This window comes from Helianthus annuus, chromosome 8, assembly GCF_002127325.2.
Source record: "Helianthus annuus cultivar XRQ/B chromosome 8, HanXRQr2.0-SUNRISE, whole genome shotgun sequence".
Lineage (NCBI taxonomy): Eukaryota > Viridiplantae > Streptophyta > Magnoliopsida > Asterales > Asteraceae > Helianthus > Helianthus annuus.
In genome coordinates this window covers 2,620,324-2,764,502 of record NC_035440.2, presented here as the reverse complement: position 1 = coordinate 2,764,502, position 144,179 = coordinate 2,620,324, and the positions used below count along the sequence as shown (strand labels likewise).

Below are 144,179 nucleotides of genomic sequence, written 5' to 3'. Positions count from 1 at the left end.
TTGAAGATATCAGAAGCCTCGGGGCGAAACATGGGTGGCTTCTCCAAAGGTTGTCCAGATTCATGAAGTTTATAGCCAGCAGTAAGGCCTTGATGCTTCCCCAGGTTCAGCAGCTTTGTGTAAACATCACCAAGGGCATAGTTAAATTCCTTGGAATGCAAAAGATAAGTAACCACCTGCTGGAAACCATGCTCGATCAACCATTGATTGTCCGCAGTCACCTAATCAACTGAAGCTTTCAACCCTTCCTTTTCTTCACGAAAAGCCTGCTGCTGGATGGACAAGGCCTCTCGATCAGCCTTCAACTTCAACAAATTTGCTTCAAAGCTCTTCCTCAGGTCACCCATCTCAATATCATGCATTTTCTTCAAACCATCAACCTCCTTCTTCCACGCTGCCTCCTTCTCTGCAAACCCAGCCACTTCCTTCTTCATTGATGCTAGGGAGGATTTCATCTTGTCCTTCTTTTTAGAAAAATCCTCATACTCCCGCATCCTTTGGCGAAAGCGAGTAATCCCTTGGGGAAGCATGGCAGCAAGGTTACAAGTGGTTAAAACCATGCGAGATAACATAAAGTCATCGTCCATCTCAGCAATGGTTTCACGAACAGAGGGAGGAGCAAGATGACTAAGAGCATCCTCACAAACGGCAGCATCCTTAAAGGTATCATCATTCTTCACTTGCCAAGCAGGCACATAAACACCTTCAGGGTCCAACCCTCCAGCGTCCCTGCTTGAAGATTCTTGAACAGGAATAACCTTCTTACCTCGAACCTTCTTGCCATGAACAACCAACTCCTTATCTTGTTCAACACCCGCTTCAACCTGATCCTCCGAAACCTCAACATCATCAGTCAAATCCACTGGCTCAGTGGAAGTGGATTGAGGCCCAGCTTTCAGCAAACGACGAGAAGATCGGCGACTTGAAGACTTGGGGGCAGTAGACTTGGTAAAACCCTTAACATTGGCAACATTAGCATAACCCGTGCCCTCAAACCTTTGCTCGGAAGTTCTCACCACAACATTCTCACCCGGAACAGTCAGGGCATCCTCAAAAACAACATCAGACGTGTCGTCACTTTTGATAAAGTCCAAAGCAGACATAACTGGAAAAAAACAAGTAAAGAAAAATAAGTCACAAACAAAGTAAAGTAAAAAGGCATAAAGGGGGAAAAATGCATACCAAGGCCATTTCTCATTAACACCGGATCCCGATCGGCTTTTGCCCAAATATTACTAACCCCTAAAAGCACTAACAAATGTTCGGGAAAGGGACGAACCCTCGAAGGGCACCCCCGATTGGCTGAAAGAAAGGCATCGTTCAATTCAGACTCAGAAGGCTCCGGATCATTGAGAACAGCATCCGGACGCCTCCATACCATTTTGAAAGGAATGATAGAATCAGAAACCCAGAAAAACTGATCCTTCCAGGATCCAAGGGTTGTAACCATGGATGAAATGAGACAAGTATCAACCTTTGTCGTTTCAAAAGTAAACCAATCGCCATTTTTGGCTAAACGAAAAAACCTCCGGAAAAGCAACAGAGAGGGATCATAGCCAAGAGCACGACAGAGCACTTCAAAGTGCAAAACCCTAGCCATTCCTTTTGGATGAACTTGCCCAAAAGACACTCGGTAATACTCAAGCAAGTTTAAAACAAAAAACGAAAAAGGGTAACGAAGATTGGACCATTGAAAATGGCGACAATACAAGGCAATCGAACCAGGAATCGGTTTGTCAATAGAAACATCGCAAGAAGGGGCGGTTGGATTAAACTTTTTATCAATACCATATTCAAGGCAAAACAGGTCTACTTCCTCTTGTGTCATTCGAGAAAATGACCTCGCTAAATCCTTAAGGGCACCCATGATTGAACAAAGCAAAAACGAAAGTGAAGGAGAGAAACTAACCTGAGGAAGGATACTGTGAATGATTGAAAGTAAAGTGAAGAAATTTTCTAAACACAAAATAAATATGATGATAAAGTAGGGGTAATAAAGGTAAATAAATGGTACCTGCAAAACCGCCGCCTGACACATGTCAATCAAATCAACTGTCAAATCGTTTCAAATTCAAAATTCAAAAAAGTAACTGCCTCAAACCTTTCAAGCCTCCAAGCAACGAACCCTTGAAGCCTTTAAAAGACGTGCATAAAAGTCAGAAGTCTTTGAGTATACTACCCCAAAAACCTCTGACTTGGGGGGCTGACGACGGGGGTAGCCCAAGGATAAACAAAATGATTAATATGCAAAGAGCTTAAAAGGTTGAAAGGTTCATCGGATGAAAAGCTGTAAAATGAGGAAATCGAGAAACAGTAACCAGTCATGTCCAAGGACTAGTCTCACCAACCCATGCTCACCAACTCACAAAGTCAGAGCAGGTCTGCACAGGCACACTCTATTAACCAGGGGTCCAAAGCCTTCAACCCCAAAAGGGGAAACCCTCCATATGCAAACAGGTCTCGCTAGTATAGTTTATGCCATTTCAGGAGGAGTCTTCCACTATAAGAGGACAGCTCCTGAACACTTCAAAGACATTCCAATGAGCACGGAGATTCCTTAATCTCTAGTCATTCAAAGAGTTCTTTGTCACTTCCAAATAACTCTTCATCAGATTCATCTCATTCATTCTATTTGCTTTCTTTTCTGGATTCGAGCTGGCCTCGGAGAAAGAACCTCAAAGCAAATAACAAGAACTTACTAGTGAACCTCCTTCCACGTTTTGCAAACGTGGAGGGACCCCGCGACCTGCGTTAGGCAAAACTGAACCCTTCAGCCCTTTTGCCTAACCAGCTTAGCTACCATCCTTGGTCCCGTGTTTGTTGCATCAACAGTGCCCATCGCCAACAGACACAACGCACACACGTGAGCGAGGATATTTTGCACTCTTTAGGCTCCTTATACACTTTTATGGCTAAAGAAACAATATTCAAGGAAAACTCTTATGTGTATTCCGCCCCAATGTTCTATCTTCCTTCTATGTGAGATAAGTTGAACTCATTTTCACGTTTTTATTTTCACTTCTACCACACAATTTTAAGCATTTATATTTCAATATTCTTTATTTGAACGTACTATTTCACTATTCTAACTTCATTTTGCATACACTTTGGTTCATTGTCAAACAATTCTTTGTTTACAAAGTTAGTGAATATGTGCGTGTTAAATGAAAGCTCACAAGTCACAATCATATAAATATGGAACAATTTACATGTTAACAATTGAAAATTTTAAAATTAGTCGATGATCAATCAATTAAAAGTAAATCACCTGTTATTATTGGACATGTCGTTTTTATTTTATTTTTTATATAACTTATTATCCGGTTAATTATTAGATTTTAATAATCCCAACTATTCGATGTTGGCCGTCAACAATTCCAACTTCAAAAATAACCACCGATAGTCCCAACTATTAACATATTGGCCTCCAATGGACTCTGACTAACATAATCCTAAGGCCATAAGTCTACGGTCATCGGAAAAACATTTTTGGTTGGAAAACTCCTTTTTGGCCGGAAAATTCAACTTTTTTGCCGGAAAACTTCTTTTTTTGCTGGAAAACGCAACTTTTTGGCCGGAAAACTCAACATTTTCGTCCCAAACCTCATTGTAACCATCAGACCTTTAGGAACCTTTTTCTGGCCAAAACCAACTTTTTCCGGCGACCGAAGACTAACTTCGTCAGTCTTCTGTTACTCAGGGTCCATTGGATGCCAACATGTTAATAGTTATGACTGTCAATGGTAGATTTTGAAATTTGGACTGTTGACAGCCAACGACAAATAGCTGAGAGTATTAAAATCCAATATTGTTATGCTATGTCATTTACTTTCAACCGCTTCATAAAACCATAAAAAAGTATGAATTGCTGAATTTGTGGCTTCATTAACATATATAAAGATTGGTTGGTTGGTATTTTGGTGTGAATTGGACCAGCCAACAAAATGGGAATTACTTTGTACGGTTTAATCTCAACATTTTGGTGGAAGCCACTACATCTTTCGTTCAAACACGATAGTAAGGGACCCATATCACGACTTGTCAATAAAGTAAATTAGCTTATAGCTTTGTTTTTAGTTGGAGCTTAATAATTTAATAAGTTATTTTTGTATCAAAGACATATTTTATTAGTTTATTCATGTTATTTTGACGATGAAACCAATTATAACGTCTCTTTTCTAAGAAAATTGAACACGGGTTTATTAGAGAAGACAAAGTGAGTGAGTTAGGTAAGTAATCAAGCTGGATGGTGAATTGACGTACGTTATCTTAATTCTCATTTTTATTAAGTAGCTAACAGTGAGTAAATATTAGTAAATTAAATATGGGGGTTGTAGCACGGCTTGTTGCTTGTTTACCTGTCATTTAATGTAATTTTCATATCGTTAAATATCCGATCTATTATTCTTATGGTCAACATGATCATATTTGTAAAATTAGGAAAGGAGTTGCTCAAAGATATGCAATTATTTGTTAGATATGGTTATAAAAAGTAATTTCTCGTATATAAAAAATATAACTGCTAAGATTATGCATGCAAAAAGAATAAAATAAAAAAAAAATTACATCATCCAATGTTAAAAAAAAAACATAAAATGAATAAACCCATTCATAATTAAATGAATATAATAACACGTCTGCATAAAATTAATGAAAGGGATTAGATGCCATTATATTACAAGGAAAACATGTTATACTAAACAGAAATCGTTCTATCAATTTAATATCTCGATTTTAATAGTAAAAAAAAAAACTTGTAATAACCTTCTTTTGTATGCTTATAAACCAATACGATAAATAAATTAAGGAAAATGATTCAACTTCTAAAATATACGTCTAAAGTTGCTTTGAAGAGAAGAGGTCTGAGGTCTGAACACTCTGAAAGATGGATGTGTATGATGCAACAATGGCAAAGACGAACCTAACAACATTCTAAAATTATTTGGTGTAATATCATGATGTGGATCAGGTCTCAAAACCATCCGGCGCCTTACAACCTTCTAAGTGCACTCAGTTTGGGCGATTCCTTGGGTTCCAATCCGACTCACAAAAGATGCATCTCGGTTATTTCAATGACAGTAGCCTGGGTGCTTTGAAGAAAAAGGAACGACAAAGTCTTTAGTCAATAGGAGGCACAAATCAATAATATCATCGAAGACATCAAGTCACTATCCTTTCTTTGGATAAAAAATAGATCAAAACTTCAGGGTGTAACGTGGGAGAATTGATGCGAGTTCAAAGTCTGCGATTAGTTTGTAATATTGATGGTTGTCCGTCCGATCACTGTACTTCGCTCTTAGCATCTTGTTAAGGGTTTTTGGTTCTTTGTTTTCAATATATCATTCCATTTTGCCGAAAAAAAAAATATACGGCTGAAGTATAATTATCATCAATCCATTTGTTAAACATTGAGAATATTACACGTATTTTTAAGCAAATTAATTAGTAAAGATACTGGACAACTCGTTGCTTTTTCGCGTGTGATGCGCAGAGAGTCACACATGTGGTGGTATGATATTGGTCAATCTATGTTTTTATAATTAACGGGAATACATGAGTGACACTTTTGTTTTTATTTAAAAATTTGAATTAAAGTTGGATTTTATTAATAGGGTTCTAGAAAAGTTTGGTATTGTGATTATATAATAAGGATAATGCTCTACAAGAAACCCCATTTTTTTAGGAAACTTAGCAAACCCATTACAAGGCCTACAATTGGCCACGTCATTGATTGGAGATGACAAAATGGATGGTATTTTGGTCTTTTTACATTGCCCTTTCTCTCTCTTCCTGACATTGACATGTTAGTACACATTTCTCTCTCACACATATCTCTCACACACACTTATTCACATTCATATTCAGATCTCTCTCTTCATCAAATATCTCTCTCATCATTATCTTTTTTTCCCACCACACCACCATCACCACCGCACCACCACCATCATCACCACCATCAATATTGTACCTCCGGCACCACCGTAAACACCTCCAACCCTGTTGCTCAACCCCCACCACCGTTGCACCTTTACCGCCGTCGGCCGACCCCCGCTGCACAACCCCCACCACTGCCCCTCCAAAATACCCTAGTGAGTCAAGAAGATGATGAAACAGCAGAATGTGATTCTGAAGATGATTTGAGTTCTGCATCTGATCTTCATGCAACTAGTGTTAATTCTTGCTCTGAGAATAAAGGTCAAGAAAATGGAAGCAGTTATAATCCAAATTATCAAAATTACTTTGCTCATCCTCCTCCAAATCAAACTCAACCACTAATCAAGAAAAAAAGAAGTCTTCCAGGCAACCCAGGTTAAATCTCTGAAATATTTTAATCTTGTTTATTGGCTTTTTCACAATTTAAAAAAAAAAGACGAAAAAATGGTGGGTTTTCAATTTTTCATTATTTTTCATTTTGAATTTTTCATTTGTTCAAATGAAAAATATGTTTTCTCAAAGAAAGTATATCATGAATGTTCTAGCAGTTGACCCCCAGGTTGAAAATGGTTAAATCTTTAATCTTTTTTCATGGGTTTTGCCGGTGGATATTTGTACTTTGTAACTCTTAACTCAAAAACATATTTATAAAAAAAAAGTAATAATAAATTATGAAATTATGGAATGACAATTGATACAGTTTCTGTCTTTAATAAACTTAAAAATAAATTGTTAAAATTGTTCGGGGCTTTTTGATCTGAATAGTAACTGTTTTTTGTGATGTTATCTGAGAAAAAAAATTCTGGCTATCAATGTGTTAGTATTTATGTCTGGTTAACGACTTAACGGTTATCTTATCTTTTTGTTATTAGGCTGGTGATGGATTCTAGGGAAATAAGATCCAATTCTCGGGACCATTGGAAAGCTAAGGCAACAAAGGTAGCCGCTGAAAAGCTAAGGCAGACTTTCAAAGGAAGCTACACCATTTTCTTAGTGCTATGTATTTTTGTTTACTAGTAATATGTAATGTGAGACTCTTCTTGTTTTCTCTAGTACACGATGTTAAAACGGTCTAGACTTAACACATTTTCTGTTGGAGGCGCCCGTATTTGTACCTTTACTGTTACAGTTACTATTGAAGTTTATGCATCCATTCTAGAAGTCTTAACACATGTTATAATAGAGGCTTAACACACGTTATATCAGGTTTACTCTGTTGTTATTAAGTTACTATTGGAGTTTATTCATCCACTGTGGAAGTCTTTACACACGTTATAATAGATGCTTAACACACGTTATACATTTCAGTCGCTTAACACATGTTACAGTATGTATATACACATCATGGTGTTTTGGAAACCAATAGCTTATACATGACACCATGTTAGGTTAAACCAAGATTATAACAGAGGGTTAACACATTTTATCCCAGGTATACGGTGTTACGATATTAACTTGTATGTTCCATATTAACTTGTACACGTTTTTACTATCAGTATATGCACATCATAGTGTTTTGCAAACCACTTTCATATACATGAATACAAGTCGGGTTACAACAAGATTATAATGGTGGAGGCGCCCGTATTTTGTACCTCTACTGTTACAGTTACTATTGAAGTTTATGCATCCATTCTGGAAGTCTTAACACATGTTATAATAGAGGCTTAACACACGTTATATCATGTTTACTCTGTTGTTTTTAAGTTACTATTGTAGTTTATTCATCCATTATGGAAGTCTTAACACACGTTATAATAGATGCTTAACACACGTTATACATTTTCAGTCACTTTAACACATGTTACAGTATGTATATACACATCATGGTGTTTTGGAAACCACTAGCTTATACTAATGTATTCAGGTATAACAGAGGCTTAACACATTTTATTCAGGTATACGGTGTTACGATATTAACTTGTATGTTCCATGTTAACTTGTTCACGTGTTACGGTCAGTATATGCACATCATGGTGTTTTGCAAACCACTTTCATATACATGAATACAAGTCGGGTTATAATGGATGCTTACATGTTATCATATGTATACAAGTGGGGTTACAACAAGATTACGATATTAACTAAGCTCCCCATTAAACTCATCGCCCCCGTCGACTGTTTTCACCCTTGTCACATGTTAAGCAATTACATGTTCCGAACAGACAAATTGTAACACATGTTAGATCAGTATATACACATCATGGTGTTTTGTAAACCACTAGCTTATACATGAATACAATATTATATATTCCAAAATTACCGGTACATGTGTTACCATAAATGGCTCGTTTCATATTACACGTTACATCATGGTGTTCTGTTACAGCATGAACCACCAACACATGCTATAAATGAACGAAGACATCTTTCCCAAAGGATGTGACTTATTCAATGTCCCCGCATTAACGTCGCCTACATCCATCCAGCTTGTCAATTCAATATCTTTTATGGATCTGTTTCTGTAAATCAACACACATTCTATATCATTCTAACAGGTGCTTAACACATGTTATGGGTCTGTCTCTGTAAATCAAGCAACCCAACAAAAAAAAAAAAAAAACAATTATTGTTAAGATCAAAAGCCCCAAACCAACAAAAAAACCCGTTCAAAATCTCATCCTAAAGTTTTGGATTTATTTAAATCCATCAAGCTTGTCAATTGAATATCTTTATGGGTTTGTTTCTATAAATTAACACACGTTATATAAGATTCTAACATGGGGCTTAACACATGTTATGGGCCTGAGTCTGTGAATCAAGCAACCAAAAAAAAAAAAACACTTACTGTTCATATCATAAACCCAAACAAGCAACCCAAACCAACATAAGAACAACTACTGTTAAGATCAAAAGCCCCTAACAAGCAACCAAACCAACAAAAAAAAACTCGTTCAAAATTTCATCCTAAAGTTTTTGATTTATTTAAAATACATGAACATTAACCATGGATACCCCATTAACCATTACTAAAACACTTTCAGCACATAAAAACATATTAACAACCATTTCAACAAAAAATCAAGTGTGAAATGATATTTCAAGAACACTTACCGGATCTATACCCGTCCGATGAACACGAAGAAGGGTCTTCAAACCTTCTTCTCTCACACACACTTGAACATTCAAATCTCTCTCTCTCTAAAAAAATAAAGATTATAGATGAACATGATGAAGATTGTTGTTTCTCTCTCTAAAACATCAACTTTCTCTCTCTAAAAACATTTATCTTGTCATCGTTCTCTCTCTAAAGGTTATTGTTTCTCTAATCAACAACACCTGAACATGAAGAAGGGTCTTCAAACCGTCCGGATAAGCTTTTATGGTTGTGGCTATGGTTGTCTTCAAGATCAGGGAAGAAGAAATGGGAAAGAGAAAGAGGAAAGAGAAAGATAAGCTTTTATGGTGATTTGATGTTTTGTGTTTTCAAAGTCAATAAAGTTGTTTTTTCATTACCCATATTGCCCTTAATTTGTACTATATGGACTATTATATTGTTTTTAAAGGCAAGAATTCTCTAAACAAATGAGGGCCATTGATCTATTTAGATCTATTTGAATCAATGGATGAGATTGGGTTTTCAAGGTTTTCTAAAAAAGATAGGGTTTTTCATATAACCCATCCCTATATAATAATATATATATGTTGAAAGCTTGATTAAGGATACAATGTACATTCTAAAATTCGTCATTTTAAAATACGTTCACTGAGGTTTTTTTTTTTTTTTTCCATTTTTATGGTTGTTTTACTGTTTATATACACTTGGGTGGCAAACATCTGGAGTTTCTATCGAGTACTTCAATTCCAAACACGAAGTCTACTAGTTCGAACAAGGAGAAACAAACTTGATATAAGTTATACAAATAGAGTTGTTAGACCGAAACAATATTAAAGTAACTTAAAAACGATTGATGACGTACTGAGACAAACGAAAAACCTATATTGTCAATCAAAGAAGAGTTACGGAGTTTAAAAACGATGATAAAACGCGTTTGATTTTAAAAGAGAAGACGATTAAACTCAATATTTATGTAAGAATTTAAAACCCTAGCAAGAGTTTGAGGATGTGCATCTCATTCGTTATGATGTAAAGAAGATTCATATGTTTCACACATTATATTCAATATATTTTCGGCATATGAATTATGTCATTATTATGTAGAGATGATAATAATTTTTTTAGAAAATTGTGTAATTAAGTGCTTAGTTTAATAGTTAACTTATTAGTATTAAACCAATTAAGTAGCTAATGGATGTAGTGAAGTTTTTTGTGATAAAAGTTAGTGTTTTGGGTTGTTGATTTTAGATGAAAATAAATAGGGTTTAATTAGTTAATTTTGTGAACTTGTTTAGGTGACATGATGATGTTAGAATAAGCATAAAATGATTGGACTTTTAAGGTAACAAGTGATCATAAGAGTTTCGGACAATAGTCATAGTAGATCGAATTATGAAGCGTGTTTCACATGTTTTAAAAAATAGCGACCCACACCAGCATGCGTTTTATAAAGTACGAGTTTTATAGGGAAGTTATAAAGGATGTTAACACTAAAGACCCTTAAGTACGTTTAGTTGTCGACTACATTTGATTATCAACCCTTGTGAACTTGTTGGCATTTGGATGTGCTTGGTGTGGTTCAACTATTATCGATATAGTGAAATATACATTTGCACTAAAGTCATTAAAATACGGAAAGTCAAGTCCATGATTACATATGGTTACTTCTTGTTGTAATTTTGTAAACTTCATTGCTTATGGGTCATTGATATGACTAAGTTGATGTTACATCTTGTAGAGAAAAAGTAACATTTCAGTTGTAACCACTGATGAGTATTAATAAATAAGCAAACCACTGTTTGGGGCTAAACGAAGACAAACAGCTGATGGAATTCTAAGCACTGCTTGTGATCAAACACTGATGGTAATTAACTACTGAGGGTAACAACTGATTGTGATATAACAACTGATGCTGTTTTAATAAGCAGTAGAAGGTGAATCAGTAGTTTGACTGTTGAGGAGTAGATCAGTGTTTGAGGTGTTGGAGAGCAGTTGTTTAGTTACAAGGTCTGATACTTACATTCTTGTAAGTTTAGGGGGTGTTTGTGGAAATTCTTACAACGGATAGTTGTAACTGAATTCAGGCGTTTAGTATAAATAGAAGTTTGTAGTAGTTTGTAAATAGTTCATTACTTTCAATTTCTTGTAATTTCTTTCTTGTAATTCTCTTTCACATTCAATAAGATTCAATCGTTAATCATTGATTCTCTGAGTTAATTTCTGGGTTGTTTTTCTAACAAGTGGTATCAGAGCCATTGGTGGCTCGATTAGAAGAAATTGACGTTCAATTCCGCAATCAGAGATCAAAGATGGTGTCAACAAAGTTTGAATTGGAGAAGTTTGATGGGAGGAATGATTTCAGTCTATGGCGTGTGAAGATGAGGGCTCTTCTGGTTCATAATGGTGTGGTAGATGCGCTGAAAGGAGAAGATAAACTTCCTGAAGGCTTAACTAATAAAGAGAAGAAGGATATGCTCGAGAAGGCTCATAGTGCAATCATATTGAGTCTTGGTGATCGAGTTCTTCGTGAAGTATCAAAGGAGACATCTGCTGCAGGGATTTGGGCAAAGTTGGAGTCATTGTATATGACTAAATCTTTGGCAAATCGGTTGTATTTGAAGAAGAGGTTGTATACATTTCACATGACATCTGGAAAGAGTCTTGAAGATCATACAGATGAATTCAACAAGTTGATTTTGGATCTTGAAAATATAGAGGTGGCATTGGATGATGAAGATCAGGCCATAATATTTCTCACTTCTTTACCATCATCATATGAACACTTTGTGGATACATTGATGTATGGTAGAGATTCTCTATCTATGGAAGATGTATTGTCTGCCTTGAATTCAAAAGAATTGAAGAAGAGGTCAGATTCTAAAGAAGAAGGTGGAGATGGCTTGTATGTGAGAGGAAGGTCGGATCAAAGGAATTACAGCAGAAATTCCAGGTCAAAATCCAAGTCAAGATTCAAGAGGAGATGTTTTGTTTGTAATTCAGAGAAGCACTTCAAGAAAGATTGTCCAGAATTCAAGAAAAGAAAAGGTGAAGGCAGTTATTCAAGAGGGCAAAGTAGTAATTACTCAAAGGGGCAGAATAGTCATGTAGATTCTGATGATCAGTCAGAAGGAGGTTATGACAGTGCTGATGTTCTTGTGGTCACAAGTGAATGTACTCAAGAAAAATGGGTAATGGATTCAGGGTGTTCATTCCATATGACACCTCTTAAAGAAGCCTTCAAAGAATTGAAGATGGTGAACATGGGGTCTGTAAAACTTGGAGATGATAGGCCTTGTCAGATTCATGGCATTGGTACAGTCACAATGAAGACAGAATCTGGTATCACATTTGATCTCAAAGATGTGAGGTACATCCCTGATCTTAAGAGAAGTTTATTATCTCTTGGTACTTTAGAGAAGTTGGGATATCATGTTAGTCTTAGAGAAGGAAAGGCCAGGGTTATAAAAGGGTCTATGGTGGTGCTCAGTGGTACTAGAATTAAGAACAACATTTACATGTTAGATTGTAAAGTTGTTGATGGAGTGGCTGTTGTGGCAAGTGAAGAAGGTGATGATGAAGCCCTGAAGTGGCATAAAAGACTTGGTCATATAAGTCAACAAGGCCTGATTGAGTTGTCCAAACAACAAGTTCTTGGTGATCTAAAGAACTGTGATATAAGCTTTTGTGAAAGCTGTGTTTTGGGAAAACAGAAAAGAGTGAAGTTCAGCAAAGGAAAACATAGTTCTAAGGGAGTCTTAGACTATGTTCACTCTCATCTGTGGGGGCCTGCAAGAACAGAAACCTTGGGAGGTGGTAGGTACTTCTTGTCCATCATAGATGATTACTCAAGAAGAGTGTGGGTTTATGTGCTTAAACACAAAAGTGATACTTTCAAGAAATTTCAAGAATGGAAAGTATTGGTGGAGAATCAAACTGAGAAGAAAGTGAAGAAACTCAGAACAGATAATGGGCTGGAGTTTTGTAATCATGAGTTTGATAAATTTTGCAAAGAAAATGGTATTGCCAGACACTTAACCATTCCTGGTACTCCACAACAGAATGGTTTGGCTGAAAGGATGAACAGAACTTTGTTAGAAAGAGTGAGGTGTATGTTGGCAACCTCAGGAATGCCAAAGAAGTTCTGGGGTGAAGCTGTATCCACTGCAGCTTATTTGATCAATAGATGTCCTTCATCAGCAATTCAGATGAAGACACCTATGGAGATGTGGTCTGGTACTAAACCTGAGTATGAAGATTTAAAAGTTTTTGGATCTTTGGTGTATTCTCATGTGAGTGATGATAACTTGGATCCAAGATCTCAAAAGTGTGTAATGCTGGGATATACTGAAGGTGTAAAAGGATACAGGCTTTGGAGGTTGCAAAATCCAAAGGTGATAGTGAGCAGAAATGTTCAGTGCAGGGAGAATGTCCTGTACAAAGATGTTATGGAGACAATAAACAGAAGTGTATCCAAGAAAGATGATCTTCAGTTTGAGGTGCAGCCAGTGTTAAATAGATCAAAGGTGAATGTTGAAAGGTCTGGTGCAACTCAGGGTAAAACAAGTCAAAGTGGAAGTTCTGGTGCAAGTCAGGATGAGACAATTCAAAGTGTACCAAATTTGGAGGATTACATTTTGGTGAGAGACAGGTCAAAGAGGAAAGCTGTGAAACCACTGAGGTACAGAGATCAAGAAGATATTTCTGCAGTCGCTTTTGTAGCAGCAGAGAATGAAAGCATCTATGAACCGCTAACTTTTGAAGAAGCTGTTAATTCAGAAGATAATCAAAAGTGGTATAAAGTAATGGATGAAGAAATGAATTCTCTGTACAAGAATGATACGTGGGAGTTAGTAAACAAGCCTAAAGACCAGAAGTTGGTGTCTTGCAAGTGGATCTACAAAATTAAAGAAGGTGACAAACCAGGAGGAGGTCCTAGATACAAAGCAAGACTGGTGGCTAAGGGATTTACTCAAAAGGCAGGTGTTGATTACAATGAGATCTTTTCTCCTGTAGTCAAACATGTCTCAATTAGAGTTATCTTGTCATTGGTTGCATCATTAGATCTGGAATTGGAACAAATGGATGTAAAAACTGCATTTTTGCATGGTAATTTGGAGGAGAAGATCTATATGGCACAACCAAAGGGATATGAAGTCAAAGGCCAAGAAGATAAGGCATGTTTACTGAAGAGGTCCTTGTATGGACTAAAGCAGTCTCCCAGACAGTGGTACAAAAGGTTTGATGAATACATTGTGGGCATTGGTTTCAGCAGGAGTCCTTATGACAGTTGTGTGTATCATAAGGAGTATGACAGGGGTAAATTTGTCTATTTGCTCTTGTATGTTGATGATATGCTGATCGCTTGTGAAAGCAAAAGCCAAATAGAAGAAACCAAACAACTGTTGATGAGAGAGTTTGAAATGAAGGATTTGGGGAAAGCCAGAAAGATACTTGGTATGGAAATTCACAGAAACAGGGCAGAAAAGGTGTTAACACTGTCTCAATCTTCTTATATTGAGAAAGTGTTGAAGAATTATGGAATGGGAGAATGTAAGCCTGTTACAACTCCTCTTGCAGCTCATTTTAATTTGTCAAAGAAAGATTGTCCTCAAACAGATGAAGAGGAAGAATACACGAGCAAAGTTCCATATGCAAACACTGTTGGGAGTCTGATGTATCTCATGGTCTGCACAAGACCTGATATCGCATATGCTGTTAGTGTGGTGAGCAGGTATATGGCAAATCCTGGTAAAAATCATTGGGCAGCAGTGAAGTGGATTCTCAGGTATTTGGCTGGTACAAAGAAACTTGGTTTAAAGTTTGAGAGTCATGCTGAGAAGGAGAACATGGTCAGTGGTTATGTTGATTCAGATTATGCAAAAGACAAAGATAATGGTAGATCAATAACTGGTTATGTGTTCTCAGTCATGGGGAATGTGGTGAGCTGGAAGTCTCAGTTGCAGCATGTTGTGGCACTATCCACAACTGAGGCTGAATTCATATCTTTAACTGAAGGAGTAAAAGAATCTTTATGGTTAAAGGGTATGGTTGCTGATCTGGGAATCAGGTTGGATGGTGTGGAGGTAAATTGTGATAATGAAGGTGCTGTTCAGTTGTCAAAGAACAGTGTTTTTCATGAAAGAACCAAACACATCAATGTGAAGATGTTTTGGATCAGAGATGTGGTGACTTCTAAAGAAGTGGTGGTCAAATGGGTTGGAACAGATGTTAACCCAGCTGATGTGATGACCAAGGCTTTGCCAGGTGCAAAGTTTATATTTTGCCTTAACTCATTAAGTTTAGGTTATACTGAATTGTTACTTAGGTGGAGATTGTAGAGAAAAAGTAACATTTCAGTTGTAACCACTGATGAGTATTAATAAATAAGCAAACCACTGTTTGGGGCTAAACGAAGACAAACAGCTGATGGAATTCTAAGCACTGCTTGTGATCAAACACTGATGGTAATTAACTACTAAGGGTAACAACTGATTGTGATATAACAGCTGATGCTGTTTTAATAAGCAGTAGAAGGTGAATCAGTAGTTTGACTGTTGAGGAGTAGATCAGTGTTTGAGGTGTTGGAGAGCAGTTGTGTTAGTTACAAGGTCTGATACTTACATTCTTGTAAGTTCAGGGGGTGTTTGTGGAAATTCTTACAACGGATAGTTGTAACTGAATTCAGGCGTTTAGTATAAATAGAAGTTTGCAGTAGTTTGTAAATAGTTCATTACTTTCAATTTCTTGTAATTTCTTTCTTGTAATTCTCTTTCACATTCAATAAGATTCAATCGTTAATCATTGATTCTCTGAGTTAATTTCTGAGTTGTTTTTCTAACATATCTCTATATTGTTGCATAGATCCATTGCATGTGTGTAAATATTTTGAAGTAAGGTCTTCCATATACGTAATACGCGAGTTAGCTCGCAGATCAATTACGCGTAGCATGAGTGTTTATCACATAAAAATATATAAATCAAAATGTGGAATGCAGGTTCTTACATATAGGGAAACATACAAGAAAAAATTTATTTAATCATAATAATGCTATCGTAATTTTATTAATTTAGAAAATCATCACATTAAAATGCCAAAATAACAAATTATAAACAAATGGCAGGTAAAAGGGCAACAAGTTGCGCCGCAACCCCCTTTTGAATTGCAAAACCGATCCTACTAAAGACGAAGCGACTCTTAAGGGTTGAAAAATTACTATTCACCACCCGTATTATGTATTTGAACACTAAAAGCTTACCTAAAGATAACAAAATCTTATTTACATTGATATAGTAACTTTTGTTTGCCAACAATATATTCACTGTATTTAAAAAATATTTTATAAAAGGTGTGTTGGTAATAGAGTAATAGTTGTCCATATGTGAAAATTAGGCCAATACCTCTTAGACCAAGATGGTATTTTCACATGTTTTTAATCCAAATTTTCAACAAGTTGGTAGCTTGTCTAAATAGTTTTTTTACACAACAATTAACAAATCAAAAGTTTAGAATTTAAAAACAATAATAATACATATTGTCGTCTACACAAAGACATTTATGGTTGTCCATGCTTAATCAAATATGTTTTTCATACAACTTGCCAAATGCTAATTCAACTACTTTCACGGCTCCAATATTCTTTAACCCAAAGATATTATACTTCTGACGTATTCATAGATTAAGTATTAAAAAAAAAGTATTATATTTTATTAAATATAAACACTAGTTAATTATTAAAAGGAATAAAATAGATATAGAAATTAGCGTGTTAAGTTTTAAAAGTAAATAATACTATTCCATTAAAATATTGTTAAAAAAAGTTACCCCATCGTTTAGTTTCGGCGGCACATGGTGATGGTGATGATGGGAGACTAGGGGAGTATGCTGTGATCGCTAGTTCGATCCTTGAACTGAGCGGGTTTTACCACACCACATTACAGTCATTGTTGTAACACAATGTCTCGGAGGCTGAGTAGTCCCCGAGTAATCGCTATAAGGTAAACTACCAAGGCCCGAGTACTTTCCTCCTAGGCCGAGTACTCTCCGAGCACTCTCTGACTAGGCTGAGTACTTCCCGAGTACTCTCAACTCCGACTAGGGAGCACCTAGTACTTTTGCAACCATGATTGTCATGCCTTAGGGCGAGTGTTCACGGCCGCAGGGCCGGCTCTGAGAATTCGTGTACCCTGTTCGAGCTCGAAAAAACGTGCCCTTAGACTTAATGAAATTGGGTATTGGAAGGTCTAAGCCTAATGACAATGGGCTAATAACTAATCTAAACCTTAAAAATAGTTTTGTAAATGGACCTATGTTGGTGTTTGTATGTGTATACCCTATTAATTTATTTATTTTTTACATATACATATCAATTTTTTAACATAACGTGCCCTTCGAGATATCGGGCCCTGGCCGGTGGTCCTCCCCGCCCACCCTCAGGGCCGGCCATGTTCACGGGCTTCGGCCCTAGATGAGGGTTTTCGCTGTTTCGGATGCGAGTATATCCCGACATGGTGAATTTCGCCAATAGCTCATTTGAAGGATTCGTTCGCCGTTAAAAAAAATTAAACGTTAAAAAAGTTATGAAATTTTATTTTCGATTAAATTCATTTCCAGCTTTCGTAAATTGTATTACATGCTCATGTCGTCACACATACCTTTTAGATTGAGTTTCAACACAATTACTAGTTTATTACATTACTTCATCTTACCTTTCAGATTGAGTTTGAATACAATTACTAGTTTATTGTATTACCTCATCTAATGTAAATGCATCAGAATAAATACTAATGATCATGCATCATAATATACCAAGTGGTTGAAGGTTTAAGTGATTGATTTACGACTGACATATGTATGACAAATATGTGAAACTAGATAAGCACGCAAAACCCATGACATTATATAGCCTAGTGGCATTTTGAGGGTGGGATAAGGCTTAGAGACCATTAAGTCCTAGGTTCGATTCTCACAAGAGGTTTTTCCCCAGATTTATTGAGTTTCTTCATGAATTGGTGTATAGATATTATTGTCACTGATCCAAGTTTATCGTTAAAAAAACATAAACACGCAAAAAAGCCATGTACTATTGTGCTAAAGTCAACCAACAACGACTAGAAAAGGTTAAAAGTGTGAAGTGTACGGGTTTTGTAAATACCTCTTGAAAACGAATGTTTCATCTATTTTATAGGCATTATTCATCTTTAATAGATAAGTACGTCTAGGTGACATCACAAAGGGTACTCTTTTGGAAAAGGGTGTTTTACTTAGGGTTGAGCATGTGCATGTTTCCCTTAACAAGGGGTAACATTACAAATGCAAGTAATTTTATATAGTAAAGGTCCGTGTAACGAGAGATAAGATCTTCAAGATTTACGTGGCACACCTCTTGTAAGAGTCTTGTTAAGATGTCATATTTAAGGGCCAGGAAAATCCCAAGTAAGATGTCATATTTAAGGGCTAGAAAAAATCCCGAGTAAAGAGTCAGCGTCGTACATATTAGTAGTGATGAAATTACGTAGGTCAATGTAACGCCCTGCTTCTACGTACTTTCCATAATTAGAAAGCTCGCCTTGTAATGTTATTTTTGGAAATCTTGTATTATTATAGTCGTCTTCTCGTTGTAAAATCCGAGACTTGGATCATAAATAAAATTCGTATTTCTTGAAATTCACCATCTACATATGCATACATGTTCATACGTTCGAATTCATTGTACATCGAATCCTTATTTGTAATTCATACTTATACGATACTTATTCACGATGCATGTCCATGCTTGTCCTTAAATTGTTGATACCTAAAAACCCCTAATAATATGCTTATTTATACAACGGTTAATCATCTAATATGTGACATATACTTGTCACTTACAAACATGTTACATACTTGTACATTACACTTTTTACCTAGTTAAATCATGTTTTATTTCATATTTCACCTTGTTACAAGTTAGGGGAAACATTGTTGCATATTATTACACAACTTAACTAACAAAATTACTCATTATAATGTTTTAAAAAAATAAAAAAATAAAGAGATATGGCAGCCCAATTCAGCAAAATTCAGCCCCATATAGTTGGGTTTTGTGGGCTAGTTTCAAGGTGTAACCCATTCTAAACACTTCCAAAGCCCAACCCATTGAAACCCTAATCCTTCCCCCTATAAATACCACTTATAACCAGCCTCTCTACCACTTTTGCAACACTAAAAACTCTCAAAACATCCTCCAAACCGTAGCTGAAAGCAAAGGTTCGAGCAGATTGACACCCCTTCACGAAAATGAGCATAACTCACTCATTTCTTAACGAAATCACTTGATTCTTTTTCCTACTTACTTGGATAATCATGGGGTTCGATTCCTAGACTTCTCCTTGGAGAAATCAGACCTGGAAATGCCCCGAAATCATCCATAAACTTTCTGTTTGTTTTTATGTTCATCAAAAACTTGTTTATACCTATGTAACTTGTGTTCAACACATCCCATACCTATGTCCTAATGCTTACAACTTATCCCATGGTTGGTTAAGCTTAAAAACAAGGTTGAGACATTTAAAATCAGAGGATTAAACCTCATAAACTTGGTGTTTTGTCTAGGGTTTCAACCCACAAATCATGTCAAACATAGCCTTTGATACATGAGTGATTAGGGAACAACTTGGGTTGTCCTACATACAATCCTCACGTGATTTGATGATTTCTCTATAGTTAGGTTGTTTATGTTATTGTGCAAATCCTAGTTTGTGACCCTCCTTGGTTGTTGTTACACCAAGTGAAGTGGTGAACATTCAAGGGGTTCCTAAATGGAAGCATGTCCTTCCTACCCCATACATGACATCTATGATAACACGAGGTGCCTAAATGAAGATTCTAATCTTCTACTTCCTACTTGAATTATTGGACTAAATAATATGTAGTACTTAACCTAGATATATATATACACTCATTCGAACCTTTGATGTTGAACTCATGTTTATATGTTAAAGTAGTAGAACATCACCTAAGACCTAAACCTTGTTGTGATTCTTATGGGTGTTCAACTCATGAAAACATTATCATAACCCTTGTGGTTACCAAGTGTCATACAAGTGTTAAGTGTTGAAGATGATTATTTTCACATGCTATTCACATATCTTACTTTTTATGTTGTTTTGAATACCGAATCTCGACTCTAAGCATACTTGAACTTTAACCCTACACATTCAATCTTCCAACCTCATCAACTCGTCAATAATTGGATAATTGGAAAGCATATGCAAACTTTGTGAGTATACTCGTATTTTCCCTTTTTTACTTTTACCACTTTTGGGGTGTAACATGTTTATCTATCAACAAACTTACACATGAACATTTTGCTTAAACACATGAACATTCCTATAACATGCTTGTATACGTGATGGCTTGATGCTTTAAACTTGGATTTATCTTATGTGTTGAATTTATCATTAACTTCGTACGAGCCAAACCGTGACATATGTAGCGCTATAGGATTAACGACCCGCCCCTTTATCTCGGTTATGTCATGAGCATATTGCGTTTTCTTGGTTTGATATGTTAGACACATACCATATTTAAAGGCTTATCTTGAATCACATGCTTGCTATGAGGAATTGTTCAAAACTTATCTTTTGCTATGTACGTATCAAACTTGTATACTCGCCTTTGCTTTTGCATTGAACTTTATTTTAACATGTTACAGGTGGATGTTGACGATGCATGGAATCTAGTAGGATGCTTAGATACCCACTTAGAAAGAATTGTATTCGTATTGTATCATTTTATTATTCATGTTGTTGTACTTTGTTTCAAAACCTTGTACTTGATTCTTTAGAAATGAAATGAAATGATTATTTACATACTTGTCACAATTATTAGCGTTATGATGTCTCGAGCAATCTTCACACTTCGTCTCATCCTGATGTTTCCGCCATTGGTTGGGGTGTGACAGTCAAGGTTACACATGTTGATATTAAGTATGCCTAAATTAGGTTTAATGGTATTATGTATGCTTATATTAGACATTTTTTTATTTAAACCATATAAGACGAGACCAGTTGAAGATACATCATTAGATTAGATATATGTGTTATGCACGGGTTCTCTTGGAGTTTTACTAAAAAAGTACTACCATGTGACGCTACGTAGGCACACTTTTTTTCACCATTCACACACCAAGGGGGTATTGTGGGGGATCCTTTGGGGCTTTATCAATCATTGTTTAATCACTATATTTTTAATTTATATTTATTTATTACTTTAATATGTAATTTATATAATATCAGTTATCAACATGGATATGCATCATGTTGTTGTTATGTTGTATTATTGCTTTATTTGGCTTTGCTATGTTGTATAATATCAACTCTTTGCATTATTACTTTATTTGGCTTTGCTATGTTGTACGGTAGCCTTTTGTGGTTGTTTAAGTGGATTATTTTTGTAGTCTCTTGGCCCGGCCTCCAAGTGTTTATGTGGCGTCTTTGTTCTTGATACGTGTTTTGCTTCCTAACTTTTTCATATTTCATTATCATTGCACCATGTCTCTCTCTATACATTTTGCTCTCTCTCTCTCTCTCTCTGTCTCTCTCTCTCTCTCTCTCTCTCTCTCTCTCTCTCTCTCTCTCTCTCTCTCCAGAAGCTGAACTTTTATTGGTCAATTGTTGATCGTTTTATTCGCGATCATGTTAAGATGATTCTTATTTTCATGTTATTTGCTTGCTTATTAGTTATTAGGCTATGATCCAGTTTTTTGGTGTTTCTTTTGAACCCTAGATTGTTGGGTTGTTATTTTGATGTTTGAATCTGATATATTTTTGAAAATGTATAGGCAATGAGCAATGGTGAGCCTTAACATGGTGATTCTTATCTCTATGTTGTTTGTTTGATTGTTAGGCTATTGGGTGCTTATTTTGACGTTTGAATCAGATAGATTTTTGAAGATATACATGGTGTTTCGATCTCTAATTATTGTTCGCTTGTGGCTTGGATTGCTTGGTTTGTCCTTTTTGGGTTGTTATTTTGAGGGCTTAATCTGATTTATTTTTCAACATGCATGGATGATGGAGTTTAGAGTAGTGCAAAAAAATTAGAGAGTATTGTGGATTTTGTTTGGATGGAACAAAGTGTTTGTAGCGTAGAATCTTTTTTGAGTGTAAACGGTTTAACTATACGAAAAATCGTTTTATATTTTTATAGGTAAGGTTAGGGAATCCCAAGGCATCTCAATGTCTCTTTTCTTCCTTCTCACGCTGAAGCTCCCCGCCCCACGCTAGCTACGACACCTACCTATAGCGGTGTTCCCTCCCCTACCGACGTTGACGTGGCACCAACGGCACCCCAACATATAGCTTTAAGTCCTTCCAAGTTTAACATATAGTATATTGACTACATTATTGTGTGCTAGGCATCAAACATGGGTTGGTATGTGAATGTCACATAAGACCCCAAAATTTGAAATCCAAATCATAAGCACACCCATCAACGAGTCTGCCTTATTAGGAAGCTAGTAATGAGACAACTGTAAAAAAGAAAAACATACAAACCACATAATCAATCAAACATCCAAACAACAACCATAATATTATGAGATCCAATGTTATGTTGGTCAGTTCTGTTTTAGGCATAATGGAAAACATGAAAACATACCTGATTGCAGCAGTACAGGCCAACAGAGAATCCAGATGGAGACACAGCTATAAGTTTTGACATGATTGTCATCTTGGTCCGGTTCCTCCTTAGGGTGCAATCTAATGATGGTGATGATAAGAAACCGACAAGGGAATCGGTTAGGGAGAGGGAGGCGAGATTGATGTTATGTGCTATTAGGGTTTGTGAAATTGTCTAACCCTTTAACCTCCACATTATTCTCCTTATATATGCACTCAGGAGGAAACCCTAATTAGTTAATAAGGGTAATTAGGCCCATCAACAATTACCAACTAATTATTTAATAGGATTGTTATATATTTTGATCCATATAATGTAAATGATTATAATGGCTACTAGATTAAATATAAAATAAATATATTTAATCTTACATTCTCCCACTTAGCCGAGTAATCATTTACTATGAGTGTTAGATAAGCCTGATCAGGAGTTAACACTCATTTTAGCCTTAAACAAGTACTATAGCAGAGAAATACAGCCGTTGAATCATTATGCGACTCAGGACCCCCATTAATCATACTATAGCCTTAATTTAAAACCTAATCGTTATGATCAAAATACGCATAAGCCCTTTGTTTGATTTGTAACTTTATTTGTCTATATGCCATTATGCCGGCTTGACATATTCTTAGAGACATACAAAATCAAACTGATGAGGAAAATTAACTAATACTTAGTCATTCATAGTACGATATGCAATTGCGCACGACCATTAATTAATACCCGTCTATGAGCTCTCCTAATAAGACTTATGGGTAATAGCCCTTCAGTTATAGGATCCTTAAGCATATCATGAATGTATTCGATACAAAACTTAGTTTCCTCAATTCGTTCATAAATGAATAATTAATTGCGTATCGAAATTTAATGCAGCACCTCTTGAACTGTTACTGTTCAAGGAATCATGGTAGCTGACTTTATCACACTAATTCTTCAAAACATTAATTATTAATTCTTCAAAACATTAATTATATGGAGTTAATAAACTTATGAGTCCACTGATAAATTTCCAACAACATTTAGTGACTATATTATGTCGTTATAACTTAGGTTGTTGATATCAGTGCATTATGACTCCTCCATGAGATAGGTTTTGTCTGCTGACATAAAGATATACCCGAAATTACATTTTATCATCTTTGAATATTTCAAAGTTAGAGTAATAAACCGGTTTTTAGTTCTCACTTCTTCTTTAAATTGTAGTCTCTCGTTTCTTTTAAAGATATTGCAATACTCCATTAGATGCTTCACATTAATCTAGACATATCTAATGTGTTGCAATGTGAGTAATATCTAAACGAGTATAGACTTAAACTTACATAAGGCTTCTAATTAATGAAGCATAAATAAATAATCTCATTTACCATATTATCCTCTGAAGGAGAGCAATATTGTTTGTTACATATGTAAGAACTCATTTAATGTTAAACTTATGGAACAGAACTAATGTCCCATTGGGTCTATCTCGGTATGTTATAATATCAATCACATAAGAGATATCTCTGAGATCTATTATATCAAAGTTTGTGTTAACAATGCTTTGACTTGTGTAACATATACTTGTCAAAAGAATATCATCTATATAGACAAGTTTATCTTAGTTGCTCCCACTCATTTTGAGGTAGGTTCATTAATCCACTTGATTCTTGATGAAAATAATTATGTTAGCTTTTCATCACATTATGATGTTTGCATTAACCCATACATGGATATTATTGGCTTACAAATAAAGTGTTCTTTAACCTTCAGTTTGAAACTTTAGGTTGTTATCTAATGAACATGTAAATGTGTCAGCCATTTGTTAGGGAAAATTGTTTTTAATGTTCATCTAATGTAGCTTTAAACCATTATAAGCTACTAGAACAGTGATGATCCTCAAAAAAATCTTTGATAATTTATCTCTTCCTAAGTATAACCTTTTGACAATCAATCATGCTTCTTAGTGTCGTAACGTTTATATATCAGGATTTGGTTTAGTTATGAATACTCTTAGGTAACTCAATCAAATCCCAAACGATGTATGAACACATAAAATCAGTTTTACTAGAAAACTATTTTATTCCATTTAGAAGATTAATTGACACTAATGGCTTAATTTGAAGAGATAGGATCAGTAAACATTTCCAAAATTCATTTCAACTTCAGTTAGGGAGGTTATGTAATCATCAAAGTTAGTAGGTTTTTAAACCTAGATGACCTCCTGAGTTGATTATTGGGTTTAAAAGTTTCAGCTTTATGGATTAGCTCTTGGTTAGGTTGCTATCATTTTCAGGATTCTAAGTTTGTAAGGGTTGGTGCAGTATGGTGTACAAGAGGTGTAATCGGAGTTAAATTTGGAGTGAAATTTAATGACACTCTTCCCCCCGCCTCTTGTATTCCTTGCAAGTCATGATAAGGACTTTGACTACTCCCACTGACCTTAGAAATCTTTAGGAACTCAGCATGCTTAGGGTCAATATTTAACGACCAACAAATTCTAATAGAGAAAACAAATTAATGACGTTAGTCGTTGTGATTTCTCTTGTTGAGGATTATGTTAGTTTAGGTAAGAAATCTAAGCGTGCCCACAATTAAGCAACAATGAAACTTTTGTAAGAGTAGCATTAGATTTTAAGGAGACAAGTATTGATGGAACAGTGTCATGATGGAGCGGTGTCTTGTACAAGAGATGCAAATTTAGGTAATGTAAAATTTTAACTCCCCCACCTCTTGCAACTATTGCAAGTTATTATTAAGACACTTAATGCTCCCACTGATCTTTAATATCTCTAGAATGCTACAAGAGAAATTTCAATGAGCTACGTGACGTGGGAACCTATCACATATACGTTAAACTTTATTTGATTTCTTTAATGTCCAGATATCATAAGAAACTTTAGGGACATATTTAATAGAAAACTTATTAAGTACATATATGAATAGATTTCTTCTAAGACAGTGGGCCATATGTGACAAAATTTAGATACAAGTTGATAGTCTTTTAAATGATAAATGAATCATGTCTGAATATTCCGTTTGGAATAAGTTCCACGAATGTCAATGAATGACTTATGATGGACCCATACTTATTCCTTAAGCCAAGTAATATTTAGGGCTTTAACGTCATGATTTAAAATCACTTAAAATGAGATTAGATGAAAAAAATCATCCTCATTAACCATGTTATGATTTCTCATGAATTTTGGTTATAATGGATGAAATTTATAAGTCTCATTTTCCTTTTGTCAAATTCTCATTTGCATGATGACAAAAGTTGTGAAAAAGTAAGGTATCATCTAGTTTCATCTTAGTAATGTTTCTATCCAGATATTTAGAACAAATAAAATGAGAGTTTAAGGTAAGTGTGACTTTATGTTGACTATGTAAACCTCACAACCTTCATAACATTGCTTAATTATGATACTATATTCTGATTAATCTTCAGAATACATAAGGTATCGAAAAGCGTTGTTGGAAGACTGTTCATTATGGTTCTTATAGTCTTAACATTTAATTTTGTCACTAACTCTCATGTTAGTTATTTTTCGAGTTCTGGTAAGGAAACATATGGAACTAGAGTCAACTAATCATGTGTTAATTGGAATATTAAAATTATCAGACTTAAATATCATTAGTAAGTGACTACCTAATTAACTTATCCAATTGTTCTTCTGAATAATGGATAGTCTCGTTGCTTATGCCTAGTCTAATGACATAATTATTGTAACAACTCTCAGTAAAATCAATACTTAGTATGTTAATTATCTATTAAGAAAACCCTAATTGAGAAACCCAAGTAATTCTGCATAAACCCTAAAATTTTCAGAACAATCGGAATCAGGATCAGGGCCCCTAAAACTCAGGGGGGTAAAACCTAGTTGACGATTATCCTTCGAATTCGTTGTCTAAATAGAATTTATCGAAACTGTCGACTCAGCAAGGCTAGGCAGGTGACTAACCTACCCTACCCTACTTTGTCACCCCAGGCGATACGCGGCACAGGCCACGTATTCTACCGCGACACGCGGGAGGTGCAAAAATCCAGTATAAATAGGGGGGTTTGGGACTTGAATTCAGGTGTTAATTCGACGAGAAAATTCACTTCGTAGACGAAGTTATACATCGTTTACTACAAATCACACACCGCACGAATCGCTGCCGCAATCAGGGTAATAACTCGATCGCTATTACGATTCAACGCCCGATCGATTGAAACTATCCAACGATTGTTTGAGTGCTGCTCAAATTGAGCTTATACTTTGCTATTCGTCGTGATTTCAACTTGAATATTTGAGTGTTGTTCGAATTCGGACTATGCTCTGTTATTCGTTGTGAATCCGTTGAATTATTAAGTATTGCACTTTGTTAATCGTTGTGAGGGTTTGATCTCGTGAATTGACGTAACTGTTGTATTAGTTACTAACCCCAATTGCGTGTATTGTGAATTAAATTAGGTTAATCAAGGCTAATCAGTAGGCTTATACACTGCTCGTTAAATCTGCAATGTGAGTCATTATCTTTTTATCAACTGTTTTACAATACTCCAAATTATTTCAAAAGTTATAATTACAGGGACTAAGTCGTGGATATCTTGAATCACTGGCTATTGGGGTATTGTGCACATTACTAATTTTCTCCCAGTTAGGTACATTGACCTACTAGGGATAATCATCACTATTTTGGGTTCATTGACCTAATAGTGGTATGACCACCGTCACCATTGTGCCTTGTCACCATTGTGACAGAGCGCCAGATAAAAATAAGATAGAAGCCATTGTAATCGCTCTTATGCTGTAATTAATAACTACGTATCCTTTTATAAAACCTGAATGAACTCACTCAGTATTTCCCCGCTGACAAAACCTTTTTCAAACATGTTTCAGGTGATCTGTTGTGAGCTAAGAAAAGTGCCGTGGAGCACTACCAGCTTAGAGAAGTGGCTCAATGTAAATAAATAAAGAAACATGTTTTGAAAAATAAAGATTTCCCAGTGAAATCACCTTATTGTAAATTACAGGGTTTTATCCCTAAATTATGTAACGTGCAGTTTTAAATATTAAAAGATCCTGTTTTAAAAAGACTTCCGCTGTCGCCTAAATTAAATACCACGGGATTTCTGTCCCGCGGCTCCTGAAACGGGTCAAACCGGGTCGGGGGCCGTGACAGAAAAAGTTGGTATCAGAGCCACTGATCGAGCCACTGATTTAAGCCAATTAAGTATTTAGGAAATACTTAATTTTTATTAATTGCTATTCTGTGATTATGTGTTTTATTATTATCTGACTAATTGTGAACAGTATGGGCAGATCTTTATATGCTAGCTAATATAGCAATTAATGCAAATCCTTAAATAAATTGACCCAAGTTTTAGTACCTTTATTATCTACCATCTAGAAACCTTATTCAGTAATTAAATAAATTTACAAATAAAACCTAGTGTGTTTTAAATTCCGTTGTTTTGGTAATTACCCAGTATGAAATAATATTTAACAGTTTCTCTATAAAATTTTGTTATAAATTTTAACTTAGTAATTGTGTGTATTTTGCTAAACAGCATGAGTGACTTGTCTGACGCCCTTCAGGATTTAAATCTCTATCCGGTAAGAATAGAGGTCTCCAGAGATTTCAATAGATATATACCAGACATAGAAGAACCTATAGAATTCAATGCTTTACCTCTCGAGAAACCCAAGCCTAAGAAAATGGAAATTGGGGAAAGTTCTAGGCAAATTGAAAAGTTACCATCTCAGGAAGAGCTAGATTTTATATTGGCAAGCCATAATACCATTAAGCCTGTTAATGAAAATGTTTTCATTCACTCTCTTGAAACACAACTACCAATGAACTTAGAACCAGCTATTCCAAATCCTTCAATCCACTTGCAACCTTTCGGAATAGACGAATGGTTGACTAAGGAAATACAGTTACAAAACAATCCCTATAAGCTTTTTCCTCAGTTCAATCTAGAACCTTTACCAAATCCACCAATGAGTAACGAGAATATGGCTGAACTCCGCCACCTTGGCAAAGAACTAATGGATACTGGGGATAGAATCCAAGAGATTAGGGGACAGATCTCCTGGAAATACGATGAGAGGGAACGCCATTACTAGAATATCATTTAACAAAGGATAGGGGATTTATGAAACTGTGGTTGCGTAATAGTAATTGTCAAAATCAGTCTGTAAAATAACTACAAATAAAACTTTGTAAGATAAAAATATGTATTGATGCCTATTATAAAATATAAAAATAGGAATCGAGAAATCGATAGTTTTGGTTATATGTATATTGTGAAATTTGTATGATGATTTTATGTATAATTGTTATTTATTTGATACTAATAAAATTATATATATATATATATACACACATTAATTATCAGATGGAGAACGCGAATAATGAACCAGTTAATGAGGTTACTCAATCTGAGCAACAACCGGGGGATCAATATATGACTAGGCAGGATATAGAAAATATCGTTGCTCAAGGGATAGCCAACACTATTCCAACAATAATTGCTCAAGGGATAGCCAATGCTATTCCAGCAATTGTTGCTGCTGTTAAAAATCCAATAGAACCTCAACAAATCGTTCCTAGCAAACGTATTTCTGAAGATAACTTCAGTAATAGCGTAAACGGAGGCAATGATCATGTTAATCATGATAATGAACCAAGACAAGCTCCGCTCCCTAAGAAAATGAAAGCTGCAACGCCTGGTTGCACTTACAAAGAATTTCTTGCTTGTAAACCATCTGAGTTTGCAGGCAATGAAGGAGCAACTGCGGCACTGCGTTGGTTAGAGAAAACCGAGGCAGTAATTGCCATAAGTAAATGTGCTCAGGATGATCAGGTCATGTACGCGTCAAACCTTTTCAAAGAAGGGGCGCTAGAATGGTGGAATACGGTGTTACAAGCAAAAGGAAGAAGGATGGCGTATGCTATGAACTGGGAAGAATTTAAGAGCTTTGTAGAAAGAAAATTATGTCCCGAATATGAAAAGGAACAAATGACAAATAAGTTTTTAACCCACCGGATGGTGGATGTAGATTGTCGAAAGTATACTTCAACATTCTTCGAGTATGCTCGAGTAGTACCAACCCTGGCTTCGCCAGAGCCGGTACTTATTTCTCGTTATATTTGGGGATTGATTTCTGAAATCCGTAATATCGTCAAGGCTGCGAAACCTCGCACGATTGATGATGCGGTGGATTTAGCCAATACTCTGTCTGACGAACTAGTACGGACAAGAGAAGAAAATAGAAGGAAGGAAGTAGCCCAAAAGGTTACCCAAGGATTCCGTCCGGGTAACCACAATAATTTCAAGAAAGGAGGGAATGGGCAATCTTCCCCTAGCCCATTTTGCAATTCTTGCAAAAGAAAGCATTTTGGAAGATGCAAAGGATATTGCAATTTTTGCAAAATTCCGGGGCATCAAGAAGAAGACTGCAGGAGGAGGAGATTTTCAGTCTGCTACAACTGTGGAGAAGCTGGACATCTTAGGCCGGATTGTCCAAAACTGAACAAACTATCTAACAATAAAGCTAAACCTGCAGAAGAAGCAAAAAAGAATGTAAGAGCCTTCCAACTAACTGCTCAGGAAGCAGAGCTCATTCCAGATGTGATAGCCGGTACGTTCTTAGTTCATAACAAAAGTACTATTTGACTCTGGTGCAAACCAAAGTTTTATAAATACTTCACTCTGTCAAGCTCTTAACTTACCTTTAACCAGCATTAAGCAAAATTCTACAGTCGAAACGGCAGACGGAAAATCTGTTAGCATAGATAAAGTTTTGCAAAAAGAAAATATAGAACTCTCAAGTCGTAAATTCTTTGCAAACCTATTACCTATGAAATTAGCTAAATTTGATGTCGTGTTAGGAATGGATTGGTTAGTAGCCAACCATGCTCGAATTATCTGTGATAAGAATTTCATAGAAATTTGTGCACCCACTGGAGAAATAATAATGATTACAGGAAATAAACCACGTAAGGTCACGAAGTTCATATCAGTAATGAAAGTTGCTAGTTATGAACGAAAACAAGAAATAGTATATATGATTTCAGTAATCATTAGTACTAAGAGTAAAGAACTTAAGGAAATTCCTATAGTTTCAGAATACCCAGATATATTCTGAGAAGAATTACCAAGATTACCACTAGATAGGGAGATAGAATTTAGGATTAATCTAATTCCAGAAAGTATACCGATAGCCAAGGCACCTTATCAGTTAGCACTCACAGAAATATTAAAACTGAAAAATCAATTAGATGAATTACTAAGTAAAGATTTCATACAACCTAGTTCATGCCCTTGGGGAGTACCAGTGTTGTTTGTTAAGAAAAAGGATGATTCGATAAGAATATGTATTAATTATAGAGAATGGAATAAGGTTACAATTAAGAATCGATACCCATTACCTAGGGTTGATGATCTTTTTGATCAACTTCAAGGAGCTAGATATTTTTCTAAGATATACCTACGTTCCGGATATCATCAATTAAAAGTACAAGAGAAAGACATACCTAAAACTGCTTTCAGAACTAGATATGGTCATTACAAGTTTACAGTCATGTCCTTCGGATTAATGAATGCACCTGCAGCATTCATGGACAAAATGAATAGGATCTGTAAACCATATTTTGGATAAATTTGTAATTATCTTCATCGACGATATACTTATTTATGCCAAAAGTCAGGAAAAACATTATCAGCACTTGCATACAGTATTAACTTTGTTAAGAAAAGAGAAGCTTTTTGCCAAATTTTTCGAAGTGTGAATTTTGACTGCCAGAAGTACAATTACTAGGTCATATGGTGAATCATGAAGGTATTCACATAGATCCTGATAAGATAGCAGCAATTACCAAATGGCAGGTTCCGCAATCCGCAATGGAAATTAGGAGTTTTGTAGGTTTAGCCAGATACTATAAATGGTTTATTAAGGATTTTTCCAAGGTAGTTATATCATTAAATAAGCTAACCTGTAAAAACAGTTAAGTTTGAATAAGGACCTAAAGAAAAAAAAGCCTTTAGGATCTTAAAGTATAAATTAACAAATGTCCCAATCCTAGCCTTACTAAAAGGAACAAAAGATTTTAAAGTATATGGTGATGTTTCAAAGTTAGGATTTGGATGTGTGTTACTGCAATGCAAAAAGGTAATTGCGTATGCATCAAGGCAATTGAAAAAGCACGAAGAAAGCTATACCACTCATGACTTAGAATTAGGATCCATAATTTTGCCCTTAAGATTTGGAAACATTATCTGTATGAAAGTAAGTTTACTGTCTATACGGGTCATAAGAATTTAAGATATATATTTAAGCAAAAAGACTTAAACATAAGGCGAAGGAGATGGATGAAAATCATAAATGACTACGACTGTGATATTCAGTATCACGAAGGAAAGGCTAAAGACGGCTAGAGATCTCCAGAAGAGTTATACAGATAATAGACGAAAGCCATTGGAGTTTCAAGATTGGAGACAAAATGCTATTGAAAGTATCTCCTTGGAAAGGAGTTGTTAGATTCGGTAAGAAAGGAAAGCTAAGTCCAAGGTATGTAGGACCATTTCCAGTAATACAACGAATAGGACCAGTTGCTTATCATTTACAACTACCAGAAGAACTAATTGGAGTACATAATGTATTTCATGTATCCAATCTTAAGAAATATTTATCAAACAAATCCCTGGTAGTACCTCTTCAAGATGTAGAGGTAAATAAAAAGCTGAAATTGTAGAGAAACCACTGCAAATAGAAGACAAGAAAGTCAAGTTTCTCAAACACAAACGACTAGTATTGATCAAAGTCAAGTAGAATTCAAAGAGAGGACCAGAATACACTTTGGGAGTTGGAATCATAAATGAAGCAGAAATACCCTCATCTATTCCAGTAAATCTCGAGGACGAGATTTTTCTTAAGGTGGGGAGGATGTAACAACTCTCACTAAAATCAATACTTAGTATGTTAATTATCTATTAAGAAAACCCTAATTGAGAAACCCAAGTAATTCTGCATAAACCCTAAAATTTTCAGAACAATCGGAATCAGGATCAGGGCCCCTAAAACTCAGGGGGGGTAAAACCTAGTTGACGATTATCCTTCGAATTCGTTGTCTAAATAGAATTTATCGAAACTGTCGACTCAGCAAGGCTAGGCAGGTGACTAACCTACCCTACCCTACTTTGTCACCCCAGGCGATGCGCGGCACAGGCCACGTATTCTTCCGCGACACGCGGGAGGTGCAAAAATCCAGTATAAATAGGGGGTTTGGGACTTGAATTCAGGTGTTAATTCGACGAGAAAATTCACTTCGTAGACGAAGTTATACATCGTTTACTACAAATCACACACTGCACGAATCGCTGCCGCAATCAGGGTAATAACTCGATCGCTATTACGATTCAACGTCCGATCGATTGAAACTATCCAACGATTGTTTGAGTGCTGCTCAAATTGAGCTTATACTTTGCTATTCGTCGTGATTTCAACTTGAATATTTGAGTGTTGTTCGAATTCGGACTATGCTCTGTTATTCATTGTGAATCCGTTGAATTATTAAGTATTGCACTTTGTTAATCGTTGTGAGGGTTTGATCTCGTGAATTGACGTAACTGCTGTATTAGTTACTAACCCCAATTGCGTGTATTGTGAATTAAATTAGGTTAATCAAGGCTAATCAGTAGGCTTATACACTGCTCGTTAAATCTGCAATGTGAGTCATTCTCTTTTTATCAACTGTTTTACAATACTCCAAATTATTTTCAAAAGTTATAATTACAGGGACTAAGTCGTGGATATCTTGAATCACTGGCTATTGGGGTATTGTGCACATTACTAATTTTCTCCCAGTTAGGTTCATTGACCTACTAGGGATAATCATCACTATTTTGGGTTCATTGACCTAATAGTGGTATGACCACCGTCACCATTGTGACTTGTCACCATTGTGACAGAGCGCCAGATAAAAATAAGATAGAAGCCATTGTAATCGCTCTTATGCTGTAATTAATAACTACGTATCCTTTTATAAAACCTGAATGAACTCACTCAGTATTTCCACGCTGACAAAACCTTTTTCAAACATGTTTCAGGTGATCTGTTGTGAGCTAAGAAAAGTGCCGTGGAGCACTACCAGCTTAGAGAAGTGGCTCAATGTAAATAAATAAAGAAACATGTTTTGAAAAATAAAGATTTCCCAGTGAAATCACCTTATTGTAAATTACAGGGTTTTATCCCTAAATTATGTAACGTGCAGTTTTAAATATTAAAAGATCCTGTTTTAAAAAGACTTCCGCTGTAGCCTAAATTAAATACCACGGGATTTCTGTCCCGCGGCTCCTGAAACGGGTCAAACCGGGTCGGGGGGCGTGACAATTATGCAGTGAGATTTTCCCTTGAAGAACCTTAAAGTTGGGATTTTGTACTTGTATTTTGTCTATGGACCTTAGAACAATCCTCTTTCAAAGTTTAAGTGGTTATAAGGTGAATAACATCTTATTTTCCAGTTTCAAACATTTATTTCTATGTACATATGTTGCTTATCAACATACTCATTATACTTTGGTACTTTTGAGTGTTATAGTTGATTTATAAGGCATCAAATTGTACAAGTGAAAATCTTAGTATGTAACGTACTGGAAAAATGTACTTATTTCCATGCGTAAGCCCTTAACTTTATGGGTCATGGTATTGTACATTGTTGTGTATTCACATATACCACTTAGCTTTATAATTTATAATTTTAAATGAAGGCATGCATCTTAGGAGCTCTTGTAATTATTCCACAATAATAGATTAGTCTTAGGAAAAACTTAATCTGGAATAACCTTTTAGTGATAACACTTATGTTAGAGAGTTCCTGATTATCATAAGAGACATCATGTTTGATTTGTCCTACTCATCATGCTCTACTTTTCTTCTGTAGTGCTTTATCAGAAGAGAGCAATAGGATCATCGTGTCTTAAGAGATAATCAAGGATTTAATTTAAGAGCTAATTCTTATAGAAACTTTAAGCAAAAACATATTAGATTTAAGAATTAGAGTGGATGAGATATAGATTTATAGAAGAAAATTATAGTGAGTAAAATTATGGGTACTAAGAATAAGGCAGACAAAATAATCATAAAAATTAATTGAGGATAATTAATATAAGGATCATTGTGTGAAGAGGTTGTGATATGTCTATTACTAACATCAAAATAATAGACTACTTAAAGTTCTACTTAAACGAAGACAAATCAGCTTTGGCCAGAAGTGTAATCATTTAAGCATGTGTGCAAAGTGGTTGTAACAAATCAGCTTTGGCCAGAAATTGAGACAATCACTTTAGTTATGCACTTGTTAAGTATGCCATCTATGAAGGAATTAAATCAGCTTTGGCCAGATATTAAGACATTCATGTTTATGATGCACACTTAACATAGCTTTCGTAATACTTGAACGATAAGTAGATGCATCAAATCAGCTTTGGCCAGAAGTGACACATCAGAAGCTCATTCAAGTTAATCCATTTTGGTTTTGTAAAACATTATTTGATCCTCATTAATTAACTAAGTAATTACAAAAACCAATCATTTAATAGCAAACCACCTGTTAGCGCGGATCGAACTGAGTTCACATTAAACAGCCTAAAATAATGAGGTTTCGAGTGAGATCTCGACTGAGTTATGAGATCTCGAGTCAGTTATGAGGTCTCGAGTCAAGTATCGACTCAGCTTATAACATTATGAGGTCTCGACTCATTAATGGTCTTGAGTTGCAACCTCAGTGTCTCGAGTCGTAATCATGGTCTCGACTGCTGTGAATTATGAGATCTCGACTCCTTATGAGGTCTCGAGTCGCAACCATGGTCTCGAGTTGTGACTTTTATGGTCTCGAGTCGAGACCTTTGTCTCGAGTTGTACAGATTTAAGCCCTTAGTCGAAACCTCAGTGGTCTCGAGTCGAGACCTTATGATCTCGAGTCGAAATCGTTGTCTCGAGTTATAAACATTTGAGAACACTTATGATTTCGAGTCGAGTTCTTGTGGTCTCGAGTCGAGACCTTTGTCTCGGGTGGTTAAAACTTATCTCGAAACTTCTGTTACAGCTATTAATGTGAAAACATAACCGAAAATTCGAATTGTTAGGGATTTTGAGATATGGTTTCCTGTTTTAGTGATGATCTAATTTTATCATAATATTTCAAAAATTATAACTGTATATCTTTTAACAGTTTTCGAATAAACTTAACAGATTAAATTGGATCAAACAGGGAAATAACACTCAAAAATCCAAATTATATTCCAAAACATAAAGGAATTTCGAATTTTCCTAAGAACATATGATGAACCCTAAAAAATAAAACATAAATTCTGGAACCCGAAACCTGAATTTTAAGGCTTTTAAAATAGATTTCGGACATCAATATTAACCATATGATTTCGAGTGAACTTTTAATTATCCTTTTTCCGAAAAAATAATGATTTCGGCACATATGACTCGAAACCAGCCGTGAATTTTATTGAGTTTTCTAAACGTCTGTTTTCCATATTTCAATCCCAGAATAATGGATACGAAAACAGAACTGACTAATCAACATATGCTCTGATACCACATGTTGGTCCGTTCTGTTTTAGGCATAATGGAAAACATGAAAACATACATGATTGCAGCAGTACAGGCCAACAGAGAATCCAGATGGAGACACAACTATAAGTTTTGACATGATTGTCATCTTGGTCTGGTTCCTCCTTAGGGTGCAATCTAATGATGGTGATGATAAGAAACCGACAAGGGAATCGGTTAGGGAGATGGAGGCGAGATTGATGTTATGTGCTATTAGGGTTTGTGAAATTGTCTAACCCTTTAACCTCCACATTATTCTCCTTATATATGCACTCAGGAGGAAACCCTAATTAGTTAATAAGGGTAATTAGGCCCATCAACAATTACCAACTAATTATTTAATAGGATTGTTATATATTTTGATTCATATAATGTAAATGATTATAATGGCTACTAGATTAAATATAAAATAAATATATTTAATCTTACAATGTTGTATACAACTTAGGGGCTGTTTGGTAGTCTCTGAATGGTCATTAAGAGGCTGCATCTTAATGGAACCATTAAGAATTTTACCAACGAGAAGGTAGAAGAATGTGACATGTGATGATTTATCATTCAGAGGTTACTTCTTAACCATTCAGACTTGAGGTTACCTCTTATTCATTCAGAAGTTTTAAACCATTAAGAGGTAGCATCTGAATGGTCATTAAGAGGCTACCAAACAGCCCTTAGTAAATAATATTATTTCTTAACTTTTGTAGCACCTTTTATCTACACTAATTAGAGTTCTTTTATGATTTGTGCAAAATTGACTAATTTTGGTAGTTGTTTTGTTTCAAATAAATTAAATAAATGACACGTGAGTAAATCTACTGAAATTAGTCAATTTTGCAAGTAATTTATTATTCTAAAATTAATTTAATGATGTTAAAGTAGCTTGTGAAAATTTCAATGTAATATTTTTTTTTGAACGGCCAACGAATCCTCCAAATGGGCTACTGGCGAAATTCACCACATCGGGATACACTCGCCTTCCGAACCGGGGAAAACCCTCACCTAGGGCCGAAGCCCGTGAACACTCGCCCGAAGGCACGACAGTGCGGTGAGGTAAAACCCGCTCAGTTCAAGGATCGAACTAGCGATCGCCGCCTACTCGCCTAGTCTCCCATCATCACCAGATGCCGCAGAAACTAAATGCTAGGGGTAGGAATTGAACTTGGGTCACTTAGAACACAAGGTCTCTCCCTTACCACTCCACCACTAGCTCATTGGCATTTCAATGTAATATTAAACAACAATTTATAGATCTATCGTACCTTCTATGAGGTGTTTGATGAAAATAAATCTCAGTATTAAACAACATAATTTTTTTTTGTCATTTATCAGTATTAAACAACAGAATTATTTTTGTCATTTAAATTGAGATTATTGCTTTTGTAGCTTTTTTTTAAGATTAAACTTTCATTAAAAACAACCAAAGGCCGACTATCTCCAAGGCGGAGATAGCGCCCCAAAACAACTTACATCAACTCAAATTTACATCATTTATCCCATCCGACAGTATCCTTTTTAAATCTATACCTATACCACAAAAAACCAAAAACCAAAATCTTTGACATCGGACGCGATCTCTACAACCTTAGCTCGTTTGTTTTGAAACATCGCCTCATTTCGCCACTTCCAAATAGTCCAACATGTTATGATAATAACTCCTTGTAAAATCGTCTTCTTCAAAGGGCTTCCCGGAATATTTTTATGAAGCTCTAAAAGATCTTTAACCGAAAATGCGTAGATGCTCGGGATACCGCACCAATTAGAAATATAATGCCACACCCCGGCCACCAAGCCGCAAGCCGTAAACAAATGCTCCGATGTTTCATCTCCATCCTCACACAAACTATAAACACAATCTTCTCCTATCATATTCCTCCTTCGTAACGCAACTTTAGTCGGTAACCTGTCCATTTCAGCTCGCCACATAAAAATGTTACGTTCACTATCTAAAAATGTATCTGCCACTAACATCAAGTTTACCCGCTAACTATTCCTTAGCCGAAGAAACCGAGAATGTATCTTCTTTCTTCGAGCTCCATTTCCACGTGTCCTGCAAATTATTGCTTTTGTAGCTACTAACCCACTTTGCAAATGTTTAATTTAAACTTGTAATTAATGGATAATTACACCAAGTGATTCACATATTATATCACTTTTGGTTTAAATATTCTTTCTTATTTAATACCTTTTCATAACATATAAATAAACACATCATAATTAAATAAATAGATATCGAGTAAGATAATTAAAAATCAGGCTATCAGTTGTTATATCTCTCACCTTGCTATTATAATAACTACTGACGAGTAAAATGATAAAGAAATCTATACGAGTCAATACTTTTAAGCTCGTATCTAAGAGCCTAGAAATTATGTATCGCTTTACACACATAAACGCGCATATTGCGTTGGTATGTCACCCATTTAGAGATATATACTTCGATTTTGTCTTTCTTTATGGAAACGTGTTGTCTGAAAATATATAGTATACGACAAAAAATAGTTAATAAAATAAGAAATGACGAAAATAGACATCGAAAAAGGACATGATGTCAATTCTTGTAATGAGGGTATTAATGGAAATAGGGTAAGTAGTGATGTTAATTTTCTTATAAATTTATAAATGGGGCCAAACATGAAAGCAACTGCCCATCTTCAAGCTAAGTACATCTAGCTTTAAATAAAGAGGGGATTACTTGTAGCATCAACAACATGACAAAAAACCCCTAAATTGTCATTTTCAAATAATTAGTCATGGGCTATAAATGGTGAAAAATAATTAAAACAAATATAGAAGCCAGCCAAGATTACGTGAGGATGGGACTTTTAAGTTTTTATAATCTATTTTATACTTTCCTCATGTTTTTATCGTTTAAGTTTATAAATAGTTTATTAAACTTGTAGTCGAATTTTGAGTTTTGTGAAAGATATTAATAAACTATTGGTTGTGTGCAATAGAACGAGATCTCGTGTCGTAGAAGTTTGGTTACGAACACACGAAAATGATCATCGCATTTTCATTTTCATCTTGATATGAAATATGGTCACGTTCAACAAAGAAACAATTGGATTTGAGTCGAAACCATGATTTCATATTAGGTTTTTAAGTTTTAGATGACTCGGGTTGGATCTATTGTTCTACTTTTTGAGCCGCACGTAAATCATATGGTTGTACCATATAATATAGTGTGAAATGTTATGTTACATATAAATATAAATATAAATATAAATATAAATATAAATATAAATATAAATATAAATATAAATATAAATATAAATAAATTAAAAAAAAAACGGATCTCATCTTAGAGGATTCAATAAATATCTAGTTTACTCAGGTTTTTGTACACGAAGAGGTAAGCCGGTGTTATGGCCCTCCGTGGAGAAACCAGGTGAGTTCCGATCCGGGGCCAGCCTCACAGCCATGCCTGCGGCTGCCCAGTGGATGGTATCTTGACAGTTGTTGTTCCAAAAAAAATACAAATATAAATATACATAAATATAATAATTAAAACGTAAAAAACGGATCTCATCTTAGAGGATTCAATGAATATCTAGCTTACTCAGGTTTTTGTACATCCACATCCACACTATGAATATTTTTCATCCTTAAAGGTAATAATATTCGTTTATCTTCTCTCGATTAGGTTTACTATAAAGTTGGGGTAACGGCTCACGATCTTAGAGGATTCAATGAATATCAAGCTTAACCATGAAGTTTAAGTTTGTTGAGCCTAATTCTTAGTTTACTGATAATGCATGAAGATTGAGATCAAAATATACATATGGGTTGGAGTGTTGGACTTTACCTATAAAGTTTAAACCTCTGCTAGTCATTATTGTCCGAACTCCGAAAGCCACAAAATTTTAGCTTGTTGGGCTAATTCAAATTTCTAATACATGAGAATTAGGCTCTGAATACATGACTACATGAGCATTGCACTTTTAACCTTGGGCCGGCCTTTTTAGTCCACAAACCATAAATCTCAGTTTGTTACTAGTTAACCTTTAATTCCATAAAATGCAAATTCATTTAAAAAACAATTCAATCTCAATTAGGATTTATGTAATTGATCATAGTTTTATCTAAAACACAACTATTTTCTTGTAAAATATTAAGCATTTCTAGAGCAGTTGTATTACTTATATGCAATATTACAATGGACGAGGTGAGTAACAGTTTCAAAAGTGACGGAATATTTGAATGGAAGACACTAGATTAATTACCGAAAATATGGAAGGTCGGTATAACCTTACTATCGTACTTTAAAGAAATAATTGATTTTAATAATCTCAACTATTGTCCATTAGCCGGCAACGGTCCCAACTTTAAAAATTCCCACTAGCGGTTCCATCTTTTCACATATTGGCCTTCAATGGACCCTGACTAACGAAACCCTAACGCCGTTAGTCTCCGTTCGTCAGAAAAACGTTTTTGGTCGGAAAAAGGTTCCTAAAGGTCTGATCTATGGTTACAAACAGGTTTGGAATGAAAATTTGAGTTTTCCAGCTAAAAAGTTGAGTTTTCCGGCCAAAAAGAAGTTTTCTGGCGAATAAGGAGTTTTTCCGGCGACCTTGATAATTGGGACTTTTTACTAGAAAAGGTTCCTAAAGGTGCGTAATAAGGTTACAAAGAGGTTTGAGACGAAAAGGTTGAGCTTTCCGGTCAAAATGGAGTTTTCCGGTCAAAAATGTTTTTCCGGCAACCGGAGACTAACGGCGTTAGCGTTCTGTTAGTCAAGGTCGCCAATATGTGAAAAGATGGGACTGCCAGTGGGAATTTTTGAAGTTGGGACCGTTGCCGTCCAATGGGCAATAGTTGAGATTATTAAAATCCATTAATCCTTTATTAAAATTAAAAAATCAAATTTTCAGATAATGCAAACCGGTAGAACCGGATTCACCGCTGATACATAAGACATACCGTATTCGTGTTTTACCGGCCTTTATCATACTAGACCTGTGTCCGATATCCGGTTTAACCGGTATACTAGTATTTAAAACATTGCCGGAAACCATAAATTTAAGGTTGTTGATCAAAATTCTAGATTCTAACTGACATTTGCCGGAAACCATAAATTTAAGGTTGTTGATCAAAATTCTAGATTCTAACTGACATTTGCCAATGTCCCAAAACTAAGGATAAATACATGTGAATTGGACTTGTAACATTGGGCCAGACATTTTAGTCCAAAAACCATAAATTATTGTACCTTTTAATGTTTTAAAAACTGGTTTTTAAATCATATCGGGATGGGCTAGAAAATGGTTCAACCAAGGATGGTTCGATCGGGTGAACTAGTTAACTCTAAAATTTCATTGAGATACATACATACATGAATTATAATGACAAACTCACCGGATTTAATTTTTTTCACTTACATAAATTATAATATAACTATTATAATGTCGTGATGACAGGAACTTAAAGTTAAAGTTAAAGCAGATCGACAGGAACCAGAAAACATCAGTGATGACGACGAGTCAGCAGTTTTAGCAGATGTTAAAAACCGAGGAAGTGAATGTTGAAGTCTACGTGGGAACTGAATCGAGCTGTTGACTTGAGATTTGTAGTGATGGATAGATGTGAAAGAGTAGAAAGAAGAGGTGAATGTGCATTACAAAAAAGATGGACCTGTTTAGAATAGTTTGTCTAGGACTGGTGCGGTTGGGTGGTACCATTTTCTCGAAACCTGGTCATACATGACTCCGGTGTTGCCGTTTTCATGGGTTCGAGTGTAGAACCATGGTTAATTAACGAGCTTCTCTAGCTTTCATGTTTTCGACAATCTATTTCAAACATATAACAAAACAAAAGCTACACATAATTTAAAAAGAAAAAATGATTTTTAAAAAACATTGTAGTCATCAAAACGCGTTCTCAAAGATTCCGAAACACCTAACCGAACACAAGCTTAACGTTTTCATGACGGTTTTGTGTTTTACATAACTTACTATTCTGCAATATCATCTTCACTTCCTTTAGATTCTTCTTCACCATGGTCCTTCTACCCACCTATTTCCTGCAAATCATTAGTAACTAAAGATCATGAGACTGAGCTTGGCTGAACGTACAACCATCGTCAAGTAAACCTTTCACAATTTCTTCATAGTCGTTTTAACATATCAGTCTAGCCTCACGCAGAATCTATGTAGTTAATATCCCGATATATCAGTTATCGGTCCCCTGCCGAGATAGCGGTACAAAATATTGGTCAGAATAACGGTACCGACAATATCAGCGATATTGTCCGATATTTGACCGATGGGTGTCCCTATTTGCACACCCATTTGCCTATTCGCACACCAAAAAGGTGTTTTTTGTCTTATATGCACACCCTGCAGTGTCGAGCTGTGGCCAAAGCGCGGCGTTTTGGTCCGGTCAACCAGACAAAGACTAACGGGTCTGTTGACCGGAACAAAACGCCGAGCTTTGGCCGCGTTTTGGTCCTGTCAACCAGACAAAAGACTGACACCCGGTCTGGTTGACAGGACCAAAACGCGGCCAAAGCTCGGCGTTTTGGTCCGGTCAAGAGACCCGTCAGACACCCGTCAGTCTTTGTCTGGTTGACTGGACCAAAACGCCGCGCTTTGGCCACAGCTCGACACTGCAGGGCATACACATAGGACAAAAAACACCTTTTTGGGTTGGCTATCTACACACTTGGTGTGTAGATAGTTTGAGCCTTGACCGATATAGGAGCGATATTTGATCGATAAATCACCGATTTTCCCGATATTTGTACCATTCTTCTTATTTCTACCATTCATTTTTCTTCTTATTGCTGCTATTGGTGTTTTAAGTCATAACTGTTAGTTGTTACTGTTAAATGTTATTGTTTTAAGTCTTCGTCAGTTCTTACTTGTTACAATTGTTAGTGTTAAATTGCTATATATATAAATTTAGCATGATATTAAAACTACCGATGTCCCAAAGCGATAACCGATATCTCAAATATCGGTCCTTGACCGATATCCGATATTTTAACGCATTAACTACTAAGCACAGAATACATAAGAAATGTCAAATGGGAATTACCGAAAATTACTGTGCCGCTGCATAAGCCATCCTCAATCTTGATAAGATCGAGAGTCATCCTAGGTCCAATCTCTTGAAGCTTCACAGCACTTTTGGTAGATGCCTTGTTAACTCTCCCGACATCACTTGCTAAGCTTACAGTTGCCGCTTCCTCATCCCCCTCACTTTCCGATCCGTAACCAGCCCTTTTCATCACAAAACCAACAAATTTTCAGAACGTATGTTACTAGGTCAAAGGTGCATAGGGTGCAAACGAGCCGAGCGGCTCGCGAGCTACTCGAGATCGGCTCGAGGAAAAGCTCGAAACGAGCCGAGCCTTATCGAGCCCGAGCCAAGCTTGAACCTCAAAACAAAGCTCGTTGGTTTATCGAGCCCGAGCTCGAGCCTCACATGTGAAGCTCGTTAGGCTTGTCGAGCCTTATCGAGCCTTACTGTAAACGAGCCGAGTCGAGCCGAGCTTAGTTAAACTTGTTTACAAGCCGACCTCGAACCTAAAAATAAGCTTATTTAGTAAACGAGCCCGAGCCCGAGCTTTACTTATCGAGCTCGCAAGCCTAAAACGTCTATTATTTATATTATTTTTATTCAATATACTAATTAATAGATAATAAACGAGCCGAGCCCGAGCCGAGCTCGAGCTTGATAAAAATACAAACGAGCCGAGCTCGAGCTTGAAAACAAAGCTCGAATCGAGCTGAGCTCGAGCCCAAGCTCTCATAAGTTAATCGAGCTCGAGCCTGGCCGAGCTCGGGCTCGGCTCATTTGCACCCCTATGTGTGAGAGAGAGAGAGAGAGCGGTTGTACATACTTTGTGATAAAGTCACTGACATCTTGAAGGCTGCTGAGATCGGGCACTTTATGGTTTTGAACAAATTTTCTAATTCTACGAGAAACACCAACGGGCTGCAATCTAATAGAATAATGTCGAAAATCGATAAGTTTAGTCTCCTTGTTGTAATTAAGTAACACGATTCTCTGGCATGACGAAAGTTTAACCTGCAAGTGAACCAATGATTAATATCGCTTTCCAAGCAGCATGCATATACATATAAATATATATATATAGACACTCACCGTGTTGATGTCAATGGCAGGGAATATGTTTTGAAACATAATGGTAGTCAACTTCAAGTGTTGCTCCCCGGTTCCGAAACCCGACAGCACAATCTATCAAATTAAAAATAATCAACGACCATCATCGTAATCAAACACTTCTAAACAAAGTACATAGGTAGAACATGTGCTACAGATAGAAGTGTACAAAAAAAACCGGTTTTAGAACCGAAACCGGGAAAAAAAACCGAAACCATTTTTTTAACCGGTTTTAGAACCGAACCGAACAGCCGGTTGTAGACCGGTTAGGATTCTTGATCTGAAAACCGGTTTTAAAAAAACCGGTTAACACCCGGTTTTTTTTTTTTTTTTGCAAAAACCGGTTAAAAACCGATCCCAACCGGTTATTGTTTTGGACTTGAAAAACCGGTTATAAAAAAACCGGTTTTCGTTTTGGATGAAAAAGACCGGTTCGGTTAATAACTGGAACCGGTTTTTGAAAAAAACCGATTTGTACACCTCTAGCTACAGAACAGCAAAGCATAGTTGAGTGGGCCGGTTTTAGCAGCTTAGCTGATCGGTTTAAACTGATTATTTTTCAATTGTATGAAGAATTTTAAAAAGATAAAACATAGTTAATGAATATAAAAAAATGGTTCATGAAAAAAGGATAGACGATTCAAGTTTCAAACCGTATGCCGAAACCACCGAAACAGAATCATGAAAACCGACCAAACTTGCTTTGGTTTGGACAATGTGAATTACCAAAGGAGAGTTTTTGAAGAGATCTTTCGGTACTCGTGGGCGTAACTGGGAGTTAGCGATATCAACCGCCAACGAGTATTCCTGAATTTTGAACGTAAGAGTGGGGCCTTGCGGTGTTCTTGCAACTCTCAAGTACGGTGAAGTGCCTGTTTTTGACAACATGAGAAAATGTGTAACTCCCATGGGCCCCGCAACGTTCAAGAAATCTTTAAGGTTGTTGCGTTTCTTCTCCTGCAAGTTTAACCGAGAACAAATCAGCAACAGATAACAATGTTAGAGTAAATTACAAAAATCGTCCTTTATGTTTGTCACTTATTGCAAACTGTGTCCTTTGTCTTCAATAATTACAGAAAACGTACTCGATGTTTGCAAACCCTTGCAAGTTATGTCCTTTAGCCCTAACTCAGTTAATTTTTGTGGTTAAATCTAACCAAATGGACCCCACATGAGGGTATTTTGTGGTTAAATCTGAACAAATGGACCTCACATGAGAGTAAAATGACCAAAATACCCTCATGTGGGGTCCATTTGGTCAGATTTAACCACCAAAAAGAGTAAACTGCCATTTTGGTCCCTGTGGTTTGGTCACTTTTGCCACTTTAGTCCAAAACTCAAACTTTTTGCATCTGGTCCCTGTGGTTTCAGTTTTATTGCCATTTTGGTCCAAAAATGAAATCAGGTCATATTTGTCTTATAAAATCATGCTATTTTGTCATTTTTCGCAGGTGCAAAATGATCATTTCTTTTTTATAAATAAATACCATATTTATAAGACAAATATGACATGATTTGCCCCTGAGGAAAATGACAAAATTGCAGGATTTTATAAGACAAATATGACCTGGTTTCATTTTTGGACCAAAATGGCAATAAAACTAAAACCACAGGGACCCAGATGCAAAAAGTTTGAGTTTTGGACTAAAGTGGCAAAAGTGACCAAACCACAGGGACCAAAATGGCAGTTTACTCCACAAAAAATTAATCGAGTTAGGGCTAAAGGACATAACTTGCAAGAGTTTGCAAACATCGAGTACGTTTTCTGTAATTATTGAAGACAAAGGACACAGTTTGCAATAAGTGACAAACATAAAGGACGATTTTGTAATTTACTCACAATGTTATAATCATCCAACCTCTCTTTTTACCTTTAGGTTCAAAGCCGTATACGGAAGCATCACTTTTCTCAGGTCCGCTTGCAACTGTTTAAGCGTAGCAGGTAATTTCAAGCGTGAAAAAACAAAGCTCCTCGGTATCTTGTCACCCGTAACATGATCCACATTCTGCGGAGGTTGCTTCTTTGCAGGCTTCACAAACGCCACCTTCTTTTTCTAAAAATCATATAAAAAATAAGTTATGTAGTATTCTCGCATTTCACCGTCTTCAATAATTGGTAACTTACATTACGAAAACGAGCCATCTGCTGATTAATTGAAAAAACTCGGTCTTCGAAACTGCAAGCTGCATTGTGTGCACAACAAATCAATAATTTAACTACTATCAATCAAAAACGCCGCGCCAAATTACAGGTTGTTATAGTAACAAAAAAACATTTTAGCTCTAGGTTTATTAAATTTGGATATACAGTTACCTATTTGAAATCTGTAATAACAAGTAATGGTATGCAACTAAAAACAATACTGATGACTCAATTACGCATTAGAGTTAATTACTGTTTTCGTCCCTGTGGCAAGGTTTTAAAAAAAACGGAAACGAGTTTCGAGGCATTTTCCCTTCGCCTCATGAGGCGTAAGCCTCGAAGCGAACCGAGGCGTAAGCCCGAGGCGGAGTTAAAAAATAAATATTATATATCTTATAAAAATAGTAATACTAACTAAATTCATCATCAAATTCATCAAAATAATCAAAAACACATAAAAAAGACATAAATTGCTTGAAATTGACACAAAAACTCAAAAACAAATATCAAAAACCCCTGAGGCGCAGCCTTTTTAGCGCCTCAGCCCCTCTGAGGCGCACATACAGTATAAACCCCCTGAGGCGCGCCTCAGAATCGTTTTTTGGCCGTTTCGCCTTGAGGCGCGCCTCGAGGCGCACGCCTCAACCGTTTTTTAAAACCATGCCATGTGTTTGTTGAAAATCAGTATTTCAGTCCATTAGTTTAAAAATTGCGATTTCCGTCCCTGTGGTTTCACTTTCGTGACCATTTCAGTCCCTGTACTAACAGAATAAATGGATTGAAATGGTTAGAAAGTGAAACCACAGGGACTGAAATGGTTACGAAAGTGAAACCACAGGGACTAAAATCGCAAGAAATAGTGATTTTTGACAAACCACAGAGACGAAAACAGTAATTAACTCTACGCATTATTATACCTATAATTAGATAAGTTATCATTCTTGACAATTCCAAGTGTCAGGTTTCTTTCAAAATTCAAAATAGCAATTTTTCAATTTAACTATGTGACTACCAGTGCCGGATCCAGGAATTTTTTTCATTGTTTTTAGATACTTTAATATCATAGGACCGGATGTAAAAAATTTCACGTCAGTTCGACGGTTTCAATCGGGTAAAATTCATCACATAATAAAAATACGATACAATTAGGGGTGAGCAGATTGCGGTCCCACCCGAAATTACCCAAAAACAAGACCGAAAATTAACGAAAACCGGGCACGATATAATACAAATGGTCAGTCCTCTGTATTATTGACAATTTCGAGTCGGTCCTCGGTCCAACAATCAAAATAGTTTTGCAAGTACAAACAAAAATCAACTACAAAGTAAGACTAAGGTTCGTGTTTATAATACCTAAATAATAATACTAAATACCATATCTCATAGTCATATAGCAACTTTCAAACAATAATCAACAAATCAAGCAACAATTATAGCAAATTGAGAGAAATCGTTATAGGAAAAACACCTGAGAGAGTGAGGGTGGCTGCCGGAGTTGGATGGTGGTGGGGCCTTCGGGGTAACGAGGACGAAAAGGCCGATGATTTTGGGGGTAATGGGCGGTGGAGTGGGGGCAGGGGCTGGGCGGTGGAGAAGTGGAGAGGGTGGAGGCTAAGAACTAAAAGTTGTGCAGTGTCTTGTTTTTTTAGTTAAACCCTAAATGGGTTTTAGAATTAAAAAAAAAAAAAAAAACAAAAAAACAAAATTTAACCAGCGGATCAGTAGAGATTTATTAAAGGGGTATGGTGTCAAAAACCTTATCCAGGCATATTGGACCATATCACAACTACACCACAATAAAACCCTTTTAAGAGAACCCTGCGCGGCTGCGCATCGGTTCTAAAGAAGAAAACTTAAAAGAGAACAGTCTTCAACAGCCGTGCGCCGAGATGGAACTAATAACATATCCTTGTGCGTGCTCATCCAACGGAATGGTTAAATCCCAAAACATCTTCGCGCGATTACAACCCAGACTTAAACAGAAAGTGACCTTTCTGTCACAAGTTACAACAGAATTAACATGAGGCAGAGGCATAGAGGATTACAGCTGTAAACCTTCTAGAAGTCCCCGTCATGCACAACCATTCGGTTATAACTGAATGGTGACGTGGCATCATCCTAACGCTCATCAGGGTCACGGTGATGGCACTAACTTGGAGAAGGATCCACACACATTCACTTTCCACGTGTCACCTCCCCAGCCGTTGATCTCGACCACGATCCTTGTGCATAAACGTCAAGATGAGGATTAACGGCAGAAAGAGTAACCGCTTACGGAAGATGCTTTCCGTTATTACCTCCGTCAACAAACTTTCCCGCCCAAATTCGGTTATAAATAAGGCAACTCAGGTACAAACTCTCAAGTTACTCTCACTTCACTTTCACTACTACTTCTTCTTCTTAATTGAGACATGTACTTATTCTCACGCCGGAGGGTGGTCACGGAGAGAAACCCCATTCTCCCCGTGATGAGTCTAACGGTTGTCTGTTTTGTAGATATCGTCCAGAGAAGAAGCTTAGTCAAACCCCGAATCAAACGAGAGGAATTACCCTTTTTATGCAGAACTAAACCCCTAGTCCAATTGATTCCGGTCACCCGAACCAGTGTTTCTTCATTTATATACGTTTTCACTAAAAATTTCAAACTGAATTGGTTCTTGGGAACCCGGTGATTGAACATAGATCTGCCCTTGGATAGTTTCGGAAACATGGGGAGTGGGGCGCTGGTATAATGTTTAAACCCTAGGCCTATTTTAGATTAAAAATAAAAACAACTCCAATCGGAGTCAAACCAGTGATATCTAGGTAGGAACTGGGCATGGGCGGAACCACCAGAGGGTCAGGGGTCCGTTGACCCTCCGGCGGCCAAACTCATAGTTAACAAGATTTATCTAAGGGAGAACTTGTATTAGGGTGAAAGGGGCACCCCCCCTAATGAGGTGAGGGGAAACTTTTTTTAACCCAATCATACGTTGCCATGTCATTTCTCCTTTATAACTTCCCTCTTGTCCAAAAACGTACGGGGTGCACCCCTCTTAGGGGAATTGTTTTTTTATTAAAAAATAATAATAATAATAATAATTGATTGGTTGTTACAAGCTATGGGCCCATCATCAACTCTCTTCTTGTGCGGTGACTTCTCCCCCAACCCCCTCCCCGATTCGGCTCCCTGCCTGGATGGCGGCACCGCCCCGCTCGGCAAAGTTGGTCCCCGAAGGGAGTCACCGAGGGTGCCCCGCTCCCCCTTATAGTTGGACCCTTCAAAATGTATCATGTAAAAACATTTAAAGCTAAGAATGAAGAAAAATGAGTAAAAATAATGAGATTTGAACCTTTTCCGCGACTTCTGTAACCTTGTAACCTGGTTCTGAAGTGAAGGTTTTTTTGACGAGAAGAAGTAAAGGTAGGAAGATGATAAGGCTTTTAGGTAAATATTAAGGGCATGTTTGGCTAAGCTTTGTGAAGCAACTTATTGACTTATTGGTTTTTTGAAAGTGTATGTGAGGGGAAAAAGCCAATAAGCCAATAAGTCATTTCATACCGATTTTTCCAAAAAGCCAATAAATCAATAAGTTGTTTCAAAAAACTTAGCCAAACATGCCCTAAAGCTTTAATGCCTAATATTTAGTATAGGTCTGCTAGACTTCAATATGAATAAGTGAATCTATCTCCTATACTATACTTGATGATGTGGCATTGCTGATGTGGCATTGCTATTTAGACAGAGGATTGATGTTTGAGCGGTAATTGTTTTTTCTCCTCTTGACTAGAATTTTTTAAGCTTTTAAAGCCATTGATTTTGTGAATTGCCGCCTAGAAGATTTCTTTACATAGGTGTTTTTTACCTGGCCCATACCACTACTATTTTTACCCGATCACATCCTATCTTCGTTTCCTATAAAAATATGTTTATACAGATCTTTGATGATGCAATCGTATAAATCCTTTGATTCTTTCATTCGTATATGGTCATCTACATTCCTTTGTTTTTTTTTTAACTTTGTTCGTATATGTATAGATTTGTGCCCAACTACCGTCATATGGCGACGGTTCAAGTAAAAATAAATATCAGAGTACAAAAGAGCTAACTGACTAACAACCATGTAACTACTACAAGATAGTTTGATCCCGCGATGAGTTTCTTCAAGTTATAGCAGATCTACAGGAACCAGAAAACATCGGTCAGCAATTTTAGCAGATTTTAACGAAGTCGTCAATGTTGAAGTTTGTGCGTCGAGTTGTTAACTGTATAGCTCTCCTTTTGTAGGCTCAAAACATACCGGGGGATTTTATTTGAGAGCGTAAGATGTGAGATTTGTCACGATCATATAACTTAAAAGATCGTCGTCTAGTGAGGTCTGACCATAATGCATGGGGTTTGTTTAATATGTTACATAATCAAAGTTTTGAATTGCAATGGGTAGGCCGGATCAAACCGAGTTATGACCTTTGGTTGGAAGACATCATAGAGGCAGGGAAAATAAAACATGACGTGTTCGGGTCAACACAAAGATGGTCAATGTAACATACTTAACATTACACAAAATTTAAACAAGACCACCTATAATCTTCTTCGACAATCCTACGTGGCAAACCAACGGCTAAGCCTTAGCCGTCAGACATGGATGAAAGGCTGTCCCACAAGCGATCCACTGTCGTTTTCGACTATGTGGAAACACACAGTTAGGAACCTTAAACCATTCTTTTCTTAAAACATCATAAGTAACCAACCGGTTCATCATTTTAGACCGTAGCGATAACATAAGCAACCCTCTGTTACCCAAACAAGACATTTTTATGGGCTTTCCATAGAACTCTAAGCACCATACATTTGGCATTCTGTCAACCTCCTTCCACAACAGACTCATCTTCTGCAACTCCCATATGCAGACACACGTGGCGGCATTCTTACTCACCAAACCCACCAACATTATCCTGCCGCCGCACTCCGCCAGCGTGTGATCGCTTAACTGGACAGGGGCCGGAACCGTAAACTGCTTCCAAATTCCCGTTTCCATGTCGTACGATACAATCCCGTCTGGATCGGACCGTAGGAAATACATACACCCGTCTACAGTCACCGGATGTGACCTAAAGTTTAACGACAACGGCAGTTTGATACAAGCCGGCATGCCACCCGGGCACATCCACGTGTTGCTTTTAGAATCGTAAACTTCGTACTCACCGTCAGACCTGACCCACATGATCCGGTAGGCCCCACTACCGGATTTGTGATTTACACTCATCCCAACAACCACCCTAGACCAAACTTTGACCGATCTAGCCTGTAACTCACGGAACGATTGGGTCAACGGGTTACAGACGTAGAAGCTTTTATGACCGATGTCTAGAAAACAAATTAGCCCGCCTGCAGATGCCACCGGTAATATTATCATCTTTGTGGGGACCGCGGGTGCGGTTGGGTGGTACCATTTTCGCGAAACCGGGTCATACATGACTCCGGTGTTGACGTTTTCATGGGTTCGAGTGTAGAACCATGGTTGGGTTCGAGTGACTTGGCTACATTCAACTGAAAAGCTGTTGGAAGTCAACAACGAGTTCCATTTCTGGCAAACTGATCTGAACCGGAAAAAGGTAGCAACCGGAAGTCGAGCGATTACGGTTTCGTACAAGTCTTCTGGGAACTTTTTCCAGATTTCGGATTCCATGGTTTCGGTTGGGTTAGAGGTTTCGGGTAATTTCTCTCGGGTTCGGTCCTTTCGGGCCCGTTTCGAAGGTGGGCCTTTCCCGGGCTCTAGCATTTTGAACTTTCCGGCACGCATTACGAGGTTATAGCAATCATCTTCCGATGGGTTGTCTTCAAGGTTTAGAAGACACCATCTGCAAAGAAAATAAAGACATTACTAATAAATTAGGATTATGTAATCGCCTCTTCATATTTAGCGGTAATTCACTTATAAGATCTAATCCTACAACGGGGCAATTTCATATATACCCATACAAACTTGCAAAATATCATATATACCCCTTACAAAGTAGTTGAAATATCATATATACCCAATTCATTAAAAACAATTTAATAAATGACAATTTTACCCTTATTTTTCTAAAACTTTGAAATCTCATATATAACCTTTAACTTCAAATATTATATTTACTCATTTCTAGCTTAATTTATTTAGCTTAAATATTATATATGAAGAATACTATTGTTTATGGGAAAACTTAATAAAAATAAATAAAAAATGGGTAAAAATAAATTTAAAGCTTAAAATGTGTTATATAAAAATATGAAGTTAAAAGATGAGCATATATGAAAACTTTAAGTTAAAACAAATAAGGGTAAAATGATTATTTATTAGATTGTTTTTAATAAATTGGGTATATTTGATATTTCAACTATTTTGTAAGGGCATATATGAATATGATATTCTTAGTTTTGGTCAAGTATATATGAATTTTTTCAAGTTTGTAAGGGTATATATGAACTTAATCCTACAACCATAAATAGATATTTTTGTAATTTACTGTATATAAGTTGTTGAAAAGGAAACCGAGAAGAGACTAAAGTTCACAGGACCATAACTCATAATAATGAAGGCGAGTTAAAGGAACAAATGGTCACTTATTTCACACGAACACAAGATTGTCCCTTTTATGAATACTACAAAGTCAGTATACACATATAAGTTCACAATAACCCTTAACTAAGTGTCATTCCCGCCAGAAAAAAAAAATGTTAGTTTGACACTATGGAAAGGAATGTGGGATTACTGAAGACATGTCACTCCGTTAAAACGTGTGTTGCTTATTATTCCTATAGGGACATGTTTTTATTTCATTCCGTCCCTCCAAAGAATGAACATCGACCGTTTTACCTATATTGCTCACCAGGATTTAGTTTAAATCCATCAAAAGTCGCATCAAAATCGTCTAACAATTGAAACCTTTACTAAATTGCGGTTAGATAAGACTATGATTATTGATTGTTGTGAGTTGAACTTTCGATTCTCATACGGGTGTATAATAAAATTTTAAAACGTATGTATCAATTGTTGAGCTGGTTAAGCCACCATCATCAAACATAAAAAGGTTTCAATTCAAAGGCATTTATCATTTTCTTCTCATTTTTTTCACCATCATTATACTCAATTTTTGTTTAGTTGGATATGTTTGATTCACACGAGCAAGTATCTGTATGTTACTTGAATGAAATTGTTTTCTAATTTATAGCCAATTACATTGTACATTTGTTTAAATTGCATTTTTCTTAGTAATTTTCATCCCAGGCTCTTAAGATGAGATCCCATGTTATACATGTATTGGAATAGCACCATTATAGTTTGATGGAAATGCTTTCAACCATGTATATAAGAGTTTCATGACACCTGCTATAAAGAAAACTTAGCACTCTGTCAGCAACTCGTACTTCTTTTACTGGAAAGGTACATCGTTAAGATATGCATTACTTAATTTTTTTTAAAGAATTCTTGTGGCTTTGCAGGGCATGCGTAATTTAAGACTTTAGTTTAGGTGCTCTTTGACTTATTTAAGTGTTTAGATCTTCCAAAATACGTTTAATGTTTATATATCGCTATGAATTTATCTTTATAACTTGTGAACTGTAAAGTGTAATCACAATCTATAAATAACCAAAAAATTGCTTTTGCCTAAGCATAAAAAAATGCCTGAACTATCACTGCAGAAAGAAGTAGACAGATGTTTGAGGCTGCAACAAAAGCCATGACTGCAGTCTCAAGGCATGCGTTCAAACTTCTTAATCGGTACAGTACGGTTCAGTACCGGTATTTGCCGGTAAATCAACCAAAATACTGGTACTGTACCGAACTGGCACCGGTCCCGAAAAGTGGGGAAAATGGGTGCCAGTACTGAAACTGATCGGTATGGTACGGTACCGGTACCAGCTCATCCCTAGTTCAGACCATTTGAAACTACTTTCGGGGTCAGACAAGTTTTTTCGATTTCTTTGCGCCTTGCTACACCGAAGGTGGTTTGGGTGAGCCTCGCCTCACCTGGGTGCCTAAGCACGTGCCTTTGACGCCTTTAACTACATAGCATAAGATCCTTAAAGAAGAGATGAAAATTTGGCTGGTTTGAGTGATAGTGAATGTATTAAAGTTGTGCATTAAATTTCACGCATTAATGATTTGATGATGGTGTACTTTTACTATTAAAGCGGAAGAGAAGTTGGAATAGACAAACAAATACCGTAAGGTAGAGTGTGGCTTTTTATGTTGTGCGATTGTGAAAATTTTGTATCCTTCAGTTCATGCTCAATAACTATTATTTGTGAAGTTTTATTACTTCTAGAATTGCCTTGATTATGCAGTTGCACACATAGATATTTTTAGTTCATTGTTTGTAGTTGAGATGTTCATTTGTATGGTCACAAAATGTTTTATAGCAAAAGAACATGTTACATGGTTCTTTTAAAAGCTAATTATTTAGATCATTAATTTTGCTCCATTTAAAAGCTCATTATTGCATGGCAAATAGCATAGTTGAACTGTTTACTCTTCAGGCAGATAAACATAAACCAAGCATTTTAATGAGAAATAAATCACTTGAAAATAATCATAAACAAATCACTTGAAAATTCGATCACAACACAACAGATTACTACAAATTCGATATTTACACAAATTAGAGCAAATTCATTTCAAAAACACTTGCAATCATAAACAGGGCGATGATTAACAACAACAAATTCAGATTCTATCAAACTTCAATCGAAGTGATCGAATCTGAATCGAACACGACAACTAAAGCAACAAAACGAATAATCTCCATACGATAAAGTTAAACAAATTCAAACTCTGCAAACGCATCAGATAACAAGGAATTACATCTTAAACTACATGCAGACTTTAACAAGTTTCAATCGAAATGATCGAATCTGAATTATAGGCAACAATTAGAGCAACGAAACAAACAATCTCTGCACAACAAACAAATTCAGACTGCAAACGCTATCAGATAACAAGGAATTAAATCTCAAACAACACTCGAACTTTAACAAGTTTCAATCCAACTGAATGAATCTGAAATGAACGCAACAATTAGAGCAGCAAAACAAACAATCTCCACACAACAAACAGATTCAAACCGAAAACACAACAGATAACAAGCAATACATCATTCGAAGTGATCGAATCTGAATTAAACGCAACAAAACGAACAACCTCCACACAACAAACAAATTCAAAGAGAAAACACAACACATAACAAGCAATACATTAATCAAAGTGACCGAATCTGAATCAAACGCAACAATCAGAGCAACAAAACGAACAATCTCCACGCAATAAACAAATTCAAACCGAAAACACAACAGATAACAACTAACAAGCAATCACATCAATCGAAGTGATCGAATCTGAATTAAAAGCAACAATTAGAGCAACATAACAAACAAATTCAAACCGAAAACACAACGGATAACAAGCAATACATCATTCGAAGTGATCGAATCTGAGTCAAACGCAACAATCAAAGCAACAAAACGAACAATCTCCACGCAATAAACAAATTCAAACCGAAAACACAACAGATAACAAGCAATCACATCAATCGAAGTGATCGAATCTGAATTAAAAGCAACAACTAGAGCAACATAACAAACAAATTCAAACCGAAAACACAACGGATAACAAGCAATACATCATTCGAAGTGATCGAATCTGAATCAAACGCAACAATCAGAGCAACAAAACGAGCAATCTCCACGCAATAAACCAATTCAAAGCGAAAACACAACAGATAACAAGCAATCACATCAATCGAAGTGATCGAATCTGAATTAAAAGCAACAATTAGAGCAACATAACAAACAAACTCAAACCGAAAACACAACGGATAACAAGCAATACATCATTCGAAGTGATCGAATCTGAATCAAACGCAGCAATCAGAGCAACAAAACAAACAATCTCCGCAGAATAAACAAATTCAAACCAAAAACACAACACATAACAAGCAATCACATCAATCGAAGTGATTGAATCTGAATTACATTCTCCATAGAATAATCAAATTCAAACCAAAAACACAACAGATAACAAGCAATTACATTACATCAATCAAAGCGATTGAATCCGAATCAAACTGAACAATCAGAGCAACAAAACAAACAATCTCCACACAACAAACAAATTCAACCTAAAAACACAACAAATAACACCTCGAATCACACACACAACTAAAATACAACAATCGATCTAAAATATCTAGGTAAACAACGGCACAAAACACACACCTGTCGTTGCGAAGGTGCGGCGGCGGTTGGAGCACCGTCGGAGGCGGATGACGGAGGAGGTACGGCGGAGGAAGCGGCGGAGTATCGTAGAGGTCTAAGAGCTCTTGAACTTGACCGATGAGCTGCCTCAACATAGCCAGCTCTTGTTCTACAAACAACATTTACATATTAACTGCTGCTTCTGCTTCTTCTTCATCATAATCATCCATCCGCCATCATCATATTGCCCCACTCTCACACCTTTCTCTCTCTAGAATAAACACACTTTTGTTCTATATCTATATGTTTGTATCTATCTGTGTGAGGGGTTTTGTTATTCTGTTTTTTTTTCTATGGAGAATGAGGGGAAATGAAATTGGCTATTTATTAATTAGTTAGTTTTTTTCTTTTTTTGTTTTTATACTTTTGTTTTGTGAAATTTCCACGTCGGCAGGCCCCATAAAGGGTTCGTGTTTTTTGTGGCCCTATTTTTAATTTCCTACAAATTTTACAAATTATTCTTTAAGTAGTGATAGAGGTGTAAAAAACCGGTTTTAGGATCGAAACCGGAAAAAAAACGAGACGGGTTTTTTTTAAAGTCGGTTTCAACCCCAACTGAACCGGCAGTTTGTATACCAGTTAATACTATTGATCTTTGAAACCGGTTTAAAAACCGAAACCAGCTTTTTTGGCACAAATCGGTTTTTAACTGAACTGAATCGATTAGTACCAGTTCAAGTTTCCACTATGTCAAACTGGTTAAAAAAACAAACTGTTTTTTCCCCCACAAAAAATAAAAATAAAAAATAGTTCGGTCAAAAACTGGATCGTTTAAAAAAACCGATTTGTACAACTCTAAGTAGGGATGAGCACGGTACGGTACCAAAATTTACCAGGTAAATAGACCAAAATATCGGTACCGGTACCGAAAAATGGATACGTGATATCGAATATAACTAGTACGATATGATACTGGTACCTGGTATCTAATGTTCATCTCTATTTTCAAGAGTTTATTTCATGTGACTGAAGTTTTGACTTAAAAAAGGGTTTATTTCATGCTATACGGTCTTTTTACCTAAGATATTCTTATTAGGATACTAAGATAAGCTTATTTGTTATTTTATTTCACGTTATGGGTGTCTTACTTGTATAATTTAGTGTGTTGTATCCTGTTATACAATATAAGTTTGCAATGCCAAGAGAAATAAATGTAAGGCATGTGTAACTTTTTTAGTTTGTAACAAGATGGTTATAAGGTAATAGAATTAGGTTTTTAAGACACGTGTATTTTAGTTTGTAACAAGTTGGTCAATAAGGTTAGGTTTTTAAGACGCGTATATTCTCATTGGAATCTCAAACAAAAGGTTTTATTTGATTTGTTTAAGCTTTTAATATTTAAATCATATGTAATGGGGCTTTATAAGGGCCAGAAAGATTTTAATAATGCCCTTACCTCATTCCTTATGGACATTATAGGGGCATGAAGAGAGAGAGAGACATTTCTATAATAATGCCCAATAAGAAGGAAAAATAAGGAAACTAATAAATGAAAAGGCATTATGAAGCCTTAACCATTACATGAAGCATTATGATGATGATGTGACAAAAAATGCCCCTTAAGGGGCATTAACCATTACCCATGGTCTTAAAGGTAAATATGAAACATTAAACCGGTTTTCTTTATACACTATTTAGACAAAATCAATCTATACTATATAATAAAAGAAACCAACTTTGGGACACGTGTCACTCATTGAAGGCGTCTACATTTTAATTTCCTGCATTTTCATACTTATCTTATATCAATTAATTAAATAATAAATAATCAATTAATATTAAATCTTATCTTACTTTAAATGTCGGATAGAATCATGCTATTTAATCTAATAATATATTATCTTCAAATTTAAATTATAAGTTAAAGATTTTTTAAATAATAACACAAAACAATAATTTTAAACTTAAAAAAACAATAATACGCTCATAAAAAAAATTAAAATACAAACAAAATATACAAAATAACTTATTAGACTTTAGACATTAGATCAAACTTTTAAAAAACACTAATTAGGAAGAGAAGCCTATAATATAATTCTGTTTTTGATTTTTCAAATTGGGGTTCTAATCAATTCGAATTAAACTTAACCAAGTTTATGACTTGATTCGAATTAAACCGAACCAAATTTATGCTTTTTTAAACGAATCCAATAGCATATTATTTACTATACAAAATTACATTTATTTAACCCGTGTAATACATGGTGTTTTTAAAGATATAACTTTTTTTATTATATAGTATAGATTCGTCCCGCTTGCGGTATGCGCATATAATGTATATGTGTGGACGCTCAGAGGGCAAAAGTGAAATTGCACTAATTTTAACATTATTTTACTAAGTTCATGAAAATAACGTTAAAAGCGGAGGACGGTTAATCATGTGTCATCATCATGTGGTGGGGTTGATAGTAGAAAGACAAAAGGGACCATGCACTAATCGGTTTTTGTCCCGATTGTTGAGTGTTATGTGCCTTATATCCAAGGCATGATGCAAAACTACTATCGAGCCGGGGCTCTCACTGAAAGCAGCCTCTCTATTCCTACGGGGTAGAGGTAAAGCTGTCTACATCTTACCATCCTCAGACCCTACCTTAGCTTTGCTATTGGTGGGATTTACTAAGTATGATGATGATGATAATGATTTAGTATATATAATTGGATTTATTGAACCTGTATAATACACGGGGTTTATAAAGATATAACTTTTTTTATTATTTAGTTTATAAAATTATATTTATCCAACCCGTGTAGTATACAAGGTTACAAAATTACATTTATTTAACACGTGTAATACACAGTGTTTTTTAAAATATAACATTTTTTTATTATGTAGTATATATAATTAGATTTATTCAACCCGTACAATGCATGAGTTTTTATTATTTGGTATATAAAATTACATTTATTCAGTACAATACATGGGGTTCTTAAAGATATATATTTTTTATTATTTAATATATAAAATTACATTTGTTCAACCAGTGTAATAAACGAGTTTTTTAAAAAAAATAATTGTTTTAATTTAGTATATAAAATTACATTTATTCAACCCGTGTAATACACGGGGTTCTAACCTAGTTACAACCTAAATGTTATTTAAGTATCTTCAAGATACATAAGTTGCATCATATGATAAGGCTATGGTGTGATTTTGAAATGTAACTTTGTTTTTTAACAGCTGACTTCGTTAAAGCACGACACTAGCAAGATGCTAGCACCAAATGTAAGTTAATTTAATTAAGATAACTATTATAGATCAAAAATGTATAATAAACATGAATAAAAGCTATAAATAATTTAAAATTTAACATATGTAATACAATGTATATATATGATAAAAAAAATATTTATATTTCTCACCGAATAATAATAATAACTAAAAGTTAAGGCCCATGACATTATAGCCTACTGACATCTTAGGAGTGAGATAAGGCTTACGGATCATTAGATCCTTGGTTCAATTCTCAAAAGGGGTTTTTTCCCAGATTTATTGGGTTCCCCCTGAATTGGTATATATGTATTATTGCCTAGTAGAGTTCGATATGATCTGTAGTATGATAATACTCCAATAGTCCATTAGTGATCCAAATTTGCTGTTAAAAAAAGTTGAGAATTATCTGAATCTAAGATAGACAAAATACGATATTGTTGATACATTTAAGAAAAGGTGATTATGGCATTTAACTTTAATCATGTGTTAGCTTGATCAAAAAACAATGAACACGGGAGACCCACACGGCCACAACTATGACCAAATGTCAAGTAAAAGACCCACGACTTATTCACCACATTATAAATGATTGAAGGGAACAAACAATTACCCAAAAGTAGCTTTCCATTTGTATGCATATTTCCATAATCCTTTAATTAAACATTAATAATAATACATGTCTAGTTTGTCTTTTTTTCTTTTCATTTATATTTCTGATGTGAACTCATTTACATTTTGGCATTGAAATATATAAGTTTATGGGATCAAGCCAACATTTCAGAGATTTAACATATAATTTTTGTATTTTTTTTCTTTATTACTTTTTTTAAATGACGACTTTCTTGTGTTAGGTCACCGCACTTCCCAAATAAGAGAGCCTCAAACATTGTATTTATAACTAATTTAGATTTAAATGTAAAACTTAAGTTTGTGAAGGTAGAGGATCCTGTAAAAAGTGCTCAAAGTGTGAGAAGTGTATTATAACACTATATATAATACTATATAACACCATATAAACACCGTATAACAATATGTAACACCATATAATATCATATAACACTATGTAACACTATATATCATTATATAACAAATATAACACTATAGGTTGTCTGATAACATGTCTATGATAGATGTATAGTGTTATATTTGTTATATAATGATATATAGTGTTACATAGTGTTATATGGTATTATATGGTGTTACATATCGTTATACGGTGTTTATAAGGTGTTATATAGTATTATATATAGCGTTATAATACACTTCTCACACTTTTTACACTATCCTTACCCAGTTTGTGAAAGCTTGTAAATATTTATGTTTATCGATTTTTCTCTCTCTCTCTCTATACATTGTTTTATGATAAGAAGGTTAAAGTGTTGCCTCGTAACATTATCGTATATAAATTATAGAGTTAATTACCAGGATAGTCTTTATGATTTCGCGTTTTTTCACGTTTAGTCCCCACATTTTGGAAATAGCAGGTATGCTCCCTATGGTCTGTTATTTTGTTACTCGGATAGTCCCTTGAGTAAATGTCAGTTAGTTTGGCCAGTTAAGTTGGTGTGAAATTACTAAATTGTCCTTGCTAAACATAAAAATCTGATTTATTATTTAAAAGAAACATATATATTAATGAGTAAATTGCCATTTTAGTCCTTGAGGTTTGGTCCAAATTGTCATTTTAGTCCAAATAGTTTTTTTTTTCTCCTCTCGGTCCCTGACTTTTTCATTTTCTTGCTATTTTGATCACATTGCCTAACTCAGTCTAAAAATCTGGTTATATCTAGGGGTATTTTTAAATAGTGTATAAGATATTCAAACAGTGTTAACAGAGTGTGTTATAGAATCAATGTGGTAGGGTTATATCTAGGGGTATTTTTAAATAGTGTGTAAGATATTCAAACAGTGTTAAGAGAGTGTGTTATAGAATCAATGTGGTAGATCTTATTGTGTCTAGGATCTTTGTGTTGTTCAATAGTCTCTTTGTTTCCATCACACAGGTTAGTTCTTCTATCATATCAATACAAAGCTAAAGTTGAGAATTGTTGTTTGTTTCACATTTATATTTACATCCACCAATTATTGCCTCTCTACATTTGAATATCCGGTATTGACACCAACAAATCTCTCTTGAAACAAAAGCTTATACAAATTGCTGCTTACTCACACTTAATATCGTTCTTTACCTTCGCTTATAATGCTTGAGACATTATATATATAGTTTCACTCGCGACTATGCTAACTATAGTCTGTGTAGTTCGAAACACAAGGCAATTTACACATATAACGGTGGCGGTTATATATATAAAATGTTGCAACAAAGAACTCCTTTATTAGAGCAATGAAGTACTAGCAAATGGTGATTATTAATCCTTACAACAAGTGGCTTTGGATATGTTGGTGTTGTTATGTTGCTATTGAAGGTTTGGTGTGGGTCAACTACTCATCATCATCGTACTCAGTATATCTCACCAATAGCAGAGCTAAAGTAGGGTATGAGGATGGTAAGATATGGACAATCTTTCCTTTACCCAGTTGGAATAGAGAGGTTGCATGTGGGTCATCTACAATTTCACAATTTTTTTTTCCTTTGTCTCAATGCCTTAATGGATATGTATGATGGACTCAAGCAACATAAATTGAATTAACCAGAAATCATTACCAGAAAAGTAATAAACAAAACTCTTTCTTGTTATTTACTTGAGATATATAGAAAAATAAACCTCACCAACCCCACATTCCATCAACACCCAACCCACCATCATTTATCGAAATGAATAAAGAAGCAAGGGCAATAATTCTATACGGCACAAGAAAAATCATGGAGTTTAATATCTACTCAAGTATGCAATAGTATTTTATTTAAAATGTAGTTTTCATCATAGTAAATCAAAGGATTGTGATAATAATATTTTAACTTTAATTAAAACTAGTATGACCCGCCACCCCCAACCGCCGGCGACCATCAACACTGAAGTTGTGGCGTTTTAATTCAAAGAAATTAGATCGAAACATAAAACATAGAAAATAATAACTAAGTCGACTTAGGACCCGCACATTGCGACATACTTGTCAAACGGGAAAAAATAGGCGACGAAAAACGTTAACCCTCACACGCACATTGCGCTGTGTTAACTTGCAAAAATTAGAACGAAACGTAAAAACGTTGAACCACACAAACATGTGTTAACTCGCAAAATTTAAAACGAATCGTAAAACAAAAAAAAAATGAGAAATATAAAAAAGTACACGAGAACAAAGTTGAAAGTAAAAAAGTTGTGAGGCTAAATTGCAAAAGATGAAAACTTTTGGTTAAAAGTGAAAAATCAAATGTATAGTTTGTAATATGTATGGCGTACTTCATTAAAGGGTGTTAACTAATAAACAAGCTTTTTCTTAACGGCTATAATTCGTTAAGCTGGGATGGCAATCAAACCCGGCCTAATGGGTAAACTTGAAACCCGACTCATTTGGGACGGATTTGGGATTAGTTTTTATTTTTTTTCGCGGGTTTGGGATTCTGTGATATACTTGTTTACCCGACCCGATTACTCGATAAAGTGTATCTGTTACCCGATTGTATACCCGCCATAATTTCTTTTATGTTTTTAAATATGTATATATATGATACACCCATTTTTTATACATATAGGTATTTTATCTCCTATACATTGTAATTATTTCATACATTTTTATAGTGATAATATTTAATGTAACTGATTAATAGTTACCCGATGGGTTTTGGGTCAGGTATACCTAACAGGTAAATCTTTTAAATTAACGGGCTTACTCGAAACCCGCAGGTATACCCGATACCCGATGGGTATTTACCCGCTAAAAACCCGACGGGTTTTGAGACGGTTTGAGACAAGCTTATTTAACCGGGTTTGAGTTTAGGATTATCTAAACCCGTCCTAAACCCGACCCATTACCATCCTACGTTAAAAGATGTTAACTAACGAACAAGCCTTTTCTTAACGGTTGTAATATTTCTTGAAGATGTATGTAAGCTATGTATGTATACATATATTTTTAGCTTTGGTAACAAGATTATTTAGTGAAGAACTAAACATATAGATTTTTCGTGGAATGTAATGGAATTAAAATTGGAGATAGAATTAGGATTAGATTTTAAATAGTTTCTTTGACATTCCATAATATGTTTAATTGGTATAATTATCAATGGAATTAGAATAGATAGTAAGTAAAATAAAATAGCTGCCTTGTATCCAGAAAGTAGGAGGCGAACCGACGATTTAGGTTCAATTCCAATTCATTCTTTTGTTGAAACAAACAATATAAGGAATTAATTCTACATTTCAATTCCATTCAGAATTCATTCCATGCAAAGTGTATTCTTGATTTATCCAATGTTGATTTCGTGCAGTTAACGTAAATTAAGATTGAAATGCTTCTTATAAAGGGATCATATCACAATTCAAAGAAAATATCACATTTCATAGCCCTATAATCCCCAAACTGAAAAATCAAGAGAGTATATCATGAGATAATCAAGGATTTGTTGAATACGAACATCTTATGAGACAATTAGGCCACATTGTCTCTCAGGTAAGTTTTGTTTTTTTTTTCTTCTAAATGGCCAACAAATTCTCCAAACGAGCTACTGCTGAAATTCACCACATCATGATATACTCGCCTTCAAACCAGAGAAAACCCTCACCTATGGCAGAAGCCCGCGAACACTTTCCTGAAGGCACGACAGTGCGGTAAGGTAAAACCCGCCCAGTTCAAGGATTGAACTAACGATCGCCGCCTAATCGCATAGTCTCTTATCATCACAAGGTGCCGCCAAACCCGCTCAGTTCAAGGATCGAATCAGCGATTGCTACCTAATCGCCTGGTCTCCCATCATCACCAGGTGTCCCAAAAACTAAATGGTGGGGCCAGTAATTGAACCTGGGTCACTTGAAACACCACACCACTTCCTTACCTCTCCACCACCAGCTTATTGTGTAAGTTGACTCATTTATTTAGTTTTAATAGTTTAATATGTTTTTTTATAAACGTTGAGTAACAAGTTGACAACAATTTCAAACACTACAAGAAGTTAAATAACTAAGTACCAAACCACAAATATACACAAAAATTCCAAGGATGTATATTATCGAGGAGGTTACATTCTATACAAACTCATTTGCAACATTAGGCTATTAGGTGTGGAGGAGGGTAGTCTTTTGAGAATGATCCGCTACGTAGACGTCTATGTCAGCGGGTATGGGTAATGAGCCTAAAGGAATGGGCCTAGGGTATGTGGATGAGGCCCTTTAAAATATGTGTGCATGCATACGTGTGTGTTGGATAAGAAAGAGAGAAGCATAACGAGGACCGTCGGCTTCGTCACTTGCCCGACGATGATGCCGCGACGAGCCCCAAGGGGGTGGTGTAGCCCTGCCAAGACAACCCACAACGGCCCCAAGACGACCCCCACACCTTATAGCCTTAATACAAGCTAGTTAACTAAACCCAGAAAAAACCAGTGGGGTTGGTGGTGCAGTAGCAGGATAAAGTTTAAAAAACTAAATGCAAGCGGGTTATGATCTACAAATTAGTTGAAGAGGATTCTATCGTGAGTGATATTGTCTTTGGTTTAGATAAACATTCATTTTATATAATAGTAATCGTATACTTAGGGGGAGCGGGGCACAATCGATGACCCCTTGCGGGGACCATTGTTGCCGATCGGTGGTGGTGCCGCCATCCAGGCGGTGAGCCAAATCGGGGGGCCAAATCAGTGGGGAGACACCGAAGAAGGTAGGAGAGAGAAGGTGGGACCACCCTCATTTTCAACCAATGAAAACTTTTTTTTTTGAATAAAAAAACAATTCTCCTAAGAGGGGAGTGCCGCCATCAAATTGGGTGCGGGGGGAGTGTAAGAGGAGAGTTGACGTGACATAACCTGATTGGGTGTGCATAAGAAAGAGGACTCCCCTAAGAGGGGAGTGCCCCTCTCACCCTTAACACATATTTGATTACAACTCTAAATGATTAATCATTATTCAAAGGATGATGTGGGGCTAGTTATGATACTAAAGAGGGGTTGGGATTTGAGGTAATAATGATTAAGGGGGTGGGTAAAATGGTAATCATGAGTCATTATGACCATCATTATGCTTAATGGAATTGAATGAACAGCATAATCTCTCTTTTACGTGTGCAGTCAAACTTTTGGTTTCAGATTTCTCAAACTCACAAAATTCTCACGTACTTTAAGTCAGTAATCTTTTTATTATTATTATTATTATTATTATTATTATTATTATTATTATTATTATTATTATTATTATTATTATTATTATTATTATTATTATTATTATTAAAACAACGAAACACCGTCTTAGCCAGGAGCTAAGACAGCCGATATAAAGAGTTAAAGAAACGCACATGATATTATAGCCTAATGACATCTTTGAGGTGCGATAAGGCTTAGAGACCATTAAGTCCTGGGTTCGATTCCTATAAGGGTTACTCCAGTGGTCCGTCAACTCCAGAATTCTAACATTAGAGTAGGTCTTTCCTTTAAACGCTTTGTCCTTCCGGTGCCTCTAGCCACGAGGGCATTTTCCCGGGTTGATAGAATCAATCAAAAATAAATATAATTGAAAATACATGCATAGGTGGTGCCAAGACACGAAAACAACTATGTTTCGGTTGTATCTCCAACCCGTTTAGTAAACCCATCGATTTTTTCTTGACAAGTTTAGTTAAACAAAGCATACATGAGTTGATGTTTTTAATACAAATAAGTATTTAGAAAAAGTGTATCGTACAAAATATCTTAACGTACGCAATGACAAATTGCACGTTATATTATAAAAAACTCACATGTTGAAATTGGCTTAATAATTTCGCATGTTGTATTCCTTACAAACTCGCATGTTGAAAATACCTTTAGCAAATCGAATGTTGAAAATGCATTAACAAAATTGCATGGTACAAAATGCTTTAACAATTTCACATGTTGTATTTTGCACGTTGAAAAACAATCTCGTACGCAATGTACGTTAACCTCTATTGTACAATAACCGGCTTTTCAACACAAATAAATATATTAAGTATATTATATTATTGTGCTTGTTTTGAAAATTGAAATCATTTCTTTTTATTGAGATTGTTCATCCAAAATTATTTGTGTTCCGAAATATTACATTTAAGTTTAAAGCCGATATAATGTACTAAAAGTCTAAAACTGTAATTGTTTATTAAATTTGATGTACGCTTTTTTTACAACAAAGACTATTTATTAGTCTTTTGATGGGATTTATATTGAAAAATGCAAAAAAAGTGAATTACTTTTGAATCTTTCTCTCAACTTGGCCTTTCATCTTGGATATGCATTATTGCTTTCCACTTGAGATTCATCATGTCTCCCTTATTCTTCCTATTTTGCCTTCTTACGCATTTGCATAACAGTTCTTTATCTAATATTTAAATAGGAATAGGAGAAGGTTCATTGGGGAACACTAAAAAAGTGGGGAACAGCGGGGAAACGGCTTAAACGAACTCCGATTGAACTAATTCCAGCGGCGTTGGAACCGGCTCGTCGAACCCTAACTAAGATCTCTTAACCCTAAACCCTAAATCCTAACTCCTAAACTCTAAACCCTAAAGCTAAAAAATAAGGCTAAAACCTAAGCTAAACCGTAAAATCTAAACCATAAACCCTAAACGCTAAACCCTAAAGACTAAACCTAAAGCTAAACCCTATAGCTAAACCCTAAAGCTAAACTCTAAACCCTAAAACTAAACCCTAAGGCTAAACCCTAAAGCTAAACCCTAAAAGCCAAACCCTAATATATTTAGGGTTTAGGGGTTATGATTTATGGTTTAGGGTTAAGAGATCCTAGTCAGGGTTCGACGAGACGGTTCCAACGCCGCTGGAATGAGTCCAATCGGAGTTCGTTTGAGTCGATTCCCCACTGTTCCTCACTTTTTTAGTGTTTCTCAATGAACCTCATACTATTTAAATATTAGTTAACTATTGTTGAATGTTTGGTTATAAATGAAGCAGTAATAGCATAAGGCTTGATGTACTTTTAACACTTAGGGTGTTAAACGTGATATGATATGTTAAATAGTATTGCATATCACTCTTTCCTTGTGTTAACAGATGTTAAAAGAGTTGTGTGTTAATATATTAACGGAGATGTTAAGGCCTTAGGGTATACATTAACTCTCCTCAACTCCACCTAGGTGCCAGCCACATCACCCACTTCACTTGGTTTAATCATGTTAACTTCACCTAAATTATTTTTTAGCAGTTAAAAAAAGAAAAAAAAACTAACTCAACCTCTTAGGTTGTCTGGTATACTCTAAGGGTGTAAGGGGCACTCCCCTAAGAGGGGAGTCCCCTCTCTTACGCACCACCAATCAGCTAGTGCCACGTCAACTCCTCTCTTAAACTCCCCTAACACCCCATTTTGATGGCGGCACTCCCCTCTTAGGGGACTTGGGTTTTTTTTTTTTTGTAAAATTATGCATGTTTATAAATTAAAAAAATATTAATAAAAATAAAAATTAAATAAAAGACATTTCATTAAATTAAAAAAAAACAACCTAGAAAAATAAAAATTACATTCAAACTAGAAAAATAAAAATTACATTCAAACTAGAAAAATATAAAAACAAACTACTCGTCGTCGGAACTCACTTCAAGGTGAGGTAGATCTAAACTTCCGAGATGCTCGACGAGATCGTGTTTTAGTCTCCAATGCGTGTCTTCGTCAATGAGCTCGCTATAAGCTGTATTATCGAAGACGGGTTCGACTGGAGGATCTTGAATATGTACCGGTGCTATCGCCCTTCCGTCGTCTTTTATAATCATGTTGTGTAAAATAAGGCACGTATACACGATGGACCTTATCTTTCTCACCGTTTTCGAACGCATTGGACGATTTAGTATTCCCCACTTCGCCTTTAACACACCAAACGCCCGTTCCACATCTTTTCTTGCGGCCTCGTGTTGCCTCTTGAACTTTTTTTCATTCGGGTCGTGAGGATATGGAAAAGACTTCACAAACACGGACCAGGTAGGGTAAATCCCATCAGTAAGATAATACCCGCGTTTGTATAAATGGTTGTTCACTTGAAATGGACAATTTGGCGCAGTTCCGTTTCGTTGAGCAAGAAATAATGGAGATTGTTGCAGCACGTTGATGTCGTTTTGTGAACCCGCCGGGCCACAAAAAGCATGCCAAATCCACAAATCTTGAGACGCCACCGCTTCTAATATAACCGTCGGGTATTGATGATCGCCTCTCATGTATTGTCCACGCAATTCTGTGGGGCACATTCTCCAGACGAAGTGTGTACAATCCAGACTACCCAACATACCAGGTAGGTGATGCCTCTCCTCATGAGCCTGATACAATAGCGCAACGTCGTGGCTCGTTGGTCTACGTAAGAATTCACCGGCATACCTTTTACAGACCGTCTCGCAGAAATATTCAAGGCACTCACGAGAGGTCCTTTCAGACATATTTAAATACTCGTCGTTTTCGTCTGGTGGGTTACCGGTTGCAAGTTGTTTAATCGCCGAAGTAACCTTTTGCAACGGCGTGAAACTTTTCTTCATTCTCCCGTCTAAGCCCTCTTTAAACCACTTGTCATACGCTTCCACGTCACTAACAATTTTTAGGAACAAAGACTTGGACATACGAAATCTGTGACGAAAAGTATCGGCATTAAATTTTGGATTTTCAACAAAATAATCGGCCATGAGTGTCTCATGGCCTCCCTCACGATCTCGACGGACTACTTTTTTTTTACTAGACGATGCCGTGTCTAGTAGCTCCGCTTGTTGGATGAGATTTTGGAAGAAAATTAAGCTACCATCGCTTGACGATGCATCTCCATCGTCGGGAAAGTGGGGTAGGGGAGAAAGAAACGGAAACTTGGAATCCATTTTGTGTTGTATTTGAAAGATTTGTGAGTTTGAGAGTGGTGGGTGTGGTAAAAAATTTGATTAGGTTGGTTTATATTTATATTGTTTAAAAAATTGATATTTTTTTTAAATTTGACCGTTTGACAACGATCCATTTTGGAAAATCGTGCCATTCAACGCGGTGACTCCACACCGCTCACCCTCACCGATTCGGGTCCCCGCTTGGATGGCGGCGGTGTTCCCGATCGGTGGATAGGGTCACCGAAGCCCTCACCGAGCTACGCCCCATTCACCCTAACACTCATATGCGTTAATCCTAGTTGGCATCCGTTAGTCATACCACTCATGAGAGGTGTTAAGGGGCATTAAAAGCTTCACATGTTAAGGAATTAACTAGGAGATATAGGAGAAACGTTGTTTTAAATGAATTTTATAAAAATAAAATGTAAACTTTGTGTTTATTTTAAAACATTATAAAACCCTTTACTTTTTATTTAAAAGAGGGAGAATAAATTTAATCATTGCTCCTGGAAATTTGGGTATGAATTAAGGAGATACTTTCAATGACCTTTAGAAGACTTCACTTTAACTTTTGAAATTCGAAACATTTATGTTTTCATTGATCTTGTAAATAATACTCAATTTTGCTTAGGTTAGAAACTCAATTTGGTTTTAGGTTTATAAAAGAGGGTGGAGATATAATAGGAAGTTTATTTGGCTAGGAAGGCTAGGAAGTGATCTTGACCATCCATTTACTTAATCAAGGGCTAAGATTAAATCAGGGAAATTGAAAGTAAAAAAAGAGGCGCGTGACTTTTTTCAGGGGCAATCTAGTCAATCCAAGCCAATAGTTTCTCTCTCCTCCAATTCCCCCCATTTTTTAAACGTTAATAACTCTTTCATACGACATTATTTTTTTATAAAAATTGCACCAAAAAAACGAGTGTTTTTTTATCTTTAAAACGAGTATACTATTGCTATATTTTGAAAAAAAAAATTTAAAACCCAGTTGCGTAAAACGCAATAGAAAAAACCCCAGTATCGTAAAACGCAATGAAAAAAAAACCCTAAAAAATGACATTTTTCTAAAACGCAATGCACAAAAAACACAAAGAAATGACTTTTTTGTAAAACGCAATGGCCAGAAAACACATAAAAATGTGTTTTACCTAAAACGCAATGCACCAAAAACACAAAAAAATGACTTATTTGTAAAACGCAATGGCCAGAATACACTTAAAATGTCTGTTTTCTAAAACGCAATGGACTGAAAACACATAAAAAAGTGTTTTACCTAAAACGCAATGCACCAAAAACACAAAGAAATGTCTTATATGTAAAACGCAATGGCCAGAAAACACTTAAAAATGACTCATTCTAAAACGCAATGGACTGAAAACACCTAAAAAATGTGTTTTACCTAAAACACAATGACTAAAAAACACTTAAAAATGTGTTTTTTTCTAAAACGCAATAGCTGTCTGTCACTGTGAACTGTCTGTCACTGTGAACTGTCTTATTTCTAAAACGCAATGGACACATAAAACTGTCTGTCACTGTGAACTGTCTGAATTGTCTACGAATTACTGTCTTCGAAATGAGCCAATTTATGGAAATTTAATTTTTCTGATGCGTTTTTAGTACAGCTCAACCCCAGCCAGGGGCTCTGCCCCTTGGACCCCGCCAGGGGCTGCCGCCCCTGGGACCCCGCTACCGGGGGCTGCCGCCCCCGGACCCCCGCAAAGATCGTAAAACGCAATGACTAAATAAAAAACCCAGATCATGAAAATGAAATTAAAGAATTTCTTACATGGATCGAAGCCGATTTCTTCATCAATTGACGGAATTTGAATGATAGAAACACTTATCAACGCTCGAATCGAACGAATCGAGTGATTATCTCCAAAATCACCGGAAAAAACGAGATTTTTTTATGAAATTAAACTGGGTTTTCTTCAAAAAAAAAGCTGAAGAACACGTTGATCGGGTTCTGAATCATTGATTTGTGATGAAAATCGCACTATAATGTAGTGATTATTGAGATATAAAGTGAAGAAATAGTTGAAGATGGTGGATTTTGAAAATGATGGGTTTTTGAATTTACTGGGTTTTGAAAAAGGAAGAAGAAAGAGTTGGATTGACTAAAATACCCTTTCTCTTTATTTTAAAATTTGCCACATGTCATAATCCTATGGCTTCCTATCCTTCCTAGAGAAAATTAACTTCCTATTTGATCTTTACCCTTATAAAAGAATAAACTAACTTTTCCTAAAATTTTAATTAATTTACACATTTCATTTTCTTATATCTTCATTTTATAACTAAGTATGTTTGAGCTTTTAAAATCTTCATTATCTTGTATGCTAAAGAAATCATATTTAACTTCACAAGATAATAATAATAACACGCAAACATGCATAGCAATTTTTTTCTCACTTTTTTTAGTGACAAATTTGGATCATTGATGGACCACTGTAATATCATCGTGTCATTAATGAAACCACCCGATCATATCCATCTTTACGAGGCTATAAATTATAATGTCACACTTTTACTCAAAGTAAAATCATATTAGTGTTTAGACTTTAGTATGCGTTATAAAATAGATAAATGCTTCAAAATCCGAAGACTCGAGACTTGAAATGGGAAACTGTCTCACCAAATGTAATTGGGCCAGTACTTGAATATGGGCCAGCTGGTTTATCCATATAAAGCCTGTAATATTTGTGAAATTTCACACTTAATGTAATTGGGCCAGTTGGTTTATGAGTTTATTACTTTATCCCTATAAAGCCTATGGCCCTATAGTATATGTGTGAATGAATCGGACTTTTTTATACTTGCTAGAATTTCATTTTACCAGTATGAACTTTACTAATTTAAAATATCAGATATACCCACTTTTTTATTTATTTTAGTAGAAGAATATATGACTTTTTAATCGACATAAATGACAAATATCTGATTTTTTAGTTGACATAAATGACAAAATACTTAAAAGAATGGTATATATATATATATATATATATATATATATATAGGTAGAGGATCCTGTAAAAAGTGCTCAAAGTGTAAGAAGTGTATTATAACACTATATATAATACTATATAACACCATATAAACACCGTATAACAATATGTAACACCATATAATACCATATAACACTATATAACACTATATATCATTATATAACAAATATAACATTATATGTTGTCTGATAGGATGTCTATGATAGATGTATAGTGTTATATTTGTTATATAATGATATATAGTGTTACATAGTGTTATATGGTATTACATGGTGTTATATATTGTTATACGGTGTTTATATGGTGTTATATAGTATTATATATAGTGTTATAATACACTTCTTACACTTCTCACACTTTAGGCCCTTTTTACACTATCCTTACCCTATATATATATATATATATATATATATATATATATATATATATATATATATATATATATATATATATATATTTATTTTTTTTGGTTTATATGATATTAATTTTTTATTTCTAACGGTATACTTCAAATTCTTATTTCTGCAATAGCTAACGAGTCTTATTTTTTTACGTCGAAACCTACTAAAAAACATTTTTTTTTTGAACGATGACTTTCTTTTTGAGTGGCCCAATGTCACACCGCCTAATCGGCGACCCTAGCCAAGTCTGCCCAGACTTACGTTGTCTTAACCGGGCCCGCACTGGGTTGGCCAGACTTGGTTACGGCATTCTTTGTCAAGATCTTTAACTAATATAAAAAAAACACTTAAAAATCTATAAAATCTTGGTTCCGTATATTGCCAAGAAAGCGTTCATTGAAATTTGAAAACCTTTTTTTTAACGGTCAAAATCCTTCAAATAGGCCATAGGCGAAATTCATCATATAAGGATACAGTCGTCTCCGAACCAGGGAAAACCTTCACCTAGAGCCGAAGCCCGTGAACATTCACTCGAAGGCACGACAGTGCGGTGAGGTAAAACCCGCCCAGTTCAAGGATCGAACTAGCGATCGCCACTCACTCGCCTAGTCTCTCATCCTCATCAGGTGCCACCGAAACTAAATGGTGCGGGCAGGAATCGAATTTGGGTCACTTAAAACACCAGATCTCTTCCTTACCACTCTACCATAAACTCATTGGCCTGAATATTGCAAACTACTTTCCATTATTATATTTTTCATAATAAGCTCATTGGCCTGAATATTGCAAACTACTTTCCATTATTATATTTTTCATAATAGAAAGAAAATTCAGAAATCATTAATTTTTTTTTTGTTATAATATAGTAAAATTTAGAATATATAACTTGTAAACGTTAATAAAACAAAAGGAATGAAATGGGATAACATGACTCAACAATCTCCAACCTAAGAAAATGATCATGACAATCCCACCTTATTCCTAACTTCATCCTAAAATCTTATGCACAAACACTCACCATTCTAGGGACATTGTACCATCAATACTTGCCCAATCCCTATACAAATATGCCCATATTCTTCCATACTTCTTTCATCATATCCTTAAATATTAATCATGGAAAAAACCACAAAAGAGTTGACAAAAGTCGAAGACGAAGACATCGTTTTCCGAAGCCGTTTTCCGTCCGTTTCCATTCCCGATAATGTCACATTGCCGGAGTTTGTGCTTAAGGACGCAGAACTGTACGCCGATCATGTGGCATTCGTGGATGCTACCACCAAAAAGTCGTGCACACATGGTGAAGTCGTTAGGGACGTTAGAAGGTTTTCCAAGGGGTTGAGGTCTCTTGGACTTAGAACAGGTCATGTTGTGGTCGTCATACTCCCCAATGTCATTGAATACGCAATCGTGGCTTTAGGCGTAATGACAGCCGGTGGTGTCTTTTCAGGCGCGAATCCATCGAGCCATTCGTCTGAGATCAAAAAACAAGTCGACTTAGCAGAAGCAAAACTAATTGTAACTGATGAGCGCACTTACAATAAGGTAATTTCAGTATATTAAAAAAACAAATTATTAAAATTATTTTATAAAACTACGCCCATACTTAATATTGCTTTATTAGCTCTGCTTTCATAACAATATTTCATACATTATTGTATTTTGTGTTAGTTGTGAAAACAAAATTGTATTTAAAACAAAATGTTTAAAATTATATCATACGCTATAACATATGTTGGAACTGTACTGGTCCCATGACAAACTGACCAATTCCACCGAACAACATTGGTAGCGATATTGGTATCATCAAATCCGTTCGGTATTCGTTTTCGACCGACGCAAAACATGTCCCGATATCCTTTAAGGCATATCAATATTTTATTTTTGTGCTTCTCTTTCGGTTGTTGTACCAATACCATAATAAGAAACTGAACCAATATCATATCAAATTGAAAGATACCGACCTAATTCTAACCGCAACACCGATACCACTACCACTACCGATGTTGTTTAGTTGGAATCGGATCGGTTTGTGACGGCACCGTAGGCTAAACATCGTTAAATATAGATATACACACGTTATGAATCACATTATTAACGGTTTTAATTGTCTCATAAACAATAAAAAGTTAACAATAGACGCTTGCTTTTTCAAATATTCAAGTATCATAAAATGTAAGCATCACATATTATATATATATGTAAGAAAATAAGATTTTATAAATAGAATTATTATAATATTATAATATAATATAATATAGTATTCTAAAATAAAACCACTATTCATCAACAGTTTCAAATCATATGTATAATAATAATAATAATAATAATATTCCATACATTGTTGTATTTTGTGTTGGTTGTGAAAACAAAATTGTATTTAAAATAAAATGTTTAAAATTATATCGTACGCTATAACAAATGTTGGAACCGTACAGGTCCCATGACAAACTGATCAATTCCAACGAACAACATTGGTAGCGATATTAGTATCATAAAATCCGTGTGGTATTCGTTTGACTGACACAAAACATATGCCGATATCATTTTAGGCATATCGATATTCTATTTTTGTGCTTTCTTTCGGTTACTGTACCAAATGCACAGTGGCGGAGCTTGACCAAAAGTTCTGAGGGGGCGTAAACTGATGGGACCCAAAAAAAATTTCCTATCGTTATGTTATGGGTCGGGTCGGGTCGGGTCGGATATTCGATTCAGGTCAGGTCAAATAATAATAGTTTCAAATAAAACTAAAAAGAAAATCATTCATTCAAAGGATCTGTTCTTGCACATAGAAAAACTAAATATTGTATAAAAAACAAAAGACCTTATATATAATGATACGAGATAAATGGAACATGGACGAAAAATTACAACTCAGCCCGGCGACCTTTAATATGTCTCCCGAATCAAACTTATCAGCAATTTCTTTTTCTATGTAAATCATGAAGCTATTTGTAAGATATTAATTTTATTGTGTGGTCGGTAATCAAGGGTTAAACAAATAAAATAAGAGTTAAAATATATTTACCAAATATCCATTATTTAGGAAAAATAATCGGGGGGCGATCCTATATAATTTTTAAAATTTTCGGACGAAAAATCGGACCATATACACTTCTAACTGAAACATTGGGGTGGGCGGGTGCACCCCCAGGCACCCATTATCCTTCGCCACTGCAAATGCAAATACCGTACCAATACCATAATAAGAAAGTGAACCAATATCATATCAAATTGAAAAATACCGACCTAATTCTAACCACAACGTAAAAATTCTACTTGTTAATATTTTGTAAAAAGTTAAACATTTAAATATTTATTATCTTATCTTAAGTTATAATATTCAAGTAATGTAACATAACATAACATACGTAACAGGTAAAAGAACTAGGATTACCCGTGATCATCCTAGGAGAAGAACGAGTACAAGGGACAATTTACTGGGACGAATTGCTAGCTACATCAGAACGATCCATCACCAACGAAACCGAAACCGTCGTAAACCAAAACGACCTTTGCGCGCTCCCATTCTCGTCGGGTACAACCGGACTATCAAAGGGCGTAATGCTAACTCACAGGAACATCGTAGCGAACCTATGTTCGACTTTGTTCAGTGTCAACCCAGATTACATAGGCAAAGTCACCATTCTGGGGCTAATTCCGTACTTTCACATCTATGGACTGACAGGAATATTGTGTGCTAATATTAGGAACAAAGGGAAGGTTGTTGTTATGGGGAGGTATGACTTGTCTTCTGTTTTGAAAGCATTGATTGAGCATGAAGTACATTTTGCACCACTTGTGCCACCAATATTGTTGGGGTTGGTTAAACATCCCCTTGATGAAGATCTTGCTAAGCTTCAACTTAGATCGGTTATGACCGCGGCTGCGCCGCTTGCGCCTGAGATTTATGAGGAGTTTAGAAGGAAGTTTCCTCAAATTGAAGTTCAAGAGGTAAAAATTAGTAATCATGATTGATCAATGATAATACACTTTTGATTGATGACATTATGGATATGAAGGGCTTGTCTTGAGCTTTGTTTGCAAAGCTCGAGCTTTGGCGGTCTAAAGTTTTATTTCTTAAGCTCGAGTAGGGGTGTAAACAAGCCCAGAGGCTCGAGAGCTACTCGTGATTGGCTCGGTTAATAGCTCGAACATGAAATAGAGCTCGCTTAGTTACCGAGCCCGAGCTCGAGCCTGATTTACAAAGCTCGTTTAGGCTCATGAGCCCAAACAAAGTTTTCGTTTGTTTTATATGTAATATAATAATAATGATGAAAAATTGGTGAGCGGAGTTTTGGCACGTTTAAACGATATTGAAACGAGATCGAGCCTAGCTTTTAGCTCGTTTGAGGTTGTTCTCAAAATAGCTCAAGTCGAGCTCGAGCTTTGGGTTCTACTTGCGAGCCGAGCTCAAGCTTAAATAACAGGCTCGAACCGAGCCGAGCTCGAGCTTCATAAAAACATAATGAGCCAAGCTTGAGCCTAGTCGGGCTCGGGCTCGGCTCGTTTACACCTTGAAGCTCAAGTAGTCGAGTTAGACTCATGAATAGTTTTTTCAAGCTCGAGTTCGGCTCAGATTCAACTCATTTATGATTTGTTAATTGATTCATACATATTTGGAATTATTTTAGAGCCGTCTTGAGAACTCTTAAAATATTTGGGCCCTGGGTGACATAAAACACTGGGCCCAAAATTGTGATTAAGGGGAAACGAATTAAGAAAATAAGATCTTGGTGCTAGAGCTAAGCTTTGAAATTTTTTACACTCCACTACCAACATTTTTTTGAATACTAAACAGATGCATATGCTAAATATATAATCTACTATATATATAAAAGCTTTCGGGCCCTTCAAAAATTTGGGCCTCGGGCGACGGCACGGGTTGGCCGGCCCAATAGCCAGCCCTGAAATATATATTATACGTATCTAAAAATAAAAATTATATAAATAATAGACTCTTTTATCTTTGTGAGCCGGCTCGATAAGTGAAGCACGAGCTTGTTCATCACACAAGCTTATTTAAATGCTTCGGGTCGTTGAAGCTCGACTAGATTAGATGTTTTAGCGAGCCTGTCTCAAGCAGCTTGACTTGTTTACACTCTTGATAATTTGCAGGCTTACGGGATGACAGAACATAGTTGCATAACGCTAACCCATGGCCATGGAGACCCAAACAAGGGCCATCACACTGCTAAAAAACGATCAGTTGGTTGCATACTACCAAATTTAGAAGTGAAATTCGTTGATCCCGATACAGGTCGTTCTCTCCCTGCAAACACCCCTGGGGAAGTATGCGTTCGAAGTCAATGTGTGATGAAAGGTACAAATAAAATGATCGCCGTTGAGGCTTTGGCCTAGTGGTAGAGGGAAAACCTCTAGGCGTTTAAATAGAAGGAAGTCATGGGTTCAGTACCCAGAGAGTGTAATATTTAGCCATTAAAAAACAAATAAAATATCATTGTATTGGATTCAATGAAGAAATTTTGTGGTTTGATTCATTTTTTTTCTTGTAACGCTTTAACAAGGTTATTACAAGAATGAAGCTGAAACGGCTCAAACGATTGATGAATACGGATGGCTTCACACCGGGGACATTGGATACATTGATGATGAAGGAGATTTGTTCATCGTGGATCGTTTGAAAGAGTTAATTAAGTACAAAGGATTTCAAGTAAGATTTTATTTTTTAATAATTTAAACATTATTCAAAATAAAATTAAGTGCTCTCTCCGTCCCATTAAAAGTGTCATATTTTGAATTTTCAAAGTCTTTATTTATAAACTTTGACCTTAAATAATTTTATTTGTGTTAGACAATACTTGATGAAAGTTATACGATTTGAATTTGTTTTACAAGTGTTTTTATCGCGTTAATTTTCATCAAGTTTTATATAACACAAAAAATATATAATTAAAGTCAAAGTTTATAAATAAGACTTTGAAAATTCAAAATAAGACACATTTAATGGGACGGAGGGAGTAATAATCTGGTTTTAATTTTCTTGATTTGGTTAAGGTTGCACCGGCTGAATTGGAGGGAATACTTTTAGGACATCCTTCTGTCGAAGATGCCGCAGTCGTGGGGTAACTAAACTTATTATCAACTTTTGTGAACAATGATTGACTTTTTTTTTCCTTTTTTGTCTTTTTCTATATATTTTTTTACCTCTCAAATTTTAGTATTGACTTATAACCCCTTAACCTACTTGTCTGCCATCGTGGCACGGCACCACCTCTCCCACAATCATCGACTTTGCTACCTTGAACACCACCACCCATATCCACCATTGTCGCCCCACCTCCACGACCATCGCCACCATCTTATCTGACACTATATTGTCTACCTTCGTTAACACCACTGCCATCAGCACTTATCACCACCAGCCGCCATAAATACAAATATAGCACTCACTATCCAAAACACATTTTGATACTTTTTTTTCTATAACGATCTATTTTAGTTAGAGCTCGTTCTCACTCACTATCCAACGCGCTAATTTTCATAGACTTAAAATATATGAAAACTAATTAATATTGATTTATGTAGGTTGCCTGATAAAGAGGCCGGGGAAATACCAGGTGCACATGTGGTAATGAGCAAAGATGCAAAAGAGAGTGAAGAAGATATGATGAAGTACATAGCTAATAATGTAGCACATTACAAGAAGGTGAGGGTGCTTCATTTCGTAGATGAAATACCTAAATCACCCTCCGGGAAGATCATGAGAAGACTCATTAAACAGAAAATGTTGGAGAATATTACCAAATCTACATCTCCATAATAAACGAATCATATAGTGTCATAGTTGAAATACTAATTTTTTTTTTCATACCAACTAGTACTATGTAACGCATTATACTTCAATAAACACTTTACAAGGGTTTTAAAAGTTCAGCCTTTTATTTTTTACACTGCTCAAATATATATGTTATATATATATAGGGTTGGGCTATATAGAAAACCCTATATATATAAAAAACCCTAGAAAACCCAAGCTCCCGACAATTTTTTTTTTTGAAAAAAATAACACATGTAATATACATGTTTTTAAGACTTTTGGGCCAAAAAAATCAAAAAAGCGCCGAAGGGATATTTAAAAAAAAAAAAAAAAGTTTCAGCGAATTTCAGGAAAATTATGTCTTTTTTGCTTAACACGTGTTAGGAGCTGAAATTTGTTTATTTTTTTTAAAAAAATCCCTTCGGCGCTTTTTTGTTTTTTTTGGCCCAAAACACTCTAAAACATGTATATTACATGTGTAATTTTTTTCAAAAAAAAAAAAAGTCGGGAGGTTGGGTAAAAATGGCTTCCCATTTGGGTTTCCAGAGTTTTCTAAGAATTTTAGGGTTTTTTATCTAGCATTACCCTATATATATGGGGATTAGACACCAAAAAATAAACACTTAAGAAATAGCTACAATTTAAAGTATGTGCGTAGTGACAGCATCAGATTCCTAATTGATGGAGAAAGGTCCGGTGTCAAGAAAAACTGCTTCCAGGAGGTTGTCAAGTGTTTTCGCTCGACGATTCCATTAATGGGTGGTTGGTTTGGCCCTTGTTCCTCAAACTCGAATCCTAGATCGGTGTCTCCCATTTTAGTTTTACACCATTGTAAACCTTACGCCTTGTTTACTCTCTGATCGAGGTTCTCGGCATTGAAAAATCATCGTAAATTAAATCACATGTGTATATGTTGACATTTAAGAGATATACAGTCAAGAAAATCAAGAGCAATTGTGATATATTTGCGGATTAGACACCAAAAATAAACACTCAAAAAATAGCTACAATTTAAGGTAGGTGTTTAGTGATGGTATCAGATTCCTACTTGATAGAGAAAGGTTTGGTTGCAAGAAAAGTTGCTTCCAGGAGGTTGTCAAGTGTTTTTGCTCGACAATTCAATTCTTGGGTGGTCGGTTTGGCCCTTGTTCCTGTAACTCGAATCCTAGCCCAGTATATTCCATTTTAGTTATACACCATTGTGAACCTTACGCCTTTTTTACTCTCTGATCGAGGTTCTCTGCATTGAAAAATCTTCGTAAACTAAATCACACGTGTATATGTTGACATTTAAGATATATACAGTCAAGAAAATCAAGAGCAATGGTGATATATATGCGGATTAGACACCAAAAATAAACACTCAAAAGGTATGTGTTTAGTGACGGCATCAGATTCCTAATTGATGGAGAAAGGTCTGGTGGCAAGAAAAGCAGCTTCCAGGAGGTTGACAAGTGTTTTCGCCCGACGATTCCAATCTTGGGTGGTTGGTTTGGCACTTATTCCTGTAACTCGAATCCTAGCCCGGTATATCCCATTTTAGTTTTACACCATTGTGAACCTTACGCCTTTTTTACTCTCTGGTCGAGGTTCTCGGCATTGAAAAATCTTCGTAAACTAAATCACACGTGTATATGTTGACATTTAAGATATATACAGTCAAGAAAATCAAGAGCAATGGTGATATATATGCGGGTTAGACACCAAAAATAAACACTCAAAAAATAGCTACAATTTAAGGTATGTGTTTAGTGACGGCATCAGATTCCTAATTGATGGAGAAAGGCCTGGTGGCAAGAAAAACAGCTTCCAGGAGGTTGTCAAGTGTTTTCGCCCGACGATTCCAATCTTGGGTGGTTGGTTTGGCACTTGTTCCTGTAACTCGAATCCTAGCCCGGTATATCCCATTTTAGTTTTACACCATTGTGAACCTTACGCCTTTTTTACTCTCTGGTCGAGGTTCTCGGCATTGAAAAATCTTCGTAAACTAAATCACACGTGTATATGTTGACATTTAAGAGATATACAGTTAAGAAAATCAAGACCAATGGTGATATATATGCGGCTTAGACACAAAAAATAAACACTCAAAAAATAGCTACAATTTAAGATATGTGTTTAGTGACGGTATCAGATTCCTAATTGATAGAGAAAGGTCTGGTTGCAAGAAAAACTGCTTCTAGGAGGTTACCAAGTGTTTTTGCTCGACGATTCCATTCTTGGGTGGTTGGTTTGGCCCTTGTTCCTATAACTCGAATCCTAGCCCAGTATATCCCATTTTAGTTATTCACTGATGTGAACCTTAAGCCTTTTTTACTCTCTGATTGAGGTTCCCGGCATTGAAAAATCTTCGTAAACTAAATCAAACGTGTATATGTTGACATTTAAGATATATACAGTCAAGAACATCAAGAGCAATCGTGATATATATGCGGATTCGAAACCAAAAAATAAACACTCAAAAAATAGCTACAATTTAAGGTATGTGTTTAGTGACGGCATCAGATTCCTAATTGATGGAGAAAGGTCTGGTGGCCAGAAAAGCAACTTCCAGGAGGTTGTCAAGTGTTTTCGCTCGACGATTCCATTCTTGGGTGGTTGGTTTGGCCCTTTTTCCTGTAACTCGAATCTTAGCCCAGTATATCCCATTTTAGTTTTACACCATTATGAACCTTACGCCATTTTTACTCTCTGATCGAGGTTCTCGGTATTGAAAAATCTTCGTAAACTAAATCACACGTGTATATGTTGATATTTAAGAGATATACAGTCAAGAAAATCAAGAGCAATGGTGATATATATGCGGATTAAACACCAAAAAATAGCTACAATTTATGGTATGTGTTTAGCGACGGCATCAGATTTCTAATTGATGGGGAAAGGTCTGGTGGCAAGAAAAGCTGCTTCCAGGAGCTTGTCAAGTGTTTTCGCTCGACGATTCCATTCTTGGGTGGTTGGTTTGGCCCTTGTTCCTGTAACTCGAATCCTAGCCCAGTATATCCCATTTTAGTTTTACACCATTGTGAACCTTACGCCATTTTTACTCTCTGATCGAGGTTCTCAGTATTGAAAAATCTTCGTAAACTAAATCACACGTGTATATGTTGACATTTAAGAGATATACAGTCAAGAAAATCAAGAACAATGTTGATATATATGCGGATTAAATACCAAAAAATAAACACTCGAAAAAATAGCTACAATTTATGGTATGTGTTTAGCGACGGCATCATATTTCTAATTGATGGGGAAAGGTCTGGTGGCAAGAAAAGCTGCTTCCAGGAGCTTGTCAAGTGTTTTCGCTCGACGATTCCATTCTTGGGTGGTTGGTTTGGCCCTTGTTCCTTTAACTCGAATCCTAGCCGAGTATATCCCATTTTAGGTTTACACCATTGTGAACCTTACGCCTTTTTTACTCTCTGATCGAGGTTCTCAGCATTGAAAAATCTTCGTAAACTAAATCACACGTGAATATGTTGACATTTAAGAGATATACAGTCAAGAAAATCAAGAGCAATGGTGATATAAATGCGGATTAGACACCAAAAAATAAAAACTCAAAAAATAGCTACAATTTATGGTATGTGTTTAGTGACGGCATCAGATTCCTAATTGATGGGGAAAGGTCTAGTGGCAAGAAAAGCTACTTCTAGGAGCTTGTCAAGTGTTTTCGCTCGACGATTCCATTTTTGGGTGGTTGGTTTGGCCCTTGTTCCTGTAACTCGAATCCTAGCCTAGTATATCCCATTTTAGTTTTACACCATTGTGAACCTCACGCCTTATTTACTCTCTGATCGAGGTTCCCGGCATTGAAAAATCTTCGTAAACTAAATCACATGTGTATATGTTGATATTTTAGAGATATACAGTCAAGAAAATCAAGAGCAATGGTGATATAAATGCGGATTAGACACCAAAAAATAAACACTCAAAAAATAACTACAATTTAAGGTATGTGTTTAGTGACGGCATCGGATTCCAATTTGATGGAGAAGGGTCTAGTGGCAATAAAAGCTGCTTAGAGGAGGTTGTCAAGTGTTTTCGCTCGACGATTCCATTCTTGGGTGGTTGGTTTGGCCCTTGTTTCTATAACTCGAATCCTAGCCCGGTATATCCCATTTTAGTTTTATACAATTGTGAACCTTACGCCATTTTAATCTATGATCGAGGTTTTCGGCATTGAAAAATCTCGTAAACTAAATCACACGTTTATATGTTGAAATTTAAGAGATATACAGTCAAGAAAATCTAGAGCAATGGTGATATATATGCGGATTAGACACCAAAAAATAAACACTCAAAAAATAGCTACAATTTAAGGTATGTGCTTAGTGATGGCATCAGATTCCTAATTGATGGAGAAAGGTCTGGTAGCAAGAAAAAAACTGCTTCCAGGAGGTTGTCAAGTGTTTTCGCTCGACGATTCCATTCTTGGTGGTTGGTTTGGCCCTTGTTCCTGAAACTTGAATGCTACCCGAGTATATCCCATTTTAGTTTTACACCATTGTGAACCTTACGCCTTTTTTCTCTCTGATCGAGGTTCTCGGAATTATAAAATCTTTGTAAACTAAATCACACGTGTATATGTTGACATTTAAGAGATATACAGTCAAGAATATCAAGAGCCATGGTGAGATATATATGCGGATTAGACACCAAAAAATAAACACTCAAAAAATAGCTACAATTTAAGGAATGTGTTTAGTGACGGTATCAGATTCCTAAATGATGGAGAAAGGTCTGGTGGCAAGAGAAGCTGCTTACAAGAGATTGTCAAGTGTTATCGCTCGACGATTCCATTCTTGGGTGATTGGTTTGACTCTTGTTCCCGTAACTCGAATCCTAGCCCGGTATATCCCATTTTAGTTTTACACCATTGTGAACGTTACGCCTTTTTTACTCTCTGATCGAGGTTCTCGGCATTGAAAAATCTTTGTAAACTAAATCACACATGTATATGTTGACATTTAAGAGATATACAGTCAAGAAAATCAAGAGCAATGGTGATATATATGCGGATTAGACACCAAAAAATAAACACTCAGAAAATACCTGCAATTTAAGGTATGTGTTTAGTGACGACATTAGATTCCTAAATGATGGAGAAAGGTCTGGTGGCAAGAAAAGCTGCTTCCAAGAGGTTGTCAAGTGTTTTCGCTCGACGATTCCATTCTTGGGTGGTTGGTTTGGCCCTTGTTCGTGTAACTCGAATCCTAGCCCGGTATATCCTATTTTATTTTTACACCATTGTAAACCTTACACCTTGTTTACTCTCTGATCGAGGTTCTCGGCATTGAAAAATCTTCGTAAACTAAATCACACGTGTATATGTTGACACTTAAGAGATATATAGTCAAGAAAATCAAGAGCAATGGTGATATATATGCGGATTAGACACCAAAAAATAAACACTCAAAAAATAGCTATAATTTAATATATGTGTTTAGTGACGTCATCAGATTCCTATTGATGGAGAAAGGTCTGATGGTAAGAAAAGTTGCTTCGAGGAGTTGTCAAGTGTTTTTGCTCGACGATTCCATTCTTGGGTGGTTGTTTTGGCCCTTGTTCCTGTAACTCGAATCCTAGCCCGGTATATCCCATTTTAGTTTTACACCATTGTGAACCTTATGCCTTTTTTACTCTCTGATCGAGGTTCTCGGCATTGAAAATCTTCGTAAACTAAATCACACGTATATATATTGACATTTAAGATATATACTGTCAAGAAAATCGAGAGCAATGGTGATATATATATATATGCGGATTAGACACCAAAAAATAAACCTTCAAAAAATAACTACAATTTAAGGTAAGTGTTTAGTGACGGCATCATATTCCTAATTGATGGAGAAAGGTCTGGTGGCAAGAAAAGCTGCTTCCAGGAGGTTGTCAAGTGTTTCCGCTCGACGATTCCATTCTTGGGTGGTTGTTTTGGACCTTGTTCCCGTAACTTGAATCCTAGCCCTGTATATTCCCTTTTAGTTTTACACCATTGTGAACCTTACGCCTTTTTTACTCTCTGGTCGAGGTTCTCGGCATTGAAAAATCTTCGTAAACTAAATCACACGTGTATATGTTGACATTTAAGAGATATACAGTCAAGAAAATCAAGAGCAATGGTGGTATATATGCAAATTAGACACCAAAAAATAAACACTAAAAAAATAGCTAGAATTTAAGATAAGTGTTTAGTGACGGCATCAGATTCCTAATTGATGGAGAAAGGTCTGGTGGCAAGAAAAACTGCTTCCAGGAGGTTGTTAAGTGTTTCCGCTCGACGATTCCATTATTGGGTGGTTGTTTTGGACCTTGTTCCTGTAACTCGAATCCTAGCCCAGTATATCCTATTTTAGTTTTACACCATTGTGAACCTTACGCCTTTTTTACTCTCTGATCGAGGTTCTCGGCATTGAAAAATCTTCGTAAATTAAATCACACGTGTATATGTTGACATTTAAGAGATATACAGTCAAGAAAATCTAGAGAAATGGTGATATATATATATATGTATATAATGTAAGTATCTATAGAAAACCCACTTTAATTTAGAAAACCCGGGAAACTCAAAGCTTACGATGTTTTTTTTCTTGAAAAAATTTACACATGTTATATACATGTTTTTAAGGGGTTTGGGCAAAAAAATCAAAAAAGTGCCGAGTAGATATTTTAAAAAAAAATAAACAAGTTTTGGTGTAACACATGTTACAAATATGTCAGATGAATGTAACACGTGTTACACCAAAACTTGTTTATTTTTTTTTTAAATATCTACTCGGCGCTTTTTTGATTTTTTTTTTGCCCAAAACCCATAAAAACATGTATATAACATGTGTAATTTTTTTCAAGAAAAAAAAAACATCGAGAGCTTTGAGTTTCCCGGGTTTTCTAAATTAAAGTGGGTTTTCTATACATCCTTCCCCTATATGTGTGTGTGTGTATATATATATATATATATATATGGATTAGACACCAAAAAATAGACATTCAAAAAATAGCTACAATTATTGTATGTGTTTAGTGACGGCATCAGATTTCTAATTGATGAAGAAAGGTCTGGTGGCAAGAAAAGCTGCTTTCAGGAGGTTGTCAAGTGTTTTCGCTCGATGATTCCATTCTTGGGTGGTTGGTTTGGCCTTTGTTCCTGTAACTCGAATCCTAGCCCGGTATATTACATTTTAGTTTTACACCATTGTGAACCTTACGCCTTTTTTACTCTCCGATCGTCTGATATAAGAAAAATTAAGAAGAAAAGGGATCGCAAGGTAGTATAGCTTGATCTTCTCAAACGTTGCGATGAATGTAAGATAGGAGGAGAGAAAGATAGTTGTTCGTGACCGGTCGCACATAGAGTAGAGAGTCTATCACCCTTCATTTAGACTATACGGAGTGGAGGCATGAAGAGGGGAGGCAAGTCCTTTCACGCCACCCACACCATCCGCCTCCTCTTCACCTTGGGCGGTGCCCCATTCTCCATAGAGATTTTCAAAAGTGTTGCCCCTTGGTTTCGTTGAGATTTCGAATTTTTTTTCAAAGCCCTTCATGCCCACAAGGCCACAACACAACATCTTCCCTTTTGTTATATGCAGGGCAAAACCCCAAGGTTTATGTGACGCCTACGTGTTACCTAGCGGTTATGCCATGACTTCATGTAGTATCAGTGGCGGATCCATAATTTTTTTCTATGGGTTCACTTTTTATGGTAGTCGGATTTCTCACAACAAACGTTAGAATTTTCGGGTTTGGTCAACAAGTATATTAATATGATATAATAATCATCATACATAATCATTAGAAACCACACAATCAAGAATAAGGAGTTCAGCAGGAACCATCTTCAATCTAGTGAGCATTTCAAACTAAAAACTGCGTGTTAGATTTCCAAGCAAACTAAGGTATCAAAGATTGAAATCACATGTGTTTATAAATATAGGTAGAAGATCAAATACAAATAAAGTTAACGTACAAAACATACGAACTGAAGGAAAAGACAAAAAAGTGCGGTGGCATTTTTGTAATTATCAGTAACTATCAAAGTTACTCTATAAATGATCTTGTAGAGTAATTTTGATCTTTTGTAGAGTAATTTTGTAAAATGTTCTTGTAGAGTAATTTTGTTCTTGTAGAGTAATTTTGTTCTTGTAGGGTAATTATCAAAATTACTCTATAAGTGTATTAACTTACTCTACATCAAAATTACTTTTACAAGTGAATCAAAATTACCTTGTAAGTTTATCAAACAAAATACAACTCAAAATTACTCTACAAATGATCCTGTAGAGTAATTTTGATCTTATAGAGTAATTTTGTAAAATGATTCTGTAGAGTAATTTTGATATTTGTAGAGTAATTTTGTAAAATGATCCTGTAGAGTAATTTTTTTAGTATTTAGTTATGGGGTTTAGCTTTATGGTTTAGTTTTTAGCTTTTAGTTTGGGTGGGGGTTAGGTTTTTTTAGTTTTTTTAGGTTTTTTTCTTTAGGGGGGGGGTGGTAGTGTAATTTTGATAATTATCCTACCAGGACCAAAATTACTCTACATGAACATTTTATAAAATTACTCTTAGATGTTTTAGGATTTGGGGTGGGTGGGGGTAGTGTAATTTTGATAATTACCCTACAGGACCAAAATTACTTTACATGAACATTTTACAAAATTACTTTTCAAAAGATCAAAATTACTCTACAGTATCATTTGTAGAGTAATTTTGATAATTACCCTACAATCAGATAATTACAAAAATGCCACCGAATGCTTTTGTCCTTCTCATGTAATTCGTACGTTTAGTACGTTAAATTTATTTGTAAAGTAACTTTTCCCTATAAATATATCATGTTAGAAATAACTACCACGTGGTTGGTATATCCTTAAACATCAGCCACCATATTTCATAGTTTGGTAATCATATTCAACTTAGGAATTCATAGTTCATATTGATTGATTATAAGTAAATGAATTTGTTTAAGAATTTAATAGACTGAATCAATTGAGCAGAAGACTTTAGGGATTTTACAATGACACTATGTTCATATACTTATGCCAAAAACCTATGTGGAATATCGAATACAAACAGACTATCTCATTTTTTGCTTTTGGCCGCATATAACTGCATTCATACGAGCTTAAATATTCAAATATTATATTCACAAAATCATTCCAATAGCACATTCATAACATTGATATTCATAGATTCCATTCTTTGGTGGTTGTTTTGGACCTTGTTTCTGTAACTCGAATCCTAACCCGGTATATCCCATTTTAGTTTTACACCATTGTGAACCTTACGTCTTTTTTACTCTCTGATCGAGGTTCTCGGCATTTAAAAATCTTCGTAAACTAAATCACACGTGTATATGTTGACATTTAAGAGATATACAGTCAAGAAAATCAAGAGCAATGGTGATATATATGCGGATTAGACACCAAAAAATAAACACTCAAAAAATAGCTACAATTTAGGATATGTGTTTAGTGACGACATCAGATTCCTAATTGATGAAGAAAGGTCTGGTGGCAAGAAAAGCTGCTTTCAGGAGGTTGTCAAGTGTTTTCGCTCGACGATTCCATTCTTCGGTGGTTGGTTTAGCCTTTGTTCCTGTAACTCGAATCCTAGCCCGTTATATCACATTTTAGTTTTACACCATTGTGAACCTTACGCTTTTTTTACTCTTCGATCGTCTGATATAAGAAAAAATAAGAAGAAAAGGGATCGCAAGGTAGTATAGCTTGATCTTCTCAAACGTTGCGATGAATGTAAGATAGGAGGAGAGAAAGATAGTTGTTCATTACCGGTCCCTCATAGAGTAGAGAGTCTGTCACCCTTCATTTAGACTATACGGAGTGGAGGCATGAAGAGGGGAGGCAAGTCCCTTCACACCACCTACACCATTCGCCTCCTCTTCACCTTGGGTGGTGCCCCCTTCTCCATAGAGATTTTCACAAGTGTTGCCCCTTGGTTTCTTTGAGATTTCGAATTTTTTTCAAAGCCCTTCATGCCCACAAGGCCACAACACAACATCTTCCCTTTTGTTATATGCAGGGCAAAACCCCAAGGTTTATGTGACGCCTACGTGTTGCCTAGCTGTTATGCCATGACTTCATGTAGTATCAGTGGTGGATCCAGAATTATTTTTATGGGTTCACTTTTTATGGTAGTCGGATTTCTCACAACAAACGTTAGAATTTCGGGTTTGGTCAACAAGTATATTAATATGATATAATAATCATCATACATAATCATTAGAAAACACACAATCTAGAATAAGGAGTTCAGCAGGAACCATCTTCAGGGGCTGTTTGGTAGCTTTTTAATGACCATTCAGATGTTACCTCTTAATGGTTTAAAACCTCTGAATGAATAAGAGGTAACCTCAAATCTGAATGGTTAAGAGGTCACCTCTGAATGGTTAATCATCACATGTCACATTCTTCTACCTTCTCATTGGTAAAATTCTTAATGGTTTCATTAAGAGGTAGCTTCTTAATGACCATTTAGATGCTACCAAACAACCTCTCAAATCTGGTGAGCATTTCAAACTAAAAACTGCATATTAGATTTCCAAGCAAACTAAGGTATCAAAGATTGAAATCACATGGGTTTATAAATATAGGTAAAAGATCAAATACAAATAAAGTTAACGTACAAAACATACGAACTGAAGGAAAAGACAAAAAAGTGCGGTGGCATTTTTGTAATTATCAGTAACTATTAAAATTACTCTACAAGTGATCCTGTAGAGTAATTTTGATCTTTTGTAGAATAATTTTGTAAAATGTTCTTGTAGAGTAATTATCAAAATTACTCTACAAGTGTATTAAAATTACTCTGCATCAAAATTACTTTTACAAGTGAATCAAAATTACTTTGCAAGTTTATCAAACAACATACAATTCAAAATTACTCTACAAATGATCCTGTAGAGTAATTTTGATCTCTTGGAGTAATTTTGTAAAATGATTCTGTAGAATAATTTTGATCTTTGTAGAGTAATTTTGTAAAATGATCATGTAGAGTAATTTTGTTCGGATTTAGTTATGGGGTTTAGCTTTATGGTTTAGTTTTTAGCTTTTAGTTTGGGTGGGGGGGGGGGGGGAGGGTTAGGTTTTTTTAGGTTTTTGGGGGGTGGGGGTTGGGTTTTTTTTAAGGTTTTTTTTTTTTTTTTGGGGGGGGGGGGGGGTAGTAGTGTAATTCTGATACTTATCCAACAGGACCAAAATTACTCTACATGAACATTTTACAAAATTACTCTTAGATTTTTTTTAGGTTTTGGGGTGGGGGAGGGGTAGTGTAATTTTGATAATTACCCTACATGACCAAAATTACTCTACATGAACATTTTACAAAATTACTCTACAGTATCATTTGTAGAGTAATTCTGATAATTACCCTACAAGTAGGTAATTACAAAAATGTCACCGCGTGCTTTTGTCCTTCTCATGCAATTCGTACGTTTAGTACGTTAAATTTACTATAAATATATCATGTTTGAAATAACTACCACGTGGTTGGTATATCCTTAAACATCAGCCACCATATTTCACAGTTTGGTAACCATATTCAACTTAGGAATACATAGTTCATATTGGTTATAAGTAAATGAAATTGTTTAAGAATTTAATAGACTGAATCAATTGAGCAGAAGACTTTAGGAATTGGATCACCATCTTTTAACATTTGTCTAATTATCAAAATCTGAGATTTTACAATGACACTATGTTCAAATACTTATGCCAAAAACCTATGTGGAATATCGAATACAAACAGACTATCTCATTTTTTGCTTTTGGCATGATATAACTGCATTCATACGAGCTTAAATATTCGAATATTATATTCACAAAATCATTCCAATAGCACATTCATAAAATTGATATTCATAGATTCACAACGAATTCAAAGATTCAACAAAGCACCCGCTTGAAAGAAATAGAAAGTTCACATCTGGTCTAAAATTTGTAAGTACTCTAAATGGTTAAGATGGAGTGTGGATGTACTGCGGCGGTGGAGGCGGCTGCTATTCGCTGGAGGGGGCAGGGGGGTGGAGAGGGATGCGGGGATCGAACTAGCGATCTCAAAGTTGGAAGGCGAGTCTCAATCCAGTTTGTGAGTACAGATATTTTGATATAGGTTCACCCATAATTTATTTATAGGTTTCTACTGTATTTTCTATAGGAAAAATTACAAGTTTTGTCCTTTATCTTAACACCACTTATCAGGCAGTGTCCTTTTTAACAAATTTTGACAAATTTTGCCCTTTATAAGGAAATTTGTTGCACGTTTTGTCATTTAGGCTTAACCAAGTTAGATTTAACAAGAAAATCTAACTGGGTTAAGACTAAAGGACAAAACATGCAACAAAATCCCTTGTAAAGGGCAAAACTTGTCAAAATTCGTGAAAAAGGACACCGCCTGATAAGTGGTTTTAAGATAAAAGGACAAAACTTGTAATTTTTCCTTTTCTATATAGGTTTTGGCTAAAAATTCAAAACCGACTGTATTCCTGGCAGGTTGGAGAACTCGTTAGTCGCTAGTCGGCCGGTGAGGTGGGGACTAGAGACTACTCGTGATTAATCGGATCGTGTTTTTTATATGTAATTTTCACTTTTATGTATACATATACACATTTTTATAGGTAAATATTTTAAGTATCTAGGTTTTAACTCTTACTCAACTCATTTTTTTAAGTATACAAAATTAATTGTTGGAATTCACATGGTTTTGTTGGAAACTGGCTGGAATTTAGAGGTTTTGGCCGTAATATACAGGTTTTTTGCCGGAATTTGGCCGGAATCGCCGATTTTTGGCTGGCCAACTAGGTCCGACTAGGCCCGACTAGGCCCAACTAGCGACTAATGGACTTATTAACGAAAAATTATTCAGTTACTGGCTGATTAGCGATTAATCGCCGCCTAGTCGCGATTTTAAGGTAGATCTGCCCCTGTGTAGTATGCAGAAGGTCTTAACTCTTATCTTTTTTCTTTAACGACAAATTAGATCACTGGCGGATCACTATAGTATTATCATGCAATCAGTGGAACCACCCGATCATATCCATCTCCACTAGTGAATAATGCATATATACCAATTCAAGAATAAACCCAATAAATTTGAAAAAAAAAGCCTTATGTGAGAATCAAACCTTAGACTTAATGATCCTTAAGCATTATCTCACTCTCTAAATCTTGCTAAACTATAATTTCATTCAAATTAAAAGAACACATTCTCGATTTCTCATAAAAAAAAACCTTTATATTTAAATATTTACATTTTTTATATTTTTAAAACGAGTAAACTACCAAAATGGTCTCTGAGGTTTGGTCACTTTTGCCACTTTAATCTAAAATTCAAACTTTTTGAATCTGGGTCCCTATAGTTTCGATTTTGTTGCTATTTTCATCCAAAATTAAAATCTGGTCAATTTTTTTAATTAACATCCAGCTTTTTTTGTCTTATTCTTCCCTTTTAATGAAGGGCAAAATGGTCAGATTTTTTAAATTTGTTATAATAAAACGTTAAAACACCATTTTGCCTTTCGTTAAAATGGAAAAAAAGACAAAAATATAGATGTTAACTGAAAAATCTGACCAGATTTTGATTTTAGATGAAAATGACAACAAAATTAAAACTATATAGAAACAGATTAAAAAGATTTGAGTTTTGAACTAAAGTGACGAAACTAAACGATCATTTTACTCTTTTCAAACACCACAAAACAAAACAAAACAAAACAAAACAAATACTAACAACGCACTACAAAACAAAACCATCGTTGGATAATTAACAAGGACCAAAGTGCAAATTCCAGTTAGTACTTTTAACCTTTCTTCTTCCCAACACAACAGAACACACAGTAAAAAAAAAAAAAAAAAAAAAAACTCCACCCGCCACTCTCTGTAGCTTTCTTCATTTGGTATCATCAATCACTACACATTTTCTTCATTTTTGGTGGAATGTTGCAGACTCTACCCATCATCGGTAACCTCTCTCTCTTTGCTATTTATAACTCACACATCTACATTCTCTAAACTCCATTTTCAGCTTACCTTTTTGCCAAATTATTTTATTATTTTGTTTTGATTCGTCTCAAAAGTTAAGTTTCCCCTTTTAGAAATCCTAATTTTGGAAATGTAATTTTTACCTTTACTTTTACTTTTACTTTTACATTAGAGTAAAATGTCAAAATGATTTATGAGTTTAAAATTTTTGCCACTTCAGTTAAAAAATGAAACTTTTGTATTTTGGTTCTAACCAGTTTCATTTTTGTTGTTATTTTTACTCAATTGGCAAACTGAGTTAGAAATTTCTGTTAATCTCTCTTTTTGTCGTTTTTCTTATTTAAATGAAGGGTACAATCATCATTTTATACCTGAATATCACTAGATTGCCAATTAGATGGACATAGCATAAAAATTAAACCTTAACGAACTAGATACAAAAAGTTTTTTTTTTAATTGAAGTGACAAAGATGACCTATACTCGGAACCATTTTGGCGTTTTACTCTTTACATTATTTAGTTTATTAATTAGTTAGTTAATTAATATTTGTTTATTATTATTATTATTATTATTATTATTATTATTATTATTATTATTATTATTATTATTATTATTATTATCTACTTTTTGTGCATGTGAATTATATGAATGAATTAATTTTGGTTGCTAGAATTTGAGTAATTGATAATGGAAATCATTTTCCCCCTTTTAAATGTTTTATTGATTTTGTTGGGAAAATGACGTTACTTTGTAACAAAACTGTGTCGTTTTGTTATAATTTTGTAGTTTTTTGGATGTGTTTGGGGACCATCATTTGTTCGTGTGATTTTATTTGGACTATGATGATTGTGTTGCTAGATATATATTAGATTATTACAGAACACTAAATTATTCCGAGAACAAAAGCAATAAATCTGAATAATTTTTTTTTTTTTATATAAATGATATATCTTTTAAATGTTGTGTTTCTGACGTACACATGTAGATTATGTGTACAAAATTGTCAAAGTAAATTGTTTGTATGCTTATAAAAATGTCAAAGTAATTTGTTTATATGCTTTTTAATAAATACACATGTAGATTATGTGTATAAAAATGTCAAAGTAATTTGTTTGTATGCTTTTTAATAAGCTACACATGTGTGGGTTTTTTAATAAACTAAAAACAAATAAATACATTCATATATATTTTTTTAATATCATATATACCCTTGCAAAATAATAAATATCATATATATCCTTACTAAATGACAATTCATTAAAAGCAATTTAATAAATGACAATTTTGCCCTTATTTTTCTAAAACTTTGAGATCTCATATGACCTTTAATTTCAAATATTATATTTACTCATTTCTATCTTATTTATTTAGCTTAAATATTATATATGAAGAATACTATGGTTTATGAAAAAAAAAAAACAACAGAAATGGGTAAAAATAAATTTGAACTTAAACGTGTTATATAAAAATATGAAGTTAAAAGATGAGATATATGAAAACTTGAAGTTAAATTAATAAAGACAAAATGATTATTTATTAGATTGTTTTTAATAAATTGGGTATATTTGATATTTTCACTATTTTGCAAGGCGTATATGATATTTTTAGTCTTTGTTGGGTATGTATGAAAATTTTCAAGTTTGTAAGAGTATATATGAAATCAATCATTTTTTATAACAAACGGACCCTTCATGGGAAAAAAATTTATACATAAAAAGACCGATTCCCCCCTTTTGCCCCCAGGAAAATAATTTTGGGTCCGCCACTCTGTACAATTATTCCATTTTAGAAAAAAAAAGTATTTTTTTAGGATTGAAGAAATAAATGGTTTATATTATTTTGCGTGTTCTCACACGATATATGTGTTTTACTTGGTTAGTCTGCACAATATGTGGATAAAAATACAACAAACTATGAGATATGCTACACTCTTGGTTAATGCAACATATCGGGCTGTAAACGAGTCGAGCCAGGGTGGGGTCGAGCTCAAGCTCGAAATTATATCAGGCGGTTAAACTTGGCTTGAGCTTTACGTCGGAGTTAAACGAGCCTAAGAACGAGCCGAGCCGAGCCATGGGCCGAGCCGAGCTTAGCTCGAACTGGGCTTGGTTACAAAATGAGCCAGCTTGGTTCACGTCATCTCAAATTGAGTTTTTTTAGCTAGTTTTTCTCGAGCTTCTTTCGAGCGAGCTACGAGTCGCGAGCTTTATGAACAGCCCTAGCAACATACTATGATCACAATTTCTAACCATGGTATTAAATATCTAGCCAATAAATAAACAATGTACTACATTTTCGTGCAATTTGTCATTAGTGATAAGTGCAAAAAGTCCTAAGGATGTATGCTTCATTTTGAATTTTGGTAGCTTGTTGGTATGTTGTGAGCCATTATTTAGTTGCTACTGTTTAGTCATATTCACTCTGTACTTTGCATATGCTGTCCCTTCCCTTTGGAAGCCTTTTTCTTTTCTTTTTAGTGTCTAGCAATTATTGGTGTGAATAGAATAAAACAAAACAGTTGAAAAAAAGGGTACTTCAGTCACCATTTTATCTTGAAGCTAATCTATACTTTGTAAAGGTGTCATTTTGATACAGGACTGGATAAAGGTAGCTTGCAGGACTTTTGGGAATAGAGTAAACTGTCAAAATGGTCCCTGAGGTTTGGTCACTTTTGTCACTTTAGTCCAAAACTTAAACCTTTTGAATCTGGGTCCATGTGGTTTCAGTTTTGTTGCCATTTTCATCCAAAATCAAAATCTAGTCAGATTTTTCAGTTAACATCTAGCTTTTTTGTCTTTTTACTCCCTTTTAATGAAGGCAAAATGGTCTTTTAACGTTTTATTATAACAAATTAAAAAAATCTAGCCATTTTGTCCCTAAGGATAAAGACAAAATAACCAGTTTTTAATAGTCAAATAGGAGGTAATTTGAATTTTGGACTAAAATGGCAACAAAAGTGAAACCACAGGGACCCAGATTTAAAAAGTTTGAGATTTGGACTAAAATAGCAAAAGTGCCCAAACCACAGGGACCAAAATGGCAGTTTACTCTTTCTGTTAACTTAAAAGGCAATTCGGTCTTTTTCACTTATGTAAAAAGATCCACTACCCCTAAATTGCCCTTTAAGTTAACAAAGAAAGACGAATATACCCCTGACTTAACCGAGAAAAATGGATGGAGTTAACGAGCCGGATGAAAATGACAAGATTTCAAACCTTTTGGATATAGATGCGAAAAAACAAACATTTGGACGAAATTCGCAAAACTAGGCAAACCTCAGGGACGAAAATGTCATTTTACTCATTTTATTAACTGTATTTTTACATATAAGTAGTACTCATTTCTGTTATTGTGTTATTCTATTCTATTTGCTGCTTCTTTGTTGTTTGATCAAAGTTCAAGCATTTTGTGTTCAATTAATTGGTTGTTGTTTTGATTCGGGTCGAATTTTATCTTGTTTTTCAGCTCGATTTATACCGATCGAAAACAATCTGAGCTAATAATCTTTTACCAAAATGGATTGGAGTACAAAATTTGAGTGGGATAACCTTGATATCGACGGGTCGTGTTTTAACTTATCGGAAGTTATTGGCGACAGCGGCGGTTCTGTGTCGGACGTCGGAAAACAATTCGTCGACAAAAACAAAGAGGGTTCGGTTTGCTCTAGTGAACCGTTTATCGGGTTGAAACTTGGTAAAAGAACGTACTTTGAGAACGGTTATGCGAAAAACAACAAAGTATCTTCGGTTTTCGGTGTTCCTGTATCGTCGGTTGTATCTTCAGGGAAGAAAGTCAAACAGTCGGGTCAAAGTACGCTTGTTTCCAGGTGTCAAGTTGAAGGATGCAACCTTGATCTTTCGTCTGCGAAAGAGTATCATCGAAAACATAAAGTTTGCGAAGGTCATTCTAAGTCACCGAAAGTTATTGTTGCGGGTCTTGAACGACGTTTTTGCCAACAATGCAGCAGGTAAGCTTATGAAGTTTACAGTTACTTACTGGATTATATTTATATTAGCATCAGTGGCGAAGCTTGAATTTTTTTCAGGGGGGTCGAAAACGTATATACCCAAAAATTTCTATAGTACCGAGGGGTCGAAAACATATATACCCAAAAATTTCTATACGAAAACTACATATATAACACTACTGGCCGAAAAGTTCGGGGGGTCAGGCGCCCCTCCCGGCCCCTTCAAAGCATCGCCCCTGATTAGCATGTGTGTGAATCCTTTGTATGTCATTAATATCGTATCCGCCTTTTGCCCTTTAATTAGTTCAAAAAGATGTTCGAACCAACGACTCGAATGCACGATACGAATCTAACACGAAATTCGCAGGTTTGGGTTTAGTCTAAATGGGTTCGGGCCAGTTTCATGTTGAACCCGTGAACCTGTTTAGCTAAACGGGTCGGGTTGGCGGGTTGACCCGTTTAACCCGTTTATATTATATTATATTTTTTATAATATGTTTTATGTCATAAATTAAATTGGGTATGTATTTTATGCCATGATTATAACTTAAAAAGAGAAATTAACATAAGATTTTATAATTTAAGAGTTAATTACTGTTTTCGTCCCTGTGGTTTGTGAAAAGTCACTATTTCAGTCCATTAGTTTAAAAATTGCGATTTTAGTCCCTGTGGTTTCACTTTCGTAACCATTTCAGTCCACCTCGTAACCATTTCAGTCCCTGTACTAATAGAATAAATGGATTGAAATGGTTACGAAAGTGAAACCACAGGGACTGAAATGGTTACGAAAGTGAAACCACAGGGACTGAAATCGCAATTTTTAAACGAATGGACTGAAATAGTGATTTTTGACAAACCATAGGGACGAAAACAGTAATTAACTCTAATTTAAATGTAATTGTATTATATAGATTTGTGTTTTTTTGTTGTAAATTTTATTTTTTATATATTAATTTGCGGGGAAAATATAAAAAATAAAAAAATCGGGTTAAACAGGTCGTGATCGGGTTGACCCGCGAATATTCGGGTCTGGTTGAACCCGCCAACCCACAAACACGACCCGTTTAGCATCCCAAAAAATACAGAGCAATTTGCATAGTTAGTCCTTTGAAAAGTTATCTTTTCTAGACAGAAAAGTGTTCCGGTCATTCGGTCAACCCAACCGTTTTGACCCACTCGACATGTGGTTTACCTTTTTGACCATTAAAGATTAACAAACAACTCAAATCGTTTCATGTTGAACCCGTGAACCTTTTTGACTGGGTGTCCGACCCATTCATCCTTAAAGAGGAGGTTCGGAAGATGTTTAAGAGCCAGTTTGCGGAGCCAATGCGGAGGAGGCCATCGTTTGATAATTATGACCTTCCTGAGTTATCGGTGGAGCAGAAGACGACTATCTCAGCCCCTTTCTCTTGCGAGGAGGTTCTTTATGCCATCCGCGAGTGCAAGGGTGGAAAAGCCCCGGGTCCCGACGGGTTCACTTTTCATTTCTTTAGGCGCTACTGGGATCTTCTGAAACCTATGGTGATGAAATTGATGGCCGACTTTTTCGTTTCTGGTAGAATTAGCAGTGGCTGCAATGCTTCGTTTGTTGCCTTGATCCCGAAAAAAACCGACCCGCAGGTAATAAATGACTTCAGACCCATTTCGTTAATTGGGTCGATTTACAAGATTGTGGCCAAAACCCTCGCCAATCGCCTAAAACCGGTTATGGGAGCTCTTATATCCCCCCACCAAGCTGCCTTCGTTGGTGGGAGGAACATATTGGATAACCCAATGATCATTAGTGAGCTGGTGTCATGGAAAAAGCACAAAAAAGAAAAATTGATGATTTTTAAAGTGGATTTCCAGAAAGCTTTTGACAGCTTGAATTGGAAATTCCTGTTTAAGACGATGGAGTACTTGGGCTTTCCGGATGTCTGGTTAAACTGGGTTAAAGGGTGTCTTGAGTCGGGGAGAGGATCGGTCCTTGTCAATGGTTCGCCAACGGGAGAGTTCTCTTTTAAGAGAGGGTTAAGGCAAGGGTGTCCGATGTCCCCTTACTTATTTATTTTGGCTATGGAGGTAGTGGGTATGTTCATGCGAAGGGCGGTTGATCTTGGTTTGTTCCATGGGGTCAAAACGCCAAACGAGGGACCTTGCATCTCTCATCTTTGTTACGCCGACGATGTGTTGTTTATCGGGGAGTGGTCGGAGCACAATATAGTGAGTCTTTCTAGGCTCCTGAGATGCATCTATCTAGTGACGGGTCTAAAGGTCAACCATAGTAAATGCCAACTTCATGGCATAGGTGTGGACGAAGACGAGGTAGGAAGAATGGCGAGCATCCTTAATTGTGATATTGGAGCTCTTCCGTTCATGTACCTTGGTATCCCGATCGGGGTCAACATGAAAAGAATTAAATTTTGGCAACCGATTATAGACAAATTTAACCGGCGTTTGTCGTCTTGGAAAGCTAATTCCCTATCTTTCGCCGGTAGAGTGACTCTTGCAAAAGCGGTGCTAGGGAGTCTTCCCTCTTACTACCTCTCCTTTTTCAAGGCTCCGAAAACAATTGTCAAGAAGCTGGAAGGCATCCGTAGGGATTTCGTTTGGGGAAGGTCTAATCGGAAAAAAAAAATTAGATGGGTTCGATGGGAAAGGTTGCTCAGACACAAAAAGCTTGGTGGTGTGGGGATTGGCGGTATAGGCGACTTCAACGATGCCATGCTTTTAAAATGGTGGTGGCGTTTTAAGGATAACCCCACGCACCTTTGGGCTAGAGTGGTTCACGCTATCCACTCCACCCAAAATAATAAAAAAATGATACCGGTAAAAAAGTTGATTCCTGGCGTTTGGAAGGATATAGGAGGCATGGACGACGTTTTGGCGAGAATCGGTATAAGTATTCAAGATAGGCTCCGGGTTGAGGTAAAGAATGGTATGGGAACTAGCTTTTGGAAAGATGTTTGGGCCGGGTCAGCAGCGCTTAAGGTCCTCTTTCCAAACCTGTATCGTTTAGCTAAAAATAAAAACGGCAAGGTCGCGGATTATGCTGTCACAGTCGGAGATATTACCTGTTGGGGATGGGAGTGGGCTAAAAATCCATCCTCCAATCAGGAATGGGCCATGGCAGGGGACTTGATGAACCTACTGGGACATTTTGTTTTTCAACATGGAGGGGATGTTTGGAAGTGGGATAATAATGAAGGCCACAATTTCTCTACTAAAAGCCTAAGGATGGAGCTAAATGAAGTGAGAGCAGGGGTGGATGAAAATAAATTGTTCTTTTGGAATAGTTGGGCGACTCCTAAGGCGAACTTTCTAGCTTGGAGGGCGTTACAAGGGCGGGTTGCGTCGAAGCTCGGGTTAGCGGCAAGAGGAGTTCACCTCCCAAATCTGATGTGCGACAGGTGCGGGTATGAATTGGAGAGCCCAGACCATATTTTTGTTTCATGTCTCTTTGCACGATGTATTTGGTGGAATATATTCCGCTGGATAAAAGTTCCGATGCCACCGGAATGTACCTCGCTAGGCGATCTGCTCGAGTCCTTGCATAATACCCCCGGTTCGCAGAAATGGAAAAGAATCGTTCACATGGTAGCTCTAGCCTCGATATGGAGAATTTGGATTGCTCGCAACAAAAAGGTGTTCGACGGCAAGTTCATCACGGTTCAAAAGACTGTGGAAGATGTCAAGGAAGATGCGTTCGTCTGGATCTCCCACAGAGCCAACAACACGGTCCCGTCTTGGGATGACTGGATCAGTTTCGATGTTTCAATTATGTTGTAACTGTTTCTGTTCTGTTTTCGTTTGTATTTGTTCTTCTCCCAGTTTCTTACTGGCTCTATATCTATATATAGATGGTTTGCCGTTCAAAAAAAAAAACTCAAATCGACTCAATCATAAGTAAATGGATCCAAATTGCCACCTTTGAACATAACGTTCTATAATTTCTTTTTTTACAGGTTTCAGAGTATGTCAGAGTTTGATGAGGATAAACGAAGCTGCCGAAGAAGACTCTCTGACCATAACGCCCGTCGTAGGAAACCTCAAAATGATCCAACACGTTATAACGCAACAGACCCTTATTCGTCATTTTACGCTGCTGAATCAATGGATGCGATGACTCACTCTAGTGGGGTCCAGCTGCCGGATGCTCTGAACACGTCAGCGTTTGCTTGCGATAGGTTAGCGTCGTCCAAGGGTACCCGAGCTGAGATTTTTGATCAAGGTAAGTTAATTGTTAATTTACGTTTCTATATATAAAAGGTTGGTGTCTATTATACGCTACTTGATTATAAAATAATTTGTTCGAGTTCAAAAACTGCTAACCGTACGTTAGTTAAATTTATGCAGGGCATACTTTGAATTAGGCGCCAAATAGAACCAACTTAATTTTATAACGGATTTAGCAAACAGATTTAACTTATTTTGCCGAGTTGACTATCATTTTCGTCTATGTGGTTTGTTCAATTATGCCAGTCTAGACCAAATTTCAAATTTGTACCATTTTCATCCCTGACATTCTTGAAACATGCCAGTTCCGTCCAAAAACTTAACGTCTGTTAAAACCTTTTGTTTAATGAAGGGTAAAAAAGTCATTTTTTATTTTTTTCTTAAACCCTATTAATAGGGTTTTAGAAGGGGGGTAAAAAAGGAAAATGACGGTTTTACCCTTCATTAAACAATAGGTTTTAACAGACGTTAAGTTTTTGGGACCGAACTGACATGTTTCGAGAATGTCAAGTACGGAAATTGTACAAATTTGAAATTTGGTCTGGATTGGCATAATTGGACAAATCACAAGGACGAAAATGGCAGTTAACTCTATGCTAGATGTGATGGCATGCTTATTGAAAAAAAAAATTATAAGTTTTTTTACAAGTTTGATAAAGTGATTTTTTTAGAAAAATTGCTGTGAAAAAAAAATTAATAAATTCACTTCAGATTTCCTGTGGCATATGCATATACATTAAAATGACAAGTGAGATTTTTTTAAAAACTCTGTGCTACCAGTTGAATTGGCATTAACTGGTACAATTTGTTATTAAAATGTCATTTGATAGCTAAAATCACTAAAAATGCAAGTTGGTTTGTATTTTACGCCTATAGCTAAAATCGCTAAAAATGTAAGTTGGGTATATATTTTACGCCGATTTAAACTTTAAAGTTAGTTGTATAAACCAAAAAGAAATGTAAAATTTAGCTAAACGGGTCAGGATCGGGTCAATCCAGTCAGGTTGATGTGTTGACCCGTTTAACCCATTTATATTATATTTTTTTACAGTATTTTTATGTCATAGATTAAATTGGGTGTGTATTTTATGCCATAATTATAACTTAAAAAGAGAAATTCACATTAAATTCTATAAATTAGATGTAATTGTATTATATACATTTGTGTTTTTAAAGTAAATTTTAATATATTAATTTGTGGAAAAAAATTAGAAAATTAAAAAATTTAGGTTGAACGGGTCAGTTTCAGGTTGAACCCGCGAATATTCGTAACTCCAACTTAATCTTGAATACTAACATGAAAAAGCGAATAAATAAATAAAATGCAAGAAGTACAACGACTTGAATCACTCTCGTAACTCCAACTTAATCTTGAATACTAACATGAAAAAGGGAATAAATAAGGAAAAACATAATAACAACTAATGCCCAATTGCCCATAATTCTACAAGAATCCACATCATCATATGCAGATTCACAATTTTATTTTATTTTATTTTTTTTATTTTTTTTTTTGCAGATGCGGTCGACATCCGACGTGCTCTCTCTCTTCTGTCAAACAATACATGGGGTTCATGCGAGCTCGACCATCCCATACATTCAACTGGTCCCACCATGGCTCAACACGAGTTGCATACGGTTCATCATGGTTCACATCTTAGTTCCCAAGATTACTGGCAGGCTAACCAACAGCCAACCGATCCCCACATCCAGATAACGAAATCACCATATGAAAACTCGTTTCAGTTCCAACACACCGGATGATGATGTATTTGAAGTTCATATTTACAGTACTTAGATTATGTTTTAGACTTAAAGCATGAATATTTATGTAAAGACAAAAGAGTAAAGACCATGTCTTTTATTTAGGCCCCGGAGACTAATGTAAATCCGGTTGGTTTCAAAATTAACGCCTGCGAACTGAGCCCGTAAGTGTGTGATTATTCAACTTATCTGAACCTGTGATTGCACTCGATATGCCTTAAGCCATTTGATGTTAGGTATTAAACCCGAGCATCATGGTACGGTACCAAAAGTTTGCTTGAGCGTATAAGCGGACTGTACAGTAATGGTTATGTTATGTGCTAGTTTTGAAAGGGTTCTGTCACAAACCATACCAAGAGTCGGTCTCAAACTCTGGAAAGTTCGTTTAGAGCTCTGTTTCTAAAGCTCGAGCTGTTGTGAAGAATTTTTCAAGCTTGAGCTTGGCTCGGGCTTGGTTAGTTTATTATTTATTAGTTAATTAAATATTCTAATTACCGCCGACAAATCTTGACAGATCAGTGATTTGAGGTCTCACTAGATGCAACAAGAACAATATCTTGTTATATTCAATTTATATATTCATTTTCTTTTTTTAATAGAGGGTAGTTTAGTCATTTTACACAAACTTAACTGGAAAATTTTATGACGTTAGCTATTAAGGACCATCTTTGTTACAAAAATCGTACCATGAGAACCATATGCGACCCTTGATGGCATTTATGAAATCAATGCGAATCACAGGGACGATTCATGTAATTCACTCTTGAGAAAATATTTTAAAAAAAAATTATGAAATGTACAATTTAGAAAATAATATATCTTAAAGGGTGTGAAAAATGAAAAGACACTCCTTTAAAATTACAAGCTCGACTTTAGCTTAACTCGTTGACACCCCCACATCAACATATTCTCATAATACAACAAATTTATGAAATTAACGGCATGTTTGGATGAGTTTTTTAATTCCTCCTTATTGACTTTTTTATCCTTAACTGAAAGTTTTAACCAGGTTAGGGTCAAAGGACCTAAGGTGTAACAGGTTTTGCAAATAAACGACTGTGACTGTAATTATTAAAGTTAAAGGTCATCCATTGCGACCCGCTACAAACATAAAGGACGAAAAGTGTAATTTATCCTTTGTGTTTCTATATATAAAACGTTGGTGTCTATTATGCGCTACTTGATTATAAAATAATTTGTTCGAATTCAAAAACTGCTAATCATACGTTAGCTAAATTTATGCAGGGCGTACTTTGAATTAGGCGCCAAATAGAACCAACTTTATTTTATAATGGGTTTAGCGAACAGATTTAACTTATTTTGCCGAGTTAACTGTCATTTTCGTCCCCGTGGTTTGTCCAATTATGCCAGTCCAGACCAAATTTAAAATTTGTACCATTTTCATCCCTGACATTCTTGAAACATGCCAGTTCCGTCCAAAAACTTAACGTCTATTAAAACCTGCCGTTTAATGAAGGGTAAAAAAGTCATTTTTTATTTTTTTTTCTTAAACCCTATTAATAAACCTGCCGTTTAATGAAGGGTAAAAAAGTCATTTTTTATTTTTTTTTCTTAAACCCTATTAATAGGGTTTTAGAAGGGGGAATAAAAAAGGAAAATGACGGTTTTACCCTTCATTAAACAATAGGTTTTAACAGACGTTAAGTTTTTGGGACCGAACTGACATGTTTCGAGAATGTCAGGTACGGAAATGGTACAAATTTGAAATTTGATCTGGATTGGCATAACTGGACAAACAACAAGGACGAAAATGGCAGTTAACTCTATTTTGCCAGATGTGATGGCATGCTTATTGAATTTGTTTTTATAAATTTATTTAAAAGTTTGATAAAGTGATTTTTTTAGAAAAATTGTTGTGAAAAAAAAAATTAATAAATTCACTTCAGATTTCCTGTGGCATATGCATATACATTAAAATGACAAGTGAGTTTTTTTTTAAAAACTCTATGCTACCAGTTGAATTTTGCAATAACTGGTACAATTTGTTATTAAAATGTCATTTGATAGCTAAAATCACTAAAAATGCAAGTTGGTTTATATTTTACGCCTATCGCTAAAAATGCAAGTTGGTTTATATTTTACGCCTATTTAAACTTTAAAGTTAGTTGTATAAACCAAAAAGAAATGTAAAATTTAGCTAAACGGGTCAGGTTCAGGTCAACCCAGTCAGGTTGATGTGTTGACCCGTTTAACCCCTTTATATTATATTATATTTTTTACAGTACTTTTATGTCACAAATTAAATTGGGTGTGTATTTTATGCCATAATTATTACTTAAAAAGAGAAATTCACATTAAATTCTATAAATTAGATGTAATTGTATTATATACATTTGTGCATTTAAAGTAAATTTTAATTTTAATGTATTAATTTGTGGAAAAAAATAAAAATTTAAAAAATTCGGGTTGAACGGGTCAGTTTCAGGTTGAACCCGCAAATATTCAGGTCAGGTTCAGGTTCATATGCATGCCACAGTTTTCGGGTTCGGGTTGAGCCCGCCAACCCGCAAACACGACCCATTTAGCACCCCTATTAAATGTCCCAAATTTTAGTAATGGTGACACGTGTTATGTCTAGTTTTCTTTTTAATTCTTTGTAGATATTTAACCCGATAACTTCAGTTTCATTAACAAATTTATTACAATAACAATATAAATCTTTGTACAAAACAAAGTACCAAGTTGTATGCATTGAGAAAAGACTATAGGGACTCTCTACCGTTTGACCCACCCTTTTAAGCTTAGTTTTTCGTTGATCAAGCGCAACTCAAATTAACCCGTTCATAACTAAAAAAAACGCAAGAAGTACAACGACTTGAATCACTCTCGTAACTCCAACTTACTCTTGAATACTAACATGGGAAAAAGCGAATAAATAATGAAAAACATAATAACAACTAATGCCCAATTGCCCATCATTCTACAAGAATCCACATCATCATATGCAGATTCACAATTTTAATTTTTTTTTTTTTTTTTTTTTTTGCAGATGCAGTCGACATCCGACGTGCTCTCTCTCTTCTGTCAAACAATACATGGGGTTCATGCGAGCTCGACCATCCCATACATTCAACTGGTCCCACCATGGTTCAACACGAGTTGCATACGGTTCATCATGGTTCACATCTTAGTTCCCAAGATTACTGGCAGGCTAACCAACAACCAACCGATCCCCACATCCAGATAACGAAATCACCATATGAAAACTCGTTTCAGTTCCAACACAACGGATGATGATGTATTTGAAGCCCATATTTACGGTACTTAGATTATGTTTTAGACTTAAAAGCATGAATATTTATGTAAAGACTAAAGAGTAAACCAAGTCTTTTATTTAGGCCCTGGAGACTAACGTAAATCCGGTTGGTTTCAAAATTAACGCCTGCGAATTGAGCCCGCAAGTGTGTGATTGTTCAACTTATCTGAACCTGTGATTGCACTCGATATGCCTTAAGCCATTTGATGTTAGGTATTAAACCCGAGCATTATGGTACGGTACCAAAAGTTTGCTTGAGCGTATAAGCGGACCGTATAGTAATGGTTATGTATGTGCTAGTTTTGAAAGGGTTCTGTCACAAACCATACCAAGAGTCGGTCACAAACTCTGGAAAGCTCGTTTAGAGCTCTGTTTCTAAGGCTCGAGATGGGCTTGTGAAGAATTTTTCAAGCTTGTGCTTGGCTCGAGGTTGGTTAGTTTATTATAGTATTTATTAGTTAATTAAATATTCTAATTATTTTTATAACGTTTGTACATATAGTAATACATGTTATGTGATTATATGTTTGGTATATTAAATGGAAATTGTTATGACCGAATAAATAACAAGCATGTTTAGACTTGCGAGTTTAATCGATCACGAGTAACTCATGTTTAGAGCTTGGCAGTATGGCATTGAGGTTACCCAGGTTAGCCTAAGACCCCACTAGTAGAAATTAGGTAATTGTGACCTACAAAAGGCGGTCACAGAATTAGTGACCGATATGCGCCCAAAAGCAAAACGGCCACAAAGTTAACCTGTCGGGAAAACCGGAAGGGTCCAAACCCTCTCTCGGTCGTTACGAACCACCGGGTCAACACCCTTCCGACGTTCATCCGCTCTCCACCATCGTTACCGCCGACAAATCTTGACAGATCAGTGATTTGAGGTCTCACTAGATGCAACAAGATTTATATATTTATTTTCTTTTTTTAATAGAGGGTAGTTTAGTCATTTACACGAACTTAACTGGAAAATTTTATGACGTTAGCTATTAAGGGCCATCTGTGTTACAAAAATCGTACCATGAGAACCATACATGACCCTTGATGGCATTTATGAAATCAATGCGAATCACAGGGGCCATTCATGTAATTCACTCTTGAGAAAATATCGAAAAAAATTTATGAAATGTACAATTTAGAAAATAATTGAGAAAATATTGAAAAAAAAATATGAAATGTACAATTTAGAAAATAATATATCTTAAAGGGTGTGAAAAATGAAAAGACACTCCTTTAAAGTTACAAGCTCGACTTCAGCTTCAGCTTAACTCGTTGACACCCCCACATCAACGTATCTCATAATGCAACAAATTTATGAAATGAAGGGCATGTTTGAATGAGCTTTTCCATTTCTTCTTATTGGCTTTTTAACCTCCTATCTCCTTTTAGGAAAAGTTAGAACCAACTGACTTTTTCATTTCTTTTTTTCAATGCCTAAAAAGTTCCTTTTCACCTTATTACCTAAACACCATTTCACAAAAACTTATTTTCGAAAAAAGTCAATAAGTCATAAGGAGGTAAAATAAGCTCATCCAAACATGGCCGAAGTATTATCAAACCAACAAGATAACATAGCAAAAAAAAAAAAAAAATTGACATGGTCTCAAACAAAACATAAATAAATACCAAGCAAGTGTAAAGTCATAACAACAAACCAGCATGCACAACATACCATCAATGTGCCACACAAAAACCATAGTCTAGAGAGAATTAAATCATCTTTATGACCCAACTTTCTAACTGATATCTAGACATAGAACATGTTTGAAGACGCTACTAACAAGAATGCCAAAGGAATCCAAACAGATCGTAGAATCCCCGGTGCATTGTGCTTGAGCGCGTGAGATCCCAACGGAGAAGTTGTTGTAGACGTTGATGATGGCGTTCCACTAGATGTTGGAGGAACGATCGTAGCATTGTTAGTGAATATGGCAGCATCAGGTGAATCTAACGGTAACTTCAACAGCTCTGATATTATAGACATGTGATGAGTTACGTGTCGTGGTAGTTGTAACATAGTTAATATTCAAGTCTAAAGTAAGTTGAAATGAGGTTTTCACTTCTAGACAATTGAGTAGCACTGACGAACTGGACCGATTATAAAAAAGTTGTAAAAGGTAAATTAAAGGAACTCTCGGTATTCCGAAGCTAAATACCCAAAGATCACCTCACTACCATATTTCCGACTAATTTTAACCTACGCATATCCATCGACAACCCATTTCACCGACAAAGTTGCAATGGTACCTTCATATGATACTTATCATTTATATTGTAGTGACCGTTGACCGTCAACACATAGTCATCTTTTGTTTTAGAAAAGTTATAACCAAAGTCGTCTATAAATCATAGACAAAACAAAAATAAACATAATTTACATGACTAGAAGATTGTTTTTAAACCACTTGACCCGGCCAATTAACAATAGTCATCTAATATATTGAAAAGACTTACGATATAAATAGGGGCGGACCCATGTTGAGGGGTGGGTGGCCGGACGCACCCTTTGAAAAAACTAGTGTATTTTTTAGGCAAAAAACCCGATCTCACCCCTTAAAAATATGGTTGAACCCCTCATCCTCATCCAAGGAAAAAAAATCATTGAGTCCGCCACTGGATATAAATGACGCATGCAAAGAATATGTATATGATTCGACCACATGGGTCGTGTGTAACAAGACATTAGATTAGGATAAAAAGGTTGCAAAGAGCCAAGGAATGTCGACATGATCCCACCAAATGTCATTTTCTTCTTATGATGCATAACTACTACACTATTCTTGACAACATTGTTTCTTATTCCTCAAAATTATGAAGGTGATTAAGATATATATGTATGTGTAAAAATAACATTTTTTGTGAGAAGTGTGAGAAGACATAGGAACTGACATATTGGTATTATGTTTTAGATTTAGGCATGATGTTTTGGGTTGTTTTGGCAAGAAAAACACCAAACATAACAATTTAAGCCTGAATACAATGAATTATAGGCTTAAAACTTAAAACACCATGCCAATAACGCTAAGTAATGTATTTTAAGTGTTAAGCAGTGTTTTTTAGTTGTGTTTTAAATTTCATGCCTATAATACATTGCATTGTGTTTTAAATTATTACATTTTTGTGTTTTTATTGCCAAAACAACCCAGTCCAAAACACGATGTCTACATGTCAATTCATATGCTTTCTTACACTTCTCATGAAAAAGGTCCTTTTTACAAAAATATCACCTTGTATATATATATATATATATATATATATATGGTGAGGTTCGGCTAGACAGTCCAAGTTTCCTAAAAAGTGTAAAAAGTCATAAAACACAATAATTTCAGGCATAAAACACACCTAAAACTCACAAATAATAGAATGAATATTACGAAAACACCATATTCAAACTCTAATAGTCCATAAAAACTTCAAAAGCACCATCGTATAACTATGAATGTAAAACACACAATGCTAAACAACATAAAACACATTAATATTTGTCATTCCATAATCAGAGCCTTAACATCTAAAACACAACACAAAACCCACATACGTGATGTTTTAGTAATCTTCATCATATTATTTGTGGGGTTTTGGTGTGTTTTATGGTTGACATTATGGTGTTTTATGACTTTTTACACTTTTTAGGAAATTTGGACTTTCTGGCCAACTCCTACCCTATATATATATATATATATATATATATATATATATGGGAAAGTTATTGTACAAATAAACTTAACGTACAAAACATTCGAATTGCATGAAAAGGAAAAAGTAGGCGCTGACATTTTTTGTAATTATCAGTAACTATCAAAGTTACTCTACAAATGTACCTGTAGAGTAATTTTGTAAAATGGTCTTGTAGAGTAATTTTGTTCTTGTAGGGTAATTATCAAAATTACACTAACCCCCCCCCCCCCACCCTCAAGAACCTAAAAAAAAAAACCTAACCCCCCCCCCCAACCCCTAAAAACCTAAAAAAAAACCTAACCCTCCCCCCCCCCCCCTCTCCACCCAAACTAAAAGCTAAAAACTAAACCATAAACCTAAACCCCAAAACTAAATGCTAACAAAATTTCTCTACAAGATCAAAATTACTCTACAGTTTTTTGGGGGTTAGTGTAATTTTAATAATTACCCTACAAGACAAAAATTACTCTACAAAAGTTTTGATAAACTTGCAGGGTAATTTTGATTCACTTGTAAAAGTAATTTTGATGCAGAGTAATTTTACAAAATTACTCTACAAAAGATCAAAATTATCCTACAAGGGTAATTTTACAAAATTACTCTACAAAATGGCACCATGCTTTTTTATCTTTTCCTTTAGTTCGTATGTTTAGTACGTTTAGTTTATTTATATTTGATCTTTAGCCTATATATATATATATATATATATATATATATATATTTTTGTTTATCTGTGGGACCTTGAAAAAGAGTTTAATGAAGTTTAACTCGAGATTCAGTAAATAGATAATACTCGATCTTTTGTAGCCATATATCATATTAATGCTAGCATAAAACTGCCTTTTATCAACTCAAAACTAGACTTGTTTTGAGTTGGTGTTTATGTATTTTTCAATCCAGCCCGTGTGCTCAGGGTCCAGGGTCTGAGTAGGAGCAGTCTCTCTATATCTTAAAAAATACAGAAAAGGTTTGTCCTTATCTCTCTCTCTTCAAATCCTACTAATAGCTCTGCTACGAGTAGAATTTGACTGGCAAATCCTACTAATATCTATGCTATGAGTATAATTTGACTGGATAACGTCTATTTCTTTGTTCGTTAAGTACGTAGAAAAGGAAATTAAATTACTTGGGCAATCACTGATGCTTGCGTTAGCGATCTTACAAGCCGACGACAACTGAAGCAGTCGACTCTCTTGAATGTTCATCTTCTTCAACATCGGATTCGTACCGTTATGAATCTGTTGTATGATAAAACACAAACACGCCGGATTACTATCTTTCATCTCCTTCACCGAATCACAACACTTCTTTTGTGGCGCCGGTTCCTTCCCCGTCGCAAAATCCACACATGTCATCACCGCGGTCACCTTCGTCGAACATTGTTGCGCTAACGACTCTTCACCCGCCCCTACGCCACCACATGCCACCATCCACATCACCGTCACCGCCACCAACACACACCCCTTGTTCCACATTGTAGTGTTTGGTTTTTTTGTGTAATGGTTCAACTAGGGTTTGTTGATATTAAGTGTAAAAATAGACAAGTGGTTAATGTTGGGTTGTTGCATGAAGTAATGGTTGTGACAGCAGGTTGGTGTACGTTTATTATTTGTAGTAAATACCTTCATGAGTTGTCACTTGAACATAGGGTTTAACTAGGGTTGTTTTGTCCTCTTTTTTCTTAAACATTTATTATTATAAAGTTTTCTTTCTTTCACGTTTATATTATTAGAAAATGTTTGATTATATTATTAGAACATGTATAAAACATAAAATTAATCATGTAGTTTCAATTAGTTTCAATAATGTGTAGTTGGTAAGCTAGCAATCACATCAGAGAGGGAAGTAGATGTCATATTCGTCAAATTGGTCGAATTCTCGTTTAGAGTGTACATTTTTGAACGAATTTATGTGTTCTGAAGAACATGGTTTTTAGAGAGAGATGTGACGAATTTAGAGAGTAATGATGTTGTTGTGTTTGTCTAACTCTAATCTCTCTAGTTACTATATGTATTTTTTTTTATTTGAAACGAAAACTTCATTGGAAGACACCGAACCTGAAAACCGGGACGGAAACAAACCAAAAATACATAATTACAAATTTACACAAATTCGACCAAAGCATAGTTTTATACTTGGATCTTTTCCTGAACAAGAGAAAACCCAAAGATCTAACTTCGCTAAAAAAGCTTTCAACCTTGGCTTGCTTACCATTGAACCTTCTCCTGTTCCTAGCTTTCTAGATACTCCAGCAGGCTATCATAATTATGCCTTGGAAAGCCTCTTTCTCCCCTGCCTTTTTACTGCAATGATTATAGATTTCGAGAAGATCTCTAAAAGAAAACAAAAAAAAAATCGGAACACGGCACCAAGAATTCACTTTTTGCCAAACAATAGAAGCTATGATGCAAGAAGAGAACAAATGATCAACCGAATCTTCGCCATTACTACAGAATCGACACATCTCCTCTTCAATAAAAATACCACGTCTCGACAATGTCTCAGCCGTTGGAATCCTATTCATTTCCACTCTCCAAGCGAAGATATTACACTTGAGAGGAACCCACGAACACCATTCCATAACGTACCTGGAGATGAAATCATCGCTACCCAAAATCAATTTTTTTACCACACTAACACTGAAAAGAGTCGGAGTTATCTCTCTATATACACACCTAAAGGGAAACTCTTAGTTAGTTAATAAGGGTAATATGGTACATCAACAATTACAATTAAATATAATAAGATATAATTTAATATTTTGATCTACTATTGTATAAATTATTTCAATGAATAGTAACAGTTTCGTCTTTTATTATAAATTTTTATTTTCACTCATGTGGTTTATTCATTTTATTTTTTATTTTATGTAAACAATTTACTTTTCCACCCTAAACCTTAATAAAGGTATCGTATAACTCTTAAACTTTAATAAAGTTGTTAGCATAAATTCAACAGCGTCTATATGATAGTTCACGTTGTGTTTTTGTTTTACATTTTTTCCCGGTTTTGGTCATCGTTCGATTAGCACCGTCTCCCCCCCCCCCCCAACTGGTGATACGGTTTTTGTGCTCCTGTCCCGCAACGCGCGAGAGGGGGGGGGGGGGGGTGGGGAGGCTTACGACTGGTTAATATATAATCTAACAGAAAGTTGTAGAACACAACATTGTGTATTTTTTTTCCTTACAAAAATGTTATTTGTGAAAACATTTTTGAATGAAGTTGTGGTTCTCTACATCTCCTTAAGTCGTGGTTGCTAGTGAAGTTACGGTTGTCAAGTGCAGCTTCACTACATTCGGTTACCAGATTTTGTGGTTTTTGAAGTCGCACGAATCAAGTGCGACTACGTTATAAATTAATAACTTAGAAGAAAAAAAAAACATAAAAACTTAAATACATTAGAAAAAAAAACGCACACACTTCCTTGAAAAAGTTCTACAACACCATGCCACTATTGTACTTAACACAAAATAACACAGAATTCAATGCATGAAAATTTAGGTGGACGTAAAAATTTACTCTCATAATAACATATAATTCTAATAATTGTCGTATAAATATGCATAATTTGTTTATGTCTATTGTGTGTATCATGATATATATCTTTATAGTTTTTAAAGTTGTAGACTAATTAAGTTTTCTTTTGCTAATCGTATGTAAATTTATGGTTAAATGGGAAATCGAATGAGACATCTAGATATACCAAATAGCTTGACAATATCTCTACATATTGATTTTTGAATCGCATGTAAAAAATTGTGGTTAAATACATGGAAAAGGTTCTATATTGAAACAACTTAATTACATTTGGATAAGCTGTATTTTTATCATTCTTATATGAAATGCTAAATATATTTTGCTTCTTAATTTTTATTTAGAGTTAATTGCTCGGATGGTCCCTGTGGTTTCATTTTTTTTCATGTTTAGTCCCCACCTTTTGAAAATAGCAGGTATGCTCCCTATGGTTTGTCATTTTGTTACTCGGATAGTCCCTGAGTAGATGTCAGTAAGTTTGGAAATAACATATATGCTCCCTATGGTTTGTCATTTTGTTACTCGGATAGTCCCCAGAGTAAATGTTGGGGGACTATCCGAGTAACAAAATAACAAACCATAGGGAGCATACATGCTATTTTCAAAAGGTGGGGACTAAATGTGAAAAAACGTGAAACCACAGGGACCATCCGAGCAATTAACTCTTTTTATTTAAGTACACTTCACATACTTTATGTGGAATAACTAGTGACGGAGCTTGATCAAAAGTTCCGCGAGGGTCTTCGGCGGATGTAGCTTGATACTAGGGGTAGCCCCCGCTACCTCTTGACGCTCCGGCGGTATTGTAAATTTTGAAAAATTTTGACGTTTTTTCAATTTCGCTGCCTCTATAGAAAAGAAATTTTTGAAGCGTTACCCCTTTACGTTTTTGTAGACCCGCCACTTGCGGGGGTGAAAAGTCATGGGACCCAAAAAATACTCTTTATTCTGTTAAAAACTAAATTTGAACCTCAAGTTTCATTTATATAAAACTAGGTTATATGTTCGGGTCGGGTCAAACAATAATAACTCCAAACAAAACTAAATACTCTTCATTCCGTTAAAAAATCTGTTCTTACACATAAAAAAAAAAAACTAAATTTGAACCTCAAATTTCATTTATATAAAACTAGGTTTAAACTTTATTTAAACTCACTTCAAGTATAAAAACAATTATAAAAAATTACTAACAGCCCCATTCTTCACGTTTTTTTAACTCGATACGAAAATACGTTTAATTTTTTTGGAAAATAAACTTGGTACTGGCAAGGAATTTTTAGGCAAAATAATTGGCGGGGCGTACCTATATAATTTTAAAAATTTTGGACAAAAAATTACACTACTAACCCAAAACATTGACGGGGACGGATGCACACCCTTGCCCCTTAAAAACTTCGTTGAGAATAACAATGCAGGGCCGACCCATTAGTGTAATTGGGATAGGCGATGGCCTAGGGCCTCCGAAAAAACAGGGCCTCCAAAATTATAAAAAATCTATATTTATAAAAAAAAAAAGAATATTATATTTAAGGTTATTTTTGTTAACATTAATACAATTGTAGTCTAGTGGTAAGAATAAGATTTGATTTTTTAGAGGCGTGGGTTCGAATCCCACCTCCTACCCATTTTCAAAATTATTAATCACCTCACTCACTCTTTTAATAAAGGGTTATAAATGCATCTTTTTTTAATCACATCTCTTAATTTAATAAGCTAAAATATGTTGTCCACACAAATTTTTTACATGATATGTCCATGTATAATTTTATTTAAAAAAATCGTTTCTAACTAATAACAATAGTATACTTAAAATAATTAACATGTTTTAATTCCTTTCACACATAATGTAAATTGTTATTTGTTAGGTTAAACTCTTTTAACCAACTTAATTTGATTTATGTATTAGATACCAACATTATTTGATTAGGGAAATCATCTAGTTTATATAATGGTTAAGTGTTTTATAAGTTTCTTCCTAATATATTTCATGTCAGATACAAAGCGAAATTACGAGTCTAGAAAAATTGAATAGGGCCTTAAATTTTTAATTCGATTTGGACCTCCAAAATTCTAGGACCGGCCCTGTAACAATGTCTAATATTACCCTGAATATAAAATATTGTTAGGATATAAAATATAATAGATAAAAAAAGGCATTGTTAATATATAAAATAGTTTGTATGTTATTCTGTATTTATTGTTCTTGTACTTGTATTAACTTGATGAACCGAAAATTAAACCTGCTAGTTTACTTCTATTGAAATGTTCTTCGTTTTTCTTGACCAGAATTTTTCCCTCTAAATGTTACTAGTGCCAACTTATTGGTTCATTAATCAGATTATCCGCTATCTACCATCTACCCACATGTCCTTGATCAATCAACTTTTTATTTCAAATTTAGTTTTTTTGGTATATGTATTATACGAGTTGATGCTAACCCGCGCGTTGCAGCGGGATGTTGGTTACAATTTTTCATTTACATCACGCCTTGGGTACAAACGACGAATGTTAAACATCTTAAATCACAAAATTTACATTGAAACGTAAAACATATTTTTTTAAATTAAATTGAATTCAGTTACGTGTTGCTAACGGTTAGATATCAGTTACCATCAAGAATTACAAAAAGACAATTGAATAACATAATTATATAGTTTTCTAGGTAGAAGTATGAACATTAAACAATCCCATTATTTGATTAAAAGAATCTATATGTTCCTCGTATTCTACAATTTACGTATATTAAACAAATTATCATGCAGGTACTTCACAACAAAAGATAGTAAAATAAAAACTGCCCTCTGAATTTTAATCACAACCACATTTTTTTTCAAAATCACAAATATTTTTTTCAAAATCACAAATTCGGCTAAAAAATGGAAACCGTAAAAGTTTTGGTAAAACATGGGTTTCACTTTCAAAGTTACAACCGGTGAAAAAAACATTCATCCATAGTAATACTGCCTCCCTTTCCACTACCTTTTCCATTAGTATTGTCATGTCCAAAATCTCGAATAGGTGTGCTCCCTTGTCCTTTTCCAAATGTTCTATTTGTTTCTTCTTTTAATGATGTTTGTGTATCGAAAGCGTGTTCGTTTCGATTAGTATCAAACTGTTATATGCGGAGTTCGTGAGACTGTAGAATTTGGATTCTTCAATTGTTATTCTGTCTCACATTCTAAGAGTATTGAGTTAACACCTTAGGATTTGAAGTCCTACAACCTTAAACATATCTTCACCCCAGTATGTTTTACAGAGCATATCCCATGCATCTTTAAACGATGTTGCCGTTGATATCCTTTTGTAAACAATTTCATTTACTGGCCGGTAAAATGAATACAACACCCTTTTGTACTTTTTTATGTTTTCCCTAAATTCTGTCATGAGCGTTAGTGTTGCTTCGGTAGGTTAACGAAATCTATCTTCCACTATGATCCAAAATTCATGTGATTCATATAAGACCTTCATCTATATGCTCATGTGATTCATATAAGACCTTCATCTATATGCGCCAATGGTGACATAATGTTGCCCATTCAATTTTGGAATTTGAAGTTGAGATTTTGGGGAGGAATTGTTGTTTGCTGCCCAAAATTCAAAAGGTGTTTTTTTTTTTTTTTTTTTTTTTTTGCAATCTTTTCATGATGCTCTGATACACTTTGGTGAATTGAATGTGTATTTATAGGATAGGTAGTTGTGTTGGTTGACGGTTATTTGTTATTTTACTGGGAGGTTACTTGAGAAAAGACACATGGTTGACTAAATTGTTGGTGGTTTTTTTCTAAAAGGTGTCACTAAATAGGCTAATATGTGTAATATTTAGAATATGGTTTGTTTTTAACCGACGCAAGGATAATTGTATATGTGTTTGTTTTTTTAACCGGCTATATGTGTTTGTTGTTAACCGTTAACCGACAATAATTATCAATCCCTTTACGATTATCAATTCTTTTTGTACAATAACATGGGTGTTTAAATAGTATTCAAACATAATTGTCAGTTATACGTATGTATCCCATGCTATTTAAATATCTAAGGATAATCATAATAATTTGATTTCAACCTATGTAAATATTATTTCGGTATATTAATTAAATAATTAAATTGTTGGATGGGGCATGGGTTAATTTTAAACAAACGGACTCGGAAGGGGATAGGTCGTTTGGTATTTATTTAGGGGCTGTTTGGTAGCCTCTTAATGACCATTCAGATGCTACCTCTTAATGGTTTAAAACCTCTGAATGAATAAGAGGTAACCTCAAGTCTGAATGGTTAAGAGGTAACCTCTGAATGGTAAATCATCACATGTCACATTCTTCTACCTTTTCATTGGTAAAATTCTTAATGGTTCCATTAAGAGGTAGCCTCTTAATGACCATTCAGAGCCTACCAAACAGCCACTTAATCTCAAACGGTGGGATAATAGAATTGGTAATTGTCAGTTACAATATTTATTTATTATTAATGCATTAGGCGGTAAATGCCAACAGGTAACGGTGTGACGTTTGAGACGTTGCTTTGGTTATCATTTTATGGTTGAACGGGGTGTTTCATGAAAATAAGATGATACTCTGAAGGAACATCCATGAAAATGAAAATGAAATGACATACTGTGGAGGAAATTTGAACGGTTATTGCAGATGCTTTGATATTTATTACTTTGAAGAGTTTATTTTGTAGAGAAGAAAATCTTAGTCGCAAAATTAAAACTTCATAAATTAAAGGGTGTTAGTAAAATGAACTAAAGGGTGTGACTTTTAAACAAATAATATATAGCCCAAGTTGCTAATTGTATAAGGGTATAATTAATAAATTACCAAAATAAGAGACACCTGTATTATAATAATAAAAATTTGCACTTATGCATATAACTTTATTTAATATAAAATTTAGTACTTAAATTCTCTCTATATATATTTTTTATTGAGTAAACTGCCAAAATGATCCCTGAGGTTTGGTGACTTTTGCCATTTTAGTCCAAAACTCAAACTTTTTGTATCTGGGTCCCTGTGGTTTCAATTTTGTTGTCATTTTTATCCAAAAGCAAAATCTGGTCAGATTTTTCAGTTAATATCCAGGTTTTTTTTTTTTTGTCTTTTTTCTCCCTTTTAATGAAGGGCAAAATGGTTAGATTTTTTTTAATTCATAGTAATAAACGTTAGAAGACCATTTTGCCTTTCACTAAAAGGAAAGGAAAAAGACAAAAAAAAACTAGGGGTCTGTTTGGTACGGGGTAATGGAATGGACGAGGGACTGGAATCAACGAGGTAATGATGGACAAAGGAATGCAATGGATCATTACCATTCCATGTCTCATTTGATTACCATATGGGAATGGAATGAATTATTATTGTGTATTGTTTGGTAGACAAGAAAAACGAAGGAATAAAATTAGCGGTGAGTGGCGGTGGAGGCGACGATGGCGGCTGGTGGTGATCGGGGGGGGGGGGTGTGGAGGCAGAGGTAGCGGCGGGTGGTGGTGGCGGCGGCGGTAGTTGGTTGTGGCGGTGGGTGGCGGCGTCGACGGTGGCGGTGGGTGGCAGCGGCGATTGGTGTTGGCGGCTATAGTGGCAACGGTGGCGGGTGGCAACGGTGGCGGGTGGGTGGCGGTGGTGGTGGTGGCTGTCGGGGTGGCGGCGTTGTTGGTGGCTGTCGGGTGGCGGTGGAGGCGTTGACGGGTTGTGAGTGGAGGCGACGGTGATGGGTTGTGGTGTTGGTGATGAATGGTGCTAGATGGGATGGAATGAAAAAAAAACATGGAGAGTGGATGGAATGATTTTGAGGGAATGGAATGCCTTATGGAATGGGTGGTTCCATTCCATTGACCAACCAAACACCTCTTTCTTCATTCCCACGTAATGATCCATTCCATTCCGCCTCTCATTCCTGCATACCAAACACTACCTAGATGTTAACTGAAAATCTTACCAGATTTTGATTTGGATTTAAATGGCAACAAAATTGAAACCACATGGACCCATATTTAAAATGTTTGAGTTTTGGACTAAAATGTCAAAAGTAACCAAACCTCATGGACCATTTTGGCAGTTTACTTCTTTTTATTTAAAAACTTTTTTTTTCAGTTGGTAATATCTCTTTGATAGCTTGGGAATTGGAAATTTGGGATCCATTTTATGGGCTGGGCCTTTTCTTCTTAACCAATGTTAAGTTAGATGAGTTGAAGCCTAAAGGTTCTATTATGGGCTCATTGACTGTTGAGTCAATATTGGGCTAATATTCGACTCGAAGAAAAATAAGTTGGCATAAGGAAATAAAGAATTACCAAATGTGTAAGATTTATTTTAAACTCATTAAGTCATTTTTAGCATGAAAATTCACATTCACCATCATCATTTGTTTGTTACCTTAAGGAACTTTTGTTAAAGAAAACTATTGTCGAAAGAATGTGACGAGATTGTAACTAAATGCATTGTTTCAAAATGATAAAAGACATGACCAAATCTAGATCTCATGTTTCTTACTTCCTCTTTCGTCTTCGTCTCTCATATCTCTTCCTTGTCTTGTCACCAATCTCGTCGGACCTTCAACCTAAGTTTGTGATACAATAAATTTATACGCAATACTGTGTTCATCAGATAGTTAGGAATTTGAACACGATAGTTTTTAAACAAGTGTATCATAGTAAAAATCGATACATCTACTCATTTGGATATAAAAACATGATTTGTTAGTTTTCACATCGTTTAAAAAACAGAAAAAAAAAAAATAAGGAAATCATAAAGACTGTACAAATACAAAGAAGTTTTTTTATGCAACAGAAAGAAAAAAATAAAAAAATCATAAAGACTATACAAATACAAAGAAGTTTTTTTTAGGCAATAGTATCTCGTGTACTTGTTAAAAGCTTTGATTATAGATGTTTTATAGACTTTAAAGACAAGGAAAATTGGTTAATATTTCAATAGGTTACGGTTGTAGAAAGTTTATGGAAAGTTCGACTTTGTGATGGCAGGTGACGATGGTGTGCGATGGCTGACACCAGTGGCGGGTGGTTGTGAACGAGACTACACTAGAGTGGTGGTCCGGTGAAAGAAGTCGAAGATGAGTGAGGAATAGAGTGGGAGGCTATTTGTTTTCTCAAAACCTATGATGAGGCAATCTACATATTCCTTTACCAGGTTACTATTGTTGAAACATGTCATCAAAACTACATGCGGTTATTTATAGATCATGTATAAATAGAATTATCATCAAATAAAATATTTAACATATAGACATGTTACAAATATCTATAAAAGATTCTTTTAGTTGTTCTCTCCTTATTTCAAATCGTTGAAAGAATATCCACATTAAAATAACCCATACAATAGTTTTTTATTTATTATAACGCCGAGTTATCACTTATCTCCTAATTTTTTATGTATTATGCATAATAGTTTTGTTTATATAAAGTATGATGATTTTAGACTTTCTTTTAATAATAACTCATCCACTATACGTATATAGTACGTATATATATAGTTGACCTTTAATATGTTGTAATAATACAACTTTACACACATATTATAATGGTTTCAAGTTTTTGTAAAATAATATAAGTACTTACTTTATATAACAAAGTTAAGAAATAATAGTAATAAATAACTAGCTATGCATTATAACTATTATAAGATACTAATCTTCTGCTTTCGACTTAGATAAGGTCATTAGTAATACAACAATCACCACCACAACCACTGCCTAATCAAAACCCATCACCAACTAAAACAAAAGAGTAAATTGGCGGCAGCGGGTTTTGATTAGGCAATGACTGTGGTGGTTGAGGGAGAGAGACATGAGAGAGAGTGAGGGTTGTGAAACGGTGGTGAGTGGTGGTGGTTGTGGTTGTGAGTGGTGTGCACGGTGGTGTTGGGTGGAAGATGTAGAGAGAGGTAGAGAGAGGGAGGTTGGGGGAAAAGTGAGAGAGAGTGTGTAATTAAGTGTGAGTATATATATTAATTAATTATTAATATTTTGTTTTATGTTTTTTAATAATCTAAGGGTGTTTAAATCAGAAATAGAAAAAAAGAATGGATCAAAATGACATTTGAAAATATTTAAATTGAAAATCTCCAAAATATCTTTGGTTAAAAAAGAGGTTTTTGGACAGAGTTAGGACATGTATTCAAAATGGCAACAAAAAAGGAAAAATCAAGAACTCAGATGAGGAAAAAAAACTATTTAGACTAAAATGATAAATTTAAAAAAACCTCGAATACTAAAATTTCAATTTACTCTAAATCTAAAATACCCAAACTCGTAAAAGACATTCTCCTATATATTAAAAAACCAAAGATTTGAACAGTGTTTTGATAATAATATATAATAATTTTTATTATCTTTAAGTTAGATAATCTTGTGTCAATCGGTATTGGTATCGAAAATACCAGTATGGTTATCGGTATATGAACGTAAAAACCGACACCAGCCTAGTACAGAAAACACCAAAAGTCGGTATCGAATTGATTTTTAAAATTCTCCTATATATTAAAAAACCAAAGATTTGAACAGTGTTTTGATAATAATATATATAATAATTTTTATTATCTTCAAGTTAGATAAGCTTGTGTACTGCTACCCGGTACCATTTGCTCATCTCTGATCACGGGTGTCGTACGAACAACAACGGTATCGTGCAACTTTTTTTTGTTGATTTTCTTTAACTTTTAATGATTTCTTTTTTTAGTTTTAGGGGTAGGGATGGGCTCGGTGCCAACCAATACCGAATTGGTACTGGTACCGAAAATACCAGTTACGGTACCGGTATATGAAGGTAAAAAACGGTAGCGAACCGGTACTGGGAACGCCAAAAGTCGTACCGAATTGGTACTTAAGATCTTTCAGTTCAGGAAATTCGGTACCGGTACCCGAATATCATTTGTTCATCTCTGACCACGGGTTTCATACGAACAACATTATTACCATGCAACTCTTTTTGTTGATTTTTCTTTTGGTTATCTTTTAGTGTTTTTTTTTTCTATATTTTCTTTTTATTATTGTCAGCGGTTTCCGTACGCAATGTGCTCGTAGTGATTTCAAAATACATGTAAACACAGATTAAACAACAAAAGACGTTCGCCGCAACGCGGCGATAGTAAAATACTAGTATAAATGAATAAAAAATGAGAATTTCAAATTTCACTACTTATTTTTCTCCCACTTTGTCCCAACCTCACCTCCCCATGCCCCCTCCATCTCACTCTCACCTCCCCTTGTTTTGTACTTTCTTGAGGTCTCTAATATTCCTTGATTTATATTTTACTAGGTTAGTTCCCCATGTGTTATACGGGTTGAACAATTTAAACTATATAATAAATATTTCTTGTAAATGTAAATCAAAGACGGAGACATTTATATATATTTGATAAATAATGAAACTAATAATAATAGTAAAAAAATCTCATACATGTGTACAGAGTCGTCTGTAAGAATTCATTTACCCTGTTTGAGCTCGAAAAATATGTTCTTTCGTAATGTTTTAATATTATTATTTAATTTTAAAATAAAATGAGTATTGGGCTCAGTAAGAGCATGTTTGTTTATGTTTTTTGAAACAACTTATAGACTTATTGAGGTTTTGAAAAAGTCAGTATGGAGTGACTTATTGACTTATTGATTTTTTCCTCTCACATACACCCATATTGTCAAACATCATTTTGTAGATTATGACTTTTCAAAAAGCCAATAAGTCAATAAATTTTTTCAGAAAGCTTAGCCAAACATGCCCTAAAGCTAATGCCAATGGGTATTGGGCTCACTAAGAGCATGTTTGGTATGCTATTTTAAAAAAATTAACATAGATATCGGGGTTTTTTTTTTATAAAAAATGCGTGCCCCTGAAATCACAGATCCTGTGCGGTGGTCCTCCCCACACACCCTTATCACCGCCCATGCATGTGTATACTCATTTAAGTAATCGATATACATTTGATGATATCCTATATTTTTATTTTTTTTATTCAATTAACATTTTTCTATTTAGTATTATTTGCAATTATTAACATTTTTCTAAATGTATATATAGAGTATGGATGTTACTGAATTTTTGAAGAATAATGTTAATTTTGACATATATATTCAAACTTATAATTATATAATGTAGTAATGAATTTTAATAAAATCCAAAAAAGCGTGAAACCCTTTTCAAATTTCAAAGGGTTATAATTATCAGATAAACATTTTTCTATTTAATATTATCTACAAATTAGAAGATAAATTATTAGAAAATAAATATGAAAGAAAGGCGGGAAAACCCAAAAATAGGTGTATCCAATGAATGACACGTGTCACACATTGGTTTACTTTATTATATGTATAGATTATTCCATATATAACTTTGTAATTTCTTTGTGTATCATCACTTGTACATTGTGCTTTGGATGTTTTTTTAAAAAAAATATTTTTTACTTTTAACCCAAAGGTTTTTATCTTTTACAATTTTAACCCTACATAATTGGTTTTTTTAACTTAGCCCAAAACTTTTCCTTATTTGCAATTTAACTTCACAACTTTTATCACTTATACTTTTCATCTTTCGCAAATTTTCGTTTTACGTATAGATCTAAATTTTTCGAGTTAATACGACACAACATGCATGTGTGCTTCAACTTCTTTACCTCTATTTTTCCATGTTTGACAGGTTCGTCGCAACACGCATATCCTAGGTCGAGTCAGTGTTGGTGGTCAATGACGGTTGTGTGACATTAATACTATTTGACACCGTTTTACGCCATGCCACAACGCGGGGTGTGCTTTGGGGGGTTTTCGAAGAAAAAGTGGTTATGCATATGGTTGTCGTAACGTTGACTTTGGGGTTTTTAAAAAAAAATTGATTTTTTTTTTTTACTTTTCACCCAAAAGTATTTCATAAATTACTTTTAACTCAAAACTATTTGTTTTTTTTACTTTTAACCCAAAACTTTTTATCTTTTGCAATCTATTCTTGTAACTTTTTTTACTTTCAACTTTGGTCCTTTATAGTTTTCATTTTCCGTAAATTTTTCGTTTTATGCTTGGTTCTAAATTTTGTGACTTAACACATCGCAACGTGCGTATTTGGTTTAACGTTTTTACGTTTCGTTCTAAATTTTGCGAGTTAACATGATGCAACGTGCGTGTGTGGGTGAACGTTTTTACATCGTCTACTTTTCCCCGTTTGACAGGTTTAACATAACGCGTGAGTCCTAGATTGACTTAGTTATAATTAAAGAATCCCCGCCGCATTGCGGCGGGTCGTAATCCTAGTTTATATTAAGTTTATTTATCATTCACATATTTTATTACTCACAATATTTTATATTATTCACAGCAACTAATGGTTTTATAATATTTTTATTTTATATAAATTCGTGTGTTAATTTAGCATAATGGATGAATCATAAACAAATAAGAAGAAATTGAATCTACCTTTATCTGATAATTTAAGTTACTCGCATAATAGTTTTATATGAATTTTTACTAAAAAAAATAAAATATGAAAATAAGAGATAAAATAATAGTTTTTTTTTCATAAAATAAGAGATAAAGGTAAAAGGTAGGAAATTACAAATGTAGACATCTTCAATGAATGACACGTGTATAAAATCAGATTTCTTTTATTATATAGTATAGAAGATTATATAATATAATTAAAGTTTATAAATCATATGATACGACATTAACAGAATATAACACTAATCACATTAAATTAATATTTAACAGTGTGTCATGTAATTTTAATATTAAATGGATTACTTTTTGGTAAGGAGCATATGAATTTTAATAATTATTTTTATAAATAATATATCCGAAAAGAGAGCTACGTGGTAGCACGTAATGGAGTCACAAACCCCAAAACCAAAGGTGTTAATAATTCTTTAGACAAACGTATTATTTAATCATGAGTGTCTCCTTCGTGTCATGCCATTCATTCGGCACTTTACCACACTAATATTTCTTTATTATGTAATTTTACTTTAATCTTAAAAGTATATGTCAGGAGTCGGGATTAATATGTTTCTGTTTTAAAATTTTAAGTTACTTGACATTATGACTAGCATTTGAGTTTTATTGATGTATGCTAAAGTGCTAGTAAGGGTCACTACTCACTACATACTATTATGAACGCCTTACAACTCTTGTCAAGATACGTTTACAACATGGGGGATCAATGTACGTTTAGCCCTTCTATAGGTGGTGTTTCTTTTTCTAAAAAAGATCTATGCAGGCTCTTTAGTCTGCGTCACGCAGATCACGTGCAGATATTGTCATCTGCAGATTGTTTGTTTTTCCGAAGACGTTTCATTAAAAAATGCGCGCGCGAGCTCTTCTTTGTACAAACTTGGCCCATGCGCTTTTAAGATCTTCTAAGATCTCCAGAGGGTTAAATATCACCGTCCACCACCACCACCACCGTCTACCACCACCACCAATTTATTTTAGAAGTCTATATACGTAAAAAAAAAAACAACCTTCTTCTTGCAGACTGCAGAGGTTTGGTCATCCTCTTCTTCTATAGATCTGGTCGCAGACTGCATATGTGGTCCAGAGATTGTAGACATTTTACCTATTAAACAACAAGCAACATCATAGTGTGTTCATGTTGTTCTCCCAATTTTACAGTGATGGTTGCACGATGATCGTAGTTTTTTTAACGGTAATTTTAGATCACTAATGCACGTTGGAGTATCATCGTGTCCCAATGAAACCACTCGATCATATTAATCTCCATTAGCCAATAATGTTTATACACCATTCAGAAGAAAACTCAATAAATCTAAGAAAAACCTCTTTGTAAGAATTGAACTCATAACCTAATGGTCTCTAAGTCTTATCTTAGACCGTGGGGTATGGTGGGGCGGGGGTTTGGGACATGGGTTGAGACGTGGATTATGGGGGCACTCAATACACAAACCCAAGTTGTAGGGGTATGGTGGGAGTGGTTGGGCTGGCGTGGCCAAGCCACATCAATTTTTTTTAATATATATATATATATGTATTTAACCATTAAAAACTACATAAACATACATAATAATTACAAAAAACATAGTATCAAAATAAAAAACAATCATTCTTCGTCGTCTTCGTCGGTTTCGAACCCAGGAATCGTTGAAACATGATCCATCAAATCAGATCGAAGGTTGTGATGTATATCCCTTGACTTGATCAAAAATTCATTTGACGCTTTATCTTCGTCTATAATTGTTACGTTACCTGGTTGGGGGTCATCGTCATCATAGTAGGTAACGACCGCTCTACCTTCATCCTCCAAAATCATGTTGTGAAGCATGATACATGCGTACATCACATTTCCAATCTGATCCTTGTCCCATAGTCGACAAGCATTGCCAATATTCGTCACCTTTTCTTCAAAACACCGAATGCTCGCTCGACGTCTTTACGTGCAGCCATTTGGACCCTGTTAAACTTTAATCTCTTTGGATCTATGGTACTGTGTCTTGTGAACGATTTTACGAAAACCCCCCACTATGGGTAAATCCCATCAACTAGGTAGTACCCATACACGTACTCAACCCCGTTTACAAAGAAAGTTCCTTTGGGTCCTATACCATTTACCCGATCATTGAAAAGGGGCGAGTGGTTTATGATAGTAATATCATTATGTGAACCTGGCATACCGAAGAACGCATGTCATATCCAAATATCTTGGGACGCAACCGCTTCAAGCATGATGGCTGGCATCCCGTGAAATCCACTCGTGTGAGCGCCTTGCCATGCGGTTGAACAAAGTTCCCAAGGCCATTTCATACAATCTAAACTACCTAGCATCCCGGGTAGCCCATGATAATCATTCCAATATTTGTTGCATGTCACTGAACGAGGGCTTTCTCAAATATCTTTTCCTATAAAGTTCTAAAATACACGAACAAAACTTGTGAAGACTTTCTCTATCTACACGTGCAGACATTTTTAAATAGTCATCCATAATATCCGAACTATTGCCGTACATTAACTATCTAAGTGCGGCCGTGACCTTTTGCCACGTATTAAATCCTAATTGCCCGGTTACATCCGGTTTTTGTTGGAAATAAACATACTTCTCCTCAAGATCTCTAGATATCCTTAAAAATAAGTTTCTACTCATACGAAAACGACGCCTAAACATTTTTTTCATCATACTTAGGTTCCGCTGAGAAGTAATCGCTTACCAACAAATTGTTAGCGTTGTGCCGTTCACGAGCGATGTACCTCCTCCGTTTAGGTTGCGAAGTCTCTTCCTCATCGTCTTCCACGATAGCTTTCACCACCGTCACGATCATTTGTAGAAATATTTCTGCACCATCGTCAGATGATGATGACGATTCACTTGAACTTGAAGAACTCATGGCAAGATTGTGTTTTATGTGTTTGATATTGTGTGAGAAAAATGTTAAATATGATAAGGTATTTATAAAGGAATTTTTTTTAAATAATGCCCAACGGCTAGCCCAAACGGCTAGTTTTGTTGGCCAATCACATCCCGCCAAGTCAGTCTCGTAGTCCCGCCCTACGCCCGACTTTAAATTCCCGCCCTTTGGGCCACGCCCAAACCCAAACCCACCCGAGATGATGGCTTGAGCGTTTTCAACCAACCCATGTCCCATACCCTATAGTCTTACCCCAAAATACAACTATACTATTATAGCATAGGCTGCTTTCTAGTTAGTTAGTCAACTTGTTACTCCATTAAATCACATATGTTTATCTAGATATAAATATAACAGTTAATAACATTTCAACTACACTAATTAAATAAGGGTAAATATTAAAAGAAATCTACACCACCAATAAAATTAATGAAACTTATGAAGATATTTAATTTTGAAAAAGACATATAAGGGTTGTTTTGAATAAAAAACAAGGGTTAATTTGAAAAGTGTGGTAGTCTAACATAATAAAGTCTTCATTTGTGCGATGATTTTTCCCATTTATATACCAAAAGTTTTTTTTTATTCATTTCTTTTACAAAAACCAACTTAAGACAACATAGTTTGGCCGCTCTTTAATTTGAGAAGTGCGGTAACCTAACATAATAAAGTCGTTAAAAAACCAACTTAAAATTACCCGTGTTATTATCATAATTTATTAAAATTAAATATACACAAACGAATACATACGTACATAATACATACGAAAACACATGACAAACGCTAACACATACGGACACGTACAATGTTTTCAATGACGATCACACGTAAGCAAAAAACCTTTAAAATCCATCTAACGTCAATTTTTAAGACTTAAATCGATGTCAATTTTTATGCACATAACCGTATGTTGCCATCATACCACAAGAACATTTATATGGGGAGACATTGTTTGCGTGATATACCACAAGAACATTTATATGGGAAGACATTGTTTGCGTGATATTAATTATCTGAAAATTAATTTTTCTTAGACACACGAAGCGTAAAAAAGTACCTACATTTATCATATATTAATCATCAAGTTTGGTTTGTGCCTAAGGGTTATTATTCAATTTTGTTACAATTTTCACCCCTACGCTTTACTTCTTTTACAACTTTGTCAAAAATATTTTTTATTTTTTTTATGTTAACATTTTCCACTTTCAACTATAGTCCATTATACTTTTCATCTTCTTACAAATTTGTCGTTTTACGTTTCAGTATAAACTTTACGAGTTAACACGCTTCAACGCGTTAACGTGTGTATGGTTCAATGCTTTTATGCTATTTTTTTCGATTTAACAGTTCCGTGACAATGCGCAGGTCCTAAGTCGACTTAGTAATTATTTTCTATGTTTTACGTCTCGATCTAATTTTTACAAGTTAACACGCTGCAATGTGCATACGTGATTCAACGTTTTACGTCTATATTTTGTTCAGTTTTAACGATCCCGCCACAAAACGCAATTCATAGTTTCATAAGACCATGCGTAGTCGTTAGCCCAATAATGCCCACACATTGGGGCGTTTTCTGCCATGTGGCAGTCCAGTCAGCATGGGGGCATTATTGGGCGTTATTGCAAAAGTGTCGTAGTGGGAATAATGCCCAATAACGCCCATCCAGTCATTACACAATTATTTATTTTTTTTAATAAAACTTAAAATACTTCATTAAATTAAATAAAATTACAATACTAAAAAATTACATTGCAAAGTTTTAAGTTTTATAAAAGATCCAAATGAGACATTTAATAAACAAAACTTTAGGGACTGATATAGCATTTTTGAAACTTGAAATATTAAATATATTGAAGTTTAAAACCACAGGGGCCTAATGTGACAACTGAGGAAACTTTTAAAACAACCACCCATCTCCATCCTCCTTCTTCTTCTTCTTCTTCGTGACCATGACACCTGCAAACCCAAAAAATCCGGCTAAAATTCCGGCAAATCCATAAAATCCGGCAAACTCAAACCCCAAAATTCCATCTGTCTCTTTAAACTACATGCTCTTATCTGATTGGCCAAAGATTTGCCATTTTGGCGTGTTTCAAAAAACGCCAAGGTCCTTTTTTCACGAATAACGCCGGAAAATGCCTAGGGGGCGTAACCGAGCGTGTTCGGGCGTGTTGTGGCAATATTTTGGATGAAAAACGCCCGGTTACGGGTGGTGTAAATACTAGTTTATTTTCAAAATCCAAATTTAGCTATTCATTTATTTTAAAATTTCCACACCTTTCCCATCAATTAACATCCAAATTTGTAGAATTCTTCATCCGTTGATCAATACCATTAACGCCGTCATCTTTTACTAACCCCGTCTCCGTCTCCCAAACATCAAATCTTCAACCTTCAATCTTCTTTCACATAATATTAAAAAAAAACATGAAAATTACAATAATACCCCCATCCTCCCCTAACGTCCACTCTTAATAATACTATCCTTAACATGGCTACACTTATACATATAGATGTTCAGTCGTTAACACGTACGAACATACACACTTTTCTAATGACAAACACCCCTCTTTCCGCTAAAACTAAAATCCACCTAAAGCCAATTTTGTGATACTTAAACTCGTACTATTTTGATGAAGATAAACACCTCATACCACTAAGCTGGCCTATAACCATCAACATGAAAATTACGTTATTTTTCACACGTATATGTGCTATTATCATATACATGAGCACGGTTATAAAAATCCGGACTATGTGTTGATTAATCACACTTAGTCCCCATTAATACCCGATTAATCGTCAGTCTCACTCCACCGCCTGACTAGAGGTGTACAAAAAAAACCGGTTTTAAGACCGAACCCGTCTTTTTTTTTAACTTTTTAAAAACCGGTTTCAACCCGAACCGAATCGACGGTTTGTAGACCGGTTATTATGCTTGATCTTTGAAACCGGTTTAAAAACCGAAACCGGTTTTAAAAAAACTTTAAACCTCTTAAACCCCCCCCCCCCTTTTTTTTTTTTGCAAAAACCGCTTCTAAGCTGACCTGAACCGGTTGGGACCAGTTATTGTTTTGGGTTTAAAAACCGGTTAGTAACTGAAACCAGTCATAAAAAAACGGTTTTTGTTTTCAATAAAAAAACCGATTTACACACCTCTACGCCCGACTAGTAATTACTGCAACACTACACAGAAAAATACGTTCATTTATTTTCAAGATCCATTTTAGCAATTCATTTACTTTCAAAATTTTCACAACTTTCCCATAAATTAATATCCAAAATTGTAGAATTCTTTAGCCGTTGACCAACAAAGTTGACTCCGTTTTCTTTCATTGAACATGTCTCACACCATCATCTATATCTACCCCATCCTAAACCAAATCTTAGATCTTCAATCCACTTTCTCACCATGAAAAATTACCATAATACCCCCATCCTCCCCGAACGAAAACTCTTAATCTTACTATCCTTAACCGCCGTAATCGCCGGTACCCTTCTCCTCTTAACCTTCACAAACACCACCACTTCTCGTTTCTTCTGCACCCGACCCGACAACCCGTTCCACTCCAAACCCGACCCGACCCAGCTCAGATCAATCCTCCACTACGCCACATCTCGGATCGTCCCACAACAATCTTTCTCCGAAATCACGGTTTCTTTCGATGTTTTGCGATCGATTGGGCCGTGTAATTTTCTGGTGTTTGGGTTGGGTCATGATTCGTTGATGTGGGCATCGTTTAATGCGAATGGGAAAACGGTGTTTTTGGAAGAGGATCCGACGTGGGTTCAGACGGTGTTGAAAGATGCGCCGGAGCTTAATGCGGCGGTTGTTAAGTACCGGACGAAGTTGTCGGAAGCGGATGAGCTTATGCGGACGTACCGGTCGGAACCGGAGTGTGCTCCGGCGAAGTCTTACATCAAGGGGAATGATAAGTGCAGGTTGGTAAATATTAATATATTTATTATTATTATTATTATTATTATTATCATTATTATTATTATTATTATTATTATTATTATTATTATATATTCTTGTTTATTATATAAAATAAATAAATAAATAATAGTAATTTTAAGGGCAATAATGAGTCATGATTTAATTTGTTTAGAATCAAGTCCGCTTAAACTTAACCGGTTATTGTCCCGAGATGGTAGAGACTAGTATAAATAGGGTTTCGACATAGTTTTCGAATTGCTGGTATATCTGGTAATACTGGCCTACCAGTTTAATTCTATGGTAAAATTTTGAGTTTAAAAAAGCGATGATAACAAATTTTATTTTTTACGCAATCGTGAACCTGATACATTCAACGCCCCAATGTTGTAGACTTTTATTTAAAAATACTTTGTTGTAAAAATGATTTTCTGATTATGGAATTGTGTAGTTTCGGATTATCTTTTGAGTTATAATTGTATTTTATGGAATTATAGGGTTAACTAGTCATCACGATTGAACCGTCTAGTATGGTACAACCAGTTGAACTGTTCCTAAGCCCAATTTGATACAATTAAAAAACCGGTTTTTAAAACATTTAGCTTAACCTAGAAAGAGTTTTGAGTTCGAGTTTGTGGTCGCACAGTTCGAGCTTGATTTGTGAATGGATATATAATTAACTTTGAGTGCGGCTTATTTATTATTTATTTAAATGTTTTATTTTTACTTAAGTCTAGACTTGAGTTGAGGTCGTTTAACTATAAGGGAGCTAAGTTTGAGGTCTCTCGTTTAGAATATAATTATTTTAAAGCTCAAGCTTAATAGTGAATAGTTTTTTAAGTTTGAGTCCAGATCCTTTATTATTTACTTAAAGATTTTGTTTTCATTATTATTTTAGTATATATGTATAATTATAGTATCTTTATATCACATAATAATATTTTTATGTCATTTTCATTACCATTTTGTACATAATAATAATAAGGAAAATTGGTATCTAATAAATCAACCTTTGCCCAGTTGGTAAATAATAATCCAACCTACAGAATTGGTATATAATAATCCTACCTATCAATATGTTGGTTCTCAATGAACCTCCGTTAGTTTTTTTTTTAACTGAAGTTAGTTTTTAAGTTTTATTTATTACACAAACAGTCCTTTTGGTTGTAATTTACTAGTTTTAACTATGAGTTAATAGCCAAAATGGTCCCTGAGGTTAATAGCCACAGCACCGCCGCCACCACCACCACCACCGCCACCGCCACCATCGCCACCATCGCACCGCCACCACCACCACCACCATCGCCACAGCACCTCCACCACCGTAACCATCGCCACAGCACCACCACCACCACCGCACCGCCACCACCGGTTGGCGGTGGACCATTTGTTGACCAAAACCCGAACCGAGTTGTTGACTTTGACTGAATCTGACCCGAAGTGCGGCTGGCCCGAAGGACCTGAACTAACCCGAGACTCGAACCACAACAGAATCAACCGAAACCCGTCTGAGTTTGAACAAACCTGACCTGTACAATATCACCACCATCATTATTGTCACAGCATAAACCTCGGTAGGTCCTCGTCATCATCAACAGCAGCCAAACATCGTTCTTTATAAAAAAAAATAAAGGTAAACGGGAAGGGGGGTCTTACCGGGACCTGTCAATCGCCACCGCCGCGTCGCTACTCCTCTCACCGTCTCTCTCTCTCCCCGGTCATCCTCTCTCTCCTCTGTTCACACTCCGATTCTCTCTGCTTGATACCGCCGCCGCCTTCATCATCTTCTCCGACGGGTCGCCGGAGAACCACCTCGATCCGCCGTCACTCGCCGATCTCTCTCTCTCGTCGATTGGTGGTGGTGGTGGTGGTGGCGGTGCGGTGGTGGCGGTGCTGTGGCGATGGTGGTGGTGGCGGTGGCGGTGGCGGTGGTGGTGGCGGTGCTGTGGCTATTAACCTCAGGGACCATTTTGGCTATTAACTCATAGTTAAAACTAGTAAATTACAACTACAGGGACTGTTTGTGTAATAAATAAAACTTAAAAACTAACTTCAGTTAAAAAAAACTAACGGAGATTCATTGAGTACCAACATATTGATAGGTAGGATTATTATATACCAATTCTGTAGGTTGGATTATTATTTACCAACTGGGCAAAGGTTGGTTTATTAAATACCAATTTTCCTAATAATAATACTTTTTTTTATTGATTTATATTTACTTTAAAAATGTAAAATGCATATACGTGAGCCCGTGTTCAATATATAAAACGCAAGCCCGAGCTTATTTATTAAATGAGCCTCCGTAAAATCTCAAACTCAACTTTGTTTAAGCTCGACATGATTCGAGTTTTAAATAGCCCACGAGTCACTCAGACCGGCTTACATCATCCCTAATAAATAAATATCTTTATTGGGACATTTTTGATATTGGCAAATTGGATTTTAATAATCCGAATTGTCTATTTTTGGCCGATAATAATCTTAACTCAGTTAATTACCCACATTAATCCGATTTTGTTTGTAAAATAGTCCGCTGATAATATTTTAGGAGATTGACTAATTTTTTTTGAACTTTGAAGATTAGCACTTACAAGTTTACCCGATGAAGTGTACGAGACGGAGTGGGACATGATAATGGTGGACGCGCCGCGGGGTTACTTTGCGGAGGCGCCGGGGCGGATGGCGGCGATATATTCCGCAACTGTGATGGCGAGAAACCGGAAGAAATCCGGTGTGACGCACGTGTTTTTGCACGATGTGAATAGGAAGGTGGAGAAGGCTTATGCTAATGAGTTTTTGTGTCAAAAGTATCGCAAACATTCTGTTGGTCGCTTGTGGCATTTTGAGATACCGCCGGCGAGTAATACGACGGTCAACGACGGCGCGTGGTTTTGCTAGATTGTGTGTTTTTGTATTTTATTTGTCATTTTTAATGTATTTTTCCGACATCATTATACCATTTACTATGTTCATTCATTATACCACTTACTATTTTCCTTCATTTTGGAAAATAAAATATACCATTTTCCCTTCTCTCTTCAATCAAGCGTGATTAAGGAAACGCACAACCAAAAAAAACCATCAAAAATGCCCCCGGGACGGTGACGCAGGCGTGAAGGGACGTTTTTGGGGAAAAAACACCCAAAACCCCATCTACTACAGGTGGTCTTAAAAGATTTCTTATTAAGTTTTTTTTTTTCTTTTATTTAACTAAAAGTTTTTACACCTAAATGCTATCTAAGTTTTTGGGGAAAAAACACCCCTACGTTTGACGAAATGACCCTCATAACTGTGATATGAGTTCAAATATTTGAACTCATATTGAACTCATATCACAGTTATGAGGGTCATTTCGTCAAACGTAGGGGTGTAAACTAGCCGGGCCGAGCGCAAGCCCAACTAGGCTCGAGCTCGGCTTGTCATGTTTTTATGAATCTCGAGCTCGAGCTCGGCTCGAGTCTACTTATTTGAGCTCGGGCTTGGCTCGTAAGTAAAACCCAAAGCTCGAGCTTAGCTCGACCTATTTTGAGAACATCAAACGAGCTAAAAGCTCAGCTCGAACTCGCTTCAATATCATTTAAAACAAGCCAAAGCTCGACTAGCCTATGGTATCATCATTATTTCATTATATATAAAAAACTTGTTTGGGCTCGTTTAGGCTCGCGTACGAGCTTTGTATTTCAGGCTCGAGCTCGGGCTCGTTAAGGCTCGGCTCGCTCGAGCTTTTAACCGAGTCGATCACTCGATCACGAGTAGCTCTCGAGCCTCTGGGCTTTTTTACTCCACTAGTCAAACGACATACTGCTAGGTCACGGATAAGAGTTCTTATAGTTAATAGAAACTTGTTACTATAACACCTACCACAAATCTCATATCGATCATGAACATGGCGGTCAAGGTTGAGGTTTGTTTCTTATGTTCGGTTTTAAATAATAAAATTGTGTTTTGGGGTGTAGTAACTATTGACGAGAAAGAAATCCTGCAGTTACTGAATCAAATTCCTAAAGATACGTAAAAGGATATTCTATAATTTTCGATACTTTGAGCCTACATTGACGAGAAAGAAATCTTGCAGTTACTAAATCAAATTCCTAAAGATACATAAAAGGATATTCTATAATTTTCGATACTTTGAGCTTACATGGGGTAAGGAATATAAATATAAGAATCTTAATTTATGATTTATTTAAAGTTTTTCCTTTTTATTAAAATCAAACATAGATAGTAGTATATTTGATTTCAAGAAGAGGAGCCAATAATATATTAATATACCACATTTACGGGTGTGATCCATTGAAAAAAAACAAAGTTTTTAAACACTTGATTTGAAAACGAAAAGTTTTAGGTTGAATTCAGAATATACGAATTAAAAGAAATTTGTCATTAAAAAAAATAATATACCACATTTGACTTTATTCACTTTTATATAAAAAAAAAAAATACAATAATCATTTTCTTAGTTGATGGGCATGACATGGGGAGAAAACGATATGCTGAGTACAACTACATGTTAGATTCACTGCTATTTTTAACAATCCGTCAATAAAAAATTTTAATTTCTGGAAATGTGATTGCATATTAAAAATCATCTACTTGCAATAAAAATTTGGTTTTTTCATTTTTAACCCAAAGTTTTTATCTTTTGCATTTTAACAACCTCTTTGATCTTTTTTTACTTTTAACCCAAAGTTTTTCATCTTTTGTAATTTAACCCCAACACTTTTTTTATTTTCAATTTTGGTCCTCCATACTTTTCACATTTCGCAAGTTTTCGTTTTACGTATCGTTTAAAATTTAGCGAGTTAACACGCTGCAACGTGCATGTGAGGTTCAACGTTTTTCGCTTGTTTAACAAAAAAAATAAAAAATAATTAAGCATCTTCCCAACAGTTTCATTGGTCAACAAAAGTTGTCACATATTGGAATTATGTGTGACATCCATTCTATGTTGTTTTACACTACTATACTTTTCATATGTACTTGTATATAGTTCCAAACATAATGAGTTTATATATATATAGTTTCTAAAAGAAATGTATTACAGAAAGAATTTCATCCTATCATCACTCCTCATGGCATTATATACAGCTTGAACCTGTAGAAAAATTGCCGAGTTTCTTAGCGTGCAAAAACAGGCTTGGTCAATATTATTTTTTTCTATACTAGTTGGTTTGGGTTGACCCGAAACATTTTCTGCCTAGCCTTTTAATTTTAATTTCCATTGTGTGTTTAACATATATACCAGAGATTTCTGATACGACATGAACCTAACACGAAATTCGCAAATATGTTTGGCTAAAGGGTCGTGTTTGTGAACGGGTTGACCCGTTTAATCCATTTGTTTACTCTATGAATCTTTTTTAAAATGTGTTTTTGTAAGAACTTAAACTATTTGGGCATTTTTTATACCAAAATTTAAAAGTTTAAAAATAAGTTAGCATAGTGTAACCATAATTGCTCCAAAACAAAAAAATTAAATGTAACTTGAAAATTTCAAAGTATTAATATGCAAAAAAGAAAAAAATATAATTATTTTATCGCTTGTGTTCATGTCAACCTGTGAATACATTTGTCGTGTTCGGGTTCATGTGCCGCACTTTTTTGGTTTTGTGTCGTGTTCGGGTTCGACCCGCCCAACCGTGCACATGACCCATTTAACAGCTTAGTAGGATATATGCTTTATAATTATACTTTCTCCGACTTTCGACCCGTTTGACTTGTTAAACAGATCGACAGATAAGAAAATAACCTGTTCCCTAGAAACGACTCGCACAGGTCCAATGTTCACCGAGACATATTTCCCACCCGATGACACTCTCTGCTTCACATGGCCCTATGGTCGGTCAATCATAACGAATCAAGTTATGTAAAAGATAATCGGGCTGCACGTACACTGGAATAATTTGGAATGCGCGTACCTGTGGGACCGGATGCTGAATAACTGACTCCACAGCAACTACCATAGACTGAACAAAATCATCGCCTCCGAGCCCAATTGCTGTAAACCTTCTAGCACTTGGGTAAGTGTTTATCTGTTAAGTACATCAAACCAGTTATTTAGAAATTTGTAAGCCACATTTAATAATCACCAAGTTGTCAAGGATGGAAGTGAGTGTTGGGCTATGATTGGCTGATTTTCTTGCTACCAAAAAGTTTCATTTTGACTTTTGAGGTCAAATGGCTGATTTCCTTATTGGCTTGACCCATTGGGCTTTGGCCCAATCTAAAGTCCAATTAAGTTTTAACCCACTCCCCTTAGTAAAGGGTAAATGTAACCCCATTTTCCCAACTCTCTTTTAGCAATCCCATCTCCCAGAGGCCGTGGAATTCCTGAACAGGGTTCAGTGGGTCGCGAATAGTAATCTCTCGACCCTTAAAAGTCGCTTCATCTTTCGTAGGAACGGTTTTGCAATTCAAAAGGTGGTTGCGACGCAACTTGTTGCCTATTTGTTTGTAACGAGTTGACGCTAACCCGCACGTTTGATTATATATAAAAAACTTTTAAAACTGACAAAAAGTGTTTGATTATATGTTAAAGTGACACCGATCGAAACCAAATTAGACGACGATTTATTGACCAAAAAAAACATTTAACCATCGTTACCTTTTCATTAAGAGTGAGCCACTCACCGGTTGAACCATCAATCACTGTGCTTCCAAACACCATATTTGTAGTCTGTCCTTCGGTTTTACTCGTGCCTGAAATAAAATCTTTTAAACCGACTATTTACATTCATAATCTTTCATATCAAACACAAGTAATTCTTCTTGTAGAAAACATAATATTATTTTAAATTTTAAGCAATCATGTTTAAAAGGGACTTTAGAACCTGGAGGCGGTTCCTGCATATTCTCCGTAACCAACGACACATTTTTATCATGAAAACAATCATTCGGGTGACCCGTTCTTCTTCCCGAGCAAAAATGTCTAATGATTCTATACCCACATCTAGAATTCAGTATAGGTGCTCGAACAAAGGTCCGATTAAGCGAGTTTTGCCATGCCTGATTGAGAATCAAAGCAGCGGTTACCGCCCTACGCGCCATTTTCAACGTATTTTAACAAAATTATGAAATCTGATCGAAGTTTTTCCAACGGTTTTATGCACATGTTCGCGCCAAAGAATGGAGGAGAGACTTTGCAGGAAGTTTTTCTTGATTTACAATATGAAAAGACAATACTGCCCTTATCGTTTTATAGATGATTTTGAAGATGAAATAGATAAAGTAATATACATTTTTAATGTTCACTAGATCCTCTCTTTATTAGTTATTATTATTAATAGGTTAGAACCTCGTGTATTATACGGGTTGCATAAATGTAAATTTATATAATAAATCATAATAAAAAAAGATATATCTTTAAAAAACTTGTATATTGCACGTATTGAATAAAATATAATGTCATATGTTAACACATAAAGTCGTCAAGTTATCTTTTATAAATGAACTTTAATGTACTATCTACTTATTATAACATTTTACTTTATTTTTTTATTTTGCATAAGTGTATTTTTATATAATAAATAATTAAAAATATATCTTTAAAAAACTCATATATTGCACGTGTTGAATAAAATATTATGTCATATGCTAACGCATATAGTTGTCATGATGTATTTTTTAAAAATGAACTTTGAATCTACTCATAATAAAAACAAACATTTATCCTTATCAAAATTTTGTTAAAATTTATTTATATAATAACAAATATTTATTCTTATCTTATTTTTTGAGTAAAATTATTATTATTATTGTTATTATTATTATTATTATTATTATTGTTATTATTATGTGATCATAATAAAAATAAACATTTATCCTTATCTAAAATTTTGTTTAAAATTATTTATAGAAAAACAAATATTTATTCTTGTCTATTTTTTTGTTTAAAATTAATATGGAAGATAAATAGGAAAATAAGGTGAGAATACACCAGGAAGTGACACGTGTCCAAAAAAGATTTTCATTTATTAGTATAGAAAAATTATTATTATTATTACGAAAATGAATTTTAGTAGTTTCTCACATTTAACGTGTCAAGCCGAACTGAGCGGCTCGTTTACAAACCGAGCAGAAACTCGATCGAGCATTTTCCGAATATTAAATTTCCAAGTGACGAACGATTTAAACAATATTACTATCTAGTGTGCCATCCAGTTTGAATTTTCAATGAAAGACGAATGACAATGTTGTGTCGATCATAAGGTTGAGGTTGTGGCCGATTATGAGGCGGTGAACAAACGTAGAGAACGATGACGGTGAGAGCGAGATGCGATGAGTGGATTACCTAGGTCAATGATCATCGTTTAGCGGCTTAGGGATTTACTTTTAGATTTAGTATTGGGCTAGTATAAATAGAATTGTATATTTGTATATAGTGCGTCAAAAACCAATATAGTGATATATATAAAACTATAAATATAATTTTAATTTTGTTTTGTTTTGTTTTGTGTGTGTATATATATATATATAAAATAGATTAAAAAAACAATTCTAGACGAATAGAGCCGAGCGAACCTTTGCTCCTGTGTGGTTTGTTTACAAATCGAGTTGGGCCGATCGGCTCGTTTACAATTGAACCGAAAGTCGAGCAGGCATTTTCTGAGCGAGCGTTGAGTGGGTTGGACAACTATAACCACATAGAACAAACATGTATTTTTAGAAAATTAGGAACTAAAGATGAAATTTAGGTAAACATCGGGCATTCATTACTTTACTCTTTTTATTCTGATTTTGTATTGTATTCTCCTATATATTGAAAACCAAATGCTTTGAACAGTGATCGAAAAATTTATAACAATATATATTGTTTTTTTTTAAATAATTTTTATTATCTTCTTTACTTTTTAAGTTAGATAAGTTTATGTTAACCGGTATTGGTATCGAAAATACCAGTACGGTTATCGGTACATGAAGGTAAAAACCGACACAAGCCTAATACAGAAAACACCAAAAGTCGGTATCGAATTGATTTTGAAAATCTTTTAGTTCGAGAAATTCGGTACTGCTACGTGGTACCATTTGCTCATCCCTGATCACGGGGGTCGTACGAACAACAACAGTATCGTGCAACTTTTTTTGTTGATTTTCTTCAACTTTTAATGATTTCTTTTTTTAGTTTCAGGGTAGGGATGAGCTCGGTGCCAACCAATACCGAATCGGTACTGGTACCGAAAATACCATTTATGGTACCGGTATATGAAGGTAAAAAGCGGTAGCGAACCGGAACCGGGAACGCCAAAAGTCGTACCGAATTGGTACTTAAGATCTTTTGATTCGGGAAATTCGGTACCGGTACCCAATATCATTTGCTCATCTCTGACCACATGTTTCATACGAACAACATTATTACCATACAACTTTTTTGGTTGATTTTCTTTTGGTTATCTTTTAGTGTTTTTTTCTATATTTCCTTTTTATTCAGCGGTTTCCGTACGCAACTCGCTCGTATTGATTTCAAAACACATGTATACACAGACTAAACAACAAAAAACGTTCGCCGCACAGTATAAAACTAGTTGTGTGAAAGACAATATTACCCTTAACGAATTAGGGGTAAATTTGGCAATATACAGTTTAAGCCGCAAACTGCAAAATTCCCAAACCAAGATATATACTTTCTGAACATAAACCCTAATTTCAGGATCCCCAAATTCACTTCCATTTGATTCAAACACATTCAAATGTACGGATCCGATAGCATAAACGACGATTCAGAGAGAACCGCCTTTCGAAAAACCGAGAAGAAGTACAAATTATATTACGATTCCACTTCAAAATCTTCAAAAAAGTAAGAAATTCTTTCATTAACCTATTAAAACTGCTTTTGTTTACTGTTAAGTGTTAGTTATCGAGTGTTTTTTTCTGTAATGATGTGTTGAATTCAAGGAAGAAGCAACCGAGACCTGTAGATTTGTCGGAAGTTATCGATTTTAAGGCTATTTCAGAATCATTTGATAGAAACGGTGATCTTCGTGCTGGAGTTTCGAAGCTTGAGTGTCCGTTTGATAGGCCTGTGTTCTGCTTGGATGATTGCCCTGGTATGCAAACAGTTTTATCTGGATGTTGTGCATGTGAGCTCGAAAAGATTAATTTACGAGAGCTTGAGCTCGTCTTGAAGTAGTTTTTAAAGCTCGAGCTTGACTCGATTATTATTTATTTATTAGTTAATTTACATACATTTGTTATAATGTGTTGTATCTATTATTGTTTTTTATATAATATATATATTTTTTAATTACATTATTTACATATAAAAAGTCATACTATTTAGCTATGCAGTTAATATCGGTGATATATCGGTTCTCTAGTAAAATATCGGTCAGAATATAAGTACGGACATTATCGGCGATATTGGCCGATATTTGACCTATATAACCGATATATCACTGAATTATTAGTGTTAAATTGCTATATATATAAATTCTGCATTATATTAAAATTACCGATATCTCACTGAGATAACCTATATCTCAAATATCGGTCCTTAACCGATATTCGATATTCTACCGCATTAACTGCATAGCTTTTTAGTTAGTTTTATCATAGTTTTGATTATAATTATACTTACTATGTAAATATATACTAGTATTAAGCCCCCACCGTATGCGGTGGGGGCGTAAAATTGTGACAAATAGCACCAATGCCACACCATCTCCAGTGACCACCAACACGGAAGTTGCGGCGTGCTAATGCAGATAAATTAGACCGAAACGTAAAACGTAGAAAATAGTAACCAAGTCAATTTAGGACCCCGTGTGTTGCGATGAACTTGTCAAACAGGAAAAAAAATAGACGACGTATAAACGTTGAACCACACACGCACATTGCGCCATGTTAACTTGCGAAATTTAGAACGAAACGTAAAAACGTTGAACCACACACGAACGTTGCGCCATGTTTACTCACAAATTTATAACAAAACGTAAAACGAAAATTTTGCGAAATATAAAAGTATAGAGGACCAAAGTTGAAAGTAAAAAAGTTGTGAGGTTAAATTGGAAAAGATGAAAAAAAAAATCAATGCATGTAGGCATCAAAATGTTGCTAATTTATAGTTTGTAAATATCTAATATATTAAATAAAAACTATATAAATAATAGGCTCGCAAGCCAGCTTGAGCTCGATCAGGGAAGCTCGGGACCGTTTATAAAACAGGCTAATTTTAGGCCTCGAGCTGGTTTAAGCAAACCTCGATTTGAGCTTTTAGTGAGCTGATCTCGAGTAGCTCATGAGCTGCTTGGCTCGTTTACGCCCCTAGTTGTGACTTGTTTTGAGTTTGAAATAATAATTAGTCTCAAACAGAAGTTATAAAGATACGTTTTATATTTGGCGTA

At 35.3% G+C, this 144,179-nt stretch overlaps 8 protein-coding genes across 11 annotated transcripts in view; 4 read left to right on the top strand and 4 right to left on the bottom strand.

The window, feature by feature from the left end:
* Nucleotides 1-42,065: 42,065 nt before the first annotated feature.
* Nucleotides 42,066-48,218, bottom strand: LOC110871625 (peter Pan-like protein). Of its 2 annotated transcripts, none has more exons than XM_022120335.2 (8): nucleotides 47,983-48,218; nucleotides 46,497-46,555; nucleotides 46,243-46,425; nucleotides 45,098-45,328; nucleotides 44,354-44,446; nucleotides 44,088-44,275; nucleotides 43,280-43,464; nucleotides 42,066-42,263 (listed from the first exon to the last, which is right to left on the bottom strand). In XM_022120335.2, the coding sequence occupies exons 2-8, from the start codon at nucleotides 46,512-46,514 to the stop codon at nucleotides 42,235-42,237; spliced, it is 927 nt and encodes a 308-aa protein (XP_021976027.1). In that variant the 5' UTR covers nucleotides 46,515-46,555; nucleotides 47,983-48,218; the 3' UTR covers nucleotides 42,066-42,234. The 2 variants fall into 2 exon arrangements, with proteins under 2 accessions (XP_021976027.1, XP_021976028.1); XM_022120336.2 differs by having other exon boundaries at nucleotides 46,497-46,558; nucleotides 47,988-48,143.
* Nucleotides 48,219-50,902: 2,684 nt separating this feature from the next.
* Nucleotides 50,903-57,085, bottom strand: LOC110871624 (F-box only protein 6). Its single transcript, XM_022120334.2, has 2 exons — nucleotides 56,752-57,085; nucleotides 50,903-52,355 (listed from the first exon to the last, which is right to left on the bottom strand). Exons 1-2 carry the CDS (start codon nucleotides 56,910-56,912, stop codon nucleotides 51,116-51,118), a joined length of 1,401 nt encoding a protein of 466 aa, XP_021976026.1. The 5' UTR covers nucleotides 56,913-57,085; the 3' UTR covers nucleotides 50,903-51,115.
* A 17,322-nt stretch (nucleotides 57,086-74,407) lies between these two features.
* LOC110871623 (4-coumarate--CoA ligase-like 1) lies at nucleotides 74,408-80,245 on the top strand. Its single transcript, XM_022120333.2, has 6 exons — nucleotides 74,408-74,880; nucleotides 76,717-77,292; nucleotides 78,457-78,661; nucleotides 78,867-79,012; nucleotides 79,357-79,424; nucleotides 79,888-80,245. The coding sequence occupies exons 1-6, from the start codon at nucleotides 74,452-74,454 to the stop codon at nucleotides 80,120-80,122; spliced, it is 1,659 nt and encodes a 552-aa protein (XP_021976025.1). The 5' UTR covers nucleotides 74,408-74,451; the 3' UTR covers nucleotides 80,123-80,245.
* A 13,733-nt stretch (nucleotides 80,246-93,978) lies between these two features.
* Nucleotides 93,979-107,473, top strand: LOC110871622 (squamosa promoter-binding-like protein 12). Of its 3 annotated transcripts, XM_022120331.2 has the most exons (4): nucleotides 93,979-94,090; nucleotides 97,577-98,078; nucleotides 102,026-102,291; nucleotides 103,816-104,213. In XM_022120331.2, the coding sequence occupies exons 2-4, from the start codon at nucleotides 97,627-97,629 to the stop codon at nucleotides 104,058-104,060; spliced, it is 963 nt and encodes a 320-aa protein (XP_021976023.1). In that variant the 5' UTR covers nucleotides 93,979-94,090; nucleotides 97,577-97,626; the 3' UTR covers nucleotides 104,061-104,213. The 3 variants fall into 3 exon arrangements, with proteins under 3 accessions (XP_021976023.1, XP_021976024.1, XP_035832239.1); XM_022120332.2 differs by lacking the exons at nucleotides 93,979-94,090; nucleotides 103,816-104,213 and adding an exon at nucleotides 107,071-107,473 and having other exon boundaries at nucleotides 97,457-98,078; XM_035976346.1 differs by lacking the exon at nucleotides 93,979-94,090 and having other exon boundaries at nucleotides 97,458-98,078.
* Nucleotides 107,474-108,941: 1,468 nt separating this feature from the next.
* LOC110871621 (non-specific lipid transfer protein GPI-anchored 1) lies at nucleotides 108,942-112,536 on the bottom strand. The gene is made up of 2 exons (XM_022120330.2): nucleotides 112,148-112,536; nucleotides 108,942-109,311 (listed from the first exon to the last, which is right to left on the bottom strand). The coding sequence occupies exons 1-2, from the start codon at nucleotides 112,494-112,496 to the stop codon at nucleotides 109,091-109,093; spliced, it is 570 nt and encodes a 189-aa protein (XP_021976022.1). The 5' UTR covers nucleotides 112,497-112,536; the 3' UTR covers nucleotides 108,942-109,090.
* Nucleotides 112,537-132,273: 19,737 nt separating this feature from the next.
* Nucleotides 132,274-135,841, top strand: LOC110871620 (probable methyltransferase At1g27930). Its single transcript, XM_022120329.2, has 2 exons — nucleotides 132,274-132,842; nucleotides 135,420-135,841. The coding sequence occupies exons 1-2, from the start codon at nucleotides 132,313-132,315 to the stop codon at nucleotides 135,736-135,738; spliced, it is 849 nt and encodes a 282-aa protein (XP_021976021.1). The 5' UTR covers nucleotides 132,274-132,312; the 3' UTR covers nucleotides 135,739-135,841.
* A 2,661-nt stretch (nucleotides 135,842-138,502) lies between these two features.
* Nucleotides 138,503-139,967, bottom strand: LOC110870714. The gene is made up of 4 exons (XM_022119888.2): nucleotides 139,671-139,967; nucleotides 139,445-139,539; nucleotides 138,759-138,872; nucleotides 138,503-138,673 (listed from the first exon to the last, which is right to left on the bottom strand). The coding sequence occupies exons 1-4, from the start codon at nucleotides 139,885-139,887 to the stop codon at nucleotides 138,503-138,505; spliced, it is 597 nt and encodes a 198-aa protein (XP_021975580.2). The 5' UTR covers nucleotides 139,888-139,967.
* Nucleotides 139,968-142,451: 2,484 nt separating this feature from the next.
* The window catches only part of LOC110871619 (alpha-ketoglutarate-dependent dioxygenase alkB), a 5,333-nt gene continuing 3,605 nt past the window's right edge, over nucleotides 142,452-144,179 (top strand). The window contains exons 1-2 of the mRNA XM_022120328.2: nucleotides 142,452-142,633; nucleotides 142,732-142,883. Coding sequence (XP_021976020.1) covers nucleotides 142,527-142,633; nucleotides 142,732-142,883 — 259 coding nt within the window. The 5' untranslated portion in view covers nucleotides 142,452-142,526. The remainder of the gene's footprint in view (nucleotides 142,634-142,731; nucleotides 142,884-144,179) is intronic.

Coding starts and splice junctions, on each gene's coding strand:
- LOC110871625 (XM_022120335.2), bottom strand. Junction 44,276..44,353: donor CTGCCATTGACATCAACACG/GTGAGTGTCTAT, acceptor GTTCACTTGCAG/GTTAAACTTTCGTCATGCCA. Junction 42,264..43,279: donor CAGCGGCACAGTAATTTTCG/GTAATTCCCATT, acceptor AATGATTTGCAG/GAAATAGGTGGGTAGAAGGA.
- LOC110871624 (XM_022120334.2), bottom strand. CDS start 56,912: ATGTTGTTTGTAGAACAAGAGCTGGCTATGTTGAGGCAGCTCATCGGT. Junction 52,356..56,751: donor CCGCACCTTCGCAACGACAG/GTGTGTGTTTTG, acceptor TTTTCTTTGCAG/ATGGTGTCTTCTAAACCTTG.
- LOC110871623 (XM_022120333.2), top strand. CDS start 74,452: ATGGAAAAAACCACAAAAGAGTTGACAAAAGTCGAAGACGAAGACATC. Junction 74,881..76,716: donor ATGAGCGCACTTACAATAAG/GTAATTTCAGTA, acceptor CATACGTAACAG/GTAAAAGAACTAGGATTACC. Junction 78,662..78,866: donor AAGTCAATGTGTGATGAAAG/GTACAAATAAAA, acceptor CGCTTTAACAAG/GTTATTACAAGAATGAAGCT.
- LOC110871622 (XM_022120332.2), top strand. CDS start 97,627: ATGGATTGGAGTACAAAATTTGAGTGGGATAACCTTGATATCGACGGG. Junction 98,079..102,025: donor TTTTGCCAACAATGCAGCAG/GTAAGCTTATGA, acceptor CTTTTTTTACAG/GTTTCAGAGTATGTCAGAGT. Junction 102,292..107,070: donor AGCTGAGATTTTTGATCAAG/GTAAGTTAATTG, acceptor TTTTTTTTGCAG/ATGCAGTCGACATCCGACGT.
- LOC110871621 (XM_022120330.2), bottom strand. CDS start 112,496: ATGTGGAACAAGGGGTGTGTGTTGGTGGCGGTGACGGTGATGTGGATG. Junction 109,312..112,147: donor AAGCATCAGTGATTGCCCAA/GTAATTTAATTT, acceptor CTATAATATCAG/AGCTGTTGAAGTTACCGTTA.
- LOC110871620 (XM_022120329.2), top strand. CDS start 132,313: ATGAAAAATTACCATAATACCCCCATCCTCCCCGAACGAAAACTCTTA. Junction 132,843..135,419: donor AAGGGGAATGATAAGTGCAG/GTTGGTAAATAT, acceptor TGAACTTTGAAG/ATTAGCACTTACAAGTTTAC.
- LOC110870714 (XM_022119888.2), bottom strand. CDS start 139,887: ATGGCGCGTAGGGCGGTAACCGCTGCTTTGATTCTCAATCAGGCATGG. Junction 139,540..139,670: donor TATGCAGGAACCGCCTCCAG/GTTCTAAAGTCC, acceptor ATTTTATTTCAG/GCACGAGTAAAACCGAAGGA. Junction 138,873..139,444: donor GGCTCACTCTTAATGAAAAG/GTAACGATGGTT, acceptor TGTACTTAACAG/ATAAACACTTACCCAAGTGC.